At 40.9% G+C, this 144179-nt stretch overlaps 5 protein-coding genes across 6 annotated transcripts; 2 read left to right on the top strand and 3 right to left on the bottom strand.

Annotated features, from left to right (window-relative positions):
- Window positions 1-10244: 10244 nt before the first annotated feature.
- On the bottom strand, window positions 10245-26822 carry LOC126037709 (uncharacterized). Its single transcript, XM_049798334.1, has 7 exons — window positions 26777-26822; window positions 25125-25187; window positions 22744-22897; window positions 20224-20384; window positions 16382-16585; window positions 16098-16279; window positions 10245-15803 (listed from the first exon to the last, which is right to left on the bottom strand). Exons 2-7 carry the CDS (start codon window positions 25177-25179, stop codon window positions 10245-10247), a joined length of 6315 nt encoding a protein of 2104 aa, XP_049654291.1. The 5' UTR covers window positions 25180-25187; window positions 26777-26822.
- Window positions 26823-47616: 20794 nt separating this feature from the next.
- PTCHD3 (patched domain containing 3) lies at window positions 47617-57988 on the top strand. The gene is made up of 4 exons (XM_049798339.1): window positions 47617-48359; window positions 48580-48701; window positions 50465-50610; window positions 53702-57988. Exons 1-4 carry the CDS (start codon window positions 47631-47633, stop codon window positions 55315-55317), a joined length of 2613 nt encoding a protein of 870 aa, XP_049654296.1. The 5' UTR covers window positions 47617-47630; the 3' UTR covers window positions 55318-57988.
- A 1164-nt stretch (window positions 57989-59152) lies between these two features.
- On the bottom strand, window positions 59153-83263 carry YME1L1 (YME1 like 1 ATPase). The gene is made up of 19 exons (XM_049798342.1): window positions 83046-83263; window positions 80135-80266; window positions 77394-77556; window positions 75251-75349; window positions 72873-72982; window positions 71597-71747; window positions 71398-71505; window positions 70912-70994; window positions 69959-70049; window positions 68131-68283; window positions 66649-66781; window positions 66070-66132; window positions 65444-65556; window positions 64914-65069; window positions 64043-64194; window positions 63044-63170; window positions 62870-62943; window positions 62179-62265; window positions 59153-60965 (listed from the first exon to the last, which is right to left on the bottom strand). Exons 1-19 carry the CDS (start codon window positions 83073-83075, stop codon window positions 60822-60824), a joined length of 2169 nt encoding a protein of 722 aa, XP_049654299.1. The 5' UTR covers window positions 83076-83263; the 3' UTR covers window positions 59153-60821.
- A 4093-nt stretch (window positions 83264-87356) lies between these two features.
- Window positions 87357-108571, top strand: MASTL (microtubule associated serine/threonine kinase like). The gene is made up of 12 exons (XM_049798338.1): window positions 87357-87587; window positions 89664-89801; window positions 91247-91386; window positions 92181-92269; window positions 93607-93713; window positions 94046-94178; window positions 94763-94935; window positions 96098-97327; window positions 99259-99397; window positions 102468-102581; window positions 102672-102773; window positions 105207-108571. The coding sequence occupies exons 1-12, from the start codon at window positions 87357-87359 to the stop codon at window positions 105362-105364; spliced, it is 2754 nt and encodes a 917-aa protein (XP_049654295.1). The 3' UTR covers window positions 105365-108571.
- A 1423-nt stretch (window positions 108572-109994) lies between these two features.
- ACBD5 (acyl-CoA binding domain containing 5) lies at window positions 109995-141083 on the bottom strand. 2 transcript variants are annotated; one of them, XM_049798343.1, is made up of 13 exons: window positions 140659-141083; window positions 139195-139315; window positions 137530-137602; window positions 133615-133726; window positions 133454-133486; window positions 122493-122630; window positions 121530-121730; window positions 120706-120812; window positions 118448-118724; window positions 116886-117085; window positions 115247-115297; window positions 114842-114951; window positions 109995-111568 (listed from the first exon to the last, which is right to left on the bottom strand). In XM_049798343.1, the coding sequence occupies exons 1-13, from the start codon at window positions 140732-140734 to the stop codon at window positions 111556-111558; spliced, it is 1512 nt and encodes a 503-aa protein (XP_049654300.1). In that variant the 5' UTR covers window positions 140735-141083; the 3' UTR covers window positions 109995-111555. The 2 variants fall into 2 exon arrangements, with proteins under 2 accessions (XP_049654300.1, XP_049654301.1); XM_049798344.1 differs by lacking the exon at window positions 133454-133486 and having other exon boundaries at window positions 140659-141082.
- Between the last annotated feature and the right edge of the window lie 3096 nt (window positions 141084-144179).

Here is a 144179-nt window from a genome sequence, read left to right as displayed (position 1 = left end):
TCCCTTGACATGAAGGGAATCTGGAAACTGGGTTCAGAGGCAGATACCTGTGTTCTTAGTCAAATGAACCCATCAGGCCCAGGCAAAGCTTATTCATGGGTGAGATCCAGATTCATGTCCACACAACAGGCCCAGGAAATTCCTGAATCATGTTGAAGATAACTTTTTTTGATATAGATACTAAGGGAGATGACTACGAAAGGTGCTGTCCTAGATCTGTTGTTTCTAAATAAAGATGGTCTCATGGGTGATGTGATGATTGGTGGCTGTTTTGGCCACAGTGATCATGAAATGGTTGAGTTTAAAATCTTTGGTTATATGAGAAAAACTGTCAGCAGTGCTACTACCCTGGATTTTGGAAGAACAGAATTTAGTCTGCTTAAGGAACTAGTTAGCAATGTCCCCTGGGAATCTGCTTTCAAGGGTATTCAGGTCCATAAATGTTGGTTACTTTTTAATAGCCATCTTTTAAGAGTGCAGGAGCAGGCAGTTCCAGAAGGCTGGTTGGCTGAACAGGGAGTTTCTTCTAGAACTTGGTGGAGAAAGAAAGTGTATGGACTTTGCAAACAAGGTCAGGCTACGCAGGAGGAATACAGAGATGCTGTTCGCCACTGTAGGGAGAAAAGGAACATGTAAGGCCAGAAGCACAGGAAGAGCTGCTGGCTCTGGTCACGTCCATGGCTAGAGTAGCTCACCATGCACGAATGCCTTTCCCAGGCTGGCCTGTAGAAACCCCGAAAGCCTTGGACTTCTTAGAATCATAAAAGAATCATAGAATCATTTAGATTGGAAAAGACCTTTAAGATCATCAAGTCCAACCGGGCAGTTGTTCCTACAGGCAGCTTTCCAGCCACTCTTCCCCAAGCCTGTAGCATTGCATGGGGTTGTTGTGACCCAAGTGCAGGACCCGACACTTGGCCTCGTTGAATCTCATACAAGCGGCCTTGGCCCATTGATCCAGCCTGTGCAGATCCCTCTGTAGAGCCTTCCTACCCTTGAGCAGATCAACACTCCTGCCTACCTTGGTGTCATCTGCAAACTTGCTGAGGGTGCACTTGATCCCCTTGTCCAGATCATTGATAAAGATATTAAACAGAACTGTCCCCAGTACTAAGCCCTGGGGAACACTACTTGTGGCCAGCCACCAAGTGGATTTAACTCCGTTTTCCACAGCTCTTTGGGCCTGGCTGTCCAGCCATCTGGACAGCAACAGGCCAGTGAACAGAAAATGCATCCAAGCCATGAGCAGCCAGTTTCTCTAGGAGAATGCTGTGGGAAATGGTGTCAAAGGCTTTTTTAATTACTTGTGACCAAGTACTGAGGTAAGAATGAATCTGCATGACTAAATACATTTTATCTGAGGAGTTTGTCTTTGCCTCCTGTAGCCCATTGCTCAGCTCCTGCCGAGGAGGGAGGAACACCTGAGGAGACTCAGGGGAGGGGGTGGGCTTGGGGGCACTCATGGGGCCAGGAATAAAGACTTTGGGGGTTGAAAGACTTTGAGAGAGCACACCACTGCAGTATTCCATGGACCTCATGCAGACAGCAGAAACAAGACACTGCACCAGGCCCTGGAGACAGGGCAGGATGCGCAGAGGGCTTCCCACAGTGACCTGCCCTGCACAGCTGCATAGCAAGGGTTTATCAGCTTCAGGGAAGCACTCACATGCCAGAGGCACTGTTGCTGAGAAGTGGCTCTGGGACTGGGAGCTCCCCACTGAAAGGAATGGGGAAGCTTGATGCCCTTAAAGCAAAAGCAAAACCCACTTCCTTGTCCCACCCTTCCACAGAAATGCCTCAAATATCAGCATAGATACACTCCACGTCTCATTGTACTGACTGGAAGAGAAGTGACACTTCCACTGCTTTCAGCTTTGCTCCTAAGCACGGACCTGTGACATGCCCAGCAGAGCTGTGTCCTGGAGTGTCACAGTGCAGACCCTGGCATACCCACTTAAACCTTGGCCTAACACATCCTAGTTTGCTTCTTGTCAGCACTCATTCATATTGTCATGTCCATCAAGTCTAGTTGCACTATTTTGTAAACACTGCAAATATTGCAGGGGGGAATAAAATTTTCAGGAGACAGATGTAGGCAATGCTACAATTACTGGCAGCAGTCACTATTTTCAGATTTCTGCTCTGTTCCATCCCTAACTGTTCAACAAATTTTATTTTAATGCTCAATGTCCCACACCTGTTCTTTCTCTTTATTTGACAAACATAATAATGCAATTTAAGTTGAGCAAAATGCCAGCTTCTCCTTTAGCTTTTGTATTTTTGCCACTGCAGCCTCTGCCTTTGAAGTCCAGAACTAGCAATGAAAGAACCTTTGACAGTTCAAGAGTCAGTAGTTCTCAGCAGCAGAAATGTCCAGACAGGCCACGAGTTTTTTGTGATCAAATGGGTACTGTGGAACAGCCACTGGGACACTCTCATAAATGATTCAAGTCAAGAGCAAATGATGCACAGATGGGCTGACAGTCAGGATTACATTCCAGGTCAAACAGACTTGTGATGCTCAGTGCACAAGGAGGAGTAATCCTCCTTTTCTGCCAAGTGTCTATTACATATCACTTAACCTCTCTTTGAGCACGTTTCTACAAACTATCAGTTTTTCTCCTATTTGTGTGCTATTGCTTGCCTAAAAACAACACAACCTCAAGTTTTTGCTGCATTGCTCTGTGACCGCCTCTGCAGAAGCAGCCACCCTAGGCTGTGTTGAATCCACTTTTGCTGGTTTAAATTCAGTATTTTCTTTTCCGTGGTTTCTAGTACTGAATTCAAGCTGTGGAACACAACTGGGAGATTTAAAAGATGAAGACAGACATTTCTTCTGCTGAGTGCTAAACCCTATTGTTTCTGAAAAGCACTTGGCATTTCTACAGGCAAGTAACTTGGCAAGTCCAGAGAGAGCAATTGATTTCTTGCATTCAGCTGCTCAGCTGTGTTTTCTATTGTCAATTTGAGGTATTCATTTCAAGGTCAGAAAGGAGAAATAATTCCAGTGCTCTTCTACAGGGAGGAGCAGCCTGTATTTGCCTAAGCCATTTGAGACCTTGTTTCTCGTAAACCTAGCCCAGCTCATCCCCTTACTGTCCCAAACTCGCCAGCTGATTCTCATTTGCATAGAGATCCTGAAAATAGCTTTCACTTCTTCATAACTCTGCCACGCAGATATTTAAGGAGTGCAAATATTGAACAATCTCTTCACTGATGTGACGTACACACCCTTAGAAGCAAGTTTAATTAACCCCAGTTGATTTTTAATGAAGTCAGTCTTCAGAATAAGCACTCTTGAAGACTGCTAAGCTGATGAATGGTTAACTTGATAAATAGAGCAGAAAGAGTTTTCTTCTTTGAAATTGAGCTGGGTTTGCAACCATAGTATGGACCATCTGTTCTGATTTACTACACTAGTATTTATAGCATTAATCTATAAAATACAGCCATAATAGTAATTCAAAAATGTCAATGAAAATTATTGAAGCTGTTCCTACCATAGTGGCTTTAACTCTAGTGTTCAACAACTCTAGTGTTTCCATAGATTTTAATTACCTCTTTGTATCTGAGGTGATACATGTCTCAAGTTGTAAAAAACCTCTGTTTCTCACCTTGAGACTATTGACTTTATGACCAAAAAACCATGGATCTGTATGTTCAGTCCCCATGTGACAAATTCCAAATGTTTTGCTGCTACACGTGTGAAAAATACATGACTTCTACAGTATCATCTTCCTATCAGAGAGTGCCCTGGGAAATGCTGCATATTCATTTCTAGTCTAAACACCAGCTAATGAGGAGTTTGCCATTAAATCAGAAATCCCTTTCTGAAAAGCATAACCTTGTGTTTGAAGACCTGGGCTATTTTATTCACCATTCTACTGCTGCAAAAAATACCTTGTTGCTAATCACAGGCCAGCTCTTGTGTTTTTTAAACCTTAGGAGCCCTTCCCATGAGTTTTTACTCACATTGTTAGCTGTGAGTAGAAATCTATTAGCATTAGCAGGTCTACTCAGTTTAATAAGGGGCTTCTGACTGCTGTAATGCAGCTTCAAGCAGCAAACTAAACAGATTTTTCTCTACATAACATTTAAGGCAACTCAAGCCCTTGTTCACTGAAATTATTGGGAACAAGTTTTTTCAGCAGAAAAAATTTCAGATACGTATGGAACCTAGCCTAATATGTGCACATGTATAGGTCTGCACACAAACACACACCTCTAATCTTTAGAGTACACTGTTACTTCATGGAGAACAGGATTAGAGTCTCCATGCTAAAAGGTTTTAGATCACAGCAACAGACTTACTTATCAGGAAGACAGCTCATGTTATGCACATTTTTTTCCCTGTGTGGTTATTACCTGGATCATAATATTTTGATATTAAATCCTTCAAATAGTATTTCTACCATTTGAATTTTGTCTGCTTCCAGAAATTGTCAGTTCTACCACCTCTTGGCTTCATTACCTAAAAAGCAGAATAACCAGCTATTTTCTCCTTCAGTTCACATATGGAAGTAAAAGGTACATTATGTCAATATGAAACATTGCATGCTTTGGTTTTCCTAATGGTTTGGCAATAAATTGCATCGATGACAAGAAAATACGGTTCTGTACAGGAGCCTCTTCTTCATGTTCTGAGTATTGAAAAGAAACCCACGACCTGGATGAAATTTTCCTTTACTCCTACATGAGAAACATAAGGGTATCTTTCTAAACCACCACCATGGCTCAAGTGGTTTCATCAGTTGTCATCTGCATTGCAAGCATGGACAAGCTACTCTTCTGCTGAGAGCTGATACATGTAGACTTGACATGAGTAACACCATAATGAATTTTGTCTGACATTTCCCATACTCAGCCCCCTGTCCAGTTGCACAGACTTCTGCCAAATATAGGCCAGAAGGCTAAAGATTTTCCATCTATGCCTATGTAGGTTGAACTTCTGTGAATATTCAACAAAATCAGTTTGGCTGTCTCCACAAGAGCACTATGGGCACTAACTGCCCTGGATTTCTCCTGTTGCCAGCAGGGAAAGTAGGTATTTTAGAGGGGGAAGTCATCAGGACTCATTCAAATTTATTTAACCTTTTTTCTTGGATAGGATTTCTTTTTTTTGGGGGGGTGGGCAGGGGTCATGATTGACTTTGCACCAAGAATGTCACTCTCTGCTAAATCCATCCTTGAAAACGATACAGGAACAGGTCAGCTTCTTTATTCCAGAGTCACATGCTGTTGTCAAAATTGTCAAAACTAACATTGCAGCTGAAAAGAGCAGCCTGTCTGCTGTGTGAAGTGTGCCAACTACTCTCATCTCTGTGAGGGATTTAATACAAAGTACTGTTCTCACCATAGACTAATCTAGAATGATTAGGTCTGAGCTGAAGAAACTAGCTGGAGAGGGTCTGTGTTTGAAGCAGTAGATAAGACTTGTCATCTCTTGATGAATTTCAGATGGTATATGAAGTTACAGGTAGTGACTGCATGTGTAGAAATTGTATTCTGTATTTGGCTGATGCATAGGATTTGCTTTTAAGTTAGCAATAGCAAATGCTTTCTTAGAAGTATGAAAATGATGTCATATAGTCAGATTTGAAATGGAATACATTGCTCTGATTTTTAACCAAAATACTTTTTAAAGTATGTTGGAATTCCCAGAACTGGCTTACTGCTACATAAGTATCATTAAATTTGTCTCTCTGAGCACTTCTTTCAAAAGGGTGGGGTAGCATGTCTTGTTATTAATGCCACCATTTCTTATAACTGTCTCTGAGGTCACAGGTGCAAACACTAAGTAGCAGAGTCAGGACTACATTCCACCAGCATCATAGGAACAGCCTGTTGAGTAAGATGTGTCTTAATTAAATTAATTAAAACATTTACATAGATCCATTTAGGATACAGCATTTTTATTTTACAGTGATAATAATGTTTTGTGTAGTAACGAGGTATCACTGAGGGAAGCCATTATCAGCAACATTGCCACTATCAACTGAATACCTACTTCTCTGGGGTGTTATCTGAAGAAGAAAACGCAGGTTGGGTTCACAAGATCCTGGGGTTTGGCTGCCTGGGCTCAGGGCCAAGGTAGCTCAGCTGGGACCATGGGGAGAGGCTCCCAGAGGCACTGCAGGGAGGCCGTGGCCACAGCCAACCCTGGTCCTGGGGAAATGCTTGTAAGCTGAGGCTCCATCGCCTGGCCCCTGCCAGAGCTACGGCGACCGCTGTGTCACGGTCCTGCCGCAGCCAGGCTGTGGCCCCTGGTCCAGTTGCAGACCACACCTGCGGGCCGACATGCATGTTATCAGGCATTACATGATCCAGGCGAAACAAGAAACAGACATTGGTTTACTTGCAGGAAAATAAAGTTGTTAGTTCAGCCTGCAAGCTCCTTTTACACAACAGGGGGATATTTTGATGACTTGCCTGGGGAAGAAAGCAAAAAGTGTATCCATGAGCACATTTTCCAAAGAAACATTAGGGCTATTTGCCATTAATTCTGTATTTATGTCGCTGCTGTTTAGAACATATCTGACTAATTGCATTTACGGTTGTACTGAGAGAAGGAGAGACAGATGTTTTAGCAGTTTGGCTAAATATTATATCACTTCAGGCTCTGACTGGAAAAATTAATAGTTTTCCAAGTACTGTGCCAGAGTCATGATTGTCTTATTACTGAATATGCATCCTGCTAATGGGATCCTTCCTCTGATAACAGGATTGAGAGTTTGGAGACTGAGAGCACAGAATCTTTAAAAATACACCCCATGTAGTTAACGCTATCTGAGATTAATTGCAAAGACCAAACAACATTGTCACTAAAAGCCTTCTGTTAAACATAGATACAGATTTTTTTCACAAGTAATTTATCTAATTACAATTCAGATTTTAAGCAGAGCATAATTTTTCAGGAAAAATGACAGCTACAGCTTTCTTCAAACAATCACATTTGACAGCAGTTGATAAAGAAAAAAAAAAACCTTTTAAACTAATTTAGAGGCATAAGCAAGAACTGCAAGTTCCTGTTTATGTGTTCCAGGTATGATGTCTGGTAGTACAGAACAGCACTCAGGACTTTGTCACTGCTCCTACAGCACTGCAGGTTGCTTCTGTGTTTTTGCAGTCCATTCTGTTGCTTGTGGGTAACTTTTCTTTCTCCTCCAGCTCATTGCTGCTTTCAGGACATCAGACACATCTCTGAGTTAATGTGTCATCTGTGTGGATTTTCCAAGTTTTTTTTCTGGTCATATGTCCTACGTATTTGTCAGACACAAATGAAAGAGTAGTCAGTGCTCTGCCATTACTATCTTACCCTGCATTACAAACTGCTGCTGTCAGAATAGTCAATTGTATTTGTCCTGGCCGCAGCTGAAACTTCCTTTGCCAGAGCATTTTTCAAGATCAGGTTTCTCACTATACTTTTGGGGGCTGGCAATGGTCTTGTTTTTATTTAAATATTCTGGCCTCTGGGACATTTATGGCAGATCCACAGAAGCAGTCAAAACCAAAACACATAGAAGATGCGAGCTCCTTCAGCAATACCTTAGAATACAAGTGCCATCAGTAGATTACGAAAATCCAGCTTTCACAGTGCTAGTGGAACAGTGATCGTTTTGGCAAGAGAGAGCCAAAGAGCAGCACTGTCTGCAGCCAGCCAAAGTTGGTGCTTCAGTCTCACAGATCAGACCTGTCTTTATCATGACTAAAATCAATAGGTTCAGTTACAACTGCAAAATGTGGAGATGTATGAAGGATTCTTACGTCCACTTAACAACGCTACTCAGCTGCCTAGATTTGTCAATGTATGTACCAGCCTCAGGAGCTGGGGATGCAAGCTCTGGAGTCATCCTGCTTTTCATCATCCTATTAAGCTATGGCTCCCTTCCTTCTCTCTTCCCCGTTTCTCCTCTACTTTCACAAAATCATCTCCATTTCTGCTTCCATCAGCATAATGCAATAGTAGCTTACAAAACACAGGGTGAATGACTTTGTTTTGGAGTGACAACAGATTGCTCTTTCAAATGTAGGGCATCATCAAACAACTTGTTCAACAGCTTAAAGCAATATTAAGATCATCTACATAAAAATTATATGAAAATTTTCAATGTGCTTCATGTAGTTATAGCTTAATTCTTAGATTATCGAAGAAAGTATCTGGGCAGAGTACAACAATAACAATACTAGAAGCTTACTGGGCAAATAAAAGCATATTTAGAGAAATAGACCTAATGGCCTTCAAAAATAAAAACTTGCCTTTAAAAAAATCTAAAAAAAATATTTAAAAGTCTAGAAGCTAACAATTAAGCTTGAATATTTTTTTTTAAACTATGTAATAATGTACCTCCTTAAATAGTGCAGTTGTCAGCCTTCAGCTGCTCTCTACACAAGAGGCATTTCTGTGTCCCAGCCAAAGCTCTGCTTTCCCAAAATCCAGCAGGGAAGAAAACCCATCTCCCACTGGTCCTTTTCCAATGTCCTGTATCCACCACTCATGGGTCCCTAAGCCCTGCTGGGACTCCTCCCCACCACCTGCTTACCCTGTGGACCTAACTGTTAGCGGCTCCATTCATGCTGGTATCTGCCACTGTGTTTTCCCTGAGACACTCCATCCTGCACCTATGAGGTGTCCCAAGGCTGGGCAGCAGCCCAGAGCTGCTACTGCTTCTCCCCTGCTGCCACATCAGCATTGAGTGGTCTGGCAAGCCCCAGCCAGCTGCTGGGCAGATGCGGGTAAACCATCAGCAGACTGTTGGAATGGAAGGATACAGGCTCTTTAGAAAGGACAGGCAGGGGAGACAAGGAGGTGGTGTTGCCTTCTGTGTCAATGACCAGCTGGAGTGCATGGAGCTCCGCCGGGGGATGGATGAGGAACCGACCGAGAGCCTATGGGTCAGGATTAAAGGGAGGGCAGGCTGTCCACCTGGCAGCTAGGATGAAAAGGACCAGGGGTTCTTCATGGGCAGTGGACTAAGCACAAGTTCACCACACACACTGGCAGCAATGAAGGCTAACAGAAGACTGGGCTGTATCGACGGGAGTGCAGCCCGTAGATCAAGGGAAGTGGTTCTTTACCTTTACTCATTACATCACACTGATGGTGTAATGTATGCCACCAGTACACCACACTTTACTCATCATACCACATCTGGAACCCTGGGTAAGTTCTGGGCCTGCCAGTATAAAAAAGATATAGATAAGCTTGATTAAGTTCAGCAGAAGGCCATCAGGATGCTTGGGGGCTGGAGCACCAGAGCTATGAGGAGAGGCTGAGGGAACTGGACTTGCTCAGCCTGGGGAAGAGGTGGTTTCAGGGGAACCTCATGCACTCAGTGCATTCTCCATGCACTAGAGAATACTACCAGAACGACAAAGGACATCTTGGGGTGAATGATAATTAAGTATAAAAGGGAGAAACAATAGAAGGACCCTATTCCCATATTAAGAGACTATAAACAAAGTTTCCTTCACTGTCTTTGGGGAAAAGTCTGCATTTTCTCACTGGAGTAAAATAAGGGCAGGTATTAGGATTTGGAAAAGTTAAACTAGGAGAGCAGATGAGGGACAAAAATTAAAATAAGACAAAGATACACTTTAGGTTTTGCTTTTTAAACTTTTTTACTATTCTTGTTTATTTGGGCTTTCATAAAAAATGGTTAATAAAGAAAAACAGTTGCTTTACTGTATGCTTTGCAACTGGTAAATTTTTAATACTTTGCAGACATAAAGAAAAAATTGAGTTTAATTTTTTGAGAAGAAGCCTTTGAAATTCACAATATCTGGCAGTCTTTCAAAAAGGTGCCCGTATTTATAAACATTTGATAATATGCAAAAAAAGAATAACACTTTAAGAATACAATAATGACAAAAATGGTGATAATTCTATGTTGCTTTACATGTACATTCATCATTTAGAGGTGCAAAATACTGTTTTCATCAAGACTTTAATATGGTTTAAAAAATGCAAAGTGCATTGAACATACAAATTTACCAAATGAAAATGTGTATGTATTAACCTACCTATTTCCAGTTAAAAATATTGAAAAATGAAAGTAACAATTCAAACAATAGACTGAAATTAATACAGCTAGTGCAATGGCAGGAGAACCTGGTGTGGGTTTTTCTGAGTCGATGAAGAGTACATTCAGCATCACCAGATGTTCTACCCTGTCTGCAATGACACAGAGATACCACAAAGGGTTCAGGTATCTTCAAAGTTACACAATTCCTGAGTAAGAAGACTCCTATAGCCAGCTCCCATTTTCTCCACTTTCAACCGCAGCATTTTGTTTCTCAACTATTCCATTTGCATTGCTTGTTTCTTCTAAAAGTATTACTACACTTGACAGAGTTGTGTGAGGATCAAGCAGTTTCAGAAGAGGTATGTCCACCTTTCTCTCTTGAAAGACACGGTTCTGAATTGTCATAGCTAACATAGAGTCTATACCCAATGATGAAAGTGTTGTATTCATGGTTAGTTCATCTGGGTTCAATCCGGTGAGGTCGCTCACCAGTGAGGTGATATAGTCTTCAGATTTGATTAAGGCAGTATCCTGGTCTTGAGTTTCCTCAGAGGTTTCAAGCTTGTTCCTGAATTCTTCTGACATAAGTGATACAAAGCGACTTTTGAGTGAAGTAATCCGAGAAAAAACATGACGCAATAACGCTTCAAAGTTTAATTTGATGACAGCTTGCTGTGGGTTATTCATAAGTAAGCTCTTCCTGAGATACTCATTGATTTCATGCACTTGCAGAATATCTATGCCCTTGGATCCCAGAATGTTCTGAATATGGTTTTGATTGAGCAGTACACCAAGGTTCAAAGCACCCCAGTTAATGGATTGGCCTGAAAGCCCACGGTTCCTCCGGTAGAGGCAGAAGACATCCAAGAAAGAATTTGCAGCTGCATAGTTTGCCTGGGTGGAATTTCCCAGAAAGGAAGTAACAGAGGAGTAGCACACAAAGTAGTCAAGCTCCTGGCGTCTGGTAGCCCAATGAAGATTAAGTGTCCCTGCTACTTTTGGGTTCAGCACCTTCTGAAAGTCAGCCAAGTTCAGAACTTCAAGATGGCCATCATGTAAAACAACAGCACTTTGAAATACACCTTTGATTGGACTCCCTGCAAAGATGTTCACAATGGACTGGAAAGCTTTCTCAACATCGCTGGTCAAAGTAACATCACACTGCACAAACACTACTTTACTCCCTTTATACTGCTGCTGCAAAGCCTTCATCTCTTCTTGCTTCTCATTGCTTGGAATTTTCCTGGAGAGTATTGCAATATACCCTCCTCCATTCTCGGCTATGAATTTCACTGTTTCAAAGCCAAGACCAGTGAGCCCCCCGACTACTACGTAAACAGCATTCTGCTTAAACAGCTGCTTGGGGGATTCATACAACGGTATATCTGAAAGCATGGTGATGTCCTTCTGCCTTCTCAGTATGGCAAGTGGGACAGATTTGCAGGTAAAATAGGACATCACAGAGTTTATCCTTTCAAAGTTCTCAGTCTGCTGAAAAACAGAACCTGATAGATGTCTAAACTGTTTCATATCCATGGAACTGATCCATGCATTCACAGTCTTTTGCAATTCCTTTAGAGGTGCTTTCTGAAAAATGCTGCTAAGTGTAAGGATATGAAAGCTGATATTTTCATGATCAATTCCACTGACATCCTGCATACATTCAGACTGTCTATTGCCACACACTATCACCACGTCTTTAAGAAAGTACATGTGGGCCAGATCCTCCTGAGACAGTCTGTTTACTGGAGGAAGAACAACAAGGGCATTGCATAAGTTTATATACTGGAACTTATCAGGGGTGGGCCTCGCAAGTACTGTTTTCCAACCCATCTCTTCTGCTGCTGCAGAAAGAACATGGCACAAAACTGATGATGGCTCTGTAGAAATAATACCCAATGTTCTGCTATGTTTCCCCTTGGGTAATCGCTGATTGAAGATTTCCCATGCAATGATAAAGTATGACACACAAGGGACTTTCTGAAAGCATGGGAATTTCTTTACATTGAAACAAACTGTTCCTGGAATCTGAACTCGGGATGATGCAGCAGCTGGATAACATGAAACCACATGATCTCCCACTTTTACTTTCTTCACATCAATGCCTGTTGCTGTTACTATGCCACTGAAATCAAGAGCTAAAAGTCCGTGTCTGTCTACTGCCTGTGAATTCCAATACAGCGTTTTACCAAAGTTACGACTAGAAACACTAACGGGAAAATAATCTTCTGAGTGGAGACATATTTTATCCACTTGAATTTCAACACTCTGTTTGTCAAGCTGAGTTTCAGTGCTGGTGGATAATTCAGCAGACAAGTCTTTTGCTGCATACGGATCGGAAGTGTACAAAGTGTATGTTTCTGACTTCTGGAGAGATCTCGCGGGTTGGCTGTAATCTGCATCTACAAAAGGTGTGCGTCTGATTTCAGCCACATAAGTTCTTCCTTGGCTGATGCAAACCTCTGGGTAATCCACACCTTTGTATTTGACAAGAACATCTGCTAGCACTGAGATGTCCAGGGAACTGGAAGAGCTGAGGTCAATCATCTGAAATGTGATTTCTGGAACTTCAATGACACAAGTTCTGGTCATGCCATACAACGCAAACCCGCAGTTAACATGATCTACATATCTTTCTGTTGTTCTGTAGGTGATCAGTCTGAGAGAACAGCGGGACATTTTCTCTCTTAATGCCACAATAACTTGGCGATAGGCTTCACAACACTTTGCCAATTGGTCTACCACTTTGCTTGGGAAATCTTCATTTAACTTTTGAATTCCCCACAGGAACAGAATTTCGTCATAATCCTCAACCTCTGCTCTCATTTTATTCTGTGCTTGGCCTTCCAAGAGGGCTTCCCAGTCCTCATACATAACATATCTCGAACCAGGGTGCAAATATTTTTTGAGCTGCTCAGCTATCCCAAATTTGTCAGCAAACACTAGGACTCTGGGCATAGCCCCCAGATGTCCAATTGTCTGTGAAAGAGAGACTTCTTTCCACTTGTTTTCAAACATGAACTCATTGTCTCTGGAAGATGCTTGCTTCATGAAAGTGATGGCAACGCGCTTGAGTTCAGCCAAAACAGAGCCATGTTTGTCCATAAAGCATCCACAGACCTCTAGGCAGTTCCCAATGGATTTGCTTGTTCTCATATATATCATCATTTCTTCCTCCAGCGGTCGGAGCACCACCAGGCTGCCTATCCCTGAAGGAAAGCCTGCTCTGGACTGGAACGTCCTTGAGGTCAGGACAGCAGTCATCTGCAGAAAACAGTCGAGCAGCACTGGATGGATACAGTAGTTGTACATCTCACTGACGGTCTCCTTGTTCACCTTTATGGTTGTTATGGCTTCCTTTAGTTCCTGGCAGTAATGCACATCACTGAGCTGCCTGAATACGGGGCCGTACTGAAAGCCAATCCGAGACAGTGCTTCATAAACCTCCTCTCTGCTAACCACTGACCTGCATCTTTGATAGATGTCTTGGAAGGAGATGGTGCTTTCTTCCACCACAGCTTCAGGCCCCTTTGTAACCTGGCCTGCAGCATAAACTGCATTGGAGGAAGAGAGTACCTCAAAGGCTGTCACTGCTTTTTGTGGACTCAGCTTGATACTCAAGACTTGGGAACGCTGTGTGAGAACACACGGCGCAGAAAAACTGATACTCATCTGGCAAGTACTCAGAGGCACTTTAGGTCTTGAGCTGCTCATCACAGAGGCCAGACCAAGCTCCGCATAAAAAGCACCAGGGACTAAAGCCACACCATTGTTCTTGTGCTCATATAAATATGATGTTGAGTCCTGAGACAGCAGGCAGCCAAACTCCATGTTGTCACTGTTTATGCCATAAATCAAAGGATGACTGGAGCTGACGCCTCTTCGGTTTGCTTGTTGATGGATATCTAGACAGGCCATGAGTTTTTTGCGATCAAACTGATATCGCGGAATGGCCACTGGAACACTTTGATACCCATTATAAAAGTGCTGCCAGTTGGGATTATATCCCAGTTCAAACAGATTTCCTACCAGGGTGAAGAGTGTCTGATACTCTGCATCAGTTTGCAAGGAAGAGAACACCTGTATGCCTTTTCCTAGAGTTTCCTTTATGCTTCGATGCAATGCTCGGTGAGGACTTATTTCCACAAACACCACATTCTCCCTGTCCCTAACTGCAGTTTTGATGGCTTGAGTGAAAGCAACAGGCTCACGAGTATGCCGGGCCCAGAATTTGCTCTGAGCAAAGTCATTTTCAGTAGCAGCCATTCCAGTTAGTGTTGAAATCACTTCGATTTCCCCCTTCTCTTTTCCTAAAGGCTGTATGTTCTCTTCCAACTCCCCAAGTATCATATCCATGCTGGGACTGTGGTACGCAGCCGGGACACTTAGAACATGAAGAAAGATGTTTCTCTGGCTGAAAGCTTGTGCTAAATCTCTCTGGACAGCATCCACAGAGTCTGAATTCCCAGACAAGGTGCAGGAAACTGGGCTGTTGAAAGCTGCAATGCACACCTTTCCCGAGTAGGGATGCAGACGTTCAGCAATCTCTTGAACAGGGATGTTTCCAACCACCAGCATACTGCCCCTGGCAGTCTTTGCCTGCAGCCTGCTCCGGTGATAAATCACTTTGACTGCATCTGCCAGGGAAAGGTACCCAGCAAAATGCGCAGCAGCAACTTCCCCTACTGAGTGGCCAACAGCAGCGACTGGCTTAATACCCCAGTATTTCAGAAGGGAAGATAAGGCAACCTGCAGGGTAAAAAGCAAGGGCTGGGAAAGCTCTGGATTCAACAAATCCTTTGGGCTATGACCTCCTGCTGGCAGGAGGCTGATGGGAGCATGTTTCTGAAAAAGCGCTTCTATTTCCTTACACTTGTCTCTGAACACTGGCTCTGAGCTCAGCAGTGCCTCACTGAACTCCTTCAGCATTACACCGTTGCCACAGAATACAAACACCAGCTGTGGTTCTGCCTTTGACATGGCAAGTTCAGTGCTTGCTGTTGACATAAGCTCTTGCTGCAAGTGTTGGAGAGAATTTGTGACAAATGCTTTTCGGTACCTGTAGTTGGCATGGCTTCTTCTGCAGGCAGACGTATAGGCCAGGCTTGGGAGAGTTACAGAATTTCTTGTGCTCAGCTGGTCAGCTGTATCAGTCATCGTCATCTGAAGGGATTTACTTGATGCTGCTGACAGCAGAACTAATTCAAGGGGCCTCTTAAAGGCAGGAAGAGGCTCTAGCTGCTTACCCTGCCTGACTACAACGTGAGCATTGGTTCCTCCAAATCCAAAGCAGTTGATGCCAGCTACTCTTCCATATTCACTGGATTCTTCCCAGGGCTCTACTGTTGTGGGAATTGCAAGGTTTAATTTATCTGTATCGATGCTGCTCATCTCCTTCGAGTAATGCAAGGATGGAACAATCTTTCCATGATGCATCATCAGAAGCACTTTGATTAACCCTGCTGCGCCAGCAGCTGATTCAGTGTGGCCAATATTTCCTTTCACTGAACCAATTTTCAGAATGGAAACTTGTGAAGACCTGTTTTTACAAATGACACTACCTAGGCTTTCAGCTTCAGTAGGATCTCCAGCGGCAGTTCCTGTACCATGTGCTTCAATGTACTGCACAACTGAGGGATCAACACGAGCTTCATAAATGCTGCGCAGTAACTTCTCTTGCTCTATTTGAGACGGTCTTGTGATTGGAGTCATGGACCTACCATTCTGATTTACTGCACTCATATTTATAACACCCCAGATTTTGCTGTAGTCTTCCTTTGCCTGTTTCATAAAAAGGTAAAGTTATCTTTAATAATCTCATGCTTTCTCTGTATAGGAGAAAACAAAATAAAACAACAAAACCAAGAACAGACAAGAGTATGATACTAACTTCTAAATGCATGATCACTTTCCTGTGGTAGGGGAAGTGCATAAATGCTTAATGCTTAATAAATGCTTCATTACTCTTAGGCTTGAATAGAATATCTTTTCTGGAAAAGTAATCATTACAGCTGAAGATACAAAATTCAGGTAAGCAACCAGTCTTATTTTAGGCTGCTTCACAAGCAATCTTACCTTTTTCAGTGGCTTGAGGAAAACAACACCACAGCCTTCTCCCCTTCCATAGCCGTCTGCCTTTTTGGAGAAGGGTTTGCTTATTCCCTCTGGAGAGATCATTTTTGCTTTACTGAGAGATACAAAGGTGCGGGGATCTATTATGCAGTTCACTCCACCACAGATTGCTGCCTCACAATCTCCTGAAGTAAAATAGAAACATACACATGTTGAGAGGTCCAGGATGAGAGACAGAAACAGTAGCAATCCTAATTTTGGTGTCCAGCATCTCTTCAGTCCATTACCTGATTTAATAGCTTGTGAGGCATAGTGCAGAGCAAAAAGAAAAGACGAACATGCAGTATCAATGGTCAGTGATGGTCCAGTCAGATTAAATGTGAATGAGACCCTGTTAGCAGCGATGCTCATTGCTGTTCCAGTACCATCATAATGATTTATTTCACTCACTGCTCTGCTTGTTATGATTTCATAGTCTCGATTCATGAGACCTGTAAAAATATCAAACACGTGTCACATTAACCCAAGCAAACAAAAGGGATGACAGCTCTATACCTGATAGCGTGATTTGGTTTTCTGTTTTAATACTAAACTATATGGCATCAGTGCTCCTATGGTGAAGCTTTGCTTCAATGCAAGTCAAAGGCAAAACTCACAGCAATTTCCGTTGGACCCAACTTACACGAACATACCTAACACTTGAAATTTCTACCTGCACAGTAAATGACAGGCTTTTCCTGATGGCTTAGTTCATTCTATGATGCAGTTAAGCTCTGTGTACCCTGCTTAGAGCCCTCTATCTTAGTTTGAGAGTGGATTTTGGTTTAGCTATGGAATATATATTAAGAAGTTGCAATGAGGATAGCTGGTATACAAACATACAAGACATTAGCTAAAGTTTCTCAGATGTACCAAATTAAAGGTCACAGCATAAGCTACATTCAATGCTTTTTATTTACCTTTAGTTTGCTCACTGTGATCCAGTAAGACAGACAGAAATAGAAAAGAAGAACAGGGCCTGTGAGAGGAGTTGTGTCCTTTCTGAGAACACATATGCTTGACAAACAGTGGATCCCCAAGTCCACAGGCGTGTGTGGAAAATGCAGTACCTCTATTCAGAGAGCAAGGAATAGTCTCATCTGTGAAAGAAGAGCATGTCTCAAACTAAAAGGTAATCTAAAGAGTTTGCCCCTATAGTTATATCAGCCCAACTATGCCAGAAAACTCCTCTGAAAAGAGACACAGATTACACCAGAAAAAATGTGCTGTTATTCTAGCTCCTTGACAGAATAGAATAGAATAGAATAGAATAGAACAGAATAGAATAGTTCAGTTGGGAGGGACCTACAACAATCATGACAACTACCTGACCAATTCAGGGCTCGCCAAAAGTTAAAGCATGCTATTAAGGGCATTGTCCAAATGCCTCTTACACACTGACAAGCATGGAGCTTCGACCTCCTCTCTAGGGAGCACGTTCCAGCATTTGGCCACTCTCTCTGCAAATAAATGCCTCCTGATGTCAAGTCCGGACATTCCCTGGTGCAGCTTTGAACCATTCCTATGCATCCTGTCACAGGATACCAGGGAGAAGAGATCAGCACCTCCTTCTCCACTTCCCCTCCTGAGGAAGCTGTAGAGAGCAGATTTTGCCCCCCAGACTCCTGTTCTCCAAACTAGACAGACCCGGAGTCCTTAGATGCTCCTCACAGGGCATGCCTTTCAGCCTTTTCACCAGCTTTGTTGCCCTTTTCTGGACACCTCCTTTTTAAACTGTGGGGCCCAGAACTGCACACAATACTCAAGGTGAGGCTGCACCAATGCTAAATACAGCGGGATAATCACCTCTTTTGACTGGCTGGTTATACTGTATTTAATGCACTAGATCCTTTTCTGCAGGGCTGCTCACCAGCCACTCCTCTCTCAACTTATACTTGTGTCCAACTCCATCCCAGGTGCAGATTGCGGCATCTGCTCTTGTTAAATTTCATGCCATTGAGGATTGCACAATGCTCCAATTTATCTAGACCCCTCTGCAAGGCCTCTTGTCCCTTGAGACAGTCAACAGCACCTGCCAATTTAGTATCACCAGCAAACTTAATAATGGTGCATTCACCTCCGGCATCCAGATCATTGACAAAAATATTGAGCAGAACTGGCCCTAGAACTGAGCCCTGAGGAACACTGCTGGTGACTGGTTACCAGACAGATGTAGCCCTGTTCACTACAACCCTTTGAGCCCTGCCATTCAGCCAGTTCTTCACCCAGCACACCGTGTACCTGGTCATCTCACAGTTGGACTTGTCTAGAAGCATGCTGTGAGGGACAGTATCAAAAGCCTACTGAAATCCAGAAAAACAACATCCACCGCCTTCCCTTCATCTACTAGGCAGGTTACCTTATTGTAGAAGGATATCAGATTAAACAGAACTTTTCCACTGTGAACCCATGATGACTGTGCCTGATGATTGCATTGTCCTTTAAAAGTCTTTCAACAGCACCCAGTATAATCTTCTCCATAATTTTTTCCAGGTACTGACGTAAGCAGTTGGACACGTGCACCTTGGTAGCATACTAATATCTACATGAGGATTTCTGCTGGTTTAAAAGGATCTCAACCCACACAGCATCTTAACCAATGTTATACTGGAAAAAAGCATAGGCCTGGCTTGAGAGTATCATTCCTGGAAAGGGTTGTGTTGAGGAGGCAGTTTAACTGTTTCCTGCTTCAACTCCAGTGCCTGAAGACACTAAGAAGCAAAGCACCTAAAATAGATACATGAATTATATAGGCATAGAATCATAGAATCGTTTGGGTTGGAAGGGACCTTGAAGATCATCTAGTTCCAACCCCCCTGCCATGGGCAGGGATACCTTCCATTAGACCAGGTTGCTGAAGGCCCCAACCAACCTGACCTTGAACACTTCCAGGGATGGGGGTATCCACAACCTCTCTGGGCAACCTGTTCCAGTGCCTCACCACCCTCATGGTGAAGAATTTCTTCCTTACATCTAATCTAAATCTACCCTCTTTCAGTTTAAAGCCATTTCCCCTTGTCCTATCACTACATGCCCATCACTACATGCCCTTGTAAAAAGTCCCTCTCCAGCTTTCTTTTAGTCCCCCTTTAGATATTGGAAGGCTGCTATAAGGTCTCCCTGGAGCCTTCTCTTCTCCAGGCTGAACAACCCCAGCTCTCTCAGCCTGTCTTCATAGGAGAGGTGCTTCAGCCCTCTGATCACCTTGGTGACCCTCCTCTGGACTTGCTCCAACAGGTCCATGTCTTTCTTATGTTGGCGCCCCAGAGCTGAATGCAGTACATGAGGTGGAGTCTCATGAGAGCAGAGTAGAGGGGAAGAATCACCTCTCTCAACCTGCTGGTCATGCTTCTTTTGATGCAGCCCAGGATACAGTTGGCTTTCTGGGCTGCAGACACACATGGCCGGGTCATGTTGAGCTTCTCATTAACCTACACCCCCAAGCCCTTCTTCTCAGGCTGCTCTCAATCTATTCTCTGCCCACCCTGTATTTGTTTGGGCTTGCCCCAACCCATGTGCAGGACCTTGCACTTGGCCTTGCTGAACTTCATGAGGTTCGCACAGGCCCACCTCTCAAGCCTGTCAAAGTCCCTCTGGATGGTATCCCTTCCCTCCAGAGTGCCGACCACACCACACAGGTGGTGTCAGCAGACTTGCTGGGGGTACACTCAATCCCGCTGTCCATGTCGCTGACAAAGATATTAAACAGAGCCAGTCCCAACACCAAACCCTGAGGAACGCCACTCGTCACTGGTCTCCACTCGGACATGGAGCCATTGACCACAACTCTTTCAGTGCAACTATCCAGCCAATTCCCTATCCACTGAGTGGTCCATCTGTCAAATCCATGTCTCTACAATCTAGAGATGTGGGACTGACACTGCGGGACAGTGTCAAACGCTTTGCACAAGTCTAGTCCATAATGAACTTCTAGAGTAGCCTAGTAATTCTTACCAAAAATAACCAGTAGTGTCATAGTACAGTAGCCTTAGATCTCCAGTGCTAGATACATATGTGAAGTTTATGAAGGAGCGCTCCAATCATTGTGAGGTTCAAACATACTTTCTTCACCATAAAATTTTCATCTTACCAATAAAAACACCTGTTCTGGTGCCACTGACAGCTTCTACAGGGACTCCTGCATCTTCCAGGGCTTTGTATGTGCATTCTATCAGTAACTTATGTTGTGGATCCATGCGTTCAGCTTCCATATTATTAATCCCAAAAAGGTGGTTGTCAAATGAATTAAATCTAAAATACACAGACCAGAAAATGGTACAATATATATACAATATGCATTTACTTCTAGACTCAAGGTACACATTTTTTGCAATTTCATGAAAAGCAAAGCAGTAACCTGTGTTTAGGCCACAGTTCCCATTTATGAAAATCAGAAGGAAATGTTTACAGGCCAAGGATGTTTTATGTCCCACCACAAAATATGTATTTTTATCAATGATTCTGCATTTCAGAGTTATGAGCCCACTCCTGGAAATTTTTATTCAAATGGTTATTCCACTAGTACCAACAGGACTCAGGTTATGAAAATTTACAGAATGAGACTCCCTCTGCTGTAATGTGGTCTTAGCCAACAAGTTTTAAACAAATATTGTCTTCTAAATTATTTTAAGGCAATATAGACCAATGCTTTACAATTTAAAACCAATAAGCAGAGGATCAGCTCGGATGCTTCCAAGAGATAGTCGTACTTCTCTAATAATAAATTGAAAATATTTTATCGGTGTATGTGCATATTTATCTTTAAAGAATTCTTCAAAGTAGGCTCACACTTACAAAAGACCAAGCCCAGGCTTAATCTTGTATCCCAAGATCAGATTTGTATGGCCATCTATCATTTCTTGATTTCAGTGGAGAATTCAGTATCTAGCATGGGACTAATCACTGAAGTAATTCTGGGTCCTACAATTCAAACCTGCTAAGTATTGTTTTCAGGAGGCAGTAAGATTCCTTCTGTGCATGTGAACTTCTCATTTGGATAAAGGTCTACAGCCTGAGGATTTAAGGTGAATGTGGATTTAAAATAAAAGACACTTATGTTGATCTTTGTCATGGTGTAACCCCAGCCAGCAACTAAGCAACACGCAGCCGCTCACTCTCTTCCCCCCCCACACCCAGTGGGATGGGTGAGAGAATCAGGAAAAAGAAGTAAAACTCATGGGTTGAGATAAGAACGGTTTAATAGAACAGAAAAGAAGAAACTAATAATGATAATGATAACACTAATAAAATGACAATAGTAATAATAACAGGATTGAAATATACAAATGATGCACAATGCAATTGCTCACAACCCACCGATCGACGCCCACTTAGTCCCCGAGCAGCGATACCCCCCACCCCCACTTACCCCAGTTTATATACTGGGCATGATGTCACATGGTATGGAATACCCCCGTGGGCCACTTTGGGTCAGCTGCCCTGGCTGTGTCCCCTCCCAACTTCTTGTGCTCCTCCAGCCTTCTTATTGGCTGGGCATCAGAAGTTGAAAAATCCTTGACTTTAGACTAAATGTTACTTAGCAACAACTGAAAACATCATTGTTAACAACATTCTTCTCATACCGAACTCAAAAACAGCACTATACCAGTTAGTAGGAAGACAATTAACTCTATCCCAGCTGAAATCAGGACAATCTGTACTATTCTTCATTTGCTATTAGTCATAGCCCCCATGCAGCTGTACCCATATCTCTGGGATAATTTGACATGAGGACACAAGTGAAGGGATGCATACTGCTGTTTGCACTGCCAGACTTTCTCTTTACACTAGCATCTTTACCTGATATTTGCACATACATAATCCCTCAGTATTATGGAGGAGTGGCTCAGAATAAAGAAAAAGTTTCTTTTTTTAAGACATAACAGTATAAGCCTAGACAAAAGCAAGATTATTATGAAATTATTAATAGTTCAGGTTTACAAGCAAGCATAACACTCAAATTAAGCATAATTTTGCTTCTTGACTATCTATCAAAACCAGACTTCCTTAGTTTGTCTCTAAATTGTCACATCTGCATGTGAACTACAGCTACGTGTCCCCACAAGCATGGGATTAGGTCCTGAGGTCCAGCAAAGCTGGCTAAACTTCAGGCTGAAACTGGAGGAGACTTACCAGGCAGTTTTTACAGCTCAGAGTCCATACTCCATGACCTTCCTCTGCAGCCCACAGTACTACAGACAGTACAAATTATTTGACAGGCTGGAGACCACCTCAGATTCAGTATATAACCCCTCATGCATAATGCATGTGTACTTCTGTATACCCAAAATGCAGACACCCCCATCACATGACAGGTGACATCTCAATGGTGACTATGTACATACATGTTGGATTATCTAATCAAAGGTCATATGTGTTCTCAGCCATGTACATATGTGCTTAACACAGCCTGCAACTAAATTCTCTCATCGATGTCACACACCAGGAATTCCTGCAGTTTCACAACTGCATGTTCATCATGTGATATAAAAGAAAGCTGGTTCCTAGGTCCCATTTATAAGCTTTCCCTGTGCCTTGCACTCTCTGAAAGGCTGGACACGTTAGTCTAAGTACAAAAAAAATCAGTGGCACAGCTGAGTAACAGACTCACTCATTCAGAAGAGCCGCTCGTGTTGTACATATTTTTCCTGGCTTGTTATCATCTGGATGGTACCACTCTTCGGCATTAAATCTCTCGGGAGGGATTTCTACTGTGCAGTTTTTGCCTTCCTCCAGGACTTTCCAGAAATTGTCAATTCCATCACCTGTTGTACAAAGGTTTTAAAGTAGATTAAATTATGTGCTCCCCCTCCCCATGCAGACTCAGAAATGCACGCTCAGTTACAAGGAACTCCCATGTATAAATCTAGGTCTCTCATGTAGAATCACCAGAGACGGAAATGATCATTCTTTGGTGAGTGGAAAATGGAAAGGCATGACTGATCCCTTCACTGCTTGCCTAAAAGCAAAGGAACCCCACAAAATCCTTAACCTTCTGCTGTCCCCATTTCCCTACCACCTCACTGCATCTACTATATACATGCATCATGTCCTTAAGGACCACATGGGTAGGATGAAGTCCATCTGTATCTGTACAGCACCACTCCTCAGACAGCTCCACAGGCAGCAAAAGGTCATCTCTGCACATTAGCTCTTTGAAGACAGATTGAGTTTACAAACACCAGGAAAACGCCAGAGGCGTTATCCTTTGTCCCTAACACTAGAAGGGCATCTAAATCAAACATAAATGTATGCATATACTCAGCGCTGACAGAGCTCATCAACACCTCACTGCTGGATTGTAGGGGACCCTGTCCTTAGTGGTTGAGATCCAGAGCTCCAGCTCCAAGCTCTGAGGATATGGCTAGACCCTCTTCTCAGCCCTGAAACCAACTAACATGGCATCCACACAGTGGCCCACATTTCTCCTCCTCCCAGGTTCCACTTCCCCCAACACGTAGTGGCCTCATCCACACTCACTCTGGAAACATTCTCTTGCAGGTGCTAACCTGTGGCATGCCCAAGCACTGACCTGGAACAGCTCTGACTGACTTGGGTCAGCACTGGGCTGTGGACTGTGCTAGCAGTCAGTTAACGGTGATTGCAGGACGCCCTTCCCACCTAAGCCCTCCCGTGGTTAGTCCATCATCACAGACACAGCCTCAGACACTAGCCAGACAAGATGTACTTTAACGGCTCCCAGTGCTCAACAGTTCTTTTGAAGAAAGTTCAGAAACGCAGTCCTAAGCATGCACCGTACAGATCAGGACATGTGTTCACTTACTGCATGGCGAGGTAATTCGTTTCTGAAAAGAGTCCCTTTACTGGCATGTCTGGACCAACAAATGGCTTGCACCAAATTAGTATTTAATGCTCAGGCAAGAGATTGCTGCTACATATTTACCAGCACTTTACTAGATTCAGAACCATTCATGTTTGCTCACAGTTACCTATGGGCTACATAGTTATCGCTGTACCACATGTACCTATTGAATCTTGGACAAAGTGAAGCCAGAAACCGAGATGTGGTGAGGGCAAGAAAGAAAACACAGAAAGAGAGAGACTAGCATGGTCACCTTTAGGGCTGAACACCACCTTGCAAGGATAGAACTGTATTCCACTCCCTGGATTACTTTTGGATTTTTAAAATCTGTGTCTATCTAATGTAAAGAGTATGGACAGTTTGACAGCAGCAGCCAGAACCTAGAAATCACTCACAGCTATCTAAATGTCTCTACCCATCTAATCTCAACCATCTAACCTCAGAATATAAAGTCAACTCTCACTTTTCATAAGGCCTAATTATAACTAAGATTGTAAATATGAGACTATTGTAACAGAGGCTGCTGGCTTTTATTATGGTAGGCAATATCGGTTCTTTACTGAAGTCAGCTTCCCATCTTGTACAAGAGGCAGTATTTAGGTGTGTATTTGTAAGAGGCAGAATCTGACTAGAGACAGAGCTGTATTTATCTAGCCCTGCTCTCTTCTGGAACCTTTCAAAGTGAATCCTTGAAGTGTAGTAAAATCCATGAAGTGTAATAAAGGAGGAAGATTTCTTTTAGGAAAGGGTCTTTTAGGAAGACCCAACCTATTTATATTATGGGCAGAGCTGGTGATACTGACAGGCCCTTGATTTGTCCTGTCCCTATAGATGCATAGTCCTACAACAATGCACAATCATCCGGCCAGTGCAGGTGCATAAAGCTCAAATCATCCCAGACTCACCCAGTTCATTTGTACAAGTTTCATGTGTGCAGTTGAATGCCCAGCCCACAGCTAGCACTGCAGGTCTGTCTGTCAGTGGACAAATTTGAACCAATCCGTTTCTACCACAGCGTGACCTTTTAAAAATATCCTACAAGTAGCAAAGCAATGAATTCTACAAAAGTAAGGGAGGAACGTGTTGTTTCCCTCCACCTCAACTGTAACGAGTCACAGTGCTTTTCAATGTTCACTCAGCAGCCTGCTTTGCTTATACCCAAAACTTACCTCCGGGAAAGTTGCATCCTATTCCCACAATAGCAATTTCATCTCCAGTCTCCATCTCCTGGGCTGCATAATACAGGCATACAAGTCAGCCACCTCAAACAATTATGTGTGCATTTATCATTAAATAAATATTAGGTAAAAAGGTGAAACTCCCACAAACATACATATTTGTTCAAAGTCTGATTATCTTGAATAACCTATTATTGGTTGTGATGAGAAATGACACTCCCTACAGGTGACCAGAGCTGTGCGGTATTTGTCTTGTTGTCTCTACTTTTAGAGGAAAATCCCTAATACACCAGACTTCCTCATTCACAGACATTTGCTTTTTACTGTTAACCTCTGCTATACCTGCCACCAGCTGATCCACTCTTGAGCCTCCCCCCAGATCAGTCCTGTTTCACTTCTTGCATACAGAAGTGAACTGTGCATTGTCCAAGGCACACTTTTAGCTCTATCATCTCTATCCCATTCACAAAGCAGATCTCCCAAACAGACTCTGCAAACTGCCAGTTAAAATCAGACCATGTAAACAGGCAACAGACAATCAAGTAGTTGAAGTAACAAAAGGTGCGCCATTCAGAGCTCTGTTTTGCTGGATCCCAAGGCTGCTTAGCTTTTGTCTAAATCAGCTTCCTCTGTAGTCAGAGGTTAACCCCCACAAACCACGCTCAAAGCCACCAACAGCTACAAGATCTCTCTCTTCCTGACCATGCCCAGTCTCCAGGTAGCCCCACTACAGCCACAGGAAGAACTGGCCTTTCAGCTCATTTGCAGCTTCACCGGGAAAGCTTTTTGTTGAGAAGTAACTCAAAATAAAATGTAATTTTTTTCAACAAATCAGATGGCAAAGAAAAAAATTGTTTGGGATCAAATTACATACCTCAGTATAGAATTTAAAGCTGATTTTTTTTCCTTAATTCTGGGAAGGGAACTTGTGAGATAAACATCAGTTCGATTCAATTGATTTAGAACCCACTAGGGTGCCCACCTCAGAACCCTTCAGTCCTCCTGGGCTTGCTTCAACCCACAAACAGAAGAAGATTCATGTTGAAGGGGATTTTTGGGGATTCTTGGCAGTGGTGATAGATTCTTAACTCAGTGATACTACAGTAGGTCCCAAAGAGTTCTTCTCAGTTACTGACTGACAGCAGTAAAGCAGAGGTGAGGCTGTTTTACAGCCCCACACATCATTCATAGTTACTATTTCTTGGAGGTTTGCTTTGAAACATCAAATTAAAAATGACTGCTGAGATTCACACTTTCAAAAATTTACTTCTCGGTTCCATTAACTAAGACAGAGAAAGTTAAAAGGCCACCTAGCAAAAATAAGGAGACCAGAATCTGCCTTTCTAGCAGTAAATTCTATTTTACCAACAATACAAATTCTAAAAAGCTATGAAAATTGTTTTCCTTTAGTTCTTTCAAAATTGTCTATAATTTATTTTTTTTCTATTTCATATTTTAATTTCATTGCTAACCTAAAGCTGCAAAGCCCAGCATATATACTTTTATCACAAAGGTACTTTTAAGCATTGTTACTAAGTTAGCACTTAAATAGCAAGTAATAGAAAAGTAAGGACCTTACGATTTTAACATAAAATATGTCTTTGGCATCTATAGAGTTATCCAGTGAGCTATGTAACTCTTACCTTATATCATCCCAGTAGGGTGTACTAATAGGCTGAGTCTGTTGAAGTTGTTTATATAGGATTCTGTGAGGTTTCTTATTCAAATACGCATGCTAAAATGCAGTGAAAATGTTAACGCCTTTCAAAGCAAAAAAAGCAAATGAGTCATCAGTGGCCCTGACTAAAGTTCAAAAGTACTTCCCTGAAGTAGTAAATTCTTGATGATACCAGGTTTTACACCAGGACAAGGGTAAAATCTCTGTCTTATCTAACTTCTTACAATTAGCAAAACAATAAATTGGAGATATCTTGCCATGAGATAGCCCATAAAAAATTATGAATTTAAGAATATGATCTAGAAGACTCTGTCTTTAGCATCACAACTCAATTTGGTTTGCTCTTAATATCAACAAATCTGAACTAGCATTTAAAGCCCCATCTATTTGCTGGAGGCCCCATTTGTGAAAATTAAGCATAAACTCTCTATAATCTTAAAACCTGAGTTTCATGTTTGATTCCACAGCTGCATTCTTTTACTGAGCAGAAGCATTTAAATATGCAAGCACAAAAAGCCTTGTCAAAACACAAATAGTCTCAAAATATTTCTGAGTCCACCAGGACATTAAAAGCAATATTGAGCTTTCTTTCTAAAACTGCTATCTTCTTAAAAGCAAAACAAACAGTAGAATACCCAGAAGTAACCTCCAAAGGGATCAAATTCACTAGTCTGTGCAAGATGCCTTTTTAACTCTCCCTCATCTGATTTCACCCCAACCACCCAAACTCATCTTTATCCTCTTCTGACTTGGTAATGGAAAGACAGTGTTGGCTAAGCCAGGAGAGTTCATGTATGGGTAATGTTTTCCTTGGTCGTGGGACACAACTCTTTCCAAAAAGACAGCAAAAATCCACTGTGCTGAGAAAAACCAGCTTATTCGGCCACTGAACAGCTTCATAACCTGCTCTGAAAAGCTCAGATTCTGCTCTCCATTTCACAGCTGTAAATCTGTGTCACTCAATTTTCTGAATTCTGAGGTTATTGGAGTTATTTAATGATTTCTTTAACTAAATTAACCCACTTCCCTGATGTCATTACTAGGCTGATGCACAAGATGGCTGGTCTGAAGCTGAGAATCCCCCTATTTTACACTTATCTGAAGAGCTTCAACAACCCCTGGCAGAGCAGAATGTGGGTTCATCAGGTGAACTAGGAATGCACTGTGGAACCTCCATTACATTTTCACAAGTAACATCTGAAAGCAATCAATGCTAAGCCATATTTCAAGGTATTGGTTAGCTATTGGAAAGAATACTGAAATGAATCCTGCACAACTGTGGCCATTAATTTCAATGCAAGTTAAACCAATCTGAATACCAGTGACCCAAATACAGTATGAACAATACAAACATTAGTGCAGTACTAAGAAAGTGTTTTTAAGACTGGTTTACAGTTATCAGTGTGTTGCTAGGTGTTGACGACTTGCACTAGTCTCATCATAGCTGGAGTGTATTCATAAAACCAAAGTAAAGCAATGACTGCTCAACCCTTCTGAGTAATGCCAGTAGTGGAAATATGAAGTAAATATGGAAGCACATGCAGCAATAGCGGATGCAGTCTACTATTATTGACGTGGGTGGCCTATTTATAACCGAATTATAACAAGCTGGTTTGTCATCAAGTTTATTACACATTTCATCTAAATTTAGTAGCTGAAAGTTCAAAATGGAAACAAGAAAGACCTGTCATATGGCAGGCACATTTACTTTGTCTCCCATGTCATTACAGTGCCCACCTCTGAACCAAACCTTTGTTCTAATCAAATCTAGGTCTGATAATTCCAAAAGGACAAATAAAATATGTGTGTATTTCCCTAGGTTTTCAAACCAACAATTACATCCTGCCAAGACTCAGATATAGGAAAATAGCTATTCATTTGACTAGTCTTCATTATTTCAATCAAGTTTTTCCTGTCTTCTGCTGGGAAAACATGCATGAGTGAATCTCCTGTGGGACTGGATTTATTTCAGAGACAACACAGAGAAAAAGCAAAAAAGAAAGTCTTTTGAAAGGTTTTTAGTTCCAAGTAGCTATTAGGAAAAAAAATACTTATGGGTTCCCTGCTTCCATTAGGACACAAGAAGGATTACTATGCAAATCACTAGAAGTTGTTTCTTCACTGAAGCAGTGCTCTGACTAGCTAGGAGGTGGCAACACAAATATCTCATTCTGCATTATCGTGAAAACCTAGTAAGAAAAGGCACTGGCTCTTGGGCAAAACATTTTTTAATAAGTCAAATCTCAAAAATTAGCTTCATACCTAATAATAATTAATGGATATTGTGTGTCATTGAATGAGGGAGCAGTATTTACCTTTTTCATTCTACATCTATGAAGTTTTCCAGTACATTATTATTATCACTGTTATTGTTATTGTTATAGTATTGATAATGACATCAAGCACAGCAGGGCTCTGCTATACCAGGAGCTATACTAATTCATATGGAGAAAAAGGGCCTCACCACAAAGAGTAATGTGTGTGACAACCCCTAGTTCTTTTTATTAGTTTCCAGTGCTCTGCACTACGGACCTAATCAGGAGAAAGAGAAGCAAGAGGAAGAGCAGTTTCTGGCCTCTAAATTATTTGTCTTGGATTTTTTTTTTCCCCACTTTAACAGTAATCTCATCTATGATTGCAAAAACAAGCCTTCTGTGACACTAAATGATGCAAAGCTGTCTGCATGAACTTGCTAAGAGCCTGAAACAGTAAAGTCTCCAGGCCCTGCCCGTTTCAGTCTAACTGTGGAGAGTCCAGTGCCATTGCTGATAGTTTGAACATGGACAAAAGCAACTATTTTCCTGATGATCAACAGGTAGAAGAGAAGACATGAGATCATAGTATGAAGATGTTTGCCTAATTTTCCTAAAATGTGGACAATAAGGAAACAAGAGAGCACAAGAAGATTTCTTTTCATTTCCTAGAGGTGGAATCTGGAAGCTATGTGCATTGCATAAACTCTGAACCTCTGAAGGTCACTGGGTTATATTAATAGAAATAGTCACACTAGAACAAAAATGGCCCTTAAATTACCACAGGGTTTGTGCATCTGTTGCTCCAGGTCACAGTAACAGTCCTATTATATATACTTTCCCCAACCATATGAAAACAATATTGCTATTAATAATGATAATCATAAGGAATGTGAATATGAAACACTAGAAACTGAGCAGGAAAAAGCTTGGGAAATTTTTACCTTTTGTCTTATAGATCTGATGTTCCCCAAGTCTTGAAGGAGCAGGATCAGCATCTGCCCTGAACTAAGGATACTGAAAGTGAAGACATTATTCCAAGACTGTCAAAAGGAATCACAGAATGGTCAAGGTTGGTAAGGACCTCTGGAGATCCTCTGGTTCAAGCCCCTTGCTCAAGCAGGGACACGTAGAGCTCCTTTCCCAGGACCATGTCTAGATGGCTTTTTAATATCTCTGAGGAGGGAGACTTGACAACCTCCCTTCAGGCATTTGTATGCACTGATAAGATCCCCACTGAGCCTTCCCTTCTCCAGGCTGAACAGTCTCAGCTCTCTCAGCTTCCCCCTCTTCAAAAGATGCTCCAGTCCCTTAATCACCTCCATGGCCCTTCACTGGACTCCCTCCAGTATGTCCATGTCTTTCTTGTACTGGGAAGCCCAGAACTGGACACAGCACTCCAGATATGGCCTCACCAGTCCTGAGTAGAGGGGAAGGATCACCTCCCTCGACCTACTAGTAGCACTTTGTTTAATGCAGCCCAGGACACCATTGGCCTTCTTTGCTGTTAAGGGTACATTGCTGGTTCATGAATAGGGTTTCTCTCATTTAACCTGAGCTACCTAAATGTTAGGCACGTAGTCTATGCTAGTGTCGTGGTTTAACCCCAGCCAGCAAGTAGGAAGGAGTGGAATGTATTGGGTTTGCATGGCAAGGTTTTGGTAGCTGGGGTGGCTATAGGGGTGGATTATGTGAGTACCTGCTAGAAGCTTCTCCCATGTCCAACAGAGCCAATGCAAGCCGGCTCCAAGATGGACCCACTGCTGGCCAAGGCTGAGCCCATCAGTGACAGTGGTAGCATCTCTGGGATAACAGGTATAAGAAGGGAAAAAAAAAGTTGTGACAAGCACAGAAACTGCAGCTGGAGAAAGGAGTGAAAACATGTAAGAGAAACAACCCTGCAGACCCTAAGGTCAGTGAAGAAGGAGGGGGAGGAGGTGCTCCAGGCATCAGGGCAGAGATTCCCTAGAAGACCATGGTGAGGCAGGCTGTGCCCCTGCAGCCCATGGAGGTCCACGGTGGAGCAGATATCCACCTGCAGCCTGGGGAGGACCCCACGCTGGAGCAGGCGGATGCCCGGAGGAGGCTGTGACCCCGTGGGAAGCCTGCAGTGGAGCAGGCTCCTGGCAGGACCTGTGGACCCATGGAGAGAGGAGTCCACACTGGAGCAGGTTTTCTGGCAGGACTTGTGACTCCGCAGGGGACCCACACTGGAGCAGTCTGTGCCTGAAGGACTGCACCCCGGGAAAAGGACCCATGGTGGAGCAGTTCATGAAGAACTGCAGCCTGTGGGAAGGACCCACGTTGAAGTTCATGGAGGACTGTCTCCTGTGCGAGGGACCCCATGCTGGAGCAGGGGAAGAGTGTGAGGAGTCCTCGCCCTGAGGAAGAAGGAGAAGCAGAGACAAAGTGTGATGAACTGACCATAACCCCCATTCCCCATCGCCCTGCACCACTGGGCGGTGGTAGGTAGAGAATTCAGGAGTGAAGCTGTGCCTGGGAAGAAGGGAGAGGTGGGGGGAAGGTGTTTTAAGATTTGGTTTTATTTCTCATTACCCTACTCTGGTTTGATTGGCAATAAATTAAGTTAATTTTCCCCAAGTCAAGTCTGTTTTGACCGTGAAGTAATTGGTGAATGATGTCTCCCTGTCCTTATCTTGACCCATAAGCCCTTTGTTATACTTTCTCTCCCCTGTCCAGTTGAGGAGAGGGAGTGATAGAGAAGCTGCGTGTTGCTTAGTTGCTGGCTGGGGTTAAACCACGACAGCTAGCCACCTAGCTTTCTTCTTCAAAGATAATAGACAAAAATCCTGCAGTGGAAAAATCACATCAATTTAGATGGTTACAGTTAGATAAATCCACTTTCACTGATGAACGTAGTAGAATAATAATCTCCCTATACCTACTCAATATTGTTTTTTATATATGCAGGGATGCCATTAATTCTTTTTACCATACACTTAATCTGAGATCTGAAATAAGCTGGTTATCTAACAAGACTACCAGTTTCCTCTCCAGAATCACAGCTTCTCAGAAAGAAATACCACATCCTGTCAAAACCCCCAATTTTGTCTATTCCTGGTGTCATCCTGACAATGTTGCATTTAGCTATTTCAAAACATTTCCCTGACAAATCTACTATTGAGTAATAGCATCTGGTATCAAGGCTTAAAATGAGGTGTTTAAACTGTTATTTAAAAAAAACAAAACAGAACATAACTGTGTGTAAATAGCTATACTTAAGAAAAAAAAAAAGTAAAACTAGCCTTGAACCATTGGGAAAAGCCATGTGTAGCATTTACAGTAAATACAAACAAGCATTTTCTTAGAATCGTAGAATACCAGATTAGAAGGGACCTCAAGGATCATCTGGTCCAACCTTTCTTAGCAAAAGCATGGTCTAGACAAGATGGTCCAGCACCCTGTCCAGCTGAATCTTAAAAGTTTCCAATGTTGGGGAATCCACCACTTCCCTGGGGAGATTATTCCAATGGCTGATTGTTCTCATTGTGAAAATTTTTTCTCTTGTGTCCAGTCAGAATCTCCCCAGGATTAACCTGTACCCATCAGCCCTTGTCTTTTCCATGTGACTCCTTGTAAAAAGGGAGTCTCCATCTTCTTTGTAGCCACCCTTTAAATACTGGAACATGGTGATAAGGTCTCCCCTAAGCCTTCTTTTCTCAAGGCTGAACAAACACAGTTCTCTCAGCCTTTCCTCATATGGCAGGCTTCCCAGTCCTTTGATCATCTTTGTGGCCCTTCTCTGGACCCTCTCCAGCCTGTCCACCCCTTTTTTGCATAGCGGGGTCCAAAACTGAACACAGTATTTCAAGTGGGGCCTGACAAGTGCTAAGTAGAGTGGGATAATGATTTCTTTATCTCTGCTGGTGATGCCCTTGTTAATGCAACGCAGCATCCTGTTGGCTTTCTTTGCTGTAGCAGCACACTGTTCACTCATATTGAGCTTGTTGTCCACTAGGAACCCCAGGTCCCTTTACACAGAGCTGCTCCCCAGCCGGGTAGATCCCAGCCTGTGCTGCACTCCTGGATTATGTTTTCCCAGGTACAAGACCTTACAATTCTCCTTGTTGAAATTCATAAGCTTCTTGTTAGCCCACTCTTGCAGCCTATCCAGATCTTTGTAGTCTTCCTTTATTCTGCCCAGGTTCTGGCTTGCAATGTCACTTGTGCCCACCTGAAAGAGCAGCAACGGATCCCCCATCGCTCTCAGTGTAGTTTTCAGCAGTCCATTGTATCGTTCTCTTGACAAACTGTGGCACCCTTTCAGCAAGATCTCGGACCTTAGCTCCCAGGAGGCAGCATACCTCTTATGACTCCCTGTCAGGCCGGCAGATGGGCACCTCAGTGCCCCTTAGCAGAGAGTCACCCACAACGAGCACTCGTCGTTTTTTTTGCCGCATCCACTGTGTGCTGCTGGTACAGTTTCTCCTCACAGACCTTGCTCGTGGGTGTCTACAGCTGTTAAAGCTTCATACCCATTTTTGGCGGTAATGCTGGAGGGTGGGGATCGAAGCAGAGTCCTGCTTTTGTGGGTTACCAGGGTCCAAGGTGCCGCATTCTCTGTGGTGTCCACCACAGGAGCACGGTTCTGAAACCACTTCTCTATCTCCATCTTGGCCCCTCTAACACTGTGCAGCCTTTCAACTGTTTCCTGCCACTCCACCGTCTGACACAACAGATCATCAACCCGTGCGCATCTTTTGCGAGTACTTTCCTTTTCTCCAGGAGAAGGGTCTGGGCGCTCATCACAACCTACCCTCTGTACCGAAGTCTCCTTCCTGACCAGCTCCGTCTGGGTGGACGCATCAGACACCTCAGGGGCCTTCCCTGCAGAAACGCTGGCCTTCACCCCGCGGCCGGCGCCCACCGCTCTGGCAGAGACCCAGAGGCCTTCCCCGGGCTGCGGGCCCACACGCAGGGTGCGCCGCCCCTCCGGCGCCCTGCCTGCCGCCCCAACCGCCGCCCCCCCGAGCCCCCTCAGCCGGCCTGGCCTGCAGGGCCCGCCGAGCCTCCCTCCGGCGGGAGCTGCGGGCTGCCGGCGGGGCTCCCCGCTCGGCCTGGGCTTTCCCCGGCTCCTGGAGCCCGCCCCCATACGCTTCTCTCCGGCCTCAGCCGTAGGGCTGGCCCGCCGCCGCAGCTGCGTGCCCCGCCGGCTTTCCTTAATATTCGAGAGCAGGGCATTTATGCTTTTCCCCAGCATTAGATTATCAAACAATTAGGATTTTTAATGCAACAACAAATTGTGTAAGTTTAAACCTAGCCTGTAACCACAGCAGTAATAACGTAACAGAAGCTCTCTATTTGACAGTTAACAAATCGACGCCTGAGGCCTCAACTAGCAGCAGCTCAGTCAACTCAAAACCGTTTCTTTAAGAAAAGCTGTCTTTCTTCCAGGTTCCTATAGACCTGTTAACAGCCCTCAGCTCAAGAGCGAGCGGGTATCAGCCGTTGCAGATTGGCGGGCTATTACAGGATTACAGACGGCAAACAAGCTTTCACAGAAATTGCATCTTCTGGCAATTTATGAGGGTCTTACACAAGCCGTGAGACAACCATGTAACTGTTTAGATATACACACGCATTACAGAAGGGAGTTTCTAACTGGCCAGATGTACAGGTTGCTTTGCCAGTCTTGTAGGCAGCAATATCATATTTCACTATTTTAAGAAGATTCACTTACATTCACACACAAGACATGCACACACACCCCAAACATACACCCGCTCATGAAGCGCAAATGGCTAATGTTAGCCAACAGAGAGATAACCTGTTTCTATAATCCTGTAATCTTAAAATGAACCAGAAGAATCTGGACAGCCTAACTTTTGCTTTACTCTCAGAACAGTCCTTTATAAGACACTATTTTTCTAAACAGACTTTATGGAAAATGGCAGACAGGCACGTGAACTGTGAGGGGGGAGTCTGCTGCAGATTTAAATACTAAATGTACCACACATAAACTGAAGCATCTTTACCTAGAATTTCCCACCCGCTCTAGATGGTGACAGTATAAGCATCTACTTACACTGAAGATGAGCATCTAAAAAGCCTTTTACAGTTTATGGAGGTCTGATCAACAAAGGCAGTGGGGCGTTGCAGAGAGTTGGCTGTTTGACCAATGCAGGTGGTCACTGTACTCCCACTCCAAGTGGAAGCAATGAACATTTGAGGGATGGCCTGGGAAAGGAAGGAAAAGGACTCTTTCAGCTAGAGGATAATTCCTATCCAGGACAGGGAAATGGAAAGGAAGAAGGCCAGGATTACAAGTAGTAATCTGAGAGGATTGCTAACAGAACAGGAGTGATTTCCCTTAACAGTATTCCAGTAGGTGACCAGTGAAGAAAAAGAAAAGGGTAAAGAAAGATGAAGGTAGCAGGGTGGCCCATGGCAAGACAGGCGTCATCAGATCCCCATGGATGTGGTCAACAAAATAGCACCTGTGTCTCCACCAACTAATAAAAGGAAACACAGGCTTTCTTAGGTGGTGTGGGTTTTTGGAGAATGCATATTCCAAATTACAGTCTGATTGTAAGCCCTCTTTATCAAGTGACCCGGAAGAAGTACAATTTTAAATGGGGCCCTGAACAACGACAAGCCTTTGAACAAATTAAACGGGACATTGTCCATGCAGTAGCCCTTGGGCCAGTTCAGGCAGGCCAAGATGTTAAAAATGTGCTCTATACTGCAGCCAGGGAGAAGGGCCCTACCTGGATTCTGGCAGAAAGCACCTGGGGAGACCTGAGGCAGACCCCTGGGGTTTTGGAGTCGAGGATACTGAGGATCCAAGGCTCGCTATACTCCAACTGAAAAAGAGATATTGGCAGCATATGAAGGAGTTCGAGCTACCTCAGAAGTGGTTGGTACTGAAACACAGCTCCTCTTAGCACCCTGACTGCCAGTGCTGGGCTGGATGTTCAAAGGGAAAGTCTCCTCTACACATAATGCAACTAATGCCACGTGGAGTAAGTAGGTCGCACTGATTACACAATGGGCTCACATAGAAAACCCCAGTCGCCCAGGAATTTTGGAAGTGATCACGGACTGGCCAGAAGGCAAAGATTTCGAAATATCACCGGAGGAGGAGATGACACGTGCTGAAAAGGCCCCACTGTATAATAAACTGTCAGAGAATGAGAGGCAATATGCCCTGTTCGCTGATGGGTCCTGTCACGTTGTGGGAAAATATCAGAGGTGGAAGGCTGCCGTAAGGAGTCCTATACAACAAGTCGCAGAAACTGCTGAAGGATAAGGTGAATCGAGTCCATTTGCGGAAGTGAAACCCATCTAGCTAGCTTTAGACATTGCTGAAAGAGAGAAGTGGCCAGTGCTCTATCTCTGTACTGACTCGTGGATGGTGGCAAATGCCCTGTGGGGGTGGTTACAGCAGTGGAAGAAGAGCAACTGGCAGCGCAGCGGCAAACCCATCTGGGCTGACACACTGTGGCAAGATACTGCTGTTCAGCTAGATAAGCTAGTGGTCAAAGTACATCACGTAGATGCTCACATACCCTAGAGTTGGGCCACTGAAGAACATCAAAATGACCTGCAGGTGGATCAGGCTGCTACGATTGAAGTGGCTCAGGTGGAGCTGGACTGGCAACGTAAGGGTGAGTTATTTATAGCTCAGTGGGCCCGTGATCCTCAGGTCATCAGGGAAGAGATGCAACATACAGATGGGCTCATGAATGAGAGGTGGACTTGACCATGAACACTACCACACAGGTTATCTATGAATGTGAAACATGTGCTGCAATTAAGCAAGCCAAGTGGTTAAAGCCCCTGTGGTATGGAGTGTGATGGCTGAAATATAAATATGGGGAGGCCTGGCAGATTGACTATATCACACTCCCACAAACTCGCCAAGGGAAGTGCCATGTGCTTACAATGGTGGAAACAACCACCAGATGGCTGGAAACATATCCTGTGCCCCATGCAACCACCCGGAACACTATCCTGGGCCTTGAAGAACAAGTTTTATGGCAACACAGCACCCCTGAAAGAATTGAGTCAGACAACGGGACTCAATTCTGAAACAACCTCATAGACACCTGGGCCAAAGAGCATGGCATTGAGTGGGTATATCACATCCCCTATCATGCACCAGCCTCCGTGAAAATCAAACAATACAATGGACCACTAAAAACTACACTGAGAGCAATGGGGGGTGGGACTTTCAAACATTGGGATACACATTGAGCAAAAGCCACCTGGTTAGTTAATACTAGAGGACCTGCCAATCAGACTGGCCAGACCCAGCCAAGACTTCCACATGCTGTAGAAGGAGATAAAGTCCCTGTAGTGTATATGAAGAGTATGTTAGGGAAGACAGTCTGGGTTAGTCCTGCCTTGGGCAGAGACAAACCCATCTGCGGGACTGCTTTTGCTCAAGGACTTAGGTGTATGTGGTGGGTGGTGCAGAAGGACAGGGAAGTTTGATGTGTACCTCAAGGAGATTTGATTATGGGAGAGAATAGCCAGTGAATTAGACTGTATGACGTTAATTGCTAAATAACTTGCCATTGTATGTCATTACATCTATAGTGGCTATATGCCATATCAAGGGTATTACAGTAAGAATTACCCAAATGACTGACGGATGGTCTTTGAAATCAAGTGAAGTGCAGCAGTGATGGAACTTGAACTGCCACCCAGCAATTTCCTCAAGATCAACATCTTCAACCCACAGACCAGGGGTATGGGTTGTGCCAAATACACCAGCTGCAAGCTCCAGAGACAGCATGCAACAATCCAACACCACACACCATCTGTCCTACCCTGAAGGACTGTTATGACAGATGGAGCCCCAAAGTCATGGGTTAAATAAAATCGATGGACATGTTAGAGGAATGGCCCATAGACTAATGGAATGCTATTCGGGGCGGGGGGGTGTATAGATATATCTCTCAAAGACAGGGAAAGTGGTGGTGATTAATTGGAAAGTGTAAGATCTGGGCATGATGTAGATGGTATAGAATAAGGGGTGGATAATGTCCTGGGTTCGGCTGGGATAGAGTTAATTTTCACAGGAAGCTGGGAGGGGGCACAGCCAGGATAGCTGACCTGAAGTAGCCAAGGGGCTATTCCATGCCATGTGACATCATGTTCAGTATATAACTGGGGAGCGGGCTTGGGGGTAGACTCTCTACGTGGGAAGTGGTGGAGCATCAGGTTCTGGGCGGTGAGCAGTTGCACTGTGCATCACTTGGTTTTGTATTCTTTTATTAGTATTATTGTTGTTGTTGTTGTTACTTATCTCCTTGTGTTGTCACAGTAAACTGTCCTTATCTCAACCCACGAGTTTCTATTTATTTTTTTCCTGTCTCCTTCCTGATTCTCATCCCCATCCCACAGGACGGGGCAGGGAGGAGTGAGCAAGCAGCCTCGTGGTGCTTTGTTACTAGCTGGACTTAAACCACAACATGGGGGAAGGCCAAGGTGGTATCAGGATGCACTCCTGTTCATTTATGAAAAGTAATATCTAACATGGCTGTCACTACTCAGGGACCAAAGAGGTCTTTTCCCCAAGGACATGCAGACTCTGTATACATGTCAGCATTCTAGGGAATGCACTCACAAGCAGACAGGAATTCAAGAAGCTGAAATTCTCTGCAGGTTTCTGCTAAATTGTATGTAGAGCAGGTTACCCAGTTACTAACATTTCTGCAAATACTCTGACTCCCCAAGAAAAGTTTAAAACCACATGTCAATAAAAATATATAGACACAGATAGATCCACACAAGCAGACTTCATACAACTCAATGTTTCCACAGCAACAGAAGAAGGTATTACTCTGATATGCACACCCATCATCAATAAACAGCAGGAAAGCCTGGATTGACCTGAAAAGGAGATAACTTGTCTCATGTCCTCTTGGCACAAAAACGCTGGTGCAGAAGGGCAATGATTACATTGGTTGTGTGATTGACAGAAACCTTCTATCTCAAGAAAGTATAAAATCACCTTCCTATAAATTAAATTGGGAGAGTTATCAAATGTCATGCCTTACGCAGGTAACAGAATAAATACTCATGTTAAGCCTTTTGATATCTTTGTTGTAGATCTGAGCTCTACTGAATCAAAATTTAATTTGTGCTCAGAGCGGTATTCTCTGATAGATAAATATTCAAAATAATAAGTTAGTGTTTCAAAAAACTAAAAAAGCTATGAACACAGCCCAAACGGACATTGGCTGATCAAAGCAAGAGTTAAGAGAGAGCCACTGTAGTTTCATTCTGCAGTTTTTCTCTATAAATAACATGCACTTACAGTTCCTGAAGATCTTCAAGACCTGACTGATGATTTTACAAGGAAGCTTATAAACATGTAATAAAAAAGCAGCCTACAATGATAACATACTTCTTATTAATAAGACACTGATTAAAGAGGCAAACTTTGTACAGTTCTCAGGGAAGTAAGTTGTGAAATCATTTATGTGCATTAAGGAAAGTAAAATTTTATGGACCTTTAGGTTCTTCAGTAGCCTAATGTTACATCGTACTCATAGCACTCAAGGGTTTTAAAAGTATAATTTAGAGCAGTCCTCATGGAAAACCTCATGATTCTGAAATCACAGTGGAGGCAGGAATTTTTCTTTATGTCAGCTTGAAAAGAAATATACCTGGAGCTAAAGTAATAAAATCTGGCAGCCCACCTTACCTTTCCTGATAAGCTGAAGTTCTGACCATCACTATAATGTACAATAGAAACAGCCTATCACCCAGACAGTTAAAATACTTATGTAACTTCATTTTTCCTAAAAATAAAAAAGAAAACTCAAATGAACATAGAAATTCCTGAAGAGCCTCACACTGAGATGGCGTCAGAAAATGCCTAACACATATTGACAGCTTGGAGACATCATATAAGGCAGTTACAGCTTTTTGCACAACACGGCTGCCTTTGTGTTGATGTTGTCCCTTTCTACATAATGCCTTAAGGTTACTATATTCACAGCAAATACGTCTCATCATCAAGCAGAGGAGCAGCAGCCACTCATCCTGCCAGCACTCAGCACATGGCAATTTCACAGTCACTGTGCGCTCCCAAAGCAAGGAAGAACAGACCTTCAACACAAATAAAATAAACATCTGTTAGTTCCGTGTCCTGGTGCCAGAATAATTGCTGGGTTTTCTTTGGAAGCATAAACAGATAAGCAACCAGGAATTCACCTCCTATCTGGCTGTCGTCATCACCAGGCCTCCCCTACTGTTCCTTTGTGGGCATTTTTCTGAAATGCGCTTCTTTCTTGCACACTGGCTACTGAGGACACAAAGAGCACACATCTCCCAGCTGATAGCCCACAGCTTGGCAGTTAGACTGCTCGCTTTGGATACAGGTGTTTGAAGCGCTGCATTTCCCATGTCATCTGCAGTCATGTAACCTCAGGGATGCAGACTCTCATTGCCTAGCACAGGTAGCAAAGTCCTCTAAGTCCTATTGTTTCACCCAGGCCTGCATGCAAACAGAGGCAGTAGCTAGGCAGCCCACAGAGAACTCCTGCCTCATCCAGATGGAGGGAAAGAACTCGATAGGGTAGGATAGGATAGGACAGGAGACAACTTCCTTGCCATTGTTGGGTATTATGGTGGGCACTGTAAAGAACAGGTTGGTCAAATTTCCTTCAGAAACAGCACAGGCATACCTGATGCTGTATTATGGTGGAAGGAATGGCATAAAAAACTTCTTCATGTCACTTATTTTATCCCAGGGTCCAGTGCATCTCACACAATTGGCAAAGCACTTTCCATGGGCAGCCTGGATACAGAAATGCCCCTCTGTCCTGGTGCTCCAAAGAGAGGCGCAGAAATAAGCCATCTCAGTTCTGACTGAGAACTTGAATGTGCAAATATCCTTGTCCTGGGAAAGGACAAGCATCAACAGCCACAAGTTGCATCAAGAGAAATTCCAGTGAGATATTGTCACAGGCAAAAACTATTTACTCATTCAGGAAATTTCCATGAATGTAATTTATTTGCCAGTTAACAATCTATTAATTGCAGATTCTGGTATCAAAGAAGACTGAAAACAACCAACCAACCCTTAGGAAAAGCACCTCTGCTTCCCTTCAGACACTCTTCCCCCTGCCACCCTCACCCCCCGCCACGTTTTCCTCCTCAGTCCCCTCACCCCACGCTATGCTCAGCCCCTTTGGTGAGGCAGCGGATGGTGCAGGAGACTGGGCCCAGCGCGTGCATGCTGGTTCCTTCACCGGCAGCAGCCCCTTCCCGCTTGCACCTCTCAGCTCCTGCTCAAGCAGCCCCTTGGCTCCAGCCCCGGCCCAGGCATGGTCTTCTTTCTTTCCTCCTTCCTGGTCCAGTGTGGTCTTTTTTCCTCCTTCCCCTCCTGCTCTGGCCTCGTTTCTCCTTTTGCTTGGTGCTTACCACCCTTACTTTAAGATGTTTTCACAGAGGTGTGACAGACTCCCCCGAGGATGGGCTCAGCCGTGCCCTGCGGTGGGTTTGCTGGAGCCGTCTGTAACCGACTGTGACTGACTCAGGGCAGGCCAGAGGCAGCCTCTCCTCACAGAGGCTACCCCTGCAGCCCCGCTACCAAATCCTTGACATATATGAAGGAGAAAAAAATCACAATGGAGGTAGTCAAACACTGGAACAGGTTGCCCTGAGGCTCTGGAGTCCCCATCCTTGGAAATACTCCAAACTCAGCTGGACAAAGCCCTGAGCAACCTGGCTAAACACCCACGCCAGCACTGCTCTGAGCAGGGCGTGGATAAGTGCCAGAAGGCCTTTCCAACCCAAATTATTCTGTGATTCTACAAAACTGTTTGAATCACTTCCACTCTCAGTAAACATGTGGAAGACAGAGGAATACAGAGACGGAGCAGAATTTGTTTGTCTTGGCATTACTGAGGACAGCCTACCCTTCAAAATAAGTAATTATTCTACATTGAGTTTGTGAGGAAAAAGACAGGCAAGCACAGCCAGAGCAGGAGATGGATCCTGTTCTAAGTAGGGGGAAATGCAGGCTGAGGAGGCAAACTGAAGAAGAGCTTTCAAACAAGAAACAGAGACAGGGAGTCTCACCAGCCACGCATACGTTGTTTCTTAATTTCAAAGCACTGTGCAGAAAGTCCCACATGCTAGAAACTGCATTTGGTCTCCCTACCCTCCCTAGTCTCTTCAGCTAGGAGCCAGTTCAGCCCTGGAGCCATTGTGACATTTAAGCCATGACCAAAGCCTTGCGTGTGTCTGCCAGCCTTCCTGGGCTGTGCCTGAGGGACATCTGGGCTGAATTCTCCTTTCTCCTTGCTTCTTGCAGGGTACAAATGCCCTACTGCTGGTTGGTGGGCCCTGCTGTCGAAGAGACACCTCGGTTTGAGGGTGGGCTTGAACCCAGGTCTCCTGCCGTCCGGGGAAATGGTCTGACCGTGGGTGCTCTGCAACAGGGAGGCAACTCAGCCACCTCAACGGGCCCTGCTTGTCCATTTGTTTGTCGGTTCGTTTCTTACAGCAGCTCTTGGCTGGTTCCTGTGGGCCTGAAGTGGATGATGTACCTGTGTTAGGTACATTCTGACACCACCTAGAGATGAGGCCATTGGGGATATTAGAAATGAATCAATCGTATTTCTGGATTGCCACAGATCTTGTCGAGAGGCAGGAAGAGCACCAGCTATCCCTCTCAGCTCTCTTCTTGGCATGTCAGGTATATGTCTGCTTTGCTTGTCACCGTTTTGTTAGCACTGGGAAACACAAAGAAATGTGGCATTGTGAATATTTATGTATGTGGCAATATTCCAGAACTGTAATTCACTGGAACCTCACTTTGTGGCATTGTGAATATTTATGTATGTGGCAATATTCCAGAACTGTAATTCACTGGAACCTCACTTTGAAATGTCCCTGGGCATTTCACAGCAAACAAACTGGCAGTGCCTTCCATACACACAATGAAATCACACCTGCATTTTGTCGCAGTCTTCATGAGGCGCTTTCAACTTGTATTTGTCAGCTACGCAAATCCACCCAAAAATCAGATCTGATTAGGTTTCACTATCAAGAAAAAGATTACAGCCAACATACATCATAAGTCAGCATAAACATCAACGTTCAAAGATAGCATTCGAATCAGGAAGTTCAAATTCTCTTATTTCTTATCATCTTTCAAAATATTTGGATCCAAGTCCCACAGTTCTGCACACACATACAGACAACCATTGTGACTTAGCATCCGGACTCCTAATCCTTTCTAAGCCAGTGGGAAGCGCAAACTACGTGGACTCTGCTTGAAGAGCCAATGCCCCTATTAATCACAGCACACACCCAACAACCACCAACTGTATTATGAAAGGAAGACAACAACAGTTGCTTTGTTTGCCAAGCCTGGCAGCAAAAGGTGGCAGTATCACCTGGGGTCTTTATCTACAAGCCTAGCAGAAAACACTTGTCGATTGAAAGGGAGATCTGTGCTCAGTTTCCTCTTCATCTTGAGTAGTCTTAGGTACAGTAAACACAACATAACTGCCAAGAGAGAGTTTGGGCCTTCATCCACAAATACAGGAAAAGCATGACTTGCCTGGAAGTCCTGTAGTCCAGTTCCTGGTCCTGCCCCAAGGAATATTTCAGATTTTATCCTATTAGAAGTTAATATAAAATGCATGAACAGGCCAGAGAACAAGGTCAAGAACCCAGATTCTTGGAGAGAAGACTGGCACATACCTCCTGCTTGAAGACCACTCTGAATTGAGAGTTGGTGGAGCCATCTTCCCATGCCATAAGTCAGACGCCCCAGACCTCAGAAAGAGCACCTACCTATGCCCAATGTACTGGGTACCCTGATTGGGTAGCTCCTGCCACCAAGCCACTTCCTACCTCCTGATCATTACCAGAGCTTGTCTCCAGCTCCTGAGAAACCAGAAGGAAACTTCAGCAAATCATAGAATCATAGAATCATTTAGGTTGGAAAAGACCTTTAAGATCATTGAATCCAACCATTAACCTAACACTGCCAAGGTCCACCACTAAACCATATCCCTAAGCACCATGTCTACATGTCTTTTAAATACCTCCAGGAATGGTCACACAACCACTTCCCTGGGCAGCCTGTTCCAATGCTTGATAACCATTTGGGTGAAGAAATTTTTCCTAATATCCAATCTAAACCTCCCCTGAATCAACTTGAGGCCATTTCTTCTCGTCCTATCGCTTGTTACTTGGGAGAAGAGACTGACACCCACCTCACTGCAACCTCCTTTCAGGTAGTTGTAGAGATTGATAAGGTCTCCCTGACTCAGCCTCCTTTTCTCCAGGCTAAACAACCCCAGGTCCCTCAGCCACTCTTCATAAGACTTGTTCTCCAGACCCTTCAACAGCTTCGTTGCCCTTCTCTGGACACAGTCCAGCACCTCAGTGTCTTTCTTGTAGTGAGGGGCCCAAAACTGAACACAGTATTCGAGGTGCAGCCTCACCAGTGCTGAGTACAGGGGGATGATCAATTCCCTTGTCCTGCTGGCCATACCATTTCTGATACAGGCCAGGATGCTGTTGGCCTTCTTGGACACCTGGGCACACTGCTGGCTCATATTCAGACAGCTGTTGACCAACACCCCCATGTCCTTTTCCTCCAGGCAGCTTTCCAGCCACTCTTCCCCAAGCCTGTAGCGTTGCATGGGGTTGTTGTGACCAAAGTGCAGGACCCGACACTTAGTCTTATTGAACCTCTTACAGTTGGCCTCAGCCCATCAATCCAGCCTGTCCAGATCCCTCTGTAGAGCCTTCCTACCCTCGAGCAGATCAACACTCCTGCCCAACTTGGTGTCATCTGCAAACTTACTGAGGGTGCACTCGATCCCCTCATCCAGATCATTGATAAAAGATATTAAACAGAACTGGCCCCAATACTGAGCCCTGGGGAACACCACTTGTGACTGGCCGCTGACTGGGAACACATGAGTTCCTAAATGACAAGTGGTCAATCTTTATCTTCTGCTTTGATAAGCCTAGAAAATTCAATAACCCTTTATGGCTAGTTTTTATAGTGAAAGCATTTAGCTGGACACCATCTCTTCATATCTGCTGCAATGTCATCCACATCCCATCATCCACAACCTGGACCACTGCCAGGTTATCCTAGAAGTCTTCTTGGCGTCTGGCTATGGGGATAGGTGTGTCTCTATAGTTTATTCACAGACAGAGGTCTATTTTTCTCTGGAATTATCTCCACATAAGAGACGCCATCTTTTCCAGCTGGGTAACTCTTTGAACAAGAACTCAAGTGTCCACATGACATCAAATAGCTAACCCCTTTTTTCTGAGGACAGATTCCTCCTATGTGAAGAACCCTTATTCTAACATGCTGTGGATCCATTCAAGGGAACTGAGAACAGAATGTGGGAGATGCTACCAGTTTGGAGTCAGATTCCTTAAAAAACTTAGATTTCAACAAGTTAGGAGCTACAAGAAATAGCTTTTAACTGCCTTTCTCCCACAGAGAAATTCAGAACTGATGTACCTGCCTCAGAACACCTGCGCATGGAAAAGGGAATCACCAGGATCCAAACTGCGCTAAATGCTGTGCTGGGCATGGTGGGAGATCTGTAACGCTGCTCAGAGCCTGGCTGACTGTTTTATGCTCACAGGCGGCAAGCCTGCCTCCTTAGGATGAGAAAGAAGAAATGCCTACAACTTTTCTTTGCAAGTACTAGCAGGAGAGGAGGGAGTTGCTTCTTTCAAAGAAGGGCAAGAAGAAGAAGTGCCTGTCTGTCGTGTATTAACCTAATTGGCTAGAGGCCTTTCCAGACGTGTCACATCAGAGCTTAATGTTCTTCTCAGCCAGAGGGTACTCAAATCACTGCCACTTACCAGCGTCAAGAACACCAGGCTGCAGGGTAAATTTTGGGCTTGGAAAGATGCTATCATTGTTACAGCACAAAGCTCTGGCACACCACACTACTGAAATTTTTGTGGTTTGCGCACTGCAATCACTAAACTTGTTTCAAAGTCTTTTATTTCTTCAGCTCTCCCTCCCCTATTTTGTAAACCTGTTTACCAAGCAAGCAAACACAGCACGATATACCTCACCACTTCCTATGTTTTGGTCCCAGGCAGAAGAATAACCCTTAGTGATGAACGAATGACTGCAGCAGGTTTGGGGAAAACAGTAAAGGAGAAGTCTAGGTTTCCTAACCGCTGGTACCAGGTGGGAGCTGCCTGCAGGCGTCTCCATTACCATGTGAGCCTGCTGAGGTTATCCTGCGGGCAAGGGATTGCTGCAGTGCAGCACAGCACAGGCTCGCTGCTAATGTGATTTTCTTAACTGCTCCATATGCAATGGTCTCCTGCTCAGGATCACTGCACCTTATCACTCACTTTTTAATTTTGCAGCCTGTGTCTTAGAACATGGAAGCTAGATCTGGATTTGATATTGTAACATCAGTCTAATGGTTTCCATTACACAACGTGGAAGTCCCTTCCCTCGGCTTGTTCTCTGTTCACATACCCAAGGATCACATTAATCCTGTTTGCCACAGGGAGTTCAGGACACACGATCCCAAATGCAAACTCCAAAATCATTTGTAATCCCAGCTCTCCACTACGCATGAGCTTCCATGAGACAACTGTGTGTGACAGTCTTGCTACCAGCTGGGCTCTTGCCTCCTGCCGTACCTCACCCTTCCCCTTGCAGCAGGCTTGACGCTCACCCGACTCCCCAGTGAGTTTGTTCATCTCCTTACGCACACAGAAAGTCACTCTCTTTTTGCCGGGTTACGGTGGACGAGGGGCCAGGCAAGTGACAGAGCAAGAGGAAAGGGTGCGGTGAAGGCACGTGGCTGGCAGGACTCCCCATGGGTGGGAGCAAGCGGCTCCAACAGCCGTCAAACAACACGTCGTCGATGGCCACAGAGGAAGAAAAGCGCCCATGCCTCGCGCTCTTCTGTGGAAAAGGGCACTTTGTTTCGCTTTGCTGCAGATCGTTTTGCAGATCCCAGCTTTTGGAGTAGCTTCGGAGACAGCCACGGCAGCCGACTGGTGCGCGGGTGGATGGGAAGGAGAGTGGTTCGAAACACCGTCACCAGAGCCTAAGAGAGGGCATCGCCGCCGCGCCCCACTGCCGCTCGAGGAACGCGGTGCAGGGCCAGGCCTGGTGAAGCCGGGCGGAGCAGGGCCGGGCCTGGTGAAGCCGGGCCTGCAGCCTGCCCGGCGGGAGCCGGCCCGCACGACGGCAGAGCCGGGCTCCGGGCAGCGCTCGGCACGACGGGCGCCGCGACGGCACCGAGGCCGCGGCGGGGCAGAGCCCCCCCCCGGGGCCGGGGCCGGGGCCGGGGCCGGGGCCGGGGCCAGAGCCGGCAGGGAGGCGCGGGCGGGGACCCGGCGGGGCTGCCCCGTCTCCCCGCCCAGCCCCACGTGCCCGTGCGGCGGGGGCGGCGGAGGCCGCGGTGAGTCAGAGCCGGGGGACGGCCCTCGGCCGCGCCGCTGAAGAGGGCGCGTTCCGCCCGACGGGCAGAAGGCGGCTCTCCGCCGGCGCAGCGAGAAGCCCGCGGCGGGAGAGCTGCCGCCGGCAGCCCGCGCCACCCCCCCGCCCCCGGCTCGCCCATGGCGGAGCCGCGGCGCCCCGCGGAGGGCTGCTCCTGCCGCAACACCGACTGCGTGGAGCGGCCGCTGAGGCGGCTCTTCGAGGGGCTGGGGAGCGGCGTGGCCGCCTGCCCCTGGCCCTTCGTGCTGGTGCCGCTGCTGCTGTCGGGCGGGCTGGGCGCCGGCTTCCTCTTCCTGCCGCAGCGGCAGGCGAACGACATCGAGGAGCAGTTCACGCCGACGCAGGGGCCCGCCAAGGCCGAGCGCGCCTTCGTGCGGCGTTACTTCCCCACCGACGACTCGGAGCGCTTCTCCGTCCCGCGGCTGCCCACCGAGGGCGCCTACGCCACCCTCATCGCCGTGGCGGCGCGGGGGGACTCGGTCCTGAGCCCGCCGGCGTGGCGCGACGTGCGGCGGCTGGACGCGGCGGTGCGCGCCCGCGGCGGCTACGAGCGGCTCTGCGCCCGCTCGGCCGGCGCCTGCGCCAGCCCCAACCCGCTGCTGGACGGCGGGGCGGGGGCCGACCTGGAGAACCTCACCTTCCCATTCAACCGCAGCGAATTCCTGGGGGCCGCGCTGGGCGGCGTGCAGACGGACCCCGGCGGGCGGGTGCTGGCGGCGCGGGCCCTGAAGCTGGTGTACTACCTGCAGGAGGACGGCCCCGCGGCGGCGGAGAGCCGGCGGTGGCTGGAAAGCTTCCTGCGGGAGTTCCCGTCGCAGCTGGCGGCGCTGGACTTCACCTCCGTTCAGGTAACGCGGGGGCCGCCGAGCCCCCAAGTGCCCGGGCTGCCCCGCCGCCGGCGGGGACGGGGGACGGGGGACGCGGGACGGTGGAGGGGAAAGGCGGGGACGGCCTGCAGGTTGCGTTGGTGCCGGCACGGTGTCGGGCGTTGCCTGTGCGTGCGTGTGAAGACCGAGGAAGAAGAGTGCAAGTCCTTCATCTTCTCTTTTCTTGTTGCTTTAACAACAGGTGACTTACTTTACCTCGCTGTCCAGACAACAGGAGTTTGAAGGAAATGCCAAGAGCGTGATCCCACTCTTCTCCGTCACTTACTTCTTGACCATAACCTTTTCAGTCGTCTCTTGCCTAAAGTAACATGTCTTCTAAGCATGAGAAGTGACCTCTGCTCTTTACCTTGCCTAAATTCGCTTCTGCTCTTGTCAAGTGAAGTCGTTCTTGACCCTGCAGACTTCACGTGGCATTTAATAATAGGCAAATTGTATTTCTTCGCTGTTTCTCTCCCACTTGTGCGCATTTCCTAACTGCTGAAATGGCGTTCGTGATAAGCGCCAGACGGATACCTGAACAAGCGTTCCGTTCAGACATGCACAGCTTGAATGCTCGTATCCGTTCATCTGTTCTCTGAAGCCATCAGTCATTTCTGTAGTCCCGGCCTCGTAAGAGTCCTTTTTGTAGCTGATGGTTTTGACACTACTTAAACAACTGAAACAACCCCTGCTCTTTATCTTTTTAAGAGGTCTGAGGTGCTACAGCGCCTTTGGCACTGGAAAACACTATGCCAAAGTAAACGCTTTTAATGATGAAAGGGTTCTACTTTACCTTATGTGGGAAGGGGGCCAGAAGTGTTGCCTAGCCAGCCTGGCAGCAGCAAAATTCTGCATAAGCACTTCTGTTGAACAAAACTTACCAGCTCAACTTGGCATACCCAGTGGAGACATTCACCAAAAGATGCATAAAAGTCAAACAGAAAAGTTGTCATTTGGGCGGAGGGAAGGAGTAAGTGCTGCTATTGCTAAGGTTATTCTACTACTTCCTTGCTTATCCTGCCTGCAAGATACTAATTCTTTGTAAAGGTCAGTTAAAAAGGGGAAGGAGGCAGGGGAGGGAGGAGGAAGTATACCATGTTAAAATCCATTTACGCTTTTTTCTTGCCACCTGCTCGCTTAAGGTACAGATGAATGAGCACTAGCTTCATAGATGACTGCAGGTCTGGGTATTCTGCTTTAGGTATTCTGCTTGCTAGTAGAGTCTGAGCCTTACCTGCTGTCCACAAAGAACTTAGCCTGCCCTTTCTTTGTGCTGGTGGAAGGTGAACCATTGTACGTTTGACAACCGTATGGCAGTTTTTGTGTGCTGTGCTTGAGAAAAAAAGTTATACTCTGAGGGTGGGCTTACTGGTTTAGCGCTTGCATCAAGCCCATTAGGCTATACAATTTCTGGATATCAGCTGCCTCGCATACGGTTGGCTGTGAGCGCAGACAGGGCAAGGGCGTTTCCACCAACACACGCTTCTTGCCTCGGAAACGAGAGATTCTCTTAAAGTTCAGAAATAGTCTACAGCCTGGGAAATATTACTAGTCAGGCAAGAGGCAACTCTTTACCCCCTCAGTGTGGTGTGAAGTCTCCCACCGAGAGCATTTCTTGGGGAACCCATGAGCCAGCCCTTGGGGGCGTCTTGGCAAATGGCTGGTACCCAATCTGTCTGCTGAGAAGGCTTCTCTACGCAGCACTTGCTGCCTGAGAGGTGCTTCTATGCTACACCAAGAACACATGTGAAAGGAAAGAGCTGAAAATTCATCATTTTTTGGGTCACCCTAAATCTAGCCTCTCTCTGGTAGAGCTTATGTGCCTTCAATTTTGCCAGGATGCAAAGATCAGTACACATCTTTATTCTTGGGTATATAACTGCCCAGCAGTAATAATGTATTTAGTACTTCCTATATAAATTAATCTTGTCCAGTGCTCACACCTGGGAGGTCTCTTAGCAAATAGCAGCTTTCATCAAGAGTTCCCTTCACAGACAGGATATTGTTGGTATCTGTGCACTTGTCATGCCAAACACCTTGCTGAAATATTTGACATGTAACTAAGCTATTCCTTAAAATATTTTCAGACTGAGCTGTATAAGAAATAATGTCTGGCTTGCATGCTGTGGAGTGGTTTCTGCCGGTTTAGCTGTGTTAAGCAGCTTTGGATTGATGCTCTTCTGTGGAGTGCCGTTTGTGGTCACTGTAGCAAATGCACCATTTCTTATTCTGGGTAAGTAGAAAAAGCGAGTCGGTTTCAGATATGAAGACAGGAGTTAAAACAACTTGAAGGTGTTAGTCTTTTATGATGTGAGCATCAGATCATAGGCAGTTCCATCCTGCAGTGAGGGAAGGAGACACCTGGAGGTGCAGCCTCGCCTGTGCTCCTACAGGTGGGTGAGCCGCTCAGCTCAGTGTACCCACGCTGAGACTGGAGCTGGGCTCTGGCAGAAGGGCAGCTTTTCCCAAAAATCGATGCCTGCTCTAGTTCCAGTGCTTCGGCATGAAAACTATAAATAAGAGGGTGGAACGGTTAGCACTTCGGGCATTGTTCTAGCGTCCCTGGTAATTTACCATGATGACTAATCATTTATTTAACTAGTGCTGATACTTGAGGTGAGCTCAACTGGGTTCTGTCCCTGCATTCCCCTGTGTCATCCCCTGCTGTTTTCTATAGGCATACTCTAAGCATTTACATATCTTACTAGCTCTGGATAAGTTTGTCTACCCCAAAACAGTTTGTTGTTAGTACTGTTCTATGGGACTTCTGAATTTGTCAGCGATTTAAGCAGGTGCAGAGGTCCTCCTCAAATCATCCACCTCTTGACCACCTCTTTTTTGCGGTACAGTGAGAGCTCCCTACTTCTCTGTCGTTAGCCTCAGGGTAGCTCAACAGCAGCACCATGGAACACGTGCCCAGTGTGCAGCTCATGCTACACTGGCATTGACTCAATCCAGTACCTGTATTATGAGGTGAATATGGGAAGCAAGTTACCGTAAGTTTTTGTATCCCATTTTCAGAGTGTAGTCTTTAGTCAGATAAAATTGGGCCTGAATACAGTTTAAGCAGTGAGCAGGACTGTCTGTAATTTCAAATAAGTAATCCATCTCATTTTGTTAGGATGTGAAATTTTCTCTGCTAATGACTGTGTACTAAACCGTCTCCTTTAGCTATACAGCTGAAGTGATGCACCATTCATGCAACCAGCTCCCCCCGAAAAATGCAAGGAAGTTAGTATCATTGCATCACAGTTGCACAGGCTGCTTGACAGCCAGTGCTGAACTTTCCAAATACCATTAGGTAACATTGCTGCAAATAAATTACTGCTTTTAAAATCCTTATCTGGTCTCCTACACGATAAATTCATGTGATCTTTTCTTGGTCTTGGTCCCATCCTGAGGAAAGCACATGCGGGTTGATAAAGGCTTTGCGTCATACTAGATGTCTCATGCAGATGCTCCCTAGGGCATGCATCGTTTCTTTGTTTCCTGCGTAATTCAAATGCATTTTGTATTTGCTTTTGGTTGCTTATCAACTGCAGAGGCTCTAAATTTCAGAAAGACCCTTTTGTATACCTGGGTGACTTGGTTTAACCCCAGCCAGCAACTAAGCACCACACAGCTGCTCGCTCGCTCCCCCCCATTCCAGTGGGACAGGGGAGAGAATCAACAAATAAAAAAGTAAAACCCGTGAGTTGAGATAAAGACAGTTTAACAGGACAGAAAGGAAGAAAATAATAATGATAATGATGATTATGATAATAATATGACAAAGAATTGGAATATACAAAACAAATGATGCACAATGCAATTGCTCACGATTCACTGACTCATGCCCAGTTAGTTCCCAAGCAGCAATCCACCCCCACCCTGGCCAACTGCCCCCAGTTTATATACTGGGCATGACATCACATGGTATGGAATACCCCTTTGGCCAATTTGGGTCAGCTGCCCTGGCTGTGTTCCCTCCCAACTTCCTGTGCCCCTCCAGCCTTCTTGCTGGCTGGGCATCAGACGCTGAAAAATCCTTGACTTAGTATAAACACTACTTAGCAACAGCTGAAAACATCAGCGTGTTATCGACATTATTCTCATACTAAATTCAAGACATAGCACTATACCAGCTACTAGAAAGAAAATTAACTCTATCCCAGTCAAAACCAGGACACAGTGAAAGGGCTTAAGCTAGTCTCTTCAGCTCTTGATAAACAAAATGCAGACTTTTGTCTTCCTTGCATTAAAGCAAACAAATTATCAGTACATTAGATTAATTGCTTTGAAGCCTGCCTGCTTTCTGAAATCAGCCTGGCTCGCTGCCATCCAGTAGTACCTTTTGAGATGCTGCTGAATTCCTCTTTGCATGTCTACTGGCAATTGCCTGTTCAGGCAGCAGATAGTGATGTCATCTATTCTTTTGCGCTTAGCTGTATCATCTGTGTTGCTCCTCTATTCAGGCAGTCTTTCTTTCCCTTTTTGTGTAATTAATTTTCAGGGAGTAGAAGAGTCCTTGATAGAGTAACATTGGCAAAATACTGAAAGGTCTGTGATTAAAATCTCGAGAGTTAGCAGAGCTGAGAGAAGCACAATGGCTCTTCCTTTTTGAACTTTGGCTCACTGACTCTCATGTCTTAGCAAAAACTAGCCCAGGACCCAGTCTTTCTGGCAGGGTTTCCCAGGACTGTGGGGGGTAATACATGTGAGCGCATCATTATAAATGTGAAGATAAAACAAATAATAAATCATGAATAAATACTGAAAGATAAACTGGAGAGAAGATAAGTGGAGAGCAAAGAGCATAAAAAAGCAAACCACTGGAAAACTGGGATCACTGTTGTCCCATGTGATAGCAACTGTTCTCCCTGTCTGCTGAAGGCAGAGCAAGAAATTATTGCTCTAATTTGCTGCAGTGATGAAGAAGAGATTCCAGAAATAACGGGGGATGCTTCCTGTGATAACAATAGTTGAGCATCAGAAAAAGCGATGTATTTTGATCTATGTAATCTACATCACCAGACACCTGGACGGCAGATACAACACTTGTCAGAGATGGACTAGGTGCGCTCAGTCCTTCAGCAAAGTAGGGTGAGGTCTCAACAACCCATCAGGTCCCCAGGAGTTTCTGAAATGTAATAAATTCAGCTACACACAAAGGTTCTGTTTTCCTGCATCTGTTCAACTTGCATCAGCACTAAAGTAATGTTAGTATCCTAACTTTCTTTTCCAAAATTTTATGCAGATTTAAATGTGATTAATTTTGTACTTTTGTTGGGTGGTAGTGGAAGCTGCCATTTGCAATGCAGGGTTAACTTTTTCTCTTCTTGTAGGAGTTGGTGTTGATGACATGTTTATCATGATTGCTTCCTGGGAACAAAGTTTAAGAAAAAAAGAGAAATCTGATGTTAAATCTCTGCTGGCTGAGACTTATGCAGAAGCAGCACTTTCTGTGACTATCACCACTCTCACAGACGTTTTGGCCTTTTTCATTGGCGTCTGGACTGCTTTTCCATCCGTGAGATCATTTTGCCTCTACACAGGCACTGCTTTTGTCTTCTGCTATATATATACCATGACCTTCTTTGGAGCAGTTATTGTATTAAATTATAAAAGGGAGCAAGGAAACCGACACTGGCTAACTTGTATGCCTGTGGGATTAGGTGAAGATCAGGCTGAGAAGTCCTGCTTGTACAATGTTTGCTGTATAGGCAGCTGTTCTGGGCAGTCATCTCAGGTAGAAACCAAACAGCCAGAAAGTGAACATCCAATGAGCATATTCTTTAAAAAGTATTATGGCCCTTTCTTCACAAATAAATGGATCAAGCTACTTCTGGTATTGCTGTATGGAACATATTTGGGTGGCAGTATTTATGGATGTACTCAGATCAGGGAAGGCATTGATCTTAGAAATCTGGCGAGTGATGACTCGTACGTTATTCCATACTATGATGATGATGACAAATACTTCTCAGCATATGGACCCAGGGTCATGGTTGTCATTACTGAAAGTGTAGATTACTGGAATGAGACTGTTCGTCTTGTCATCGAAAACTGCACACAGAATTTAGAGGGCATTTCCTATGTAGACAAGAACTTCACAGAGTCATGGCTGAGAGTATACACAAAACATGCCGAAGGAAGTTTGATAAATATAAGCAGTAAGTCTCTTTTCATTAAGAACTTAAGTACGTTGTTCAGAATTGTTCCCAGTTTTGAGTGGGACATTAACAAGACTCAGGATAAAATAGAAGCTTCACGTTTCTTCATCCAGACGGTAAATGTGACTTCAGCCATTGACGAGAAGAATCTTCTCAATCAGTTAAGAGAGACGGCCGAGCAGTGCAGTATTCCATTAATGGTGTATCACCCAGCATTCATCTACTATGATCAGTACCTGGTAATAGTGCAGAACACTGTTCAGAACATTGTCGTTGCTGCTGGGGCAATGCTCGTTGTCTCCCTTTTGCTTATTCCCAACCCATTGTGTTCATTGTGGGTGACTTTTGCTATCGTTTCTGTTATAGTTGGTGTTGCTGGTTTCATGACATTTTGGAACGTCAATCTAGATTCCATATCCATGATCAACCTGGTTATTTGTATAGGGTTTTCAGTAGATTTTTCTGCTCATATTTCCTATGCCTTTGTTACAAGCGGAGAGTCATCAGCCAATAAAAGGGCAATTGAAGCTCTGTATCTGCTAGGTTACCCAGTATTACAAGGTGCACTTTCTACTATACTAGGAGTAGTTGTCCTGGCTGCAGCAAAAGCCTACATCTTCAGAACATTTTTCAAGATCATGTTCCTTGTTATTTTGTTTGGGGCTCTTCACGGTCTTGTTTTTATTCCGGTATTTTTAACCTTTTTTGGAAACTTTGGCAGATCACCCCACAATACCCAATCTAAAAAGCTAGAGCTTAGGTTTAGAAATGATAAAGATTGTCCATGACTAAGTTAAATGTAATATATTTACTATATATTGATTAAAATATAGCAACTTTCAGGGAATATAAGAAATGAAGAAAATGAAGGTCAGAAAATTAAATACAACAGGGAAGCAAAGGCTTCAGAAAAGCCAGGCAAGAAAAATAACAGAAGAAATGAAAATGCACAGAATGGATTTGTATTTCTCATTTTTGTGTGTGCTTGACTAGCACCTTGTCAATGTTGTTAAATGTTGTTAAATATTTTTTTTTTGGTGACTTATTTACTGAATGTATTAAAATTATTATAACACTGACCATGGCTGGCATGAGCTTAATGGACTATGTTACAAGTTTGTCAGGCAGTGCATGCAGGAGGGAAGAATAACTCCTACTGGTTTGCCTTTCCTGCCTGTTTACCTTGATGCTGTAACTAACTTGGCCCAACACTGAGCCTGAAGACAACTTTCCCCCAAGAGGCTCAAACATGGAGGTTTTACAGCAGGATTACAAGAGGTCAGGACTGCCTTGGACTGCAACAACTCATAAGCCTTCAGGAGACAAAGTCTGCTTGGGCTTTTAATGCAGCACGAGAAACCCTTAGGGAAGGCAAACTGACTCACATTTTCTGTTCACATCTGTGTTTCTGTGGTGTCCTGTTCTCTTGCTAAGATTAAACATTCTGTAGCTTTAAGATTGTGCGTAGCTTGTGTTGGCTGCAGTCTGTGACGGGATATGCTTGACTGAACTTGTGTGGACCACCTGGGTCACCACCATGGAAGATGCTGTGCCATGGCATGACAGGGCAAGGATTCACTAGAGGGAATCAACACCCGATCGAGAACGAAGTGAAAAAACAACTCAGGTTTAAGCCAGTCAGTCCCAAAACTATAAGCCCATATATGACTGTCTTCATCAGTGACAACCCATCCTGCGATGCAGTGATAGAGCAGAGGACCTTTCACTGAATAAGAGCTACGAATATATGAGGTGGTCTTTTAAGCTGTAGGGACAAGACACTGGATGAAAAGACAGTACGTAATTTGTCACCAATTTAATGAGCTACCTGTTGGAAATCAAATGAACTGATGTTGGCAATTTTGGAAAAATTGTTCTAGGAGTTACTAAAGCATTCGTTCCAAATCTGCAGCTGTGGCATGTTTCTTCTGAGAGATGAAAGTGTGAGAAAGGCAAGGACTGCCTCTGTTCCGTGTGGATTTCTGACCAGTTGCATGAGACCCAGTAGACAGGGCAGAATCCTTCTGTTTCCTTCATGATGTGTCTGTTTATGGGGACAATGGACTGGAAGTTAAGTCACTCAGAAATTGATAATTAATTTCCAGGACAAAGTGGAAGTACTGATGCTAATTTTCAGAGGAGTAAATCATAGTCTAATGCATTAAATTAATTCCCATTTAGAGTCACCATGAAAGCTACATAACAAAGCTTAAGATAAATCAGTGACAGCCAAGAAAACTCTGTGCCCAGTTACTCAATATTGGCTGAATATGGAATGCAACAAAAGCATTTATCAAAGAACACTGGCAACTTTCTGTCCAAAAGCCATTATTAACAAAGTTGCCACAAAAAAGAAAATTAAACCCCAAAACTTCTCAAAAAATTCTGATTCTGTGCACACCCTCTCAAATTGGAAAAAAAGTGCCAGAGACCACATGGAGTTCACCTGAAACTTTGCTATATGAATACTACATGTTAGTAGCTCAAATACTACAGTGATGGCTGAAAATAAAACCTTTAGAGATATGTTACTCTGAAATAGTCATCATTAAGACACATTATATATCCCTCCCTTTGTAAAAGCAAAATAAAGTCAAGCACAAAGCTGTTTTTTGGGGGAGTACTTAATGTGCATAAAACCAGAAGTACACCTCAGCTGATAGGTCTTTCCATATGTACTTTTGTCCCTAGGTCCTAAAGCAATAGGCTTTTTTTTACTTTGTGGAGATTAAAACAAACAAAAGCACCAAACGCCCTACCACCCACTCCTCTACCTATGACAGCCTGAGAATTCTTACATTAAATTCTTTGCAAGAAGTATCCTGACCTTTACTGCAAATTTCTATGTCCAAAGAATGTTGTGTTTCCTTCTCATTCCAGTTCTGATACTCAAACCAAATCTACGTGTGTTGTTTCATCACTAAGGCAGCTGAATATTCTACTGTGAAAGTAGCTAAAATGGGTAAATGTTTATAAAAAAAGTTACAGGTCTCGCAACACCAGAGTTGGAAGAGCAAGTTTTGTTCACAGAAGGAGAAGCAGTTCTTGAAAGAGTAGTAAACACTGAGAACTAGCATCAGTCTTTGAGGAAATCTGCTCCTGAGGTGGAAGTCAAAACCCAGTACTACCATAGCCCATATAGTATACCACTGAATCTCAACCAGCAGCATTAAATTTCCCCAACAGGGCACTAACCACAAAGCCAGATTTAAGAAAAACAAAACAAAACAAAAACCCCCAACCCCATGCACCATTCTCCCATTAAATCCTTCAATGGCCATATTAGTGCTTTTATTATGGCAAACGATACAGCCATTTCTGCACTGATGAAGCTGCCAAAGGAGCAGATGATGCACTCACATTGGCCCACACCAGAGGAAGGCATTTTAATAAACACTAGATAGAAGGAACAGGAGTCGCGCTCTGGGAAAAAGAGAATGGAAACCTACTTCTGAGGGAAGTGGAGTGAGCAGCCTACTTAAAAGCGAGTACTCTCACATCTTGCCCTGTTCTTTGGCCATGTTTTAGAAGCAAAAACAGCTTTACTTGCTTCTAGGAAAGGTTTCCAAGCAGATCAAGAGAGCAGACAGCTACTAAAGGCTTGATTGCTCTATTTTCACAGCCAGTTTAAGGGATCAAGATGTAGAAAACTTGTGACACTTCAGCTGATTCAGGTCATGACACAGTAGGAAGTGGCTGGAAAGGCCAGGCCACATCTTCCTCTGGAAGGTTGCATTTTCTTTGTATTAATCTTGATGGCAGAATTCTGGCATAAGTGCAGAAAATTCAGAATCATGCCCAAGTTTGAAGTTCTTATGTGCCACTGTGCTTGTGACCAGTTTAGGGCTATTTAAAAAGCAAAGTCTGTCAAAGCACCTAGCTTTGCCCTGCTTTCAACAACGTAAAGGGAACTGAGGTTATCCTCACTGACAGATGCTTGGAAACTGCTTTTGTGGTCTCCTAACTCTGCCCAATGATTACGAGGGGGAATTTCAGCTCCTAAATGCACCCGAGAACACCAGAGGTCAAACCCAATGCCTAAACAGACAAGTTTCTTTTGAAACCCCACAGATACCGCATGCACACAACCATCTAGGTATGGCAGTAAACTTCATTAACACCTCTGCCATTAAGTTGGCCAGAAAGCAAAGATACCTTTTACACTTGGTGGTTGATGTCTTAATCTTCTTTCATGACCCAAGGAGATACTGCCTTTTTTTTTTTTCCTGAGACTGTGCTCATTTCTTTTTTGCATGTAGCAAGAAGCTTTTGAATGAGAAAAATAAGTTACACCTCAAAGACTTACCCCCCAAACAACATCACTCAATATAGATTTTAGTGACTTCAAAAGTGAAAAGTTTTTTTGCTTTTGTTTCTAAATGCAGGTTCACATTATTTAGTGGGAAAGTTCCCATTCAAGTCCAACTACTGAAGCAGTGATTGAAAAAAAGGTCTAAATTTCTAGGGAGAACATTCCCTAAGAATCTAATTACAGAGTGCAATTTTGCCATCATTCTTAAATTTATTTACAAGTTTAAATGTTTTATACACCTCAATTTACATAGTAGGGAACTTGTTATTACATTTTATAGCAATTTACAGTGAATAAAAAGAAAACCAATATGCATAATTAAAATTAACCTTTATTACTCCAAAAACAGATGCCAAATATGCAGTATATTTATGTTTCTGTTGGCATATTCCTAGAATGCATGTACAACTATAACTAGTCAGCCTAGACATTTGGTATACTGTTTTATAACATTTGGCAGTTCTCCCACACTGCACTGGGATGTCACTATAGTAAGCTGACGAAAATAGGCAAACAGAAAATTACCCTGATTTTGAAAGAAAAAAAATGCATGTGCTCTTACTAAAAAACTAGGTTATAATCAAGCATTACACTCAGAAAATTCTAAAATACCATGTACTTCTAGTTTTAAGTGTAGCTACCAATTTCCATTCACATTTATTGGCACCAGCCCAACTATTTTAATGTCCAAGTATGGTAACTTTCAACATTAATATGCTAATAAAGGCCCTCTCTGCAACAGAAGTTTATAGTCCCAAGAGTCTACAATTAATTGTGCAGAAAGATTATGATCAAGATGTGTTATTCCTAAAAACCAGTTCCATGAGATCAAAAGAATACTGGCATATAATAGCTAGCAATTACTTCCACTTGACTGGAAACTGCTTTTCTTTTTTTCAAAAACTTCTTATTATCTTAGAATTTCCAGAGGTTTCTGTAAGGGTTGAAAGAAAAGCTTTTATTTCCCTACTTCTACTGTAGAACAGAACTGGGAATGTTATTTGAAGCAACACATGCTTCAAACATTTTCTGAACTACTCTTTAGCGAGCAATATTGCCCTCTTTGAAGAGATTATTTGTTGGATTATCAAACGCCCATACATAGTATTAGTAGAAACTAGTTCTGTAGAATCTCCAGCAGTGTAAAAGCACTGTCAAAGCACTGTTATCCATCTACTGCAGTAATAACAATTCTAAGAATCTTGTCAGCAGCACATCAGAGGTTACAGGTATTTCTCTTATCCCTGCCACAGTTCTGCCCAAAACGTGGTCCAAAGAGGCTTATACATGTTTAGCCTGTTATTTTTGCCTTAAAATTTCTCTCCCAGCCATACATGTGTGTATTTTAACCCCAAGAGCACTGAAAACACAATTGCTAATGTTTTTGTCTAACATGGAGCTCCCACAACTCACTTTAATAGAGATGCACTGCGTAGCTGCTTCATTCTTAGAGATGTTTTGTTACATTTCTAAAGAAGTCTTCTTTAAAAGTGATCTCTAGCCTCAAAGAGACCATGAGCATTAGACTACATACTATGGTTTTGCAAATCTATCTGTCACTATCCATAAAACATTCCATAGCACATATTGTGGGGTTATCACTTCAAACGCACATGTAGCAGCATGACCCAGGAAGCTATGCCAAAACACACCAGTATATCTGTATGTTTTTCTTCTCAGCTTCAACACATTTGACCGAACCAAAATGCTGACTTCAACCCTGAGATTTATCCTTCTGAATAACTTCTTGTGGGAAGAGTATAGGGAGCAGAGGATGAGGAACTTGCTTTATTTTGTGTGTCTTACTCTGAGGAGACACAACAAATAGATGAGTAACAGAAGCTCACAAGAGACAGAATATTAAAGTGTCACTAATGCCATACACACATCAGGAAGGGAAAAAAAGGCTATGCTGCATAAGACTACTGCATTGCTAGATGAACATTCTTCAAATTACCAGTTACTGTATCCCAGAAGTTATCATCTTACTTCTAGTTTTTTTCCCTCTAGAACAATTTGTATTTCTTTGGCATCCAAAGTCTCATATTTCAATAAAGCTTCTGCTAAATTCTTGTGTTCTTTTGCATGAGTCTTCAGGATGTTCTTTGCTCGCTCATATGAGTCCTAGTATTAAAAAAAGGTGGAAGGAGATTTTAAGACTTTAGAACAAAAAACCCAGCGATATTCCACTTTAAAAATTGTTTCCAGGTAAATACAGCTTGAAAAAAAAACATTTAAAGTTGTGCCTTACATTTAATAGCTAGCACAGCTCCTTCCTCATGAAGATTTAAAATCTAGCTGGCATAATTAATAAAACCAAAACCAAACAACAAAAAGCCCAAAAACAAACAAACAAACAAAAAAAACACAACAAAAAATCCAAACAAAAACTACCCTTTATGCCACCTTTGCATTTTGCAGAAGTAGGACTAGAAATAAAATAAAATCCTGAGACAAATCTTAGTATTTTTACATATGACTTAGAAAAGACTTACTAGATTTAGAAATTTGCTCATTAAATTAAATATATTTTATTTTACATTATAAGCAGTGTTACAGCATTCAAGGAATGTTCCTCACGTAAGCTTTTTAAAAGCTTAAAAAACTCTCAAAGTATTATGTACTTTTAGAAAGCTGAAAGCTACCCAAGAATTTACCAGCTGCCGCAAGTAGGTGCACATTGCCAGCATTACCAGCTTCAACTTTTAGTTCTACATAGACAGTTCTTACATGACCAAGTCAGTTAAAAAAGTGTTAATTGTTTAAGTGTTATGATATAAATAATTCTCCTGCCTGTACCAAACTAATTCAGATTACCAGAACAGTGATCTGGAAGTTCTGTGATTATCGAGTATTACAAATTTCCCTAAGCATCAGATGCTGATCACTGTGAGGAAAAGGATACTCAAAAAGGCAACTCTCTGATCTGGTATGGCCATTCCTGTGATTCTGTACAAAATTATTTAGCTGCAAGTTACAAAATACTGGAGTAACACAAAACATTCACATCTGTTCTAAAACAATTTATAGCCATACTTTTTTTACTATGAATTGAATAGGCAAAATACAAATCCTGGCAAAATGTAAGAGGAAGTGTTAAAGAATACATTAAAACACCCAACACTACCAATGTGTTTCTCACTACTTGTGCATGACAATCACCAAAAAGTTTTGATATGCCAAGATTCAAAGTTGCAGCTACGTTAAATACTTGGGAATACTTCCATCCACCTGTGTATTTTCACCACTGTACATTAGCAAACTGAATTATCAAGTATGCTGATGCTCAACTCATCTCAAAATAAATGTATCAGAGTAAAGGGGGAGAGAATCTTACCCGTAGTAATGTTCTTACTTCCTGTTCAATTGCAGACTGAGTTTCAGGGCTAACTTTCCCTGTATCGGTATAGGTCATAACACCAAGCTAAACAACAACAACAAAAAAATATCTTGTCATTGTTGCAGTACACATAAAACACTAAGAAATTCATCACCTATTACTTCTGTGTGCCAACAAATAAAATCATTAATCAAATGCTTGCCAAAGTGCTTGCAACAGAAGCAAAACAAGAAGCATATTCATCAACTATGTAGTCACTGCAAAGTCCTATTTCAACAGGTCACAGTATAGATCCTGATCCCTAGACTACGAACACTTGGTGGGTAATAAAGATGACTAAAGAAGTTCCTTCAGAAATCTAGAAAACTCAACGTTGTCATCCACCCCCCTCTTAAAACCCAAGATTATCCTAAATTCCAAAATCCTTGGTTTTATTATAAACATTTTCTGCAGACATTAGTAACTTCCAAGGTAATTTTGAGGTGAAGATCTTGCAAGTTAGTTTTTAAACTGTCAAATATATGTGTTTTCTAGTTGAGTTCTCTATTGTAGGGCCAGTCATAAGGCTTACTTTCTTTTTTGTCAGAACTACTTAGTCTCTGTGATCACTGACAGCCAAATAGGCATTTAGTTACAGAACAGAACATTTCTTTGTACCATATAAATATTTAAAGATTGATGATACTACCTTTTCACTCATTCCAAACCTAGTCACCATCAGTTTTGCAATTTTAGTAGCGTTGTCAAAATCACTGGAAGCACCTAGATAGCAAACAGATTTAAATTATGTTATTGAAACCAAGTTAAACATGCCAGTCCACAAGCTTTGATCAAAAATTCTTCTAACTACCAATCAGCTAACCTGTTGTGATGTGATCACTTCCAAATATGAGTTCTTCTGCTACTCTTCCTCCCATACAGACATCCATCTGTGCAAGCAACTGGGATCTAGTTTCACTCCATCTGTCATTTTCTGGGAGCAAAGATACCTGTAAGATACAGAACTGTGGTCAGGTAACAATAAACAGAAGAAATACTGAAATAATCTAAATAATATTCTTGTTTATATCCAAAGCAGATATCAAGGTTTTTATGCAACAATGTAAATGCTCTGGGCCACCTCCTGGTCTACACACTCATCAGATTTGCTTGGAGATACTTAGTCTACCAGGTGAAATAGCCTCCTAAGGGCCATGAGCACCACAAAATTAAGCAACTTAAACCTACCACCAGAAGAAACAGAACAATCTAGTCTATCCATTTACCCTTATTCCCTACACTTGTACTAAGCACAAGTCAACTTGCCCAGAGGATTCAGGCCAATGATTTTCTTTAACTGAACACATTAATTTGGATAAAGCTCAACAGAAACAGACATAGTAGAAATATTTTTCTGTTCAAATGCTTGGCAGCTAAAGGCAGAATAGAAAAACTTTGGGATATCTATGCTAGAAACAAGGTAGGTAACTGATTAGTTTTAGAAAAAGTCACATTCGACAAAGAACATCTTGATAAAGGATGTTTGTGTTAAAAGTACAGTTGAGAAATGCTTCCATTTTCCAGTCCTTTAGACATTCTTCAAATTTTCACTGTTGGGTGCTATTTTAACTGCAGCAGAATCAAACATACTTATATTTCTTTCCTTGTATATGTGAGCTATTACATTAGCATATGCTATTTTATTTAAAATTGAAGGAGGAAAGCTTTCTATCACAGAGAAAAGATGACCAGCGAGTCTTCCAAGAGATTGCTCATGAATATTTCACATACTACAATATGCATTAACATAATTACAACAAATAGCATTGTTGGCAAAGTCCTCAACAACACTAACCCAACATAAAGTTCTAGAAATACTCACATGTCCAAGTGTTGTTCCTCGTGTCATGATTGTAGCCTTGTTGATCGGCATTGCATCCTTAGTATAATATGCAATGATAGCATGTCCAGATTCATGGTAAGCAGTGATGGTTTTGTTTTTCTCATCAATTTCTACACTTCTACGTTCAGGTCCTTAAACAGAGGAACATTAAATAAACTTTTTGTACAGCTGACCACCACAATCCACACATTACGTACACTCGAACAGAGCATAAAGTTGCTGAGTATCAGCATGCAAACAAAATTAACACACATTCATTAAGTGCAAAATGTTTACACATAGGATTTTAATGCCTAAAATGGACCTCAATATACGCTACAGACAGGTTGCTTTCAATGGAATAGATTTAAAATGCAGTCTGAGTATCTGAGAAAATTCCATTTCTTCTCTCCTATATGAACAGACCAGATTTTTAGTGTATATGTCTCAGGTGTTTAGGTTTTGTGTTATCACATGCCAAGTTAAACAGAAGTTCCAAGTTTCTGGTTGTTTATTCTGTCCTTTCCTTTAGGAATAAGTAAGGGAAGGGTAAGATATCAAGCCTGTCTTCCTCTAGGCTTAAGTACAACATGCAGCGTTTTTGATAAAAAGTATCATGTCTTAAAGAATGTATTCCATATTAGATTTTACATAATACTCTCCAGTCTCCAAAGGTTCTATTCAGAATTAACTAACAGGAGACTTATTTGTTTTAAAAAAACAAAACAAACAAACAAAACCCACCCAAAAAACCAATCAACCAAAACCCAACAGCATAAAACCTTCTCTCTTTCTCTATAAAAGTCTTAATCACACAAGAAAACCCCTGTGTACTGCAACATATATGTATGTCTTTTGTATAAAATCATACCCATTAGAATTTTGTCCTTAGAGAATTCTAGTTCTTTCATGGTTACCATATCTTTTCCATCAACAGCTGCCTTTAAGGCAGCTTGATTTACAAGATTCTCAAGCTCTGCTCCAGAAAATCCTACTGTGCCTCGTGCAATTATTTCTGGATCAACAGCTGTGGGGAAAACCAAACTTGTCATTAGGGTCCATGTTGCTCCTGAAAAAGCTTGTAACATGAAGAAACATCAAGAAATGACTGAATTACAACCAAGAATCATGTTCTACTAGAAATAATGCATCAAACAAAAACTTTTCAGCTTTATAAGAAGTGAAGCCTAATTCTTAAGACACTATAAACTGTTGGGGACTAGAAAGAAACACTGCCTCAGAAAACTCATAACACTACATACTAGATGATTTTTTGTGTTCTTTACTGAGACACACGGTAAAGCCACAATTGCTGATGGCATAAAGGACTAATACATGAGTGGGCTGATCCAGGATAAAAACTGTTACATTAAGAGGTATTACAGTAAAGTATTTACTTACATGGGTCATACTTTATTTTATTAAGGTACCACTTCAGAATTTCTGTACGACCTCTTACATCAGGCTTGGGAACAGTAACTTGCATATCAAAGCGACCAGGACGTATTAAAGCACTAAGGGAAAAGACAATTTAATATATCAACTTAAAATGCTGCAGTAAACTGTTACTAACATATACAAGGAACAAAAATCCATCTGATATTTCTAAAGACATCTACATAGACTACGTCTGGTGTACAAATGCAAAGAATACATTTTCTTATCTGTTTGTAAAAAGACAGATGAAAGATGTTTATTACCAACCCTTTTTAAAGGTTGTTTTTGCATTTGAAAATTTGCATTGTGAACAAGGAATGCAACTGGTCAATTTAAGCAGAAAAACTTCTAGAAATTTTAGCTGCTTAGAAGCATGTTAATTATTTGTCCGTATTTCACTCAACAACCTTTTAAATGCCATAATTGGTCAATACATATTCTTTTTGAGAGGGGGAAAAACCCCAGCTATAATGCTGTAATACTTGAAGATTATCACAAGCAACTTCGTTGTTGTTGCAGGGTGGGGTATTTTGTTGTTTCTTTGGTTTTTAATACATGCTCTGTAAAAATGATCAATACAATATACTCACTTATCTAATGCTTCAGGGAAGTTTGTTGCACCAATAATAACAACACCTTCATTAGGTTTAAAGCTAGATGGGGAAAAAAAAGGGTGAAATTGGTTTTTTTTTTTGGGGGGGGGGGCAGGGAGGAGACAGAATTTACACCTTTTTTTGTCAATAACTACTTCCATTTTTTATTTCAGACTACCTCAACTGGCTAGTCAAAAACAAGCTATCAAACCATAACATTATCCAAGAACGACCACATTTAACCCAGCAACTGATTAAAAACATGCCCTGATTTCACAGTTGAACTTCTCCTTTAGATACATACCCAGTCTAAAAAAATTGAGAAATTATTTAAAATAATTGCAGCTATTGTACTACTACAACTCAGAAGCTTCTACATTCTTTACAGTAAGGCCATTAATGCTACTGTTGGCAGTACTAATAAGTGGTCATAAAAGCATCTGAAATTTGCGCCCTTAAAAGCATTGCAAAAAATAACGAAAAACATCAAAGTTGTAAAGGAAGAAAAATTCACCCAAATATTCAAAATACCAGTCAGTCAAGCACTTTCTGTGCCCTCAGAATCCATATATTTACCCATCCATTTCAGCAAGAAGTTGATTAATGGTCTGTCTTGAATAGGGATGCATTGGAGATTCAATTCTCTTGCCACCAACAGAGTCCAACTCATCAATAAATATAACGCATGGTGCATTTGCTTTTGCTTCCCCTGACAAAACAAAAATAGCAAGGCACTTCAACCACACAAAGGAACAGACAGTGTATCACATAATTTCAGATTCTACTATTTCTATTACTCTTGGATTATAAAGTGTTCTATGAGACATCACCAGAACTGTCTTGATTTTAGCCTAAAAACCCCAAAATATATATTTGAAATGAAGCAAAGAGAAGAAAGTTTCTTCTTGTGGCATGAAGAGAAGCAAGTTTCTTCATCTCCACTTATCATGCTACAAGAAATTACTAACAAAATAGATTAAGAAATTTGTTGTATTTTGTAACAACTCCCTACAACAGTTTATTTTATAGGCTTGGGCAGACAACATTCACTTATTAAATAAAAATAACATGAAATGTGACAGGTTTAAATGCTAACTTATTTTAATAGAACCTGCTTGTTATTTAACAGTGAAGACCTCACCCTCAAGTTTACAGGTATTGAAAACAGAAAATAAAAACGCAATAATAAACTTTAAGACCGTCAACAGGTACATGCATACCAGGATGCAATTCATCTCACCCAGCTAGACATACCTGTAACATTGATATTAATGTACAAGTCAGTCATCTAAACTTCCATAGTCAACAGAAAGAAAAGCACATTTTAAGGTACAACATGTGTTACATTTTGTATCCCTTCCACTTAAAGCAAGTCACATTTCTCCTACAAATGCAAACTACTTTCTACATTGTATATGCCTGACACTATCAATCTTCCATTTAAGAGAGAAGTGGAATTCCCTCCTCTCCTGATAATACTTATTTGCATACTTAAAATAGAAAGCCTCTTCTGTGAAAGTTATCAATCTAAACACTAATTTTAAAAGTTTCATTATAATGCCCTGGGCCTGTTGATGGGTGTGAGAAAGGAAATCTCATCTTAGTGCTACACTGTGATGCTGTAAAGCTCTAATTCAGCTTTTAAAAAATTATGGAAATATGAGGGAAATAATTGAGAAAGTTAACGCTATTTTTTATCCTAAATTTACAATTTCAAATTTACAATAATTTACATATGACTAAGTAAATTACAATTTAAAATACTCCATTTAGTTTATAGAACATGACATTTCTAATTAAACTACTTCTCGCTGGAAATGTTGTAAACATCAGTTATAACTTTTGCTATAATTTCATCTGATAACTAGCAAGATTCTACAGTCAATTGATGCTCACAGAATTCTGAGATTTACCTACACAGTTAAAAGTTTTATTTATTAGCCTCATACACTACTACTTTCCAGTAACCAGAACTGTACCTAATCAAACCTTGTAAACAACACTGAATACTTAATCTCACACATGAAAAGACTTCAAAACCCTAAGTATCTAACTTACTGAATAGGCTTCGGATGCGACTAGCTCCTACACCAACAAACATCTCATCAAACTCTGATCCAGATGCATAATAAAATGGAACATCAGCTTCACCCGCTACAGCCCGTGCAAGAAGAGTTTTACCAGTGCCAGGTGGTCCAACTAACAGAATACCTATAAAGACAAACAAAAAACCCAAACAACAACAAAAACACTAAGCCCACATATTACACAGGTACCATTTCTGCCATGCATTAGAAGAAATAATTTACACTTTGCGTCAAAAAGCTGTTAACATCCCATTTCAGATACTGCTCCTTACTTGCAATCTGAAGAAGCTTCCTATAACAGATCTAGATACAGTGTAATACGTATTTAAACAACAAAGACTTGCAAGACTATCTGTTTCTACAGAAGCCTAAAGTATTCGGCGAAATCACTGTTGAGTTCAGCAGCTGAATCCCTAACAGTGTCTTCCTCAAACTGACATTTTCCTAGCCATTTCTGAAAAGTGGAACTTTTTTTTTTTAAATTAAATTATTCCAAGTAATTTTCTTTAAACAGTGTAGAGCACTAACAGGAAAGAGACTTACCAGGTTTACGTATTTCAGATTCATTTGACCTGCTACTATGATTAAGCTTAATCATCCTTTTAAATGAAAACATTTGTTTCTGAACTGTCTATAAAGCAGTTAGGAACCACTAAAGGTGCTGAAAGCCACAAGGAAGAAATAAAGGCCTTTTAAGAGTTCAGTTACATAAACCCCCCTGCCTTTCAAGATAAAGAGCTACTATATATTAGTTTAATAACTAAAGAAGGTACAGTAAGTTTTGTCTAACCCCAACATATTCATTTGCATAATATAGGGGGTTTTTTTGGACATTTTTGCATTATCTGGGGTAAGTTCTCAAGATTAAACTTACACATCTTTCTCAGATGAGAAAAGGTATAACAGAATTAAAAGAATTGGTGATAGGAAGCTATTAACTTTATAAAAAAGATATCCTTATAGAGATAGTTAAAGGAGCAGTGGGGGGAAGGGGAAGACAGACCTGAAAACCTCTGAGCTACATAAAGTACTACTCAAAAAGGCATTAACACCAATTATACATAATTTTATCAGTAAGTAATTTTTTAGTACTATGTTACATTCGGTGACAAAGCAAAAGAGTTTTTGTAGTACAGTACATCATCTCTAAAAGGTTTCTTGGGACTTCAAAGAAATATTGCTTCTTAACCCTCTAAATAAGGCTGCTAACAATTATAAACAGAGGTTTGATTTTTGAAAGGCTTTCTGCCTGGAATCTACAGTCCACTGCTTTGCACTGTCATAGCTTATTACCCCTAATGCTATTATTGAATTTCTACAAAATGTAAGATGTATCCAGGCACCTTTGCTTCTTCTATCTGAATATCTCAGATACCTCAAATACTCTGTGGGGATAGGCAGTAATGACCAATTTTTACATATGGGGAACTGAAGGTAAGACAGGAAGCATGCAACTTCACTACCGTCACCCCAACTCTTAAGTACCTCATTTAAGAGTATCCTTTAGTACACAAGCTTTCACAACTCTCCTTGAAGACTCATTTGTTCCTCAAATATTTTAAACAAACAAGGAAATCCACTACCTATGCCTTACATTATTTCACTATTTTTCCCAGTTACAAACTAAATACAACAGTAGTATTTAGGCCCATTTTGGTTATATACTTTTTTTGATTCCCTAACTGAAGGAAAAAGTATTCAGAAGCTAGGCTGTAAATTAGTCATTCAGTATAGAACAAAGCTACAAAGATAGCCATGGCTACATATGATTTTCACTTCTGCTGAGCAATGATTCTTACCTTTTGGAAGTTTACCTCCTAGTACAGTAAATTTATGCGGGTTTTTCAAGAATTCCACAACTTCTTGCAATTCCTGTTTAGCTTCTTCAACCTACACATTAAAAACATGCCACAAAATATAACTAAGCATTTATAAAATACTGCATCTTTTTTTGTAGGTGAGTTTTGTGTTAGAGACTAAGTCTTTAATTGTGTATTGACCAAAAATATACAACAGAAAGAAAAGATAAAAAAAGTGTACAGAATTTGTGTGGATACTGAGTGTCCATTAGTTCAATTCAACCTATATCCTAGAACTGTTCACAGGAATCAGTAAACACTAGTTTATATCAGTTTATAGTACTGAAGGAATAACCAAACAGTTAAAGACCAGATCTGACCGACAAGATAAATACAGAATCAAAAATTCTACATTAAGATACTAGTCTAATTAGTTAAAAAGAGATTAATTGTATCTATTTGTCTAAGGAGAAGGAGAGGGGGAGGTCCTCATTTTGCCACTGACAGCCAAAGAACAGTTGAAAAAATAAAGCTCTCATCAGCAGTGACATGCCCACTTCTTTCTGGGAATCTCTGTATCTCCTGTCCTAATATCAGATATTCGAAAGACATGGTACTAAGACAGAAATGATTAAATGGCATTACCATCTTCTTGTATTGGTCAACTGCCACAAAAAAATAAATTAACATGGATACTTATGGCCTGCCTTTTGCTATTCTGGCCTTTAAAAATGCGATTCAACAAGTCAAGAGTGCACCTTTTATAACGCATTGAATGCCACAAAGATATAAAACAGAACAATTGTGGTTAAAACTCTCCTTTATCTTGGAGCAGTCAATATATATAAGGCTTCAGTTCATACAATGAAATTTCTTGAACAGAGTAAGACATTCTTCAGGCTCACAATGATTAATTAAGCAAGAACCCACACACACTTTAATTTTTAACTTACCCCTTTTACATGTTCGAAGGTAACATTTTTCAACTGGATTGGATCAACTGCTGCATCAAAGATACTTGATGTTCGAAAGCGTACTAATAGCAAACAGCAGATGATAAACAACAAATTTACACATGAAGTCATTTCATTCCAAGACTGAACTTTCCACTTGAATGCATACCATTAAGCCACTAACTTTACACCTGCCCTTTTAAAAGGGCATGTTTCTATTTACAAGTGTCCAGCAAGAATAATATTTTTAAAAAATACATCTTTAAAATATCTGCAATTAATTCAGTGATGCAAGAGCTTTTCAGTCATTTGTAGTACAGAAAACCCTGCATCCAAAAGCACATACACAAAGCCAGAAGTTCTCCCTCAGTGTTTCTGCACATACCCTAACATTCTTGAGACCCAGGTGATAACAATTTAATTTGTGCTAAATCTGCTCGAAGAAACAACACAAGTGAAACAGTGTGGGGAAAAAAGTTAACTAACCAGCATCAGAAAAGGAACCTTTGCCGGGTAAAAATGATGAATATATAGCAAGATAAAAACAAAGAACGAAAAGAAAGAAAGAAAGCAAACGTGATCTTCTTAAGGAATCTGTAAAAGAAAACAAAACAAGTTTTAGTATGGGCTGAAATAAACTACTTTCTGAAAGCAAAGACAAGATATGTGAACTAAAACAACTTACCAAGTGTTTTTTGCAGGAATACTTGTGCTTTCAAAAAGCCTTCTGCAAAACCAGTTTTAAAAGCATCCTGGTGTGCCTCTGGGATGTTTTTTGTTTTCATTAGCGTATCTAAGTTTTCAACATCAATTCTTCGCCTTCTCAGGATAAAGCCCTAAAATATTTTCCACGGCAGTGTCAGTATACACTAAGTTTTGATACATAGTTAACTTACTACCTGGCCAGCATGGGGAGGTGAGGGGAGGCAGGGGGGGGAGGCATGGGGCAGTAGCTCGAGTGTGGAATCACAACAGCTCCAGCAGGGGCACCCTGATTTTTGCCGAACAGGTCAGGTTCAGAGCCCTCCTGGATCCCAGTTCCAAACAGAAAACACAGCCTAAGGTAGATTGTACACAGCTAGCTTTGTACACCGGATTCAGTGGGAGGTATTAGCTTAAGCATTTTGCATCATGAAATGAACTTAAATTATTCCCAAATGCAAAATATCTTTTAAGTATAGTTTTGATAGAGCTTGATCAAATGCATCTCATATGCCCTGCCAAATTTAAGAGTAGCACTGCATGGAGCTAGCTCTGGTTTATCTTCATCCACTGTATACCTAGTCCACAGATGAAATAAACCACATATGCTTAGAAGGGGAGAGTTCAAAGCTAATTTATACACACAATAATATCAAATGATTTCATTAGCCTGACTTCTGTACAACCAATTAGAAGCAAACAGTACCTAGGTTAACTTGGTTTTGTTAAGTGCTTTGCTACACCAAGCCTGGATTGTTAGCTGCTGAATTAAAAGTATGTAAGTGAGTTTGTAAGCCATAAAAATACCAACTTTAAATTTTTTGTATCTTAAAAATATACTAGCCACAAGTCAATCTATTCTTAAAACATCAATCACATGCTGAACTGCTTGAAAAAACACATTCTTCTATGTTAAACTAGCTGTATTTCTGTTTAAACAAATACTTCATTTGACTCCAAGCTGTTTTTAACAAAGCCACACAAACAGAACATGAAGTTTTATTTCTAGAGTTTAGAGCCATTTTACTCTGAAACTACCCTCCTAAAAAATTCAAATGATCTTTATATTGAGATATAAGAAGCAAATCTGTGTATTAGTACGAAAAACAGTATGTTATCATTAGGTCAAGTTTTAGAATTAAGAATTTTTTTTCACACTAGTGAAACAAAACACCCTTGGTAAATTGTGAAGATTCATTCAAGAGAAAGAGATAGTCTGAATAAGCCCAAAGCAACTTCATAATGTTACCTGTATTTACCTTCAAAAGTGAAGAAAGTGAATTTTTTGTTTCTGTGAATTGTTCAGATGTTGACTGCAGACGTCTTGCTCTTGATCTCAAAGTCTTAAAGTTCCGTGATTGTATGTAAACTTAAAGTAGTAATAAAAATTTAAAAAGTTAAAAACAATCCATTACTACCACTACAAAAAAAAAAAAGTCTAACCAATTTTCGAAACTATTTTATGAAAACAACTACTGTGCCTGAACCGAATACAACATTCCCAACACATCCACAGTAGAAACTGAAGAGAATTGCGAACAGCAATCTGTTTAAGATGCCTGACCAAAAAGGTTGTCCTGGTTTCAGCTGGGATAGAGTTAACTGTTTTCCTACTAGCTGGTAGGTGCTATGTTTTGAGTTCCCTATGTGAAGAATGTTGATAACACTGATGTTTTCAGTTGTTGCTAAGTAGTGTTTAGTCTGAAGTCAAGGATTTTTCTGCTTCTCATGCCCAGCCAGTGAGAAAGCTGGGGCAGGGCACAAGAAGTTGGCACAGGACACAGCCAGGGCACCTGACCCAAACTGGCCAAATGGGTATTCCATACCATGTGACATCACATCTAGTATAGAAACTGGGGCGAGTAGGGGCAGGGAATCGCTGCTCAGGGATTAACTGGGTGTTGATTGGCAGGTGGTGAGCAATTGCCCTGCGCATCATTTGTACATTCCAATCCTTTTATTATTGCTGTTGTCATTTTATTAGTGTTATCATTATTGTTTCTTCTTTTCTGTTCTATTAAACTGTTCTTATCTCAACCCACGAGTTTTACTTCTTTTCCTGATTTTCTCCCCCATCCTACTGGGGGGGGGGGTGAGTGAGCAGCTGCGTAGTGCTTAGTTGCTGGCTGGAGTTAAACCACAACAAAGTAAAAACCAGAAAACTGTATGAAAGTCAATTCTGGATCTACTAGTAATAAACTGGATAAATAAACCAATAAATTTTAGTACTGTGAATGGATCATGTGATCATGAACCATGTTTGTGATCTGAACTTGCAAGCAAACTACTTACTGTTTCATAATATATTCTTGCCATAAACTTTTCTGTTAAAATAATCAGGAGTTCATGCTGTGCATTATAGATAACTGGCCAACCCTATGACCATCTCAGCTCAGGGAACAGAAGTGACAGCTGAATTAAATCCAGGCAGGGTGACAAACATGAAACATTCAGAAGCTAATCCAGAAGGATGGGAATTGAGGTTCCTGCTCTAAGTTTTGCCTAAAAGCTCAGCTGAGAAGGTGCCCAGAAGAGATCTGGAATGGCTTAGGTGTGCTGTTAACTTAGAAACTGACAAATGAAACCATTTAAACACAGTGAGCTCATAGCACTATATGTCATCTTCTATCACATTGGAAATCTTGCAATGGAGATTTTATCACATAATTCACACAAGCCAATAATATTTATCTTCTTTCACTACTATGTTTTAAAATAATCACCAATACCCATCAACTATATAGCTTTAACTAAGCCTTCTGTTACAGAATAGCACCAGACAAAAGGAACTTCTGGAGATGATCTAGTTAAATCAACATCGGATCAGGTAACTCTGGACCTCGTCCAGCTCAGTTTTGAAAATATCCAAGGATTGAGGTAACACACCTCTTCAGACAATCTGTTTCAGAACTTAGCCATTCTCACTGTGAAAATTCTTCAACAGAAATTCCCTTTGCTTTTACTTGTAATTGTTGCCTCTTCTTTGAGGTGTACAAGAGAGGGGTAACTCATATGGCTCCAATAGCAATTAGATCACTCCTTGCCTTCTCTTCTGCTAACTTTAAAACCTCAGGTCCTTCAGCTTCCCCCATACATGCTCAAAAATCTGCACCCTTCCTTCTGGCCCATCACTAGGCTACCTCCATTTTATCAGCATGGGACACAAAACCAGACACAGTATCCAGATGTAGGATCAGAAGAACTGAACAGAGGAAAACACTTGAACTCCCTGAGCTCCTGATGATGTTCTTGCTAATGCAGCCCTGTTGTTACCCATCATACATCCAGGAGTAGTTTAAACCAGTCACCAAATACCTTAGAAAGTTCATCTGGATGAATACTAGATTCAACACATTTATTGATTCAAAAGTAGTCAGTTCATCTATCATCTTTTAAGTATACAATCCACATCTTTGAACAAGATTCTATAAATACACCATGTTTACTAACAATTCTGGAAACACACTACTTAAATGCAAAAAAGCCTTCATGATTTAAAGTGTTAATATCAACATAAAGTTCCTCCTGGAAGTTTACTGGTATTTCCTGAGTGACACCTCTAAGACAAAAGTAAGAATACTTTCCCAGAATAAAAAGATACTAGAGACTAAAACCACTGTAGTTTATTGTTTTATACCTGGCCAACACCGAACATCTGAACAGAAATTTCGGAGGGGATTAGGATGCTGTCTGTATAAACAAGATGAGCGCAAAGCACTGAAAATATCCACGAAACCTGTAAAAAGATACAGCAAAGTGTAAATACACCCTATATTAAATGGCAACTAAACATTACTTCTCACATAAGTTGTTTTTTCTTTCTTAAATATTAATTTCATTTTGCTACAGTCCTTCAGGCACTTGTAATTAAACAAATTAACCATTAGCAGTACATAGATAGTTAACTTCTTTGCACTAACCTATGTCAGGCACTTTGCAATATACCAGAATTGTTTCTAATTAGAACTTCCAAAAAATATTCGTACCCAGAACCTTGAACTTGAAGCTGCATCTGGGAGGGAAAACTCTGCACATCTGTACTGAGCTGAATAAAGATATGTAGACTAGACAGGAATCCAAAGACTTTCATGAAGCTGAAGGACCAGCATTCAACCAATCATTCAGTTTGAAAGGCGTTAAAGAATAGATTGGTCATGGGCATTTTAAAACAGACTATGTATAACATGAAAACATTTTAACCTATACTAAGTCTACTTAATTGTACAGTCCTCATGCAATACAGAAACAAGAATAAATAAATAAAAGCATCACAGTGAAAAGTTATTAGCAGATACTATTTCAAGCATGCTGTAGACTGCAAGACAAGAGGACTGTCATTTATTTGTTGTTTAGTTACAAAAGCTCAAAAAACTCATCCTCATTTAGAGGTAAGACTTATTCAAGAAAGATCAGAGACGGGGCGGGGGAGGGAGGCCAAACCTACATATGCTCTCCTCCACAGTAATTCAGAAGCTAATGTAATACAAAAAGGATAGGGTTTCTTTATTTTACATAATCTGAGAAAGTTATTACATCAGCTAGATATATCTAGGACAGCAGAAAAGAAGCCTAAAGTTCCTAGTAAATTTTTTGAAGTTATATGATTGTAATAACAGCTTACAAGCTAACAGCTGAAATACTGAGGAACTATGGGAAGGAGAAAAAAGATTAGCTATTAATTCTATAGTGCTGTATATTCCACAGTCTTCTATAATACTGCATATTGGCTAATCTAATACAACATAATTATGAACACATTAGTTTAAAAAAAAATACTCTCCTCACTTTATGCACAAGTATATGCACAACATACATGTATCAATAGTAACAGTCATCCATAGCATGCAGTGTCACCTACAGCAAAAGTATGTTCTTGAAGATTTAGCACCTCCCTTGCCTGTGGCAGTTTTCCACCTATAACCTTGCCTTTTCAACTGTGAATGAAACAACCAGTCTGGTGACATTGCATATTAATCTATCAAAGCTCTGAAGCATTTACAACTTCTTTCTTCACATTCAAGAAACTGCCTCTGGGTTAATTTCTTTATATTTCACATCACAATACAATTTAATACTACTTCTCTAATAGCAGCCCTGACATATTACTCTTACGCTCTTTCTCCCAACTGCAATACTATACAGACAGCATCTCAAATGTCAGCTGTATGCTTCTTTTCCTAAGACATTCTTGAACATCTACACTGGTCTTGCTTCCTGTATTTCTGTCTAAACCCAACAAAACATCTTTAAGTGTAAAGAACCATTCCTGGTTTACTTCAGCAATGAAATACTCTACATGGACTGTTAACAATTTGCCACCCTGAATTCCCTTCTAATTGATGTCCTCCTGTAATGGTTGCTTCAAGCAAAAAAGGAATAACTTAATGTAAACCAGAGATGTTCATAACTGTGTTACATTAGTAGATTAGCAAAATCTAATTTCTTCTATTTGGTGAAACAAACTGGTGAAAAAATTCATAGCAAGAGACAATGCACTTGTAGTACAGCTGAGTTCAGATAAGTTTAATAGCAGCCAAATTCAAATTTGAATTTGTAGAAGCAATTCCAAAATCTGGGTTGAATTTTCTAAAATTCCCAAGATTCAAAGCACTACTCTAGAGACAACCTGTATACAATAAAAAGTACATTAATACTCTTTTTATTAAAGAATTTTTTAAACTGAGTTATCTACAGCACAACAGATTAAACTAAAGAATAACTGTGTTCACTTTTATAATCTAACTTATCAATTCTTATAAGCACTTTACTCTGAAACATACCATGCTTATTTTCAAAGAAGGACTCAGCAGAGATGTACGATGTATGCCACTGTGAAGAGACTTTGTTTTCTGCACAGTAGCCAGGAAGCAACCTGTTCACCAATTCTTTGAACTGGTTAGCTTTCAAATCACACAATCCCAGATCTCTTAAATTAAATACAGACTGCAAAACAGAAATAAACATTCAAAATTTACTTAAGATTACCTTAGGGAAAAAAAATTAAGAGTAACTGAGTTAACTTTTTGGCTCAATACAGCATCTATATTTCACAGTTCAGACCGAAATAAAAAATTTGTCAATGAAGAAAAATGAATGAAAGGACATGATTAAAGAATGAATATTTGTTACTGTCAATCCAGAATAACTTTTCCATTTGCACACGTTGGTATTTCATTGTCACAGTACGTTTATGACAAGCATATTTTCTTCCCAATTCAGCCTCTTCAACACCTTCGTGCTCCCCAACTGAAGCAGGCACAGAAAAAAAATGCAGTTTTCCAACTTTTTCTACTCTTTATGATAGAGCAAATGGAGAGTGCGAGGGGAAAAGACATACAGCAATAGCCACCCATTACATTTCATCCATGTTAGCCAACAGCAAAATCCTCCCAACCTCTTTCTTATTTGGGTAGTCTTCTTGCAGATAGTAAAGATTTAGCAGCAGCACAAAGACTAGATATTTAGAAACTATACCCAGAGTTAAAATCTTAAAAAACCATGAGCTGGGTAGACACACAATGGAAGGCAAAAGTTTCTATGGGGAAAAGGGTAAGTACTAGGATCTGGGATTTCCTACAAAGCAAAGAAACTATGAAAAAAAAAAAACCCAAGGAGGTAAGGCACTTACACTTAAAATTACCAAAGAAGTAACCTTGATCAAAGTAATTTTAATCTTGTATTTTACAGATAGGAAAATATCTTTCTATGGGAGAGTACATTTTAAAAATACATATTGGTTTGGACCCTTTAAAATATCTATTAGCCTCTCAACACTGCTTCTGCAGTAACATTTTCTTAACCAAGATGTAAATATTCAATTCTAAATGTATTTGCAAGATACCTGATTTTTGATTGTTAGAACATTATGGATTGTATTTTTGTTTTTCCTAAACTGTTTTTATATAAGCTTTACGTTGATCTACTTTCAAGGTGAAACTAGATTTCCAATAAAAAGACATACATGAAAAATACTTGAATAAAATAACAAAAGAAGCATTTTTAGAACAGATTCCTAGATGCATCCAGAACACCACCGTATTCAAAGTGGACAGTTTAAAATGGATTTATTAAGCAAACAAAGTATTCTGTTTCAAAGGCTAGGGTAGATTTGCTTCGGGACCACTTAAAATAAGTACTCATATATTTTTAAACTTAATTTGACTTCTACATATGGCTTAAAGGAGGAGATCAAGCCTTCCTACTTCAGTTTAATAATTACTTGGAAAATTACTGAAATGCTAAGGGAAGGGAGAAGATTAAAAAATAATTTTAAAAAATTAAATTTAAAAATTTTAAACATTTTCTGTGACCCTTCAGAAGAGGGTACTACTTCCAAATACAGATCAAACTTCGCAGCAAAGAGGCTTCACATTCTCAAATAATTATTTTTGCCATTCTAATAGTTCAACTTTATTCAATATTAGAACTGCAAGTACTACATCAGTATTTCCTGATTTAAAATTTGAGCTTAACCTTTATTTAAGCTTAGGTTTATTACAGTCTAATCAACTTGCTTTAAGAACTTTCTTTAAAAGCACTTTAGAGAGACTTCTTTAATTGTTATTTTTATACTTTTGTCATGCTAGGAGGAAGCAAACAGGTGTATGATGAATTATAGAGGAAACATTAAATATGAAAAACCCTCTGTATTTAAAGGAGACCAGATTCTCTTGCTGAGTAGAAAGACAAATGCAGAACTGAATAAATGAAACACACTTTTAGTTTCATTAAATAATCCACGTCTCCCACTGAAATCAAGTTATCACCAGAAGCAAATACAGTATCAAAAAAAAACCCAACCCACAAAACCAAAACCAATGGAATCACAACACAGGGATGATTAGTACAATCCATGCTAATTTCCAAAGTTCTGCAGTTAGCAAAAGACTCCACATTTTTTGTCCCAAACATCTTCTGAAGTTAGAAAACTTGTTGTAAAAATGAGTTGAAAGAGAAGCGGCAAGATCTGATACTACTTTGTACTTCCTGTATTTTGATTTTCAATGTGAAGAACAAAAAATACCTAATGATAATGAAAGATATTTTAATAGGAAAATAAGAAAACATGCAAGTATGCTATTTAATCTCTAAAAACCCCTCAACGTATTTTAAGTTACAGTCAGTTTTCTCACAAAAAAATAATGAAACAAACTTTGCTAAAACTCAGAGAGTGAAGACAGTAAGTGGTTTATTAACAGAGAAGTTAATTGTTAATTTAGAGCAAGAAGCATTAAGTTGAAAGCGAAAAAAAATCCACTCCTCATCTGCAAACTGCTAACGAGACAAGTACTAGCTTTTTTATTAATGAAATACTGTATTTTCATAGAATCCTTACCACTAAAGCACCGACTAACTGAAGTTCTGTCAAAAAGTTACATTCTATGTGTTAACATTCTGTTTCATTTAGTCATTTTACATTATTTTATAAGACAAGTCAAATAATAAATTCACTTAAATTGATATTACTCAGATTTAATTCAGTTAAAAGCAAACCACCACTTTTCCCAAAGGTTTTTAGTACCTCACTCTTCTGAGGATCATGCTCTGGGGAGGTGTCCCTCTGGACAGGCTGTATGGATGCTGTGCTGGCAGTAGTAGTGGAGCTTTTTGGTGAATGAAAGGCGTTGATAAGGTGACTCAGAGGAACAGTAGCCTGGGGGGAAAAAAATTATTAATCAGATAACGATTTAAGCTTGTTTAAACTATTTAAACATTTCTCCATTCCAAACCCTTACTTATAATTGCGTATCTTGTACACTGCCTTTTAACTGAGGACTTCATAATAAACTGCATGAACTTAGCTTCAACACCACAGTGTTAGCTGATACCTCATTTAAAGATTGATCTAAAGAAAGATTTAAAGCTGATCTGAAGAAAAAAGACAGTTTAAGTATGCATGACAGATTAGAAGTTCACAAAGCTTGGGGAAAAAAAAAAGACTATATTTCCTGATTTTCAAACATAAGCATGGTTTAAAGAAAATAATCTCTAGATTTGCAAATACAGAAGTAGGTACAGATCACCAACACTCAGCAGATGCAAAGACTGCCCTCAGTTTGTACTTAAGACAATGTTTACTTACAAAAAATAAAGAAATAGACAATTTCTTATAGAGTGTTCTCATCCGAAACAGCACAGAAACACGATTGCTACTACACTTAATACTTCCCTCACAGTATTTTTTTCCATTTTTTTCTTTTTTTTTAATGTATCACTTGTTTGCTGTGTTAGATATGTGCTGTTGCAACCAGATGACAGAACAATAACGAATGTTGCTGTCTTCTGACAAATATTACAAACTTAATCATTTCATGCAAATAAAATATAAAACTGTGAAACAATGTTTTTCCATTGTAGTCACCAAGCCCCCATCACAGTTCATTAACTTACATTCCAAATAGGTGTTTTTTCCCCACATTGCAATAAAAGACACAAAAAAGGAAACACAATCAACAGGGGGAGAAAAAGAGAGGAAAGCCAATAGCAAACAACTTCTACACTGAAAAGTCAGCAAGTTGACACCATCTCTTGAAATGTTTAAAACCTGTTTCTAGTTACTCTCATTCAGGAACTTTCTCTTCTTTGGAAGAAGTGTTCACTGAAAAAAATCCTGAGTCTGTCTTGGTGTCTGCCAAGACAAAACGAAGATCACCATTCTGATAAGACTTCACAACACAGCCACAGAAGAGAAGTAATGTTCTTTAAACAACAGAAAAAGAACGGTAAATGAGGTACTGTATTTAGTGGTAGGCCTTAATTTCAGACTTTAAGATGAAATATTATAACATAGTAAATTCTAGATTATCCCTGAACAGATATCCAAGCAACAGATCTCATCAAGCTGGTTCCCCTTGAACCAACTTGAACAGAAAGCTCAGTGGCTGCTTTTGACTAGCATTGAATCATGAGGCTTTATCAACACCTTACTAATTCAGAGATCATCATTCTTAAGTACTACTGACACCTGTATTATTTTCCAAACAACAATTATTTTCATCTATAAAGTAATACTTTTATAACCCGAAACATCTGTATTTTTCCTGCATTATGTAAATTATTTCCAAAAGTCTCCTTTATGTTTTCTTCCTTGGGATCCCACTTTAGCAACATACCTAAGTATCAAACTAACATTCACAGTCAATCCTGCAGTTCAGCAGCACTCACTCAGTTCAGTGACACCACCTCATGAATCAGTACAGAAGCCCAGGTACACCACGTATCAGGGCTCCTCCTCTAGCACATGACTATGTCTATTGTGAATATATGGTACAAGTAATTCCTCCATCTCATTACACATCACCAGGGAAGAGAGCTGGAGTGCAACTCTGGCTGCTGGAACGATACCTGACTGCACTACCTGATTAAGCCTCTGCCTATAAATGTCCTTCCACAAGAACTTCCATGTCTGTGTTAAATACACAGAAGATCGAGAGACAATGCCGCAAGACATGAAAACGGCCTCAGAATTAATTGTCCAAAATTATAATTAAACTCTGGGAGTTTGTGGTAAAACTATAAAGCCTCCAGAAGTCAAAGCCAGCATCCCAACCACTAATCAAGCTTTCCTCCTGCATTTCCCATTATGAAAAGGTGGAATGACACAGTCCTTAAAATATCATCTCGAGTTCTGTCATTTCACTACACTAACAAAAGCAATTAACACATTCTCCACATCTGGAAAGAACAATCAAATCCCACTGTGTAATAAGACTATCACGTACTAATCCCCCTAACACAAAACATAAAAATAAAGCCACTGGTTCAGATCAAAGTCCATAAAAACCACTAGCCCTATCTGATAAAAGGTGCCTTGCCAACTGCATCCAGACAGTTTGTTCTATGTAATAAATAATTGAGGGACTTGCCCCCCCCCCCCCCCCAACTCTTCTAATTTCCAAGTAATTTATCTGCGGTTTTCACAACAACCAGTGACAACTAACAGCACGATTTAACTTTAGCTGTAATAACACCGCGCCCCCCCCCGCCTTTGCTTCTACTATAAAAACAGATACTAAAACGCGCCATCTCCAGGTTATTTCTTCATTTCAGATTTTACAAGCTTTTACTGGACTTTCCTTTCTCCTCCATTCACGTACTTTCTTCCTAGGTAAGACTCCGCCGCCGCTGCAGCCCCCACCTGCTCCTCTCCCCACTGCCACACTCGATGGGTGCCCCCACACCTCCTTCGCTCACGCCCGGTCGACGCTCTCCGAAGCCCCAAAAACGTGGCAGCCGGGATCTCAGCTCCTCCACCCGAGGCCCGCAACCCCGCGCCTCCGCCCAGCCCCGCTGCCTCTACCCGGACACGAAACGAGCCCCCGACGGCAGCCCGGTGGAAAGGGGGCCCCAAGCCGGCGAACTGCGCACCGCAACGGGCCGGGGCCGGGGCCGCCGCCGGGGCCGCCGCCGGTGCGCTCCGCGAGCCCCCTCACCTGAGGCTGCACGGTTGAGAAGGAAAACATCCTTCACCACGGGGGCGGGGGCGGCGGCGGCGGCGACCACAGGCGCCTCTTCCGCTTCCCAGCCCAGACGTAGAAGCCGTGCCCGCCTGTCAGCCTCCGCCGCTCAGTCGCTGTGGTGGTAGCCGCCGCCGCCGCCGCCGCCGCCACCAGGAGGGCCCCACGCCTCCACAATTCGGGAAAATGGCCGCCCCCTACAGCCAGCAGTGACCAGGCCCCAAGCTGTCCCGGAAGCGGCTGGCGATGGTAGAGCTTCCGGGTCGCCTCTCCCTTTCCCCCACTCCCGCGCAGCCGCAGCCTCGCAACCAGGTCGCGTAGGAACTCCTGTTTTCCCGCGTTTCCCGACTACGCTGCGTGCGGGATCAAACCATCAGTTACAGGAGGAGGAGGAGGAGGAGGAGGAGGAGGGTGAGGGGCAAACCATCCTTGCGGGCAGGCCCGTCTGCAGGCGGAGCCGGCGGCTGGGCCGGGGCAGAGGCGGGCAGGGCGGCGGGGGCCGCCGGCACAGAAAGCAGCGGGGCTGGCGGGAAGAGGAAGAGGAGGAGGAGGAGGAGGAGTGTGGCGCAGCCAGGCCTCCAGGATGCCCAGGGCGAGAGGCAGGGAGGGCCCCGCGGCAGGCCTGTCCCTGCCCGGCGGTCATCATCCCCGGGGAGCGGCCGGAGCCGGGCTCCTCTCACGAGTGCCGGGAAGGGCCGGTTCCTGACAAAGGGCGGCGGGTGACGAAGGCTGGCGGCGGGGCCTGCAGTCTGTCAGCTGAGCCGGCCGCGGAGGGCCAGCGGGGTGTCCACAGGGCGTGCTCGGGCCGTGCCTTCGCTCTGACACCTCTGCAGAAGCAGGTGCTTTGAGCCCGAGGGATTCCTCTGCACCCCCAAATACCGGGATGCCCGCTCGGACGGAGACTTCCAGCCGGCGAGGGGGTGGGGGGGGCGTTGGAAACAGGGCAGTGACAGCGTGCCCAGACCAAGACGTGCCTGGGGACCTGCCACTGCAAGCACAGTGCATTATAGCTGCCCACCCCACAGGGTATCAGCGGCAGGATCACCATCAGCACAGCCACTGCACGTGCAACAAATTTGCACGAATATGTGTCATTTATCACCACTCAGGATGCCTTCCTGAAGTACTTAAAATACCTTGCAGGGAGTTACGAGTATACCACAGGTAGAAAAAAAACCAAACTTCACAAATTAAAATGTGTATTGGTAACTTAAATACTGTTACTCAGTTCACATCTTAATAAAGCCACAGGAATCTACATATGGCACAACCTGCTCTTCAATATTCATCCTTTTTCTATGCCTTATGCTATTTTTCCCATGCGCTCTCCGATTATTTTGGGGTTTTATTAGCATTTTCTTTATTTCACCTGACCGCTGTTACTCACTGTTCTTCCTTTCCTCACTGAAAGTGCCACCCCACACCAACTTACACTGATTACACAGTGCTGCCTCCCCCTGCCTTCATGCACATCTCTTGTTTTCCACTGACACTCTCATGATCACAGTTGTGTGGCTCAGTTAGCTGATTTGGCAGAAACCTCACCCAAAACCAACAAAAAAACCTAAAAGGTGATGAACGTTAACATGGATCCACCCCATGAAGCAGTTTTCCATGCAGCTGTACAATGGCTCATGCTGCCTTGAGGGAAGGGAGAGAACACACAGGTTCTCTGTTAGATGAGCTCAGGCTGTAGCAGAATACATGCTGCCTGACAGTAGATTCACAACTGGCATAACCTGATGTCGGCATGTGATACCACCAAAAGGAGCAATCCCTCCTGCTCTCATCTGGGCTTCTCTGCTGAAATCACTGCCGACAAGACACAGCTAAACTAATGCTGCAGAGTTAAATGACAAATACAGCCAATGATAAATTGTATTTAATACCATTATAGAAAGCTAATTTAAAACATGTTTTCTACATTTGTGCATTAAATTGCACTTATTGCTGGGATCTGTAGGATAGCAGCACTCCTCGACAAGTGCAAGGAAGGCCTCCCTGTGCATTATCGGATTATAAGTGATGTATTTTAAAGCAAAACAAGCGCTTGATGAGACTAATCTACTGTGTTAATAGAGACCCATAGTTCTGCACTGACCTCCGTAGAAATAGCTCTTTGCTGGTGTAGAGACTGCAGCAGAACAATTAAGATCTGTGTGAATCAATTATGAACAGCAATGTATATGTGAAAGCAACTGTCCTGGTTTCAGCTGGGATAGAGTTAACTGTTTTCCTACTAGCTGGTACAGTGCTATGTTTTGAGTTCAATATGCAAAGAATGTTGATAACACTGATGTTTTCAGTTGTTGCTAAGTAGTGTTTAGTCTAAAGTCAAGGATTTTTCAGCTTCTCACGCCCAGCCAGCGAGAAAGCTGGAGGGGCACAAGAAGTTGGCACAGGACACCTGACATCAGGGCACCTGACCCAAACTGGCCAAAGGGGTATTCCATACCATGGGACGTCACATCTAGTGTATAAACTGGGGGGAGTCGGGGCAGGGAATCGCCGCTCGGGGATTAACTGGGTGTCAGTCGGCGGGTGGTGAGCAATTGCCCTGCGCATCACTTGTACGTTCCAATCCTTTTATTATTGCTGTTGTCATTTTATTAGTGTTAGCATTATTAGTTTCTTCTTTTCTGTTCTATTAAACCGTTCTTATCTCAACCCACGAGTTTTACTTCTTTTCCTGATTTTCTCCCCCATCCCACTGGGTAGGGGGTGGGGTGAGTGAGCGGCTGCATGGTGCTTAGTTGCTGGCTGGGGTTAAACCACGACAGCAACATCAAAGCAGTAAGGCAAGGGTTGACCAAGAATGACCAAGAGCACAACTGAGAGCAGTAAAACTGGTAAACACTGAGGACCTTGCTGTGTAAACTGAGAGCAGAAGGCCCGCACTCTGATAAGGCACTGTCACAGATGGATTCGTCAGAAGGCCTGCGCTCTGCGAACAGGAGGATGGCAACAAGGTCAGAGCACACTGTAAATGCCACACCTGTCCCTGCTGTCACAACAGGAAGGCAGAATGTAGCCATGGAGATATCCAAAATAAGGAAACGGAGAAAATGGGGAACAACTCTGCCCAAGATTAATGGAGGCTGAAGTCATCAAGAATTGGAGGGAAGCAAAAGATCACATTATTCTAACTCCTGGTCATAAAAGACCTGCCCAGAAAGCAGTTTGTCATCACCAATCCAGAGGATGCCAAGACAGTAAGGGCTCAACAGTGATAGTAAGGGCTGGATAGGAAGCGTGCTCTTACACAGAAGTCATCCTGGCTATACCATTTGGAGGCACATCTCTTGGAGCCTGCGAGTATGCAAGCATGAGAAAACGTGAGTGAAGCATATGAGAAAATGAGTCTGTGGGACCAAAATCAGTTGGTGTCTTTCTAAATAAATACTACCTTCCAGTTCCTTAAGGTCTCACACCGCGTTCTGCTGAATTCCTACACCTTCAAGCACCCCATTGAAGTGAGAGGACAGTCTACCTGGTCACAGCAAGAACAACCTACTGCCAAATTGGAAACCGAGATTGGGTAGTATTTAGCCGAATCCAAGCTTTGGCATTTTGTCACAATGAAACGCTCTTAAGAAACCAAGCAAAACCAACCACAGAATGAATCCTGGGGAGTTTTTTTAATTGCTGGATACAATGAAGAGAATGAGAAAATTTTTAGGGTCCTTCTGGCCAAGCTGGGAAAGCTGTACTGAGGCAATGCAATATAGACAGAGATAGTGACTAGAACCTACCAGAAACACTTACAGCAACACTCACAAGCCTCGACGGCACCGTCGCAACCAATTTATTCAGCTCATCTGTGTCAACAATAAACACCTAACGCCTTCTGGTTGCGAGTGGAACTGAGCACGCTGCTCACCAGATACCGCCGGGAGCAGCACCGTACTACGGGTGAGACCGGAGGACGCTCATCGCAGCAGCCGCCACCATGCAGAGGCCTGGGCGAACGGCAGCCACGGTGTCTCTGAACGGCGGCGGGCGCGCTCCGCGGCGGCTACGTGAAGCGCCCCAGCGTTGCCCGGAGGCGTAAGCAAGGGGGCTGCCCGCCGCAGGGCCCTCGGCGGCCGGCCGCACGGGAAGGCGGGGCTGCGAGGCACAGCCGCCATTACAGGCGCCTCCAGGCGACCACAACGGCCGCCGCGCGGGCGCTCTCGCGAGAGCACCGCCCTACTCCCCCGCGCTCGCCCGTTGGCCGGTGACGCCGCGCGGCGGGGCGGGGCGGGTGCCGCTTTGAATCGACGCGGGGCGCCGGGGCCCAGGCGCGACATGGGGACGGTGGAGCCGGCGGCCGCGGCGCGGCCGGAGGAGGAGGAGGAGGGGGGCGCCGCCGCCACCACCACCACCACCACGGCCACCACCACAGCTGCTGGCCCGAGGCGCATCGAGGTTCCCCGGCCCCCCTCCATCGAGGAGTTCACCATCGTGAAGCCCATCAGCCGAGGCGCCTTCGGGAAGGTGTACCTGGGCCGCAAGGCGGGGAGGCTGTATGCCGTGAAGGTGAGGGGCCGCGGCGCTGCCGCCCTCCGCTGTCGTTTAGGCCCGTGAGGGAAAGGGAGGTGCCGAGGGGAAAGGCAGACGCCCCGCGGGGGCCTGCCCCGGCATGAGTCGTCCCCCCCGCCTTCCGACGCTCGGGCTCTCGGGGAGCTGCCGCCCTTCTGGCAGAAGCCTGCGGCCTGGGAGACGCCTCGTCCGCGGGGGCTGCCTTGAGCTTTCCCCTCGCGTCCCTCTTCGCCTGGAGGCGTTGGTTAGGAGGCATCCGGTAACGACAGCTGCTTTTAGAAATCCCTTCAATGTCGAGGGAACTACGCCCAGAGTCTTTCCAAAGCGTCTGTGCGCTATTTGCTTCTTGCTTGTAGGCACTTGTTATAACTGAAGACATTCAGCAGTCGTGCCGCTGGGAGGGCGTTCTCACATTTGTTCGTGAATGAGAAGTCTGCCTCTGAGATGCATAAAGAAAGCAAATTATAAGACGGGTTTTTGCTGAGTGCACGTTTTAAAAAAACTGTTGCGTTTTCTTTATTGGTACACAAAGGACTAAAAACTAGGCTTGTCAGCAGTAAAAACTTTACCGATGGTTTGTGTGAACTCGACTTTGCAATTAAAAGGATTATAACCAGCTGCGTAGTACACAAAAAAGGAAATGTAAAAACGGTCATGCAGAATAGACGTTGCTTTTCAGAGCTATATATGTCTACTTACATGTTTTTATTATAAGCGTTTTGAGTGAAAGCTTTTGTGTAAATCCTTTATCACTATTGCAGTGCAGTTTATGGATTGTTCACCACTATAACGTTTACCACATGCTAAATATTTGCACAGTTAAGGTAGATGCTTATTAAAAGTGTAGTTCCATGCATTCTGTGTATGCCTTGGATTTTTTTTTATCAACTTTGATAATAGTGATGGTAGCTGTGGAAACTAATTTTCTGCAGTTTAGGTGCGCATATAGAGCGGTTCAATTATGTTACTTTAGTATCTTACACAAATTTATTGAAAGTATTGTGAGCTAAGAGCTGTGTAAGTCCTTTATTGCTATTGCAGTGAGACTTATGGATTATTCAAGCTACTGAATTTAACGTATGTTAAATATTTTTACAGTTGTCAACACTTAACATAGAAGGTATCAGTTTACGCTTCTTATGTCTTGCTATTTTTATATTCTGTTTATATATAAAATTCTGTTATTGAATAGTGGCAGTAGCTGTAGACTCGACTTCTTAGAGTTGTGTTGCTTAGAGAATGGATAAATTAAACTTGCTTTAGTATCACCGTAGATACCCAGACCAGAGATACTGAAGGTGGGCAGACTTCCAATGCATATGTAATGCTTGCCTAAATACCTATCAGCTGTGCATCTTCTATTCAAGATTAATACTGGGTACTGGGTGGGCATCAACATATAGTGGAGTAATTCAATATGAGAATTAGAGCCTAATTCATAATTAAGCTTGTTATTTCTTCATTGTGAGTTGCATGCCTTTGAGGCTTCTTCCCAAGGAAACAAAGACTTGTTGGGTGATGTGATTGTATATTTTAAATTAAGCAAAGAATTCACTTACTTTCTCTGCAAAGTTAAGAATTAGAGGCTGGAATAGTTGCAGTCTTGCACTTGAGGATACCAAGATGGCATGACTTACTGCTACACTTTCTTTTCAAGCCTCAGGCCATATATTTCAGCTTCTGAAGAGATGGAAAGACTTGGTCAGCAAGTGTATATCTGGGCATTGAATACTTTTTCCTGGTTCTGAGTTGGGTACTGTGGATAAGAGGATTAACTCAAGGCAGCTTAATTTCAGATACAGCCTAAACATTCATTTTCCAGTGTGTGCAATTACAGTAAATATTGGTAGTGTGATTTCCATTCAGGACTGAATTAGGAGAGCAATGAAAAAAGTTCTCTAATAACCTGGGGCTTAAAATTCTGTCTTTATTTGAAGTTATAGCTCTGTTTTATGTGTATATATGTATGCAAGTTTGAGGTATAGAGATAAATGAGTTCACTGAAGAACTGCAGGTTGAGAAAAGAAAAGAATTTATCTACTTGATTTTGTTTTGTTTTCATTTTTTTTTCAGGTGATGAAAAAAGCAGACATGATCAACAAAAACATGGTTCACCAGGTCCAGGCAGAGAGGGATGCATTGGCTCTCAGCAAAAGTCCTTTCATTGTGCACTTGTACTACTCGCTTCAGTCAGCTAATAATGTCTATTTAGTGAGTAAATAAATGGCTGTGGTGTTTTATGATAGTGTTGAAAATGGAGTGTAGAACTATATTCATGTCTGAAAACGCATTTTTATGTCAGTGTGTGGGTATTCCTTAGTCACTTTTACATTCTTCTTTCTCAGAATGCTTGAACAAGTGAAATGGTTGAGCTCTTCTGGTACCTCTATGATCTTTCCACCTGTGTTCCCTTTTTTTAACAGGAGTGTCTTTTCTAATAGCTAATCTGTCTTAGAAACATGCAGAAATCCTAGGGAAAACAAAACAAGAAACCATTCTGTTCAAGCTGAATCCAAGTGACTGAAAGACACCCTGTGGCTCACTTAAAAGAACATCTGTTTTACTTGTTGCCTGCACTCAAAATTTGTTATGGTAGTTGGCCAATGTGACAAGAGGGTAACCGAATGGCAAAAATAAGTGCTAGTCCACATGGAGCACTGTGGAGTACAGTAGGACTTGAATATGGCTTTATATACTTCCTCCACATAAAGGTAGTATGGATTAAGACTGTACAGAGGGTCTAGCGTAATTTGTCTGGTTTGCTGTAAGCACACACAGTGAACATCTTGATTAAATTCTATGGCGAGGTTGCTATGTACTCCTACAGTGCATTTTGAGTGTAAATGAAGGCTTCTTTTCCTGGAATCTCTGTTAACTGCTGTGTGGAGTAGAGGAGTTCAGGATGAAGGACTTGTAAAGGAGATGCTAGCCATATATATGGAATAGTATTGTATGTTGGACTCTAAGTTCTAGTGAGATTTTTTTTTTTTACCAAAACCCCATAAATTCATTGTTGTCATTGAAGAATGAGTTTCTGAAACCCCACTGACTTTTCTTGAGTATGACATGGGCCATAATATTGTGTGAGTTTGCATAATTTTTTCTGGATGTATACAGGTTTTTTAAACACTCTTTTTCATGTCTTAAATGCACAGTAGCTCTCACTGTATACATTTCTGGAAATTTGCACTTATTTCACAAGGCTCCGGTCTGAATTTAATATAGTGTATAAACATTTGTAAAAAAAAATCCTTAAGATACCTGTTCTATATAAATCAAAATATTAGTGGTCTTTGGCTTCAGGTCTTGAGTTTCACAGAAGTCCTTTGCAATTTATTTTCTATAATACAGAAATCTTTCAGAAGTTAATTAAAAAGCTGACTACAGTAGTTATTTGAGAGCTAACTACAGAAAGTAGGCTAGGCAAATAATATAAAATAAGTAAATGGTCTATTAAAAGAAAATGTTTCATGTACTCTGTCATCTGAAGCTTTAATTATTTTATCCAAGAGTATTGTGTGGGAAATGAAGTTCGCACAAGGAAGCTTCTATCAGCTTCTGCTCCTTGAAAATATATTTTCCTAGGGGTAAAAACTATTTTATATTTTACTTGCAAATTTGAAATGTGTTTTAAAATGTTAAATTTTGAATGGCAGGTGATGGAGTACCTTATTGGTGGAGATGTCAAATCTCTTCTCCATATTTATGGATATTTCGATGAAGAAATGGCTGTTAAGTATATTTCTGAAGCAGCGTTGGCTCTTGACTATCTTCACAGGCATGGGATAATCCACAGGTAAAACCTACTTCTCTTTTTTCTTACAAATAAGTATTTGGTAGTCTGGGGTTTTAATTTTTCACTCGAACACATAACCAATTACCATTTCATAGTAACAGCTACCTCATTTGCTAGAGTTTCTGGAAGCTCTTTTTGCATGGGTACACTGCAGCAATATCATGAAGCAACACCTAAAATAAAATCTGTCCATATATGTTAAGCAGACAAATACATGCTGCTTTCCCCTGCCTGCATGCTCTTCCCCCGGTACAGTGGTGTATTAGCAGCTATGCTACCTTCTAGGTCCTCTCTCCCTGTGGCTTTTAAATGACTGTTAGCTCAGGAACCCTCTGGATACTGCAAGCATGTAACTGTAGGACAAAGGGACATTGACTACTCTAATGCTCCCCCTGTAGTGAAAGTGCTTTACTGCATGCAGTAGTCCTACAGAGAACACCCATGAAAACTTTTACTTAAGGTTTGCTTGTCATGTGTAGGAGCTACACATTAATAAATGTTGTGATGGTAGTACTTATGAAGAACACTTGTTAAACCTGCTGAAACACAAAATGTACAACTCTTGTGACATGCATGGTGGTTTTACAAGGCCTGAGACATTTGTACAATATTTAGTGCTAGGTATGTTTAATTATTTTGGTGTATTCCTCCAGTTGGAATAGTCTGCTGGCTAAGAGATGTTACTGAGAAACAGCTATAATCAATGTTTTGTGTTTGAGTGTTTCTGGTCAGTTAACTTTCTTAATATTGCTCAGTTGTCTTTTTGCTGACTTCATCTATATTCATGTCTTCAGGGATCTGAAGCCAGACAATATGCTCATTTCTAATCAGGGCCATATAAAGTTGACAGACTTTGGGCTTTCCAGAGTTACTCTGAACAGAGGTAAGATTGTCTGTATCCTTTTGGTTGTATTAGAATGTATTTTTGTGTCACATTACCACATTCTTGAATCCTTTACATCCCTATAGAGGGCAGCTTTCAATTAAATAAGCCCAAATGTTGTGCTAATATCTGATTTCAAGTAGGTAAGTACTGATAAGGTACATGCTAGTAAAGGGTCTGCTCTATGCATTGCACTTCAGAAGCTGAAGTATTTATTCTTTGGGACAAGGTTGTATGAAATATGATCTAGAGCCATTTCTCTTGGGGTATGGATTTCAAAGTTTTCTATGGAGTCCACTAAGAGAATTCAAAAGGTGAATGAATAATTTGGGCTTTTTCTTGGTGTTTCTCTGGCTATTTCTGTCCTTCAGTTCATGTTTCTCTGTCCTTCTATATATTAATTTCCAATCTGAACTGGGACTTTCCAGACATTAATGTGAGGGACAGGGGGAGGTGGTGAGTCCCTAACAGTGGATTATAAATCAGCACTTTAGCATACGAATATACTGTTTTCAAGTAGCAGAAAATACAGCTGAATAGTCAAATGACTGTCTGGCACAGGCAGTAGGCGGCAGGTCTTACAGTGAATAGCCAGTTCCTGAACTAGCTTGCGCCTCCAACCCTTCACCATATCAGCGAATTAATGCTGCACAGCACCAGTTCAGCTTTTTGAGACAGCTGCTGGCAAGTACACCTGTTATATGTAGTTAGAGGAATGTAGAAATTCAGTTGTCTATGGAGTTTCTGATTCATGGTTTTAAGAGTATAGAGGAAAATCCTAAGTATACTGTATTTTCTATAATATAGTTCTTTAATTGTGAAGTTCAAATGGGAGAGATTATGGTGTCTACTTGAACATACGTAAGCTATAAGCCTACTTACCTCTAGTGAGCAAAAAATGGTATCTAAGGTTAAATTTTCACCTATGAAAAATTTGTCTGCAGGTTTTTTTTTTGAGATGTGTTTGGGAAAGAAAGCAGGCTTTGAATCAAATTCACCATCTTAGCCCATAGGCTGGAACTGCTACCTAAAAACCAAAGCTGCTATCAAGTTAGAAAACATAACACTTACAACATAGTATGCTTGGACTTTTACAGTTTCTATATTTATAAACTGTAATTTTATGGTGGATGTACAGGAAGAAACAATTTGTCTTAACTAGGAATGTATGGGTATGCCTTCACTTGGGTTTGGGGGCTTCTTTTGTATATTTGTTCGGTATGTGACTAAATTTCTTTCCCCGCTGGATAAAACCTAAGTAAATGCCTGTAATTTTGCTTATTTAATAGCAAAAGGAAAACCTGACCTGCTTCATAGGGTTTTTTGTCTGTTTGTAGAGATAAATATGATAGATATCCTTACTACACCATCAATGGCAAAGCCAAAGCAAGACTACTCACGTACACCAGGGCAATTGTTGTCTCTCATCAGTTCTCTAGGTTTTGTAAGTAATTTTCACTGTCTTTGAAGTACTTCATTCTTTTAGTTTGCTTACTATCTTAAATGTAATAATAGGAGTGATAAGGCTATTCTTGCACCTCCTCTGCCAGCTGGTAGAATAACATGTATGTTTCCAGTACCTTGAAGTTCTGAAGTGATTACCTTGGATTATATTTCAAATGGCTGACTATAAGTTGTGCTTCAAAAACTTTGGAAAATGCACATGACTAAGCTCCAATGTAAACATAATAAAGAATGTGTGAAGTTATACTTTCAATCCAGGATGTTTTGTTCAGGCTCCATTAACTTTTAACTATGCTTCTTCCTGCTTGGTAGTATACTCCTGTTGGGATGAAAATGCCAGGGTGCAATTCAAGTCAATCATCTGACAGTCTGTATGGAGTGATTTCTCCTTTACCTATGGTCCAAAAGGAAAATACCCCTCTTTCAGACAAATTAATCAAAACATGTGAGTATACCAAGCCTTGTACTGAGCAATACTCTGGCCGTAAGGTGGTGGTCTTTTAATTTTATGCGAGTCGCTTGGACCCACTTGATAAAAGGTGTGCTTCTGTCAGTGTCTTGCTGTCTACCATTCCTCTGGTCCTTAAGGTCTGACGTGTTTTCACCTACCCTACTTATGTCATATTTTGATTTTTTTCAAATGCACAACCACTGAATTCAAAATGACCCTTTAAGATTTTATAGAAATAGTGTCAGTTCTTGGCATACATTCACTGAAAATTATTTAATATAGCAATGTGTGCTTTCATTTAAATTGTCTTATCTTGTTGCTTTCTCATTTCTAACCTGAAATGAGAAGGAAGGCTACTATTGTGCCAACGTTCATATAGCTTTTAAATTCTTGCAAGTCCCTACTTCAAAAAAATGAGTGAATTGACTGTGCAGGAAAGATGACAAGAGAAACTATGATGTCATGCGTAGCTTTCCATAACTTCCTTCGATGTGAAAGCTTGACATAGTGTGAAGCTGGTTAAGATATGTTGCCTATTTATATCAACACTTGAATTTTATTTTGTTTTTACTCTCAAGATCTTGATACTTCTCAAGCAACTCCTGTGATGCCAGTGAGAAGTTTAACTCCTACTCTACTTCAGTCAAGAAAAAGGTTTGGTACCTCTAGTGCCACTAGTCAGTCATACACATACCTGTCCAGTATGGGATCAGAATGCTGCAGCAGCCCCAGGTGGGAGAAAGATGTAGAGGTCAGGACTGTTTCATCTTTCCACTATAAATTAAAATCGGCTTATACTTGTATATGCACTGTTGCAGATCTCTGCTACTTACTTCCCCCAGTTATTTCAAGTGTAGTGAAGCCTTCCTATAGCAGAAGGAGCAGGGGTTGTAATGCTTGCTGAATAGTAGTTTTGGATCAAAATAGTATTATTTTTTCTTCAAACAAATAGTAGTCCTGCGCAACATAACAGGAAAAGCAAATGCTATTTAGCCTGTAGCAAAGGAGTGAAAGAGAAGGCTTCTACTGGATAGCAGTGGGTTTAGCCCTGTTCTTCACAAGGTGGGGAATGCTGGGAGCACTGGCTCTTTGGAAGCTGACTTTATGCCTATAGTTTTATTAGCTCAGCATGCAAACAAAAGAATTTTTTAAAAGGCAGAACTTGGGGAAAAATAGTGAATAAAATACACTTCAAAATTCTACTAGCTATTAAAAAACCCTAAAAAGTTTGTTTATATTACTGAAGGGTTTTGTGTCAGCTAACCTAACACCAGTAATTATAGCTGATACAAAGTACTTTCTGCTATTTTAAACTGTTAATGAAATTCTGTACAAATACAGACCTAAAAGAAAATGCTGCTGTACTATTTAGTCCCTTGCCATGATTCCTATTTAGATCACACAAGAATGTACTTTTAAAACAATTTATAATTCTTTGTTTTATCTGCCCATTTCCCAAGGCCTTGTTTTTAGTATTGTGCTACCAAAATAGTACTAATATCACATTTTCCTTTTGTCATCCCTAAAGTATAATATGCCATAGGGTAGTATGACGGGGTTCTTTGGTTTCGGCTTTTTTGGAAACTGAGAAGTTCTGTAGCTTAACTTAATATAAAATCACACATACAACTTGAACCACTATATTTCTTCATCCTTAGGCATTTAGAAATACTGCATTTTCTATTGTATTCTAGCAAGCTTATGTTCTTAAAGTCAAATTATCAACTTACCCCTTAGTTTTGTATGTTTTTGACTGTATTATGTTTGTCACTACTGGTGATTATAAAGAATAAGTAATGCTTGTCAATTTGCAGTTTTTTATGGAAGTGGAAATAAGGTATTTCAAAAGACACTTCTATAATGCTGTAATCCCATTTTTCTTGATACTCAAAACTTAATGTGCTCATTTGCAGCAAAGTGAAGATGAACTATGTTCTACAACAGGCAAAACAACTAACAGTGGATCAGCTCTCATTTCAAATGTAGAATTACTGAATAGCAAAGACATTAAAGTTCTAAAGAAAAAAGAACTGGAGTCTGCCATTTCTCCCATCAGCAGCAGTGATTCTGGCAATAGGCAGAAGCTGGGAAGTGAACACTCTGATATAACAGATACTCCTGTGACCACACTGGATGTGAAAGGCATAGTCAGAAAATGTCTTTCTGAAAATAAGATTTGGGAAGAAAAACTCTTTGTAAATAAAAGAGGTATGACTAATGAAACAGGAGAACAACAGTCACCTTCAAGGCAGAATGAGCCTGTCAAGCCCATCAAAGAGGAAGAAGTTTTTGAAAAGCCAGGTGTAAAAAGAAGCTTTGAATTAGTTGACACTAGTCCTTGCCAGGAACTTAACTATGTTAAAAAAACCAACACAGAATATAAACGAGGCTGTCAGATCTCAGAATTTCCAGCAAATAAAAGGACAGGTTTGACAACAGAAATTCAATCCTTAATGCTTTCTGATGATGGATGCCTACATGACACCTGCAAAAGCAAGGAAGAAGTTAAGAGTTTTATTGGTAACCAGCAAACAGTAGAAAGGTCACTTACTCCAATTATAGCTAAAAATCTTATGTGTGACCTGGATGTGGACTATGAAAAGGATAAAAAGGAGTATATGAACTCAAGTTTTTTAGGCACTGACGATGAAAAACCTTTAGGAATCCTCAGTACAGATTCTGACTTATTTCCTGAAATGTCTGTTACAGAAAGCCATTTAGAAAAGCAGCTTTTAGATTTGGACAAAAGTGTTAAAGACCTCTCCTTTGAGGAACCAAATACAGAAGGCATGTTAATAACATCACCAGAGTCCCGAGATGTCTCACAAAAGGGAGAGGAAGTACGTACTGTCCAGGACTGCAAGCCATTACATCATGAAAAGGATAATGACCAAAAACACATTAAAGAAACTTACCTTGACACAGTATCTTCTCCTTCAGAAAAGATGATGGAAGCACTGAATCTCTTTAAAAAAAATGCTGTTGTTTTCCGAAGTTATAATAGTCCAATTAATATATCCAATGTATCTGAGCCATGTAGCATGGCTTCCTTGGATATAATGGATCTTTCACCTGTTTGTAGTGGCTCTTACCCAACAGCTATTACTCCATTACAGAAAGGAAGACCATATCGGGTTTATCAGGTATGAAAGGAGACACGTAGAAACTTTGTGCATGCATTAGATATTGGTGATCTGAAATCATTTTGCTTGTTAATTTAGGGAAAACTGAAGCAGTTTGAAGTAGTTTGTTGAAGTGACCTTTGCTGACAGGCTTTTACTTACTGCAGTTGTGTGGCCAAAATTACAATTTCTGTAAGAGATTAGCAATAACTGTATATCCACTGGTTTGCCTCTGGCTCAACAATGCATTGTCTGTCTATGTCTGAGAAATCATTTGCTCTTACAGTGAACTGGTTAAAAAAAGTCTGTGCTATTTTGTCTCATCCTATTTTTAGTGCACTGTGGTACTTCCTGTTAAATCAGGAAACCTATAATTACTCACAGGAAGTCATTGATTTTATTTTTTTTCTTAAATCCTGCATCCCTTCTAAGACAGTCTGCAAATGCTGTTCAGCTACTAGTAATTCCTGTTGTGCCTGCTGGGTTTTGTTTGCTTGTTTTTATCCTGGTAAAAGTGATGGTGTAATGTGTATTGTCAAGTACCAATTACAAGCCTATTAAAAAGATTGATGTAAAACAGTAACAGCTGCTTGCAGGTTATGAAGTTTTTGCTTAGAGCTTTTTAATCCTTCTGATAGTAAATAAAAATCTTGCTTTCCTGAAGTAAACTAGTGCCCTGATGTGGGAAAAGCAAAAGTATACTTTCCAATTAGTGTTTCCTGTTTCATTTTGACAAAGCTTTACAAGACCTTTATCAGTTACTTAAGTTCTAGTTGCAGGATTTAAAGCTTTCTGACAGAACTGGCAGTGTGGTGAATGATTTGGTGTACCAAAAGGGGACATTGAAAATGTTGGTTTTGGGAAAGCCTTTTTTTTGATGTCCTTGTCTGAATTGCTTGCTTCTGTTTTATCTATGTAAAATTTTAATTGACTATGAAACTTAGCTTGCATTCAGCTGAAATTGAATAAGAGTTGTATGCACTTCATCTCCTGAGAAATAAATGACTGATAGCATTACACATTTTTGTAACTTGGAATTAAATGGGAGGATACCTTTTTAATATACTTTTGTGATTCTTTTAAAAATCACATCATTGCAACCTGATTACCTGTAGCCTTTATGGCATAGTCATAATGAATTGATCTCAGCTGCACTGAAGATGAAGTTGAAAACAAAATTATACCAGATATATGGGAATTAAGGGTATATTGAAAAATAAAGAATGAGTCTCTGAGATAATTTAGTAGTATCTCCAGGTCATAACAGGAAACCTTTCATTGTAGTCAGCCTCTTGGCTGTGAGAACTTACTGATCTCTTTGTAAGCCTGCATATATTATCTTCAAATAATGTTCCAAATTACTTTTGAAAGGTTTGTGTAGCTGTAAACAGTCACTAAGTGTAACTTGAGCAGAACTTCATCTACAGGCATGCAAGCCATAGAATACAGGTTAAATAATAAAGGGCTCATTTAATACATTTTGAGTACATCTGGTATGCAATATGTGAGAAAATTCAGGATTCTCATTTTTATTTTACAGGCATTTGACATATGCTTGCTTTTCATTGGCTAATATTAAGAACCTAGCACTAAAATTGAAGGTTATTCTGACGTTCTATTTAGTAGGTTATCTTCAGATTTGAATTTTAAAGAGAAGTTTAAGATTGGTTGTGTTTGGGTTTTTTTGAGTCATTACTTGTGGATTTGACACTGGAGGAACAACTTAGGGAAGAGTTTCTTAAAAGAGTAGGCATCTTAGCTTTTCGTGCTTCAAGATGGTTGAGATGAAATGGAAGTGCATTTCACACATACTTTTTCAGGGAATGTACATTTTGTGACATGTTCTTGACTTGAACTTAAGTATCAACTGTTATACCCATTACTAAACCTGAAGATGGGAGTTTCTTAGCTAGTTTTGTTTGACATCTGAAATCTTTGTTGCATATTTTAAGACACCTCATCAGGGAGATGCTGGCACACCCTACAGGACTCCAAAGAGTGTAAGAAGAGGAGCTGCCCCAGTAGAAGGTGAACGCATCCTAGGCACCCCTGACTACCTGGCACCTGAGCTGCTTTTGACAAAGCCTCATGGTAAGACAAACCAACCATGGAGTTTGTAAGTACTTGAAAGGTGACATATTCACACTTCTAAATATCTCTAGAGCTCTAAACTGTTCCAGTAATATGATAGTGAATTCTTTAAAAATACCTAGTGCTTAGCTGTTGCCGACACGGAAGGCTGTGTTTGCTTCAGCTGCTTCTTCCATTTACTTTTTTCACATGACTGGAGGTTTTGACTGTCCAGCACAGCCTTGCCTGCTGCTAATCTGTGATTTGGAAGCTGTACTTAGGCAGGCTGAGACTTGCATGTGGCTTAGGAATCACAACTTGCTCATCCTGAGTGTCCTTTAAGATTCTTCAGGGTGGGGAGGGGGAACTTAGTGAAATTTAGTATGAAAGGATTAGGCCTCCAACTATTCTTGGAATGTATTCCATGTTTATGGATATTAAATTGTTATGTGCATCCAGACAAGTTTATGAAGTTGCATTAAAATCAGTTATTGAGTTGAATGACCTCATGAAACACTTAAGATTTCTGACAGGATCTTCCATACAAGTGGACAGTAGTAGCCATCAGATTTTTTTTTTTTGCAAATTACTATAAGAAGATAAAATAGCACAACTCTGAAGCACATACATTTCTTTGGCTCAAATCCTGAGCTCCACTGAGATCATCAAACATCTGAAATATTTTCCTGCTAACTTGCAAGAACCATTAACAAAAAATAAATAAATGCAATGTATCCCTGATACATTTGTTGTATTTCTAATTACATTTTATTTCCATCTCAAAAGTATACTTTTATTTTGTAGAGCTAATAGTCTTAGGAAAAGTATACAAAATATGAGAGCTTCATTGAGAAGTAGTGAGTACTAATCTGTGGAACAGTAAAATTCTGCTGTATGCAGCTAATATAGATTAAATAAAACTGCATGGAGAGACTTAACAATTTAACTGTAATGACCAAAGTCACTAAACGTATGTAGCTGTTGTTTTGCACTTCCATTCAGGGATCCTGGTTATTTGGCAGGTGTTAAAACTGGATAATAGCTTGGCAATGTAATCAATGCTACTTAGACAACGTGAAACTTGGCTGTGATGTGACTTCCATGCAATTAAGTGTTTTCAGGACTTCAGTGATAACTTGAAAAGAATCTGAGTTTTATGTCAGAAAATGACAAATCACCCATTACCTTCAGTGAAGCTAGGGTTTTCTGGCTTTGGAACTCAAAACTTTACCTCACTAAATATTTCTGGTGGTGTTAACTTGCTTGTAAATGTAGTTGTAATCCTAAACTATAATAAAGTATTACAAAACTGTTTTATTTTTATTTCTAACTTAGATTTAACATTTGCCATCTTTCTTTAATGTTGAGTTACTACTATAAGGAAAAAAATCTGCATTCCTATGCCTTCAGAGAATCATACTAGATACTTGATGTTTGTATTTGTTTTGCAATAATTTTAATGTTCTTGCTTCATTGTCTTTTCGTATGCAGGGACTCTAATCTCTGAGTTTGCTATATACTGTGCAGAAATGGAGTGTTCAGCATAACTGTGAACAGTCAAAGTATAACTAGATCACAATTTAAAAAAAAATTTGTTTGGGTGAACAATGTTTCTATATACCAGTATGCACTCCACATAATGTGTGATGCTTCCACAAAAGGTGCAGGAAATACTGGAATCACTGTGACTAGGCTATCGGAAATCACACATGTAAGCCTGTACCTCAGGAGTAAAGTTAGCATTCTTGAAGATGTTGTGTAACAGTAAATACACTAGAGACACTTTTTCTCATTGCCTCCTTTCACTTTATGCAATCTGTCTGGTTTACTTTGGGTGAACAAAGCTCAGATATTCAAGACCTAGTATTTCTGTTTCTTGCTTCAAATATTGATAGACATGATTTAGCAGGGATGTGGTAGGAGTTAATCTAATCTTTAGTTAAACTCTGGGTGGGAAAAATTGCTGCTGAAGCCTGTGTTAGTACATTATTCAGAGTTGTGATCTTACTAGACTTTGAAGATGGGAATAGTTTATCTGAACATCCAAGTACCTCAAACAACATTGGATGTGATCTCACTGCTTATCTTGATATGCTTAGCTCTGTGGGGCACTCTTACTGCTGTTAAAAGTTCCTAAAAGTGTGTTAGATTACTAGTTACACATTTCAGTTTTCAGCATTTCTAAACTTAGCCAACAGTCCTTTTGAAATGGCTCAAAACATTTGTTTACTTAACTTGGAGGTGTCTTAATTTTTTTATATGTGAAAAAAAAGCTAAGAAAAACTACACTTAATCTCTCTTTCAAAGTTTTTCTTGTTTGGGGTTTTTTGCAGCAAGTGTGGCATCTATTCTTTATACAGTGGAGTGGGCATGGCTTAAAGATGCAGAATGCTTACAATGCGTGCCATGGTGTCTGGGATTGCTTTGCCTGCTTGTTTTTAAGTAGGTTAATAAGATGGGTTTGGCAAAAAAACCCCTGGAATGTGGAAAACCAGAATTATTTAATAACAAAGGAGAGATGGCTAGTAACTACACATTGCTCTAATCAACTTCAGTGTAATGGAAAGTAATTCCAGCTTCTTGCATGCTGGCTCATCTCTGCAAGCTGTCTTCAATATTTTGACATAAATTTAGACAAATGAAAATTAAGTTCAATGGCTTGAACTCTTGGAGTCTTCTCAAATAACAGAGAGAAGGATAGGGGTTACAATATGGAGCACTCATCCAGGCTCTAGAGCAGTTGCTGAAGACAACTGTTTCTTATCACAAAATCTCTTGGAGAAGTCAGCTCCTGGATTCTTTGTGATGGGAGTTGGTAATTAGACTGTTGTTAAGAACCCCCTTGCTTTTATCAGTAAATCCTGGTATTATCTATAATGAATTAAGGAGCAGGCTGGCTTTAAAAAGCCCTTTAAAAATTTTTAATCTTTTGCTTGATAATGAAGTACAACATACGTTGTCTCTTCCTTCATTTCCAAGAAATTTTGCAGGACTTAAACATTCTTCAATTTCTGCCATGGCTAATCTTCAAATCTTTGCAGATATCATTAAACCTTTGTGTTGGTGTAATGACCTGGATTTCTCTTACCAGGTTCTGCTGTAGACTGGTGGGCCCTTGGAGTTTGTCTGTTTGAGTTTCTAACTGGAATTCCACCTTTTAATGATGAAACGCCAGCACAAGTCTTCCAAAATATTTTGAAAAGAGGTAATATGTTTTGGTAATTGGGGAAAGTATGTATTTCCAACATTCGTTTTATGGTTTGAGTTACTGACTCATCTGCATCTTTTTCTGTAGATATTCCCTGGCCTGAGGGAGAAGAAAAGCTGTCTGATAATGCCCAAAATGCAATAGATATTCTTCTAACAATTGACAGTACTAAGAGAGCTGGACTGAAGGGTTAGTATTAAAATTCTCTTGTGTTCTTTGCAACTGATTAAAAATTTCAAAGTGGTGATGTCCTCCTCCTGAAACTTAGACTAAAACTTTAATGCCTGTTTAAGTTCCGTGTATAGTGCCAGAACTCTTAGCAAGTTGTGGTATTTTCTGTATTTCTTACGGGATTTTGCCCTTTCAAATAAGGAAATTTGGGTGGGGTGGTTATTCAACTTTTGTTTTGCTTTAATGTTGTTCTGCTATGGATGTTTATCTGACGTACCAAAGTTCACTCTTGTTTAACTCAGTAACAGATATCTGGGGGTTTTGACCTAAGTGGTTTTAGGAACCTTGATTAGAAGCCTGTAGTTTAGGAGAAAAGCCTCCTACAAAAGCTAATTCAAATGAGCTTTTTCTTGGGAATCAGCCTGTCTTTACTGAATGTATAGGGGACAGTTAGACAATATATACTATACAAAGTCTATATGAAGGACTTTAAGCATTTGCTGTTGTCACAGGGACTCTATCTTACTAAAAAAAAGTGATAACATGAAGGAAGCTTAAAGTGAGATAGTTTGGAAAAAGAGGAAGAAATCTTATTAGAAAACTATACAAGAAATCACTAGAGAAGGAAATTATTATAGAAATGCTTACTCATAACTAGACTGAAGGCTAGAAGCTGAAACCAGGCCAATTCAAATTAGAGAAGGCACATGGTTATAAATGAAGATCATGATGTCAACAGGGAATTCTGTGGCTCTTTAATGTTTCCCAAAAAGCATCTCATGTCTTAATTTGAAGATGTTTTAGTTAAACACAAGTTATTGTCTTTATTCCTGGATAATAGGGTAAAATCTAGTTGCCTGTCATGCATAGAAATCTAAACTAGATGACATAATGGTTTCTTCCAATCTGAAGTTTTTGGAAATTCATTCTTTCTCAGGACCTTTAGCCGTATCTGATTTCTTTATCCAATTTATAGGTCACTGAAGTGAAGTTGGATGAGTAGCTCTCAGGACAACTATTAAGTTTTCTTCATTTTTCTTCATTGAGTTTCTATCACTATCATCTTCTCTTCCCCTTCCCCAACACACATGCTCTCCCTCTTTTATTTCTCCAGTGTGAAGCCTAACTTACTGAGAAATCCCAGTTATGTCATGTCCTAGTGCTGTGCTTCTGCGAGTTCAGTCTTTCCAGCTAAGAGAGGCTTTACAGCAGTATTTGGCAGACAACATGGGTATCCAAAGTTTGGGGGTTTTTTCCCCCCTTCAGAGATGTGGGCAGGAGCTGAATGCCAGCCATGGTACACATTAATACTTCTTTGGAAAAGACAATGAAGTCTGCTCACCTTTTCAGCTGAAGACAGCTTTCAGTATGTGAGAACTTTCTGAAGAGCTGAACTACATACAGTTCTGAGAAAGTGGATCTGTGCAGTGTCCTGCTGCATGTATGGTTGCCGAAGCTATTAGAAGGAGTCAGAAGACTAACTCTAATTTATTGCTTTTTGTCTAAAATTAACTTTAATATGGTGCTATATTATTTGATCAGGAAATGTAGAAATAATAAACAAGTGTTAATGTCTTGCTGTCTATCAGCTAAAAGCCTGTGATTTGTGCTTAGAAATAAAATTTGCGGTGACTGTTTTTCTTTCACCTCCTTTTAAATGTGATTCTTACTTGTCCTATTTTTTATATTTGCTCTTGATTTTTTTTTGTGGTGCAGGTGATACAAAACCATTTTTTTATCCCACTCAGCTGAAAAGGTGCTTTCTTGGATTGAATCGAAGTAGCAAAGCCACTTTCATCAGGGAGTGGTGTTTCCAGGTTATGCAAAAGACACATCAGATCCTGCGTGCCAGGAAGTCACCTCCTGGTCAGAACAGATAGGGCAAGGGAGTTCTTGAGTCAGGAAGTCTTGCAGCTTGGTTAGTTATCCCACTTTTGTGCTGGGAAAGAGGAGTCTGGTGGTCTGAGGTAACTTCACCATAAGGGTGTTTAGACTTCTTTGTCTGTTGGTAGGCCAAAGGGGACTGTACAAAGCAGAGAAGGACTGCTGTGTGAGCTAGCAAACGGCAGGTGGCCCAGAGCGGAGAAGGGTGGGAGTGACTCCCATGTCCACTCAACACAGAGCTTTGGCAAAATTAGAAACTCACTTGGAAGTGATGCTTAAAGTTTCTGTGGTGCCCTATCATGACAGGCCCCTAGGGCATCTCTGATCCACTATGTGTGCTGTGTAGAGTAGGTTCTCTAGCTAGGGCAAGATGGTTAGTTGGCATGACAATACCTTCATCCCACTGAGGTTGGGGGTAATCAAAACCCAATTGCAATTTGCACTTTTGTGAATTTCCAAACCAGCAAAATAGAGCACATCTACTGACAGTTATGTGCCAAGGGACCAAAGTGACTATGGGCTTGGACAAAAAGGTGTTTATAATGTTTATATGAACTTCTGTTTCAGAACTGAAAAATCACCCCCTCTTTCATGGTGTGGACTGGGATAATCTACAGAATCAAACTATGCCATTTATACCTCAGCCGGATGATGAAACTGATACCTCTTACTTTGAAGCTAGGAATAATGCTCAGCACCTGACTGTGTCTGGATTTAGCTTATAGCATCAAGATAAGTGAACTTTCTCTATCGTTTTGCACACTTACAGGATGTCCTATAACACTAGTTTGGTCTTAACTAAGTTTCCTTGCCAAAATTAGTGTTTTAAGTTATCAGTCTGTTTTAATTATTGTATCCTTTATTCTGAAGTGAAACTACTGTATGAAACTTTGCTGGTATAAAGTGCCTTTGTGCTACTTTTTATCTTGCTTACTGCACCTTACTAAGAGGCCGGAGGGTTGTATTTTTTGGAGGTAGTAACACTTGGCAACAATGGGGCTTTTTTTAATAGCAATGAGTAACTCCAGTTTAGAAGTGTGAAGTTGATTCCCAGTTAACGTAATAAGGAAAGGAAAGGACATAAATGCATGCTAATTGTATCTAGTTGTAACTTACCTATTGGTGGTTCAGTGTTATGGCAGTGTTGTTTGGGAGTAGTCCTTTCTGACCAGTTTGAATATGTATCCACTGTGCAAAACTGATGTTTCTACTTGAGGTGGAAAATTGAAATCTTAATGCAGTGTTGAAATATGTGTCTTCTGTTTATCTTGTCCCAACAAGGGTTAAAAGAGACAGTGTTGTTCAGAGTTAACTCGGCTAGATGCAGCATGTGAGACTGCCAGTAGTTCCACTGGCTATTATCCTTTCCTAGACAAATGGGGTAGGGAAAGGAAACTTGGGGCAATTCTGTTTAAACAAATGCTCTGTTTTAATTGTTGCATTGTAACCGCTTACACTGTAGGAAGATGGACTAAACAGCATACACTTCAGCAGTTACTTGTTTTAAATAGAAAATGCTGAGTATGTGTGTTTATGCTCACTCATGTCAGATGATAGAAAACAAATCACCTGAATGTTGGCTAACAAGTGAAGTATTATTCATACTGAAGCTGCTATATATTAAACACTATAGTGTATTGCAAATTAACAGACTGTTCTGTAAACTCACAACCAAATCTTAGATTTTACTAGAACTTAAGTTACAAGTGTATATTCAGTATTATACATCCTAATTAGGGGGAAGTATATTTGAATCTATTTTTCAATGCAACACAAAACTTGTACCTGCTATGGTTTAGAAGTTTATTTGTAGGTAATTGTTTAAGTTATCTTCAATATTTTTCTTACATAGGTATCTTTCTCAGCTGACTTACTGAAGATTTTTATTTTTCAGGTTTGTACTTGTTAAAGATCACTTATGCTAGATGGTGGTGCCAGAAGCCAAACATTTTGCTAGTGCTTTTTGCCAAGTGGCTTTTGAGTTTCATGAACTGACCCTTCTTGCAGGGGGAGCTAGTTGTCCCTTCATTGCCCTGCTTCCTGGAAGACAAGATTTAATTGATGGAATTCTGAGCAAACAGTGTTTGCTAGGCTCCCTGCTGTCCTCTCAGACAGCTGGGAAGTGGTAACAGTGGAGAAAAAGTTTCCTAGAAGGACCAGGAGAGAGCTAATTCTTAACAGCTCAGAATGACAAATCCCAGTGTCTAGGTGCAATAACTCAAACATAGTGAAACAGAATCTTGGCAAGTTGCAAAACATACAGTGACTCTCACTCCCTTTGCTAAGGACTTCGGTTTTCAGAAAACTTCTAAATTGTTGAATCTTACTGAAATTAATGTTATGTGAAAAAGGTGCAAACAATCTAATGTAATACATTACTAAAGCAGTATCCATTGACAACATCCTCTGAATATGATAAGCTCTTCAGCATTTTTCCTGTGTGTAGTTAGAATATATAAACTGGGGGAGGAGGAGTATCTTAAATTAAGTAATCACTGGAATTTTATGTAGCTTATTCTTCCATTTCTAGTAATCTTGTTTAAGAAAGCTAGTCTTACAATAATGAATCTCAGTTTCATGCTGAGGAAAATACTTTAAAAATGTGTTAGGAAATAATGTAAACTGAACACCACAACAGCTCTTTGTCTTCAGTGCTTTACAAATGGTTACAACCTGTTCCCACTTTGCAGTATAACAAATTCCCCTCAAGGCAGAAAACTAGTTACAGTGGTATGACATTTTAAAGATAACCTCTAACCCCTTGAAATAATTCTTAATCAGCTGCAAGGGTCAAGTAAGCTTCTATTTAAACTACTTCTCGACCAATCACAATGAACTACAGAACTGTTTAAAAGTCTTTTAGGTATTTTAATGCTAGTGTATATCATGCTAGAGATGATAGTACACCAAAACATTAGGTGTAAAGAATCTTGTTAACTTAGTTTTGTTCTTATAAAAACCTCAAACCTTCTTGTAAAAACCTTATTGTAAAAGAAAATTGTTTTTTCTACCATAGTTTTATAATGAAATATAAAAACATAAATTCTGTAGAACAATAAATAGGCCAACTGACAAATCAGAATGTTTAATGCAAACAGTTACCACTTCACTGCTGTGTACAACTGTTCAATTCTGCACAATTAGCACAGAAGACTTGCAATACCCCATTCTCTTCAATATCTTGTATTTCTCCTGATCATAGCAAACATGGAGTTGAATTTCTCATGTTGATTGTTGGGGTCTGTGGTGTGTTTTGGGGGGGGGGAGGGGCTGTTAGAAAGGTGAACCCTAGCTTTGTTCTTCAACAGGGAATTCCTTGTCAACTCCTAATCCCCTTGGTTTTGCCCCACTTACTGACTTGAAATACTACAAGGAAAAGTACAAAAAGCAATAATGTAGTAGCTGAAAGATTTAAAAGTTTCTTCTCATTAGTAATCAACTACCACTATTTGTGTGAACTGGTAAAAGTTTCTACTCCTTAAAAACTGTGGAATACCATTTGGCAAGTAGTCTAGCTGTTACATGGTGTTTTTTGAAGACTTACACTTTATGTGCATAACCTACATCTGAACTCCGTAGTGTCCGAGTTTATCTTGGGAGACTGTTTATCTGCTATTAGCTGGACAGAAGTGTGCTAAAAACTGTAGAGATCAGTTAACTGTCACACTTTCTTATATAGAAACAGCAGTCTTGGACAACTATTACTACCCATAACTTGCTGTTAGGCTTACCTATATGCTGTGTGAATTTTGGAGGCCAAGATACTGAAATGCTGCCATGTGTTCTCAAGCTAGTAGGTTCCAGTTTCAGCATGATCAGGTTTACCTATGGTTATTCTTACAGTAAAATGTGTTCTTTTCCTTCTACTTTCTTAAGAAGTTTACTTTGCACACTTTTGTGTAAACAGATGAAATAAAATACTGCTGTCTTGCTGTTGCTTCCTTCTGCTTTTTTTTTGTGTCTTAAACTGCCTTGTATTTTTGACCCTGTAGGTGTGGCAGGTGAATTTTTACACAGAGACCCTGCCTGCTTCCCCCTATGCCAGCAAAGACAGTGATAATAAGTAGGGAAATAACCTAATACTTTCTAATACAGGTGTATATGCCTGTCAGTTCATAACTTGCTAACACCCTCCTCCAATCTTTATTATAAGCTCCGCTTGTGTACTTAGTGGCAGGAGAGCAAAGAGTCCTTAGATGGTCTGTAACTCCTGCTGCTCCTTTGTGGTAACTAGAATGCTAGAGTCCATCTACATCAGCACTTACAGGGCTACCACAGGCCCAGAGCAGGAAAGAAACAGAGGGCCTTGAGGCCAGAACAGGTGCTACACATACATTTAGACCTGGCTCTGTTCTGGTTCCCTTAGCTGAAACCACCTCTCAGTAGGTGGAATGCCTGCCATCTGGTTTCATGTGCTTTTTAGATGAAGTCTGATTCACTGCAGGAACCAAGCTGGACATGTGCTTCAAAAGTGCACTTTTGAGCTGGGTCTAGATGCTTCCAGTACTATGTAGAACTGTTTTGACTGCCTGCCTTCCTAAGGAGAGCACTAGCTAGAACAACATATCCCAGTTCTGAGCCTCAGTGGATCTGCTTGTGCCACTTTCTCCAAGTTAAAGCTGTGTCTCTCTGTACATGGGCAAATTATAAAAAATAAATAACTTTTCCTTACCTTTAAGATGAAATAGCAGCTAACTAGAAATCTGTTCAAGTTAGGGTGAGTTTGAGAGACCCCCCCTTAGCAGCTGAGGCCCAGGTATGAGTTATAACTATTTACTTGTAAAAGTGATGTTAATTTGTGTTAGAACCTTGAAGATTGAGACTGCTTCTTCACAATGTAGCCAGCAGGCTCTTCTGTACAGCTAAAGCATCCAATGTACACCATTTACTAAACATTAAGAAAGTTCAAGATAAAATACAAAATATTAAGGGATTGATTTATTGAAACATGAATAAATAACAAGGATGACACATGCCTACATTTGTTTCAGTGGGAAGTTAACAGTTAAGTACCTGCGAGAATGTCTGTACCATCTCTAAAAGGTAGACACCTATATGTAACATGGTTATGAACTGGGGGAGGAGGCACTCCAGCATGCTTTGTCCTGTCAGAAGACATGCTGCTTCAGGAGGTTGTTTGTTTTTTTTAAAGTGACCTTCAAGCTCGAATATCCTTCCTGCATAATCATTTTATGATAAGAAGTCAATCCCTCTAGGACCTTTAAGCTACAGGCACAATGGCTTCAGGTCACTGCAGAACTTCCAGCATGAGCTTAGTTCAAACCTGAGTTTTCAGTACAGCTCATGCCAAAACTCATCTCTGGCATATAAAACCATCCCATTGTTACAGCAGTCTTCAAAGAGATTCCAACCATTTTATTTTTTAATTCAGCTTTACAGTAAGAAAATCAGAAGAGGGGAAAAGAAACTCTTTAAAAAAAAATCCACACTTAACTAAAAATAAGATTAAAATTGTTCTGGTAAAACAAACATTAAATTCTGTGATTACATTTTTATACAGTATAGCTTGTATGAAAAATGTTTTCCAAACTATAAAAGATTTTCAGGAAGGACAAAAAATAACTTTTCTCAAAAATTGTTTGTAATACATAGTCCAAGTGAAAATGAAAGCACGTCAACAACATGGTGAAATTTCTGGATTCAGATCTTAAACATGGGTTATGTTATCAAGTAATTCTTTATAGCAAATAAATGTCTTATGTCTTAGTTTTCTGTCAAATCTAATTTTAGTTCATTTCCCTTTTCCAGAGTTTTAGACAATTTATATATTAACTTATTTTAAAATTAAGTATAAAGCATGCTTTAATCAAGCAAACTTCACAAGGTTGTAACTCTATCTGTATATTGGTTAATAAATACCTGTTTAAAAAAAAAGGGCACCAAAATTAGCTGAAAAGTTTTGTTTGGAAAGGAAGTGGAAGGGTTAGAGAGAAAGAAATACCAGAACTGGTATTTTTCATAATGTGACTTGGGAAAAGTCCAGATTAGGGCAAGATTAAATCTTATTTTAATTTGACATAAATTGACAACAGAAAATTTGAGTGCACTGAGCTTTTAAAATCTTAGAGATATATTTACAGAGCTAGCTTTCATCTCATTTTAAAGCACCTTGTGCCTAAACTATGTATTTCAGTTAAAAGAAGCTGTTGTCAACAAGAATACAATTACCAAAAATACAAGGTGCAACTGCTTCAGATGGATCCCTTGTACCACAAGCTGTTTCCAAACTTGTATTTTACACTCCCTGTTATTAATGGCTCTAACTTGCAAGACATATATCAATTCCCAAATCTCCTTTACAATCTTAAAAGGCTAAGCAATGGATTCAACTTAATTTTGAACCAATTTACATGGAAATTTGCCCCACACTGGTTTAGCAGCATAAGTAACCAGTTGAATTCCTCAGAGCTATATTATATTTTTCCAACAGCTTACAAGGCATTGAATTCATACTTTGTTAGTGCTTTCATCTGATAATATGTAACCCTGTGGAAAAACAGGCAGGGATGTTGTGATTGTAATTATTTCCATGTTAAAGTGACAGTTTTACATATTTTTCTCTTATTCTTTTACAAAGATGATATTCTCTTCATCATCTGGTATCAGCAAGACCAGTAATTACTGAAGGCCCATCCACAAGCACATTCCAAAATAATTAATGTTCATATGGTTTTAAGGATGGAATTAATAAGTTCATTTTATTTGTAACCTAGGAGCTGTGAATCATTCAAGTTTCAATAATGTTAGTCCTTAAATGTTTAGCTCAAAGGTAGTACAAAATATTACTGTAACAGAAGGAACATCATCCCAGATTCTGAGATTCTATGAGAATTAGAATTCCTTCACTTTCCAGGGCCATCTTCTCCTAGCAGTCTTTAAGCAAAGTCATGAATTCTCAGTTCAGTTTTCTAGAAGAGGAACCAATAAATTAGTTTAATGTACCTTCACATGAGGTGATTTTTCATTTGTCTAAATAAACAAATCAATTAGGCTTACATGTGAATGATTTCCAGTCCATTAGAATACAACATTCCTTCAAGATACCTGAAAATTTGCCCTCTCAAGTTACAAAACAATCTGCGAGTTTACAGAACTGGCACAACTTACACTGAGAACTACAAAATATCACTAAATTCTGAACTGCAGACAAAATTCCTCAGAACAGTCCCTGACCACATCAGTCAGTGGTTTGCTGACAGACCAACACTTAGGAGCTGGTTTTCCAGTGACTCTAGAAAACATGCAATTAGAATGTTCTAAAGTTGTGAGCTGAATGTAAACAATTCTCAATTATTATTAAAAATATATTTCTATCTGTGATCTGGTTTTAGATCCCTTAGGATTCAGGTTTTCAAGCTTTCTTCAGTAAAGGCTCCAATATGAGTACCCAGATTTTCAGCATTAAGTTTCCTATAAAGCAATTAGACATGTTAAAGACTCAGAAGACCTAAACTAGCCAGAATGCCGTAGAGTAGGGTGCTAAGAGTGAGCTGAGCTACCCCTTCCCAAGCACGTGAGATAAACACAAAGCTGTTGGCTACAGAAGGCCTTTTCTCTACCAGTTCCGTGGAATTTGCTCTACTGCAAAAGAGTTCAAGAGTCATGGCTTCACAGCTTTATGATAAGAAAACTTCACAGGGTAGCACAGACCCCTGGTTTCTGCTCCTACATGGATATGGTCAATATATGCTCTGTGTACAGCTGCTGCCTAAAAGCTTACACACCTTAACAGAGTACAAGCTGAAACTGGCAATGGGACAACAGAGAAGGACTCTTTGTTTTGCAATTCAATTTTCTCTCTGAGTGTACTTGATCAACTTCCTACCCTTTGCTAAAGGAGATGGAACTCTGGATGGAAAGGTGATGCAGAAGCAGATAGTCCTTAAATTCTGGCTATGGGTAGACTTCTTCAGAAACAAACAGGAAAGCTGAGGAACACAGAAATTTCTTTAGTTGTTTCTGTTCTTGAAGTTCTTCTCATCTTAATACAGTCCATGAATGAGAAAACAAAACAAAGACTGTCTGGGGTTATGATCTGTGTCTCACAGAGATACTGATATTACCATTATTAGACCGTGGTACAAATCCAAATTTGTGGTACAAATACATTTTTTAAAACCTTGTCCTTGTTGATGAAATGGAAATCTCCATTTACCAGTGCACAAAATAAGGAAAATGTAACTGCCTAAAAGCCTTAGTAGCGAAATCTCTGGTTTCATCAGATAGTGCAAGGTAACACCAATGCTGCTAATGACAGCTCTGAGATAAGGTTTGTAGCCTCTGCGGGTATTGTCTTGTTTACAATACCCTGGGCTAGTCCCAGAGGGTGGCGATCAGTGACAGAAGTCTAGCTGGAGGCCAGTAATTAGTGATGCATGCCAGGGATCGGTACTGTGTCCAGTCCTGTTTAACGTCTTTATTAATAATCTGGATGATGGGGCAGAGTGAACCCTCAGCAAGTTTGTAGATTACACAAAACTGGGAGGAGTGGCTGATATGCCAAGAGTGTGGTGCTGCCATCCAGAGGGACCTCAACAAGATGGGAAAATGGGCAGACAGGAACCTCATGAAGTACAACAAGGGGGAATGCCAAGTCCAGCACCTGAGGAGGAACAACCCCAGTTACAGTTACACCAGTACATGCTGGGGCCTGCACAGCTGGAGAGCAGCTTGGCAGAAAAAGACCTTGGTGTCCACCAGGACCCCCAGTTGAACATGAGCCAGCAATGTGCCCTTGCAGCAAAGACAGACAATGGTATTGCAGGCTGCATTATACCTCCTGGCAGGTCAAAGGGGATGATGATCCTTCCCTCTGCTCAGCACTGGTGAGGCCACACCTGGAGTGCTGTGTCCAGTTCTGGGCTTCCCAGTACAAGAGAGACATGGACATACTGGAGAGAGTCCAGTGAAGGGCCATGAAGATGATTAAGGGACTGGAGCATCTCTCCCATGAGGAAAGATGAACACTGGCACAGGTTGCCCAGAGAAGTTGTGGAGTCTCCCTCCTTGGAGATATTCAAAAGCTGTCTGGACATGGTCCTGTGCAACTGGCTCTAGGTCTCCCCGCTTGAGCAGGGATTTGGACCAGATAAGCAGGTGCCTTCCAACCTCAATCATTCTGTGATTCACTGTATGAGAGAAAACTATACCATGAAAACTGTCAAACATTAAAAAGCTAGAAACAATTTAAGTTAATTCTAATAAGATCTACACATATGCAGACTAGAGGAAAAAACTTAAGAGCATACTAAGCTAACAAAGTCAGGTGTGACACTGAAGAAGTAGATAGCAACTAGAGAATATTCACTTGATCTTCTGATGCTTAGACAGTTGAGAAAAGGTAAGATAAGAGTACAACTGTCCTTCAGCTGAAGGAAGTCAAAGCAGAGATTACAAAAATATCATAGTAAGGTGCTAATAATTGTTAAATAAGAAATAGGTGACAGACGGGAGTCTGCAAAGTATTTCATAGGAAAAAGTTTTCTCATGGCTCAAAGAGACTATGAAGTCTAGAAGCAGTGAAAATGGCTCAAGAGGATATTGGGAGTGAGAGGGTCAAAGAATGTCATGGAGACGCTTCCAAGTTCTCCAGCCTCACCCACTTGTGTATGGTCACTGAAATTATTTATCCTGCATCACACTTCACAGATTTAACCTAAATTGCCACATATAAAGCATACCACATAGGAAGTCAAATTAACCAATACTTTCTTATGCTGAGAAACTTTCAAGGCAAAGAAAACTATACATGTCTCTTCCTAGAATTCCCAGCTAATGGAAAGCACTCCTACTAGTTTCCAGAATTTCTTGTTGCGCATTTGGCTTGAGTTCTTGGGATAGAAATATGCACCTTCCTATCTTAACCATAGCAAGGACTGTACTATACAATCTGCTTTAGCCTGTTATCTTCAGAGCAGGGTGGAACATTAAGCAAGACATGTCTTGAAACAAAGAACTCAAGGAAACAGGATTTATCAAAGCAATTATTATCAAGCTCCCCATTTTGATACTGACCTGATGTTTCAGATACACTGTCAAAGCCTTATTGAGAGCATACCCTTGCATTCTTCTTAACGCGTGAAGGCAGTATTTTATGTCTTGTCTAAATAACATGATATTCTACGGATTGGTTTAAACAGATGAAATACAGTATACGTGCCCTATTGACTGCATGTCTTTACCTTCGCTTTCTTTGAAGATACACATGTACCAACCACTGGGCAATAAACGGCCATACAATAGCAAAAGCTAAAATACCAGGAGAAATTTCAAAGGGCCACCATGATGGTTTCTAAGGAAAACAGAAAAAATTCTAGTCAGCAATGCATGTGCACATATTGAATACCACATGTATACTTCTCAATCACTTCAGATGCTACAGTATCAAAAGTAGAAAATACTAGTAAGACCAGAAAAAAAAAGATTAATCTATCAAATAACTTCTTCAGACACATCATTTTTTATCTCCTAGTCAAGGGAGAGACCATACAAAAAAGCACATACTAAGAGCTAGATATAAAATATTAATCTCATCTTTTTCACCCTTCTCACTGCTTTTTACAGATAGAAAAAAACCAGTATTTTACCTTGACAGAGGAGGCAGGCTGGTAATTTGACTGTAGTGTTGCAGATTTTGCCTTTAAATACAAACAAAGGCTAGTAAGTATAAAAAAGGAAACTGCAATTAAAGTTTTTCTGCTTCACAAAATGAGAATATGAAGTTTTTCATCTTGTGAAGGCTTTGCCATCTGTATATATGACAGTTTAAGGAACAGAACCACCCCCATGCAATCCCTGTTTCACCACCTAGTTTCCAACTTACCTCTCATGTTTCCATTATTCTTTATAGCATTTTTATCACATCTCTGTGTGTTAAAAAAATGCATCAATGTCACTTATTGAACCTTTTTACAGTTTTTCAAGCCCCGCCTGCCCAACTTGTCATCACAACTTCCTGAACTCTGGTCCAGTCCCAGCAGTTGCAACACAGAGTAGAAATCTCAGCAGCTTAATTTACATGATTACATGTTTCAACACTAGTCTATACAAAGGCAAAAATGCACTGTTTTAGTCTGCCCTGAGCTACAGCTATAGGCATGTCTAACAGCATAAAGGAAAGAAAATACTCTGTTCCAAATCTTCTAGGCAATCCAGAAAATGAGAAATACCAGAAACTTTTCAAGACTACTCCCATGCACTATTGTGGTGCTTTAACAAAAACAAAGCAGTCAGTTTTCTAGGTCTTTCTTCATTTACGTAAGTGTGAAACAGAAGCTTCTGTTTCTCTTTAGGTAAGGGTAGCAAGCACAGAATGAACTGCTGGAGAAGAATCTTTTACTATATCTTCATATATTGCTCAGGCAAAAAAGGAAAAAAATCAATCTGTATCCAAACATCAGATTCTCAAATAGCTGTGACAGAGCGAAGTCATGGTTTTAATAAATCCTTTTCCCTGGCTGCCCTAGATTTGGAGTATGTGCATCCCATAGAATACTGCTTGTACAGCTCTAATTCTCAGGTAGATAAAATATATCAGCAAGTCAAACAAAACCAAACATTTTTAGGTTGCTGGTTCAACTATATTCACAGCATATTCTGTTTTCCCGAATACGCAGTATTGCCATTGAAACAGAAGGAAAGAGAAACACCACACTGATAAATATCTACACTTGCTTAAGACTTCTTTTGCCTATCTTGTATACATGATGTGAAATTCCAAGAAAGCTGGATTACTTCATGGGGAAAGAATGCTATGAAGAATCAGTCTTCTGCTAACTGAAAAATGGAATTGGAAATTCTGCCTGCAAATATTTACCAGTCTGGAAGATTAAGATAATTTCTCACTTCCTTTGAAAATGGTTTGAGATCTACTGATTAAGAACTTATCTGGGATCATCTGTTACTAACATTAACTATAGAATCGCCATATAGCAACTGTGTAATGGGTATCAATAACTATGGCTAAGATTAGTCTGATCAGAAATCAATAAAAATAATATTCAGTTGATTTCTAGGTCAAAATGCATGTTTTTGCTCACATGTAGCAGTGTCCTGAATTGTGTTCCTGAGAGTAGGTACCACTAAGAAATTCTAAGCTGGAATAAACTACAGAATATAACTGAAATGTCTTCACAGTTTAAAAAAACATTGCCTGAAAATTTAATCTGAAAGCATAAAAATATCCAAGGAAATAAAAAGTAATCAAATAACTTCAATGAATAATACCTGTGATGCTGTAACCGCCTCCAGCATATGTAACCTCTGAAGGACATTCTGCATGTCTTCTTGCAACCGCATCAGCACTACTGCAATCTGCTCGTTGAGGCTACCCCTGGGTCCTCTGTCTGATCCCCAGCGCTCTCCATCGCCTCCACTACCCATCTGTCCACCTTGTGAACCATCTCCTAGAGGCTGAAGTCTATGACCTATTTTGAGGGAGAAAAAATAGATACATAAAACACAGAATGGGCTACCAACTCGACTGAAAGCATTTGATTTGAACAGTTTGGTTTTCTCCCAAACTGAGTGTGGTACTCCTAATCATAGACTATATTCAGAAAGTTCAAAAGCACTGGAAGGTTACTGCAACATCATTTGAGATGTTTCCCTGCAGCCTCAGTGTGACAGTATCATTCAAGGTCCTAGAACTGCATAAACATTTAGCAAAAAATGATTAATTCACATCCAGTCAAGTTCAGCAGTAAATTCTGCCCTAGCAGAAAGTAAGTCAGATCTATCTTATTATCAAAGGTAGGTGCGTTTTAAGTTTGGCACAGTCTCCAACACTCACAACACTGGAATAGAGTGATGAGAAAAGATGATTGTTTGTAACTTGCAATACTCCTTTAAACTATATACAGCAAGCCTATTGTGTTTCTGCCTGCAAGTAGCAAATGTAAATAAAACAACAAAAGAGAGAAGGGAAGATGGTTAAACTGTAATACGTTCTTCATAATAGTTTACAACATAAATGTTATATTTGGATTTTCTTTTTAAGTTTTGCATCTGATTACATATAGGTGCCACATAAAAAGGCATGCTATATATAAATAGAATACTTTCTGGCTTTTTATTGTTTAGTTCAAGAAAAATAAACTTTATCCTTGACTTTACAGACCATACCACTGGAATATCGTGCTGCTCCTAGGTGACAGTATTAGAAGTAGAGTATTAGAAGTATTACGGAATTAAAAAGAGCAGAGGTCCAACATAAATTGAACTATAAATTGGACTATTATGTGATTATGAATCATTAAGTTTTAAGAATCTTAATAGATAGTATCAGAATCACTCAAAGGTATGGCTAACACTCCAATTATATAGAAAGCAATGTGTCACTGATACCTCTCCAAGATGTTCCATGGTCTCAAATAAGACCACAGAGGTATAAATGCATATGCATCGAAAAATAAATACGTAACTTGTAAAGAAACTCTTCTCATGCACAGACAGGTTTTGAAGATTACATTTCTAAAAAGACAAGTGCCATAAACAGCAGCTGGAGTTTAAGGTAAGCCAAAACAGAAGAAACCAATATACTCAAACAAGATATACATAGCCCAGGAAAATCCTTTTGTAATACTTATTACGAATTAAATAAATAATCTGAAGACAAAACTGACTGCTACCCACTGTAATTAGGATTTTGTTAACTATTTTTAGTGTGAAGGACAGAAGCACCATAGAGCACAACTATCTTACTGCACAATGTTGACAAGTGCTTCTCAGGCACCGGTAACTTATGGCAGTCAGGAGAGTGGGGGACACAAAAGCAGCATGCACAGTACCTCTCCCTCTTCTGACACTGTAGAAATCCGCTTTTTCTCCACCCTTCTTCTCCTTGTGAGGGCCCCCATTACTGGCTTTGCCATCTTCTCCTCCACACTTGACTTCACCTTGTTCTTGAGCTACTCCCTCTACAGTGTTTCCAGGTTGGAGATTCCCATAAGTCATGCAAGTGCGCCTTGGAAAATCCGTATTTTCTAACAGAAGACTGTGATCTACATCCAAGAAATGGGATGAATGCTTTAAAGATCCTTTAGCTGAAGTGATGATCTCCAAGGGCTACAAATTAACATTAGCAAGTAATTAAATTCTGTAAAATGTGACAGTTAACCAATAAAAAGGAAGAAGCATCATCTCTACTTTCACTTTAAGAAAATAGCTTGCCCAGAATTAAGACTTTTAACAGGAGCAGTTGTTTTCCTGTAGAATGTGCCTACTGTTGTCTAAATGCCCTTTACAGATTGAAAAGGCATTTGAGGCAAATATCCTTGAAACAGCGATACCACTTACTTGGAATTACTTTAGATATCTCCAGCATACAGTAATACTCAGTAATCACTAAAATAGAACATTAAGATCTGAAAATGTTCAGTTTTCCTTTGTAAAATTGGCTTTGCCTCCTAGACAGTGAAGTGGTATCCTAACATGGATTTGTGATCCACACTGTCAAGTCACATGCTATTAGCAACCTTGAGTAGGCAGTGTTTACACTCACAGCAAAGAGATCACGGTGCTTATTATCAACCTGTTCAAAACAGCTTGGCTGTACCCTGTACCTCTCACCAAACAAAAGAAAGGCATAGTATTCTATCAACTTCGCAGTCAAAATTGGTGGTACTGTAAGAAGATACTAAAAATGGATGACATATGCATTGATCAGGTAACAATTACACATTCTGCAACAGGACGGCCTAAAGGTGGTTCAAGCAACCCTTTGTTCAGTGCAAGGACAAGCACATGCTGAAGCAGACTGGGGACCTCAGCTAGCTGAAAAATAACTCCATGAAAAAGCCAAAATAACCTAAAGGAGGGGCAAAGAAATGGGAGCTGCTGCCAAAACCCCATTTGTCAAATAGCAGTTCATAAATCTGTATCATCAGAACTGAAGGACAGAGTGTTTGCTACAACTTTTCCAATAAAAAGCTGTATTTAATTCTTTAAATGAACCTCTTCTAGTTTGAATTGATCCATCTGTAGTTCTACTTGTACATTTACTTACATATACCTGAACATTTGTTATTTCGTTCAGAACTAGAACTTCTCTCATGCAGGTTGGGAAATTCTGACAAATTATCCACACACTTCAATTAAAGAATCTTAAACAAGCTTGAACAATACACAAGATGATTGGGAAATCACCTAGATAAGACAGCTTGCAGCTTTTCCACCAAATCATCTTTCCCAACATGCTTCATTACTGGGTAAAATTTTGATTTGCTAAAAGGAATTCTCTAGATCCTCAAGAAACAGCTAGACAAGAGAATGATGCAATATTAGAGTGCTTACTGGTCTTTCTGATCCCATGCATCATTCACACATTCCTCCCCAGCATCAGGAAACTAGATGTTCGAGTATAATCTACCAAGTCTACACTTCAACTAAACCCCTGAAGAAGGTCCAAACCGTAAGTCAAAAGACTACAATTAATACAATGAGCAGGAGCACAAATTCAGTCAAACTAAGCCAGCACAGTTGGTGCCCACCTTATATATGAAAAAGTCGTGGATGTACATTATGGCCGAGAGTACAAGAGAACCCAGAAATCATTGTCATCTCCCACTTTCTTTAGACCTAGGCCACTTTCAGGCACTGGCCTACAGGCCACCTGCTAAGGCTTACTTTTTATGTATTCTAAGAAACAAATTCAGGATTCATCAGGCCAGAAAAAGAGCATGCACAAAGCTCATTGTTACAAATATACTCCCTGCTTCTTAGAGATAGCTGGATTCTGGTCCCTACATATGTTAGGAGACCCTAAATTAATTTGGGAACACAGCCCTTACTTTCTTTGTACTGTTGTTTTTGCTACCTTCCCCTCACATTCACTGAGGGCAAAAGTTTCAAGGCTTTTAGACCAGTAGTAACCAAGTTGTAAAAGACTGACAATAAAAAGAACAAAAAACAGCAGTCCAAACAGGAGAAAAGTATGCCTGAGTTACTTCATTCACCTCTGCATGTCCAGGTTCACCAGACAGATAGGAATCTATTTGAAAATAAGCATACCAGTTTCAAAATACACCTAGGAATACTAAGCCCCTACCTCTTCTAGTCCAAGTTGTTCCATAGAGTCACAATAAACTTCACTGTCTGAATCACTGGTTAAGTGCTGAGTTGCTGAGACCTCTTCAGTATTCTCTTCATTTGCGCCTATATGGAAAGGACGCATGCTTTGTAAATGTGAGCCAATCCTGGCAAACACTAAAACAATGAGTTAAAATGTCTCAGTGAGCTTCAACTCATCCCCTTTTTACCTATGATTGTCATCCTAAAGTTAGATTCTGAATAAAGAAGTTATATTAATATAGGAATTATATACATCTTTTCCTAATGGGAAAACTATACCTCATATTGGCACTTCTGCATTACAAGTCGATAATTTCAATTTTACCTTGATCATTCCACTCTCCCTCCTAAACTCGGTATAAAGCAGTTTTGCCTAAAGTTATCTGTTAGTTTTCAAAAGACATATTTACACTTCAGTTTAAACAAACTGGAGTTTATATGTTCAGCCTTTGAGAATGACAAATAAGATTTTTCATTTCACTACAAACTAGCTTTCAAAGGCAAATAGTATTTGCATAGGTAGTATAATAATTTTAAAAGAAAACAATTGTATTTCTGTGGTTCGGGGCCTCTCTGCCTCTGAATTAATTTCTTTTTCTGTAGGACATCCTGAAAGATAGCCTTATTTTAAACTGGTATTAAATTTGATTTATTTTTTTTTTTTAGTATTCTTTATTCAGATTTCTAAAACTGAAAGACACCATTGCTAGTCTCTGAATCCCAGGATTAAGCTTTCAAGAAAATAAATATTTTCTATGACAAACATATGCAAATGAAAACATGGTCTTGCAAGGACAATACCTTGGTGAGCACTGTTATTAGCTATTTCTAGGCTTGGTTCCATTTTCTTTATTTCTTCCTCCAGGTTCAAGCCATTCAAGGCAGATTTGGTCTGGATGCCATTCTGCATATCTGGGATAAAGCTGTCCTTGTAACAGCCATTAGTAACAATACTTTCCAAATCCTTAGCAGCTGCTGATTCTGGTTTCACATTCTTATAGTCTGTAAAAGAACAAGAAAACCTTGCAAATAGAAAGCTACGCACGTAATAGCTCAAAACCTATTTCTTTAAGTAGCTAACTTTCTAATGGACTGTATGTACAATGTGTCTGCAGAACAAAATATATAAATGCTCCTAGATTCACATTCACAGGGATTGTTCTGTTCTTGTAATAAGTGTAAATATAAAATTTAATTTGCATAAAGAGCAGATGATATTTAAAACATAAGTAAGCAAATCCGAAGTAAGCCTCTCTGATAAATTAAATAATAATCCTAATGTCCTTGGAGGAAAAACCTGTATAGAATTTTAAATATGTAATTTCATTCGGTTTTCACTTGATGGTGGTATTTCTCAAAACTTTATGGACCCCCTCAACAAATCTCACTAAAAGTTCTGTTTTATTTTCTCTGGAAAAAGAAAAGCGATTTCAATGACACTGTTACAGCCCATGTAGCCATTCACAGCTCTTACAAACAGCACTGGCAACAAAACCTAAAACAATACAGGGTATAGACTTTTAGCTAACCTACCAACAGAACTTTCTAGCAGAGTCAAAAATTGTATGGCATAGTTCACAAATTTGTACTAGTTCTGAATCTTATAACCCAGGTTGCAATGCTGCCATTTTTTACCACACGTCCACGGGTATTTGCATCTAGTTCTCCTGAAGTACAGCATTCACGATCCTTTGGGATTTTCTGCCACTTAGGTGGTTAAGAATAACTTTGGAAGAGACAATGATCCAAGTACAGAAAACATACCCTTTCCATTTAGCTGCAGTTCTTTTTCTTCCTCTTCATGAAGCCCTTCTTCTTCTGATTCTGCTCCACTATCACTACTTTCAGCTTTCCCATTCAGAGCCTTTATGTTTGGAGTGGAATTCATGACATTACTAAGGTCTAAGAAAAAATTTGAAGAGGAAAAAAAAAGTATTTTAAAAGAAACAAACATACAATCCCCCCCCTCAAACTATTAGTCATGGTTCTACAGAAGTATTTCCATATTAGAAGATGTACCAAATAATGCCATCTTTACTTCTATAAGCTCTTCCTTAACTGGTTTAATGTCTCTCTTCTGTGGTTACCACAGAACGTGTGACTACTGGTGAAGAGATTCTCAATGATTCTGAGGAAGCCTACTGGAAAGAGACAGCAGGCCACTTTTACTACCAAGTCTCAAACCAAGACTATTACCCATATTTATGGTATAGCTGCAGTAATGTTTTATCTAGGACCAATGTGGCCATGTCCTTTTAAACCTAGAAGTCAGCATTTTTATAGAAGTTCCCTTTTAGCATGAAATGCTTCAAAACTCCTCTCAACTCAAAGGCAAATTTTAAAACATTCCATCCAATTATATGAGCAACTGGATTCTCACATAAAGAGGTAAATACAATATCCCATGCATCTTCTCCTGCAATGATTTAAGCAGATCCAAAATGTGGTAAGACAACTCAAGTTTATACAGATCTTTATCTGGCAAAAGGCATACAGAAATAATTTCTATGATTTCAGTGAAAAAGATGATGGAATAAATACACTGAGCATTTGTTTGCATGTCTAATTACATAAATTTTTTTTAAATATCTTAAAATAGACAAAGTAACTGCTAAATCCTCATTTTCCACATCTTTGACACTCCAAGAATCACCGTTTACTCTGTGCAAAGAATTGTGAGGTAAAGGTCCTTTAAAAATATGGAGAATTTAAGGGACAATTATACCACCTCCTGTAAAAAAATATGGTTAAATATATCCTTATGATAATTTAAACCTCCTATGTCAGGATGGAGTGATTAGGGTACAAATTGGGGACAGTTTCTGTGAGACACTTGCACATTTTACATGTTGACTCCAAGGCTGAAGTCTGCCTGTTGTAATTGTCACCACAGCATTCCATTTGCATAATTTTTACGTTCCCTTGTCAGAACCTTGAAAGATTAATTCTTACATTTTAGGCTTAACCTTAAACAGCAAAATAATAACCAATTATAATAGAGTTGCCAAACTAGCTCAGCTACTTTCTTTGCTGCATGGTAATTTAGAGCTAAGGGTTTTCTGCTTTAATCTTGTGATGAAGAGGCTTCCTACATTCCTCTAGTTTCAAAGCTTATCCACAGTGCTTTAAAAAAAAAGAGGGGGGGGGGAATAGGACAGGGGGGACAGAAGGACAACAAAATAACCTAATTTCTTGTATAGAAATAATGAATATGTTAAATATGCTGTTCACCTTAGTTTTACTGCAAGGCAAGGTTTCTGTGGGCACCCTGCATCACTGTTTTGGATTGATTTAATCCTACCTTTTATCTGAAGACTAAAAAAACCCAACACTCCTTTATTGTAAAAAGAAAACTGGAAAAGCTACAGTCTGTCTTGTAGACCACAAGAACATAAGTGATCACATGCTCATTTTCCCCTCACTAAAGAATACCTCTAATTTGCAAGGAAATTTGTTTCACAAAAGAAAAATCCCAACATATTCCCAGTTTATTTCTCAGAAGCATGTTGCATTTATTGTGAAACCCAATTCTCAAGATGTTTTTCTGAGAAGCAGCAGTGTGAGGAGGATAAGATAGCAGCAGATATCACAGCATGATCATTAAGCACAGGCACAGCTCCCTTGGCATGGCAAGGCAGGCATCACCCTTCCCTTTAAAACAAAAAGGAGGTGGGGGCACAACTATCCATGTGTCCTACCCAGTTGTGGGAGTAAACAGGAAAGACAAGACTAGGAGGAACATTTAGCTGTGAAGGATGGCAAATTAAAACTATAAAGCTTCTCAGTCTACCAGAAATAGTGTAAAAAGCCCCAGCTATACCATAAGCTTTTTTCTTAAGTTTACTTTTTTTCTTTTTTAAGGGAAGGTCTTTGAATATTCAGGCATGTTCTCTCTTAATTTCAGTAAGGAAATTATTCATTTGGGAAAACTTCTAAGTGATACATTACATGTATTTAGAGGTGGAACAGAGAGAAAGTATCAACAGTAAGAGATTTACGGTATCATGCCATGGGACACCTGAATAACTGAAATCCATCAGGATCATATTTCTTCCACAAAGTCACTCTTAGCAACAGTGCTCCTAAAGACCGTAAAGAGGCATTGCTTTGACACCAACTGAAGAACACAGCATTGTGCAGAGTTTTGGCCACTTGAAATACCACACTTAACTGTGTACTTGGCATCAGAACCCTTAACACTGCTATCCTCCTCAGGTCCATCCCCAGTTGCTTTTACTACATGGTAAAACCACGGTTTGCTGCCGTTCCCCTTGTTACTCTGAGTATCTGCTAAGAAACCAGCAATGATGTTGATAGGGTTAAAGACTAAACAGAGCCAACTACCAGTGACTTCTGCAGTCCTTGTTGGTAGGTTAATGGCTGCTTCCTGAGGAACATATCTTTTAATACAAATTATAAGAGTCAAGCAAGCAAGTCAAGACCTTATTTGCTTTGTGCTAATCCCACCCATTCCCCATCCCTTTATTCTTTCTGTTTACCTACTTCAACTGCAGGCAAAATGTTAGTTTTTTCTGTTGCCCTGATACAGATACTATAGAATCCCTCTTGGTTTATTATTTTCATCTCACTGCCTACAACACCAACCTGAGATTTGTGATGGAGTACTGGAAAGCTGTACTGCTCTGTAGTTGCACAAGGAGTTATATTCAACTGTAAAAGCCTGGATTGTTGTTTTTTTTAATGCTATATAGTAAAAGCTGTGTTAACAGTAACAACATGCAAACAGAAGGAAGAAGAATTTAGCAAAAGAAAATGGCAAGATGGAAAGGATGTGAAGAATAGACACACAGCCTCTCTACAAGCTTTCAGTAGATGTTTATTTTCTTGTGCCAGCTCTATTAAAAGATTTCCCAAGAGCAATTCTAAATATATTTCTTTAAAGGCAGCATTACAATTCTTCTCAATGATCTGTATAACAGGGTAACGTTTCTCAGAAATATATATTTGATTTCTAACTCCCCCCATATTTCAAGGCAATTTTTGTTACCCAGATGGGAGTTAGGAGCTTAAATGCCTCTGTGGATCTGCCCCAGCTCGAGGGTCATTTTACAAAGAAAACCTAGCCTAGCAGGTTTTTCTCAGATGCCTTGTATTTTTGGTTTTCTGAACAGGCACATAATTCATATACAAAATCAACATGCACTGCTGGAGCTGTACCGACGGCTGGCTCAGCACAACACAGTATCCGCACGCAAGTCCTACAGCCTCTTTTGTTCTTTACAAATACCAGTAATCAGGAAGTCTACAACAGCAGGTGAAACATCAAAAAACATTTAACTAGCTGTGTACACCCTCATCATTTAATAAAAATGATGTGCTTTTCTAAAATACCATAACTTTACTATCTGTTCAACAGCAGCAAAATCTTAGCCACCAAAAGCTTATTTCACAATCTACACTTATATCACCTTATATAAGGATTTCCTTGCACTCCTGCATTTTAGTAAATTCAAGCTCTGTCAAAATTTAAGTCTCAGAGAGACCTATTTGCTCTACAAAATTGTTTTGATAATCAGGTAACTAGAATTCTTTTCTTGCTATCACAACCTGATGTTTCATGCTTGTTACTGATCCAAGTAGGCTCCCTGCTTCAATTCCAAGTTTTTGCAACCACATTGTGCCATTTCAGACACTGGAATAGGCTGCCCAGGGAAATGGTTGAGTCACCATCCCTGGAGGTATTCAACAAGCGAGTAGACGGGGTACTTCAGGACATGGTTTAGTGGGCATGGTTGATGGTTGGACTCAATGATCTTGAAGGTCTTTTCCAACCTAAATGATTCTATGATTCTGTTTCCAATACACTCAGTTAAGCAAATCTCCACCTCGTTTTTGAAACGGTTGTATCCCAATTCTGCAAGGAGTTCATTGCAAGGAGTGATCACAGTGAGAAAGGAGGGGTACATGCAAGCATCTGGGAGCAATAAGCTCTTCAGCTAGAGGAACGAGAGTTTCTATACCCTCATTTCCTTCCATTCTCTTTAATATAGCACACTACAAAGAAAATTTCCAGGGGCCCAGCCTGCTCTGTAACATCTGTTCTACAGTACTCAAATGAGCTCCCGTCTCAAATAAAAAGATATTTTAGAAAGGTCTGTCAAAAATAGAGACAGAAAAATATAAAATACCTTACTTTAACTACCACTGTTTTATCACTTTTAATTTTAAGGGCATTAAGTGTAAGTTCTCTGAAAAATGTATTCCCTAAGCACACAGATTGTGGCAGCCAGATCTTCCTCTGTACAGTTTTCCTTTTTTGTTATCTAGTCTTCATAAACTTTACTATAACAGAGAAAAAGAAGCCTCTCCTCCTTTTCATTTTTCTTTTAATATACTCCAAAAGACTACAGGCTTGTTTTCTCAGCATTCTCTCCGCGCATGTACTTTTCAAGCTGTTACACTCAAAGAGCTGCCAGTGTATTTCAAAAAACAATTTAATCAACAGTATCCATGTCTTTGTTTACATTTATAAACATCAAAACAATAGTTTGTTGATAAGAACGAACACAGACAATAGCAGCTTCTTAGACATTTATATTAACTTGCAAGTATGGTATTTAGGATTACTGACTAGTCGTCCTGGACCTTTACACTTCTCTCTTCAATATCTACAAAGTTGCTCATCTCCACCCATATTATCAGTACCTGTTCCCTTGAATTTTTCAGAGTACTTTCCATATAAATAAGGTTACCAATTTTGGGCCTGACTTAGATACATTTCCCTCCTCCCTTTCACCCCTGAGCCTTCTGCCAGTAAAGACAACCTGCCTACGATTTCCTGACAGAGAGCAGCCCAGTGAGAACAGCAGCTGCCCCATAGGCATTCCGAGCCTATGTAGTTCCACAAAGGCCACAAGACATCCAGAGTACAGGGCCTCCAAGCACACACAGCTCAGTTACATGGTGCACGTGCAGCGAGACCAATGGATCCAGGCTTTGCCAACTTGCTGTCAACACCTTAGCCAACGATCACATGAAAATGAACACAAAGAATATCTGCTTCTTAGATATTTATAGTAACTTGCAAGAATAATAAGATCATTCCAGAATCCAGGATGTCCCCATGTCTGGTACTATTTCCCTCTGGGAGAATGAGCAGGACTTGCTAAGCTCCGTTCTGTGTGGAACAGAGAGAATCAACATTTGGAACTTTTACTTTGCATGGCAAGCAGAGAGGAGCATTACACTCTAGAGTTTTGTCCCAGAAAATACAAAACATGAACACAGTGAACTCAGAACCCTTTAAAGAAAACTGAATTATGCTTGAAAGCAACAGAAAACCATATTGCTGAGTCACCTACAGTGCAGAAACTCTGGTCTATAATATTGTAGCCTGAAACAAAAATTGTTTTGCCCTGTACAAGAAAAAAAACAAATAGGAAATAATATTAAGATTATATTCTCCCGCCACCTACTTCAAGCCTCTCAGCTGAACAGCCTTTTACAATGCCCATATTAAAGACAGCCTCACAGATAAGACAGATGGCTTTTCCATATATCTTAGAGGCTATAATTAAAGTAATTATTTTTGCTATAACAAAGTTATGCATGAAACACCAGCCTGTACCCATTGGGCACTTTTCTGAGTGCACTCAAGATACAACCACCTACATCTGTTCTTCCCCACCTCCCATACCTCTGTCTACTACTACTTCTATACAGACAAGCTACAAAGAACACAGCTGTGAGAAATCTGGATTTCAGTTCTCTCATCACAAGATCTTAACTACAAAGGAGACCTCTCAAATACAAGACTAACATTTTATACCAACTGGGTGCATCTGCTAGATTCTCAAAACCTGAAGAGCTTTTGACAACTCATTTTCCCTTTTGCAGGGAACTGTTGTCTGGCTGGAAGAAAAAAATCCAGGTCCAACCACCAATTACGCACAAAACCTGTTACTGTTGACTCAATGCAGCATGGAACAGACAGTGTTGTCTTTTCATAGAATAAAGCTTCTCTTAGCTCTCTCCACTTTGAAAGAAACAATTTTTATTCTTGCATTTTCACATTTGAATACTCTGCTGCTCACCCTGTGGTGATATATTCTCTGCTACTCAGTATGAGCGGAGCTGTTGATATCCTCAGGCTTGAGCTATACTGATGCTCTGTCCTACTTTCCAACACTGTTAGACAGTACTGGCATAAAACCATCAGTCTGAAGTCAAATCACAAAGTATGCTCAGATTTGAACTGGAAACCCTGAAGCAGGTATATATTGCAACAGGACAAGCCACAACTTGAGACACTGATCCACATCTCGCTGAAACTCTCCACTGACTTTGGCACTTGCTGGCCCAGCCCTTAATCCTGTAATAATCCCATCCTGCAGCAAACACTGCAGCAAATGTTCTAGATGCTTCTTAAGGTAAGCTATTAAACTACTGAGATATTAACAAAAATATTTGCATAGTAAATGTCACACTAGCCTCCCTGAATATAATCTGTAACCTTGACTATAGCTGTTACCTTATCATTGGAAACTAGAAGAGGAGAAAAAGTTTAAAGGGCAGAATTTTAAAAACCTCTCTCACCCACCCATCAGCTCCTCCTGCCCCATGCTTGCCCTGCCTTAATGCACCTCCTTGCTGTGGTGCTGCCACCCATCCAACATATCCTACTAAACCACAGCAATTTCAGAGTAACAGGGATTTTAGCTCTTTTTCCTCTTCTTACAAAGCATTAAGATTCACAGCCATTGAGCTCCTTAAAAATCCTACTGAGGAAAAGAGGAAGAAGGAAGGCAATCAGTTTAGCAAATATATTTGAAGTCAAACAGAAATGAAAAAGTGAGCTTATGAAGAAAACAGAGGGTGTTTCACAGAAGAGGCCCACACACAAGCAAGAAAAGTGTGCCACCAAATGCTCCATTACAAAGCAAATATGTTGACAATAACATGAGAAGATCTTTGAGAAAATAAAACTATTTGAAAAGAGAAACTAATCATATACAATCTACAGAAGCACAGTTGGAAAAAAATATTGCATCTTACGAGTAAGAATAAGTGTTTCTAGCTGGAAAGTAATAATTAAGAACAGATTCACTTTTTTCAAGTACAATCGTCCCCTTCAAGCTTACCTATGTCCTGTACTTAACTACTGTCTTTGAAATAGAAGTGTTTACATGTATTTGCTTGTTCTAAAAGCACACAGACCTCAGTGAGCACTGTCTTTTAAACCTAGCTCCCATATCCAATGCAGGAAGACACCGAGCAAACTTAAATAGCTGTATCTGCCTGTGAGGCCAACTTCTGCCATTCACACAAGCTGCTACTGAAGCAATGCCCTGTATGGGCTCCTAGCACAAACATGCCACACTGCAATCAGCACCACCCAAAGCCAGCACATGCAGCAATACAAGTCACCTTACTTCAATAGGGCTCCACCTGGTGCAACTGCAATACAGCTGGGAGCAAAGTTTTCAGGAGAGAAACACTCGTTACCATGACAAAGTTTAGGAGTATTATAATGCTGAAACTTTCCACAGCCTCTGCAGTGCATAACTTGTCATTACCGGAAGCAATATTTAGTCTTCACAAAGGCTTACAAAGAGTACTACTACTCAGTATAAAGGCAAAGAGTCATCTTTATTTAGTAGGATTTTAAATTTTAAAACTGATTAAATGCCTTATCACAAAGCAGAAAGACTACACAGGAAGATTCTACTGAATTGTGAAAAATTTCCAGATACTTTGCTTGGTTGTTGAAGTAACTTTGTGCAGGCCTGTCAGGTAGGTATTTTCTTGCTTCTCTTTGGATTTACTCACATTCAGAAAAAATAAAACATCCACAAACATTCTCAAGGAAACATTCAGAAGGATGAGTTGGCTCTGAAACTCTCAGTATTTTTCACCTAGTATCAAATCAGTAGGGTGCCAATTCTAGCCTACCTTTGGCTTCTTCAGGTATAACATAACAAAAAAGCTTGAATGCCCATCCTGAAAATTTCAAATTCACTGAGCAATGGTATTTTGAAGCTTCTTTGTCTTTTTAGCATTAGCCTCGACATCAGATTTCTTGTGCATTTATTAGCAAGTGCAAAAAGTTAAAAGCTTGCTCTTCTAAAGCACCCCCCCCACCTTAGCTGACAGTCCACCCTCTACTCTTCCAGCAGCTGCAAACAAAAAGGTCCTCCTGTAATACTGCAAGTTACCTATTCTCTTCTACAGCACTATGACAACTAAGAGCCCACTTTCTTCTTTGATGTCTAGTATTTTATGTACCTGAAAGTAATTTAATAATTTTCTCTACAAAGAAGTACTTCATACCTGTCAGAAGGAGATTACTGACTGAACTTTCCGGAGAACCTAAGCTTCTCACACAGCTGCAGGATGAGCTTTCAAAACACCACCCAGGTTACATGCTTTTGAAATACCACTCAAATTTCCTCAGCCTATTGAGGGAATTCTCCATTTTCCCTTCTTTACAACACATCCAAGTCTGGATATTTATAACCCATGGATCCAAGAAGTTTGTCCTAGCTGTCTAGTAGATGTTACAAGTCATTTTAATGCTGGCATGTCAGGCTTCAGTGCTCTTTATTAAGGAGAGCCACAAGCTCTACTGATTCAGGAAGACAGTATTTCAATAGTTTATATTTAACATTTTCAATGAAAGCATAAGGAGCAGAAATTCAATTTTAAAGAGCTACACTTTTCTGTTGAGGCCAATCTGCTAGAGACAATACACCAGCCATAGCTGATGTTCACTAAACTTCCAATCTGTTAAACTAGTTCAAGAATACTGTTGATTTTGAGGAAGTGGCATGCAATTCTTAAACAATTAGATAATAATCTTCATACAGATTAAAATGTGATGGAAGAAGAATGGAAGGCAAACTCAAAAAAGAATGGGCCAGAAGATGGGGGGAGTATAGTATGAAGTAAGAGACTCAAGAGAAGGGTCCCAGTTTCCAGAACATACCAATTGCCTGTCCATGAAAAAAACACCTTACACAATGGAAACTACAGAGCAGAGGCTTGGGGGCAGGGGAAGAAACAGGACTGAAGGAACACAATCAACACATAACCATGTGTCAATTTTTAACGGTATTGTCACCAGTGCCTACATCATCTCAAACACAGACTTGGGCAGATTGGTTCTATTCCTTAGCATGCATCTGGAAGACTGAAGGTAGTCATGCTTCCATACTTCTGTGAAACATTTTGAGACCTGTACTGTAAACAATAATAATTATTTTGAACTTTACTTTTAATTGGGGAAGAGGTAAGACCGCTGAAGAAAAGGTTTCAAAGTCTTAAATGCAATGGTAAAGTTATACAACTGACTTTGCAAAAATTCTGTCTTAATTCATTGTGGCATAATTAGATGTTGCAGCTTTAAACCGTACAAATGACGACACATCACCAGATTTATTGCAACACTGACAGAAAATTTGTTATTCTATTTACACTGCCTCGTGTTTAAGCTGCCTCTTTAAAAAACAAGTATGCTAAATTTGTCATTGAAACAGGTATGGTTTAACTTCTGTGATTCTCTGTTTGCCTAGATAAGACACTTTTTCAAGAAGTGGCTTTTGGCACTGTGCCACAGACACCAAGTCCAAGTAAATCCTTATTACACAGATCACTGACCTGAATCTACTGATACTCTTATAATCTTGCCTGTCAATCCAGCTGTCAGGCAAGCTCATTAAATCCCATAGATAAAGCATACACAATTTTATCTGAGAAAAAAGCCACAGAGCTTTCAAAATGGCCATTTAAAAACTTCTACCATTACCTTTCCTCAAAAAAAAAGAAAAACTATTTCTGTTTCTCTGAGACTTGTTACCAAAACTCAAAACTATGTTCCTTTAAGGTGGGGGGGGGAAAAGCCACACACAAAAGGTAACTTAACCAGCTGACTCCTACTTCTTAAACACATTAAGTCAATTAATTTGTGCAATGTTTTTTTTTAAAAAACTGTTCCAAAAATTGAAATGCAACATGACAAAACTTAACTGTAATATTAAGCCAGATTTAAACAACTGTAAGCCTTGTATTACAACCTTATGAACACAGTACCTGTAACATAATAACTTATTGTCAAAACATTCTCACAATGGTATTGCTAAATAAAAATCACCACACTGATTTTTATGCAGCTATAATACCGCTAGGTTTGCCACTTGTCAGAGATTTAAAATAGGTATAAATAGGTATTCCTATAAATAGGTTTAAATAGGTATTCCCTTCATGAACTTGAGTGTCAGAAAACTTAACTTGAAAGTTGCACATCTTAGATTTTGTATGTATTAGAGAAACCATGATTAAAAAAGCATGGATCTTGATTGTGGATTTTTTTTTTTTCTTATTTTAGATCTGATGACAGACCTGGATTACCAGCTCTCCATGCTGTTTGATAATCCACAGCTACATCAGGATGTAGCAGTACACATTTCAAATAGTTGTTCCTTTTATTAACGGAAAGGCAGAAACTAGACTTGGTTGGAGGAGCTGTTGGTTTTAAATACTCTCCTTTTTTCGGGAAGAGGCTTCCTTCAGCAGCTCAAAAAGCCTGTAGACAAGGACTAAAAAGGCAGCTTCCTGGGTCTGACTTTGTTTTGTACCTCAAAAGCAAAATAAAACAAAATCCAGCCTAATGAGGTGGCAAGCCCAGAAGTCACAAGCGTTAGCAGGATGTTACTACAGCACCAAAAACAATGGAAAAGATGAACATACACATAATTTATTATTCCTACCTTCCAAATACTTAGAGACTTTCTCCATTCGAACTGCCATATGGTAAAGAGAATGAACAGAAAGATGCAACATTTAGCTTTAAAATCATTTACAGAAAACAAGCCAAAAGAAATCTGGAGTTGTGATTATTAGTAGTACAAACGAAGTTATTTGTCCGAACCTGAGGTTAGGTCAGATCCTCTGTTCTTTTTATCTTCTACTATTTCATAGAACGGGCCTATTACTTGCAGTAATTCTTCAACTTTGTCCGTCATTGGCATACTCTCAAGAATCTGCACAAGTCCAAAATATGAAGCATCTTATAAAACAGCATTTCAATGATTCATTCATTTCAACTGATTTTAGAAACTGCTGCTCATTGTAAAACTCAGTAGCATTTCACCAAGTCACTTAACACGTTATTCTGATTTTTTAGTGGTGTTTTTGGCTTTTTTTTTTTTTTTTTTTTACTAAAGAAAACAACATAAACCTAATTTACCAAAAAATAATCTTAACTAGCTGTATTAACTTTTCTTAGGTGAAGAAAAGATGGGAGAGCTAATGCATTTTCCACCACTAAAGGACCGCCTCAACACAGTATTAGTAGACCTTGGAATGCATTATTTCAGCAATTTCAAACTAAACCAACTCAAAGTTCAACAGGCTGCTGTTATCTGATGCAATTTATTTTATAGACAAGTTTTCCCACAGAGGAAACGAAACTGAAAGACTTTTTTTCTTAGAGGATTCTTCGTATTTGTTAAACCCTGCCATCTTCAATGGAATGTAAAGAGCAGATCAAAAGTGCCCTACTGGATCCATCTAGACCCAAATAACAAAATGGACAGAATAGAGCAAAATTGGGACAGTGCAAAGACATACTTAGCAGAGCAAACTAGAACCAAATTCTGCTCTTGAAGTCATTTGGAGCTCTTCCTTTGATGAAAAATCCTTCATTTTAAATTACAAAACCAATACCATTGATCATCTGATAGGAATGCAAAATCTTAAACCTAAAATAGATTAAACAGAGGAAATTCAATACTTTAATATTATTTTAAAAGCATACAATATTATTGTGCCATTCTAGTTTAAGTCCTTTCAACCAAGCTTTTTGCCAATAGCTTTGTTCCTCTTTCATGCTCTACTTTTTAAATTATTATTTAAAAGAGACAATACCTAGGAAGAGATTCAGGTAGAAGCAAACTAACCGCCACAGTACACCCCTTCCTCCAGAAGAGCACTAAGAAAGCAACAGATGGAGGTACAAGTTGCCACAGAACATACTACTCAAAAGCACCAAGCACATCACTAAGTAGTAGAAGCAAAAGCTACAGAATTACTTCACAAAGCAGGAGCTCCAGGCAGGCTAGCACATAACAAGTCAACACTTGCAAATCAATCAAGGATACCGAGAGACAACGATCCTATCAAAGTGCATTTTCATTGCCACTTCTCTGATCTATTCAGTGCATATAATTCATTCCATATTTGTTAGAAAGAAATGCTCAGTGCTCAGATACAGATCTGGATAAGAACCAGAGACAGGACAGTTTTGTGATTTTTTTTCTTTAATTTTTTTTTTTAACTTCAATACCATTGAGAGAAACAAGAAACCTATTCTAGAATAACAGTTGTATTTGCTATGTATTTACTTCTATAGTCTGCACTGTAAAGTGTTTCATCTGTGCATATCTATGATGTCTGCACATTAACTGTTCTTCATCTAAACACACATCAATATACTCTCTGCAACTTGGAGCAATTCTTAGAATCTTACCACACAATTTCTGTTAAACTAAGTTCTGTAACTGTTAGCTTTTAGGTGAGCAAGAGAAGAACATATACTTCCACACAAAAAAATAATAAAATTGCTTACTTGTATAGCCACTAGGCATAACATGCAATCTTAAAATCTGAAAGTGCAAAGTAAATTAAACTACGACAATTACATATCCCAAACTACTGTTTTCTTTGGATGTCAGACAATGCATGTATGAAGACTGTTGTTTTAAATTAGAAACACCATATAGTGTTAACACTTCTTTATTCTAACACTCATTTCTAATATATAACAAAACAATATATCTGAAGTGTAAATAAATGAGTTTAAACAGTATTGCAATATAAAATATCAGAAATGCTACTTGGAAGATAAATTAACTATATATAAAATGCACCTGAGCTCAGATTGATCTTAGCTAAGACTAAGACACATTTGGTCATCTCCCGCCAGCACCTCAAAACCTCACAGACACATTCCTCAACAGCTGCAATTTTCAAGGCTACCACATGAAGGGAAATAAAAGTATCTCATGACAGGGTCATCTGATGCATGTATAGCCCAAACACAATGTGCAAATGCTAAGGACATGCCCTAGAGGCAGGGGGCGGGATAGGGCAATGTTATACACCCTTAAACACAGTCCCGTGATACCAGTATACAAGTGGGTTTTTGCCCCCTTAGATACGGATACCTATGCAGCAACAGCAGAATGCCCACAGTAACACCACAAGGATTAGTGCAGTATGTGCTGATAGAACAACCCAGTGGATCCATTTGAAATGCACTTCCATTGACATTTCAAGCAGAATTAAATGGGTTGGGAAAAGCTGAAGCTCGTATTTCAAATGTGAGAGCTGAAACAGCACCAAAGCAGGGTAAACAGATCACCCAGTTTCAAAGCTGAGCGAGGCAAGAAGTCATTTGCTTTCCAATCCTTACATGTAATCTGTACAGAGGCAGAATATTTGTGCTTCACTAGGGTCAAGTAAGTAGACTTCCTCACAGGTTTTCTTAGAACAAATATTGCAGTTTCACTTAAGTTTTAGTGTCCTAACCAAACCAGTTACTGCACTGAAAAAAAAATAAGGTACTCTACTGAAGTATTAGCACATTCTGAATCCAAGATTTGTAATGAAGCACTAAATCTTGTGCACGCATTCAAAATGAATTATTAACATTTAGTGGATTTTTGACCAAATGAATAATAATTGGCCTTCCGTGTTTTCTGGATTAGTTTATTTTTCATTTTAAAGCAGCTACAATAATACCACCAAAATTACACACAGGAAAAAGAACAGTAGTCAGACTCCAGCTCCTCGCCTAGTAAAAGTTTTTGTTGTATCAATCATTAAACATTTTAAGAGTTCAATGTCAAGTTAGTGGCTGAGGACAAAAGCAAGTGTATTCAGAGTAGAACTTACATTTTCTCTCCTTGATGCTAATCTCATTATATTACTAAATTACAATTATACTTTTATCCAGATTGACAGTCAATAATCTTTAAACTGGTAAGGCCATCTAGAAGAGCTTCAGTGAAAAGACTGCAGTGAAAAGGGCTAGTTAATAAAAGACAAGAATCTTTAATTCTGAATGTTTACTTTAGTTAATGCTGCAATTTCTGCTTAATATAGCAACTATGACTATTTACAAGTTACACATCTACTCCAAAAAAGACAGACCAAATTACTCAGTTCTAACTGTTTGACTGCAACTGTAATACACAAGGAATATTTTCATGACAAGCACATAAAATTTAGGTTGCTGAGTTCTTCTTGGAAAAAAAAAAAAAAAAAAAAAAATCAAAGACGATTAAGTTTACATATTTGATTATAGTCACGTCTCCAGTCATAAGAGTGAGACTCTTGCTCCTGAAGTCCTTCTGGAGGGTTGGTTTTCTTCCTTTCTAAGATAAGGATCACTTACCTCTCTCAACTCCGAGAACTGAGGCAGTTTGTAGTAAATCAGCTTTTTTTGTTGTTGTTGTACTTTAAGTTCCACTGTTTTCCCCACTGCCTCGTTTACCATGATCTCAATACTTCACTTTCTTTAGCTCTGTCATTTAAGTTTCATATCAGCTAGAGCTCTCATGTTTCTCTGAAAACAACCCAAATTCTACAGCTTTGGAAAGAACTACATAGTTTTCTTCTCCCCATGGGCCAAACAGTATAGTACTGAAATGTAACAGTTCATGTAGCGAATAATGCATTTGGAGCTTTGACAGTAGTAGTCAGCAAGAACCTCCTCACGTTCCCTAATTTCTTTCTGGAACATTTGTTCTAGAAGATCCTTTCTGCTCATTAGTAAACTTACCTTCTTCATCTCTTCAACATAGGCTATCATGGCTTCTTCTTTGGACATGTCTCCCAAGGCACTCCAAGCATCCCTAGGAAAAAGTTGCATACAGCTTCAGTATCTTCAGGGCCTACTGGATTTTTTTAGCCTGCCCTTAAGTAGGTCGGTTATGTAATGCCCAAAGTTTCTCTGATACAAATAAAATGCAACAACAATTCACAATTATTTTTTTTTATTTAAAGTCCAAATATATAATTTGCTAGGATAATCACATAGAGGTACATCAACAAAGAAGCAACAAACTGAACAGCCTGGAGACTGAAGAGTTCCTCGCTGACCAGCTATGATCTTGTATCCTGTAAGTTGTTAACAAGCCCAGAAAGGAGACACACACACATTTCCCTTTTGATTAGGTTGATTTTTTTTTTTTTTTTAAGACCCTCTGCTGCCGCAAAAGACCAGGCACAGAGACTTCAGCCAGTACTTACAAACAGTTTTCAGCAAGTTAGAACAGGCTACAAGAGAAGTCTGTCCTTTTGAGTTTAGCAATTGGGAAAAGACACATCAGTCTAGCAGGCAAATGGTTTAACCATAGCCCCCCCCCCCCCCCCCCCCAGTTACTACAGCAGCTACTTATGACCTAAAAAAATAAAAATAAAAATAAAAAATCTCCCCCTCTCCAACTCTGCAGGACAGAAGACTCCAATCAAATTCATCAGAAGTATTGCACAAGGAATCTGTCAGAACACAGACTGGAATAAAACATTTCCTTACTCAGTCTTGCACTTGATTTGACACCATCCCTTCCTCTTGCCAGAGTACTTGTCCCACTTACAGCAAAACCCCAAGGTTGGTGGCTCACATTTCAGCTACAACCAACCAGGTGGGTGGAAGCTTAGTGCCCTAGTCCTCTGCAAAGATACCCCCTTCACCCTGACTTGGGGAGACTGGGGAGGAAGGAAGGAAGAAAGAAAGAAGAAAAGAAGTCAAAGGAGTAATTTCACAGATCCCAAGACAACCATGACCATAAAGACAGCAATAATACTTGTTCTTCAGGACAAATCGTTGTTAAAATATAAGAAGCAAAGCATTCACATGGCTTTTCAAACAGATCTTAGCAATTTGATGAATCAGAAGTCTTCCCAGCACAAGGAAAATACAGACAGTGGGAAGCCCTGCCACTAAGCAGACAAGCCAGAAAGACACATGAACCAGACCTCTCCCCAAGAGCCTGAAGCTGTATCAATGACTGTCAAGGAGCACTGACTTCGGGCTCATGTCATACGTGACAACTTAAGAAGGAAGAATTCCAGACACTCATCCACATCACTCATTCTGCAGAGCACCTACAATTTCACTGTACAACATTGGACACTGTAGAGGTACCATGATGGTGCTTGCTCAAGAAAAACCTGCCCACCTGCAGAACCCAAGGGAATGTTTTCACCTACAACTCTGAGAAGTTGTAGGTTATCTGAGCTAGAAAGTTGGAACGCAAGACAGAAAACAAATTCAAGCATCGAAGGTTGTGAATGTTCTTTTTTTAAGAGAGAAATAAACTCACTGAACTCTTCCTCCAAGTGCCACTCTTCTAAAGACCTCCACTCTAAGCATTAAAAATAAAAAACCCCAAACCAAAAAACAAACACAACCAAACTAAAACAATAACTCATGAAAAGTTACCATTTATATCTACCAATTGGATCCCAAAATCCAGGTCGTGGGATGTTACAGGGTCCTTGGGTTGCTTGCTTATAAAAGCTATAGAACTTCAGCATCATTTCATTCGTTGGCTGGAATGAACCTATTGAAAGCATTTTAAAATACAATTAAATTGTAATCAAGAATATTAACGAGTATTTTACAAGCTTAGTACTTCTGTGAGAAAATAGCCTGCAGTTTGTTACAGCCTGATTCACAGCAGTACAATTTAAGTCAACAGAGATCTTCACTTCATCTACCACAAATCAGCACCACTGACAATATTTACTTTACAAACAGCAAGTTTCAGACTGAGTTTAAGGGACTATAACCTTTACTATTCATAAGGTCAGACTCCACAATTAGAATAAAACAAACAAACAAAAAAGAGTATTAAGTAATATAAAGCAAGTGTCCTTTCACTCAGTTTAAAGGGACAGGTTTAGCTCCCAGTAAACAAAGTATCTTGCAAGTCACTTTACTGTTACAAACAGTAACTTATTGAAAGACTCCTGAACTTAACAAAAAAAAACAAAACCAAAAAAAACCCAACCAAACCAAACCAACAAAACCAAACACAACAAACCCAAAAGACAGCCTTCCACGGTGTTTTTGTTTACTTTGGGTATTTGACAGCACTTTCAATAACAGTTTTGCTGTATCTCCTGTTATTATTTTCTCTTCTTCCTTTGTGGAACACACTTTTGTAGAGGTAGAAAATGCAAATACAAAACTGTAACAGCTGGCAGGGAAGACTCATAACCAATCCATTAAATCAAATACTTTGACGTTCGATTCTAGTCACTAGGAGAAGTTTACAGCGACCTTTACCTTAGTACCTCAACAAAGCCAGTTTTACTTACACCAGAATTAATGACGCATGTAATAACCAACTATTTTTTTTATTACTCTTATCAAAAAAATATATTCCGATTTTTTCTTTTTCTTTTTCGTTCTTTTAACTCTTTCAGCAGAGAGAACTCGTGGTAACAGCTCTGAAGCCGGCAAACCAACTTCAGGATTTCAGGGGGCAGAGGCCCTTCCCCGGGGTTCCCCGCACCGCGGGATGTTGACAGGACCCCTCCTCCAGGCGCCTGGCTGCGGAACTTCTGTCCTGGGCTCGGAAGCCCCCGAACCGGCGCTTGCTTCAGGAAAGGCCAACGGGCAGCACTAAGACGGAGGCAACCCAGCGGTTCTCCAGCCGCCGCCGGGGCGGCTGAGGGAGCGCGGCCTTACCGCCCCGGCCTGGGCCACCCGGCGGGCCGCGCCACCGCCCCTGCCCGGGCGCCGCTTGCCCCGGAGGAAGCGGCCGGCGGCAGGAGAGGGGCCTCGCCTCCCCCCGCCCTCCGGGCCCTGCCCGCCTCGCAGGTGCCAGCCGGGCGGCGAGGCCCCGCGCCGATGCCACCGGAGTCCCCCCCGCCCCGCCGCCCCCCAGGCCACACTCACCATTTTTGGGCAGGCTCTGGATCACCTTCACGGCCGCCTCGAACCTGGTGGCGTGCACGGAGCCGGTCTCCGCCATGTCCCCGTCCCGTCCCCTCACCGCCCGCCGCCTCCTGCTCGGCCGCCGGGCCGCGTCCGGCGGGGCGGGCTCGGCTCGGCTCGGCTCGGCTCAGCCCAGCCTCCCTCCTCAGGGCGCCTGCAGCCGACTGCACGGGAGAAGGGCTGAGAGGCGCCGGGCCATAGGCAGCCACCCCCCCGGCGGCAGCGGGGCGGGGTGCCCGGCCCCGGCCCTCCCCCTCCGGCAGGGCTGGGCGCAAACCCGCCCAGCTCCTCGGACCGGCCTCTCCCCGCGGGCCGAGCGCGGCCTAGCAACACCCCAGCCCACGGCCCACCCCTACCTTCGCCCCGGCTTCAGGCGCCCATGTTAGGTCTCCCACGGAGGCGCCCTTCCCTCCCCTCGCCTCCTGTCCTCTCCTCTCCTCTCCTCTCGCACCGCCCCGAGGCCGCCAGGGGCTCGCCGGGAAACGTAGTCCGCCCGCCGCGCCCCGCGGCACGGCCGGGCCCCACACGGGTGTCCCCGCCGCCCGTCCCCTCTCAAGCGCCTTCTCTTCTTCCCGCCGCCATGGCAGGCCGCTGCCTCTCCGGCAAGCGCCCTCGCAGCGAAGGGCGAGGGCTGCGCGGAGGCGGCCGGCTGGCTCCGCCGGCCAGGCTGAGGCCGAGGAGAAGCCCCTGGGCCGGCCTGTCCCCAGGAGTCTCCCGGAGCTGCTCTGGGTGATGGCGGGTTCGGTCTTGCGGCCCGAGAAGCCGTCGAAGTGCTGATCCCGGGGAGTCTCTCCCGTGTGCACTGAGCGAACGGTTCTCTCCTTTATTTTTTTTCAATTCTTTTTTCCTTGTTTCTTTCTCGCTGGTTCCTTCCTCTTCCCCACCCTCTCTCTTCCTTGCTTGTATAGCTACACATGATAATGAACGTTTCAAAACGTGCCGTAATCCACCCATTTTATGGACCTCGGTTATCCTCAGGAGACCCACCACCACCCTGGCAGTCTGCTTTGTTGCGTCCTCCCCTCCTCACAGCCATCCTCCTACGCACGCCTAAGTTCCACATAATTCACCTTAATTACCACGGTAGCCACATATTTTTGTAACAGCTTTAATGACTAATATTTACATCAAAATTTTAGGCATGAGATTTTAAAAACGTACAACCCAGGGAGCAACTATTTCCGTGGTATTCGGAGACGAGGGTGAATACCAGTACAGTACCACCAGCTAGCTCAGTAGCTAAATAAATGAATGGCCTTATTCAAAAGCACTGCACATCCAGCGCTCTACGAAGTCAAACAAAAGTATACTGAACCAACTGCTTTTTTAGCAAGTGGAATAATTTACCCAGTAAGCAACAGGATGAATTAATAGCCTCTTTGAATAGAATCGAGTACAAAATCCGGGCATTCGAGTCAGTTCATTTATCTGGTACACAATATATATTTTGAATTCCTCTGAAGGCAGTTGTGTGCTCACAGTATATGCCCTCTGGTGGGAAATAAAAGCTTGAGAGAGAGGGAATTAGAGCAGATCAGCCCCTACTCTGCTGAGCTAGTACATTCCACAGGGTCAGCAGCCAGCTGGCCAGGGGAGAGCTTTGCTGGAGAGAAGCTGACACTTCCAGAGGTGTTCTGATAGGATTCCCCACGCTGGGCAAACGATGAACCTGTGCTACAAACACCACTGTTCCACTCACGTGAACGTTACAGATGAATTTCTCTGAATTTTTTGTTTTGAGTGCTAGATTGTGAGCTTCATACTAAGATCTATCATCTTCTTTATCCATGAAGGTAGGTAGGAATGACAGAAGCTCAGATCAAAGGGAAGTGTTTGTTTGAAGATAAGTGGGTCTCTGTATAAATACGGATACTTTGAGCATCCAAGGAGTTAACTGCAAAAAAGTAATAAAAAAATTAAGGGCCTTTTGTGAGGCCAGCTGATGTGTAAATTCTCTTTACCTGAGGAAATCTATAATGATGTTTGTCATTTTAATTGATTTAAGAGAAATGCAGTCTGCATTTTTATAATGAATGTTCCCAGACTTTCACTGGAAGTAGGCTTTAAAAGAGATGCAAATGACAACCTATTTAATGGCTGTGCACAGAAATGGAAGCTGCCCTCTTTGCACTGAAGATGTGTGAGAATGTGAGGTCTGCACATCCAGAATGAGGCATTTGAAGTAACCCAAAATAATCAGTACCACTATGCTCTGAGACAAGGATGAAATAGTAAATGAGAGGCAAATTTTGAGCACTGGTGAGCCTGTGAGAACATATCACAACTAGTTAATTTAAACGCTCATATATAATACTAATTAGCATTGCTATTAGCTGTCCCTATGTATACATTTTGCATTCTCATTGCAGTGACTTCCATGTAGGGTTAACAATAATCGAATGTGGAGTACAGGTAATAAAGGAGACCCTCTCATCTGTCACAGACATCCAGGAATGGAGCTGCAGCTTTATCTCAAGCTGAGGATCTAGACTCCATCCTTTAGGGAACAAAATTAGATGACGTTTCTCTGTTGCCTGCTGAGTACCTATTGGGAACAACCAAATGCTTGTAAAATCTAATTATAATATATGTGTTGAACTGGGCTGTGTTTCTATTGCTCTGCAAGAGCAGGCTCCAAAGCAACCATAAGCATGACCAGTTCTTCTTCTTCTTTTGATCCAATGTATGAGAAGCTAAACATGGGGAACTCTGGTAGAAAGACTGACCAGTGATGCCCATTAGTTGAGATGCAAGAGAGGAGAGACCATGGTACTCTGCTACCAGTGTGATTTGGCAGTAAGCGCAACGTGTGACAACATGTCTGAGTGCTTTGCTGTCCTCACACTTCTCTTCACTTGGTGTTTCACAAACTACTTATGGAAAGCCTGTGAACTGCTAATGTGAGGCATTCCTGGCAATGTTGAGGTACATAAAAGCTTGTATGGAACCATGCTGTTGTAGTTGCTGAAGTAGTACACTTAAGGGATGTCTGGAGAAAAGGCAGACAAGCGTGGTCCTGAATGTGACCTTGGACCTATCAGATGGAGTAGGGATGGTTATCGAGTCCAGTGGTGTTATGGCACAGGATAGCGTTTCAAAGTCTGATGTGTTGAGCTACCTTGCAATCCTCATTTTGTGCTGTGTGTAAGCTGCCACTGTCCCTTTATGTTGTTCTCATTTGTATCCCAGGTCTGCCTTAGTTTTCTAGCAGTTGCTTCCAGTGCCAGGCTACACCCCAGTCCAGCTCGAAGAGCACCTTCATTTTACTTGAGGGACAAAGGAGTCAGTTAAATTATGCAAGTGAAAAGCAGAAACTGGAACCAATTATGCCTATTGCTCCCTCAAGGGTCTGAATCATAGCAGTGTATTTTACAGAAATATTTTTAAATGGTTCTTAAGAAAGTAGACCATAGTCTCATATGCATTATGAGCAAGTTCTGTAAGCTACCAGATCCAAGAGCATGTAATTTTAGCAAAGCTTA

The sequence above is a fragment of the Accipiter gentilis genome, chromosome 4 (genome assembly GCF_929443795.1).
Source record: "Accipiter gentilis chromosome 4, bAccGen1.1, whole genome shotgun sequence".
NCBI lineage: Eukaryota > Metazoa > Chordata > Aves > Accipitriformes > Accipitridae > Astur > Astur gentilis.
Note: the sequence above shows the minus strand (reverse complement) of the source record. Positions and strands in the feature narration are given on the sequence as shown.

Bases quoted from the DNA above. Each gene is read 5' to 3' on its own strand.
- LOC126037709 (XM_049798334.1), bottom strand. From the start codon at position 25,179: ATGGAGACTGGAGATGAAATTGCTATTGTGGGAATAGGATGCAACTTT. The intron at 22,898-25,124 runs GTAAGTTTTGGG...TTTGTACAACAG, and splicing joins AGGATGCAACTTTCCCGGAG to GTGATGGAATTGACAATTTC. The intron at 20,385-22,743 runs GTGAGTCTGTTA...TGTGTATTTTAG, and splicing joins CGAGCGGCTCTTCTGAATGA to ATTTAATTCATTTGACAACC.
- PTCHD3 (XM_049798339.1), top strand. From the start codon at position 47,631: ATGGCGGAGCCGCGGCGCCCCGCGGAGGGCTGCTCCTGCCGCAACACC. The intron at 48,360-48,579 runs GTAACGCGGGGG...CTTTAACAACAG, and splicing joins TGGACTTCACCTCCGTTCAG to GTGACTTACTTTACCTCGCT. The intron at 48,702-50,464 runs GTAACATGTCTT...AAATATTTTCAG, and splicing joins TCAGTCGTCTCTTGCCTAAA to ACTGAGCTGTATAAGAAATA.
- YME1L1 (XM_049798342.1), bottom strand. From the start codon at position 83,075: ATGTTTTCCTTCTCAACCGTGCAGCCTCAG. The intron at 66,782-68,130 runs GTAAGTTAGATA...TTGTTTTGTCAG, and splicing joins TCGCATCCGAAGCCTATTCA to GGGAAGCAAAAGCAAATGCA. The intron at 63,171-64,042 runs GTGAGTATTTCT...TGTATCTTACAG, and splicing joins GAGGAACAACACTTGGACAT to GTATCTTTGCTCCCAGAAAA.
- MASTL (XM_049798338.1), top strand. From the start codon at position 87,357: ATGGGGACGGTGGAGCCGGCGGCCGCGGCGCGGCCGGAGGAGGAGGAG. The intron at 89,802-91,246 runs GTGAGTAAATAA...TTTGAATGGCAG, and splicing joins CAGCTAATAATGTCTATTTA to GTGATGGAGTACCTTATTGG. The intron at 93,714-94,045 runs GTAAGTAATTTT...CCTGCTTGGTAG, and splicing joins TCATCAGTTCTCTAGGTTTT to TATACTCCTGTTGGGATGAA.
- ACBD5 (XM_049798343.1), bottom strand. From the start codon at position 140,734: ATGGCGGAGACCGGCTCCGTGCACGCCACCAGGTTCGAGGCGGCCGTG. The intron at 122,631-133,453 runs GTAGGAATAATA...ATTTTTTCTTAG, and splicing joins AGTCTCTAAGTATTTGGAAG to ACCTTAGTAATGTCATGAAT. The intron at 118,725-120,705 runs GTAGGGGCTTAG...GTTAATTTGTAG, and splicing joins AACAACTTGGACTAGAAGAG to CCCTTGGAGATCATCACTTC.